Source organism: Dromiciops gliroides, chromosome 4 (genome assembly GCF_019393635.1).
Source record: "Dromiciops gliroides isolate mDroGli1 chromosome 4, mDroGli1.pri, whole genome shotgun sequence".
NCBI lineage: Eukaryota > Metazoa > Chordata > Mammalia > Microbiotheria > Microbiotheriidae > Dromiciops > Dromiciops gliroides.
The window spans coordinates 259,685,007-259,814,907 of record NC_057864.1 but is presented as its reverse complement, the minus strand read 5'-3'; the positions used below and the strand labels follow the sequence as shown (position 1 = coordinate 259,814,907).

At 46.8% G+C, this 129,901-nt stretch overlaps 6 protein-coding genes across 9 annotated transcripts; 4 read left to right on the top strand and 2 right to left on the bottom strand.

Moving 5' to 3' along the window:
- The first annotated feature begins 44,270 nt into the window (after positions 1–44,270).
- AARS2 (alanyl-tRNA synthetase 2, mitochondrial) lies at positions 44,271–64,225 on the top strand. 2 transcript variants are annotated; one of them, XM_043963003.1, is made up of 22 exons: positions 44,271–44,543; positions 47,421–47,612; positions 48,191–48,336; positions 48,914–49,081; positions 51,392–51,536; positions 52,513–52,658; positions 52,826–52,934; positions 54,494–54,532; positions 54,657–54,768; positions 55,309–55,433; positions 55,861–56,011; positions 56,896–57,068; positions 57,547–57,660; positions 57,883–58,023; positions 60,125–60,262; positions 60,362–60,471; positions 60,616–60,724; positions 60,934–61,056; positions 61,266–61,376; positions 61,866–61,949; positions 62,259–62,369; positions 62,812–64,225. In XM_043963003.1, the coding sequence occupies exons 1-22, from the start codon at positions 44,286–44,288 to the stop codon at positions 62,974–62,976; spliced, it is 2,970 nt and encodes a 989-aa protein (XP_043818938.1). In that variant the 5' UTR covers positions 44,271–44,285; the 3' UTR covers positions 62,977–64,225. The 2 variants fall into 2 exon arrangements, with proteins under 2 accessions (XP_043818938.1, XP_043818939.1); XM_043963004.1 differs by having other exon boundaries at positions 44,286–44,543; positions 47,446–47,612.
- Positions 64,226–72,727: 8,502 nt separating this feature from the next.
- Positions 72,728–81,201, top strand: TCTE1 (t-complex-associated-testis-expressed 1). The gene is made up of 4 exons (XM_044003410.1): positions 72,728–72,884; positions 76,325–76,893; positions 79,938–80,387; positions 80,995–81,201. The coding sequence occupies exons 1-4, from the start codon at positions 72,728–72,730 to the stop codon at positions 81,199–81,201; spliced, it is 1,383 nt and encodes a 460-aa protein (XP_043859345.1).
- A 1,182-nt stretch (positions 81,202–82,383) lies between these two features.
- Positions 82,384–92,045, bottom strand: TMEM151B (transmembrane protein 151B). The gene is made up of 3 exons (XM_044004995.1): positions 91,896–92,045; positions 88,192–88,632; positions 82,384–86,690 (listed from the first exon to the last, which is right to left on the bottom strand). Exons 1-3 carry the CDS (start codon positions 92,010–92,012, stop codon positions 85,557–85,559), a joined length of 1,692 nt encoding a protein of 563 aa, XP_043860930.1. The 5' UTR covers positions 92,013–92,045; the 3' UTR covers positions 82,384–85,556.
- A 9,252-nt stretch (positions 92,046–101,297) lies between these two features.
- NFKBIE (NFKB inhibitor epsilon) lies at positions 101,298–111,357 on the top strand. Its single transcript, XM_043999338.1, has 6 exons — positions 101,298–102,085; positions 104,852–104,954; positions 108,055–108,277; positions 109,660–109,748; positions 110,133–110,372; positions 110,711–111,357. Exons 1-6 carry the CDS (start codon positions 101,724–101,726, stop codon positions 110,774–110,776), a joined length of 1,083 nt encoding a protein of 360 aa, XP_043855273.1. The 5' UTR covers positions 101,298–101,723; the 3' UTR covers positions 110,777–111,357.
- An 869-nt stretch (positions 111,358–112,226) lies between these two features.
- SLC35B2 (solute carrier family 35 member B2) lies at positions 112,227–119,166 on the top strand. 2 transcript variants are annotated; one of them, XM_044004395.1, is made up of 4 exons: positions 112,227–113,546; positions 114,151–114,344; positions 114,454–114,608; positions 117,495–119,166. In XM_044004395.1, exons 1-4 carry the CDS (start codon positions 113,536–113,538, stop codon positions 118,431–118,433), a joined length of 1,299 nt encoding a protein of 432 aa, XP_043860330.1. In that variant the 5' UTR covers positions 112,227–113,535; the 3' UTR covers positions 118,434–119,166. The 2 variants fall into 2 exon arrangements, with proteins under 2 accessions (XP_043860330.1, XP_043860331.1); XM_044004396.1 differs by lacking the exon at positions 112,227–113,546 and adding an exon at positions 113,748–113,808.
- An 88-nt stretch (positions 119,167–119,254) lies between these two features.
- HSP90AB1 (heat shock protein 90 alpha family class B member 1) lies at positions 119,255–125,465 on the bottom strand. Of its 2 annotated transcripts, none has more exons than XM_044004393.1 (12): positions 125,308–125,465; positions 123,575–123,721; positions 123,053–123,259; positions 122,800–122,959; positions 122,549–122,682; positions 122,096–122,401; positions 121,683–121,848; positions 121,351–121,541; positions 121,076–121,223; positions 120,699–120,967; positions 120,055–120,388; positions 119,255–119,643 (listed from the first exon to the last, which is right to left on the bottom strand). In XM_044004393.1, the coding sequence occupies exons 2-12, from the start codon at positions 123,719–123,721 to the stop codon at positions 119,534–119,536; spliced, it is 2,172 nt and encodes a 723-aa protein (XP_043860328.1). In that variant the 5' UTR covers positions 125,308–125,465; the 3' UTR covers positions 119,255–119,533. The 2 variants fall into 2 exon arrangements, with proteins under 2 accessions (XP_043860328.1, XP_043860329.1); XM_044004394.1 differs by lacking the exon at positions 125,308–125,465 and adding an exon at positions 124,848–124,866.
- Positions 125,466–129,901: the final 4,436 nt, after the last annotated feature.

Here is a 129,901-nt window from a genome sequence, read left to right as displayed (position 1 = left end):
GTCAGTAGCAGGATTTGAACCTAAGACTCCAGAATTTTCTTTTTCCTTCTCTTACTACCTTGCAACTGTCCTGTTGCTTTTGTTGTGGAAATATATTATTATATAATCAAACACATCTATTTTATCTCCAATTTTAATTTCATCCACTTCTTTGTTAAACACAAAATGTTTCTATCCCCACAACTGAGATGAACATATAAATAAATGAGGTGCAGAAATTCTCTCTACAGAAGAACCTGTAGGCTACAAGTAGAAAGGTTAAGTGCAGTCTCTAGGTAAGCCACTAGGTGGTGCTCCATGCTCAAACTGCTTCAATTACTAGATTAAACCAATTCCCCATCCCACCTCTACTTCAGTGATTCTCATACAGGTGCAGCAGGACCCGCTATCTGTGACTTCTGGTCCATGCCCCCTATCTAGCCCTCTATCTATGCAGGCACAGACTGATTTTAGTTCCCTATAATTCCTAGCCTCCTTGAAGTGCTTTAGAAATTAATTCTGGGGGTAGCTAAGTGGCGCAGTAGATAAAGTACTGTCCCTGGATTCAGGAGGACCTGAGTTCAAATCCGACCTCAGACACTTGATACTTACTTAGCTGTGTGACCCTGGACAAGTCACTTAACCCTCATTGTCCTGCAAAAAAAAAAAAAAGAAAAGAAAAAGAAATCAATTCTACTTATACCTCATCTCATTTAATCTAGGGTTCAAAACGTAAAAACTATAATAATTTATTTCATAACCTGATCAAGATGGTAGAGCCCTGATACCATTAAGATTCATGTCTCCTTCCCAGCTTTGCTTGATCCAAAGGGTTTGTGATTCTGGGACTGAGATTTTAGTCATGGAGTCTTTTTCCCCATGGCAATCATATGTGTAATAGGACACCTATGGAAATACAGATGCCCGTGGAGGCTCTGTAGTAAATGATCTCATGAAAGTGGTCCAAAAAAATCAAAACTTCCTCTCTAAATGATTAGACATTCTTGTTAGGGGCATATGGATAAAAATAAGTGGCTCCTCACACCCTCCACGCTGAAATAATAGAGGTATCTACTTAAGCCTTTCTCAGTTCTCCTTCATGCAAGTGCCTTCCCTCTCTGATGATCTCCAATTGATCATGTCTATACTGTCTTTGTACATAGCTGTTTACATGTTTCCCTCATTACATTATGAGCTTCTTAAAAGAATCAACTGGGGGCAGCTGGATGGCACAGTGGATAAAGCGCCAGCCCTGGATTCAGGAGGACCTTAGTTCAAATCCGGCCTCAGACCCTTGACACTTACTAGCTGTGTGATCCTGGGCAAGTCACTTAACCCTCATTGCCCCACAAAAAAATAAAGAAATTTAAAAGCATCAACTGTTAGGTTGGTTTGGTTTGGTTTGGTTTGGCTTAGCATTAGCATAGTGCCTGGCACATAGTAAGCATTTAATAAATTCCTGTTGACTTGACTTGACTTGGTCTCTTCTTCTTTCAGCCCTTTGGCGGCACAACTGAGGCCCCAAATGATGCATCTCACTTTCTACTCTTTAGATAAGGGTTTACTGATGGGAAGAGCTGAGCTCAGCCCTCCCTAGAGTCCAGAGCCTGGAGAGAGGAGTGGATGAGATGGATGCAGAAAGAGCAAAGAGAAGAAGCAAAGACCAAGGAGAGGTTTATAATGGATCCAGACTAAAACAAAACCCATTTCCAACCACCCTGGGTCCTAGAGACTGGGAAGAGAGGGAGGGGAAGGAAATTAAAGTATGAGTTTTTATTAAATAGAAACTCGAGTCTGTTTATGAATTTCCTTACGTATTAAATCAGAAGGTTGAGGGTCCTGGTGCAGTGAAAAAAACAACAACAACAACATAGAGGAACTGGATTTGAATCCTGGCTCTGGAGTTTGCTGGCTATAGTGTATGATGTTGGGTGGGTCATTTCCTCCTCAGAACCTCAGTTTCCTGATCTGTAATATAACCTGGTTGGACTAGATGGTATCAAGGGTCTCATCCTATAATCTTATGAACAGAAGACTTTAAGGTTCCTTCCAATTCCAAATTCTATGATCCTGTGATTTCTGAGGGGGCTCCTTAAAAAGGCTTCCCAGCTTCACTCATCCACAGTTTCAAACACCTTCCATAGCTTTCCAATGCTTACAGAACAGTTCAAGCTCCTCAGCCTGGAATTCAAGGTCTTCTATATTCTCATTTCACCCAACATTTCTTTCTTTCTTTCTTTCTTTCTTTCTTTCTTTCTTTCTTTCTTTCTTTCTTTCTTTCTTTCTTTCTTTCTTTCTTTCTTTCTTCCTTCCTTCCTTCCTTCCTTCCTTCCTTCCTTCCTTCCTTCCTTCCTTCCTTCCTTCCTTCCTTCCTTCCTTCCTTCCTTCCTTCCTTTCTTTCTTTCTTTCTTTCTTTCTTTCTTTCTTTCTTTCTTTCTTTCTTTCTTTCTTTTTTGCAGGGCAATGGGGGTTAAGTGACTTGCCCAGGGTCACACAGCTAGTAAGTGTCAAGTGTCTAAGGCCGTATTTGAACTCAAGTCCTCCTGAATCCTTTATCCACTGCACCACCTAGCTGTCCCCCCACCCCCAACATTTCTAGACTTACATCATACTACCTTTGTGACCTTGGCTAAGTCACTTAAACTCTCTAGGCCTTAGTTTCCCTATCTGCTATGATCCTATGAACACTACATCTTATGACTGGTCTGATAAGGCAGGATCCATATCTCCCCTTCAGATCAGGAATTCCATAGGGGTTGGAATTATATCCATCCTTCACACTTGGATTTCTGAACATTCCCATAAACCAACCAACATTTAAAATATTAACTATTTTGATAGGGAATCTAGTCATAATGTAAAGGAAAACCTCCTAATAATTAGAGCTAAGCCAAAGAGGAATGGGCTATCTTAGGGAATAATGGGCTCCCTCCAGGGTTGTGTCAGAGCCATTTGATATCAGCTCTAGAGAGTAGATTGTTAAATTTTCTGTGTGACCATTTAAACCTCAGAAATTGACAACGGTTGCACACTAGGGCTTGATTTATTGTTTTGTTGATTGTCTAGACTCAGGAAAGTGATGGGGGGAAATGTTAATTCAGTGAGTTCAGTCATTTTCTCAGTCATGTCCCACTCTTCATGACCCCATTTGGGGTTTTTTTTTTTTGGTGGGGCAATGAGGGTTAAGTGTCTTACCCAAGGTCACATAGCTAGTACATGTCAAGTGTTTGAGGCTGGATTTGAACTCAGGTCCTCCTGAATCCAGGACCGGTGCTTTATCCACTGTGCCACCTAGCTGCCCCCCCCCATTTGGGGTTTTCTTGGCAAAGATACTGGAGTGGTTTGCCATTTCCTTCTCTATTTCATTGATCATTTCACAGATTAGGAAACTGGGGCAGACAGGTGAGTGACTTGCCTAAGGTCACACAGTTAGTAAGTAACTGAGACCAGATTTGAACTCAGGGAGATGAGTCTTCCTGATTCCAGGCACTTTATCAACTGTGCCACCTAACTGCCCACAATGTTAATGATGCAGATTAAATTTAAAGGTGTGCTCTGCATTTTTTTCAGAAAGTCGATTGTTAACATAACATCATACCCCTGTTTCCCTCCCATTAAAGGCTTTCAAGCAGAAGCTAAATGATCCTTGAAGGGCACAATATAGAGCAGATTCTTGCTCAATTATGGGTTGGACTACTGGCCTCTGGGGTCCCTGCCAATTCCAAGCCTGAGGTACTGTGATTACACTCACATGTTATATTAGCGTACATTTACTGAATGGAATTGAAAATAAAAGATACAACATTAAAATTCCCAAGGGATTGAGCTTAGCCATGCTGGCTGTTAAAGGCCTTGAAAGCTATGCTTCTCAGCATCAGCAAATACTCCTAAGAAAGTTCCCATCCTCAACCCAACTTTGGCCAAGGGAACAGCCTTGGCCCCAAAGACTGTTTGTGGAGGAGGGCTGGTCCTATTGTCTAGCTGTTTCAGTCATGTCCGACTCTTCCTGACCCCATTTGGGATTTTCTTGGCAGAGATACTGGAGTGATTTGCCAGATTAGGAAACTGAGGCAAACAGGGTGAAGTGATTTGCACAGGGTCACACAGCTAGTAAGTAGCTGAGGCCAGATTTGAACTCAGGTCTTCCCGACTCCAGGCCCAGCTCTCTATCCACTGAGCTACCTAGCTCCTCCTAATAGCAAAGGCCCAAAGAAGGGAAAGAGAATAGACTCACCATAAGAGAGAAAGGACTCACTATCCTAATGCCAATAGGATTCCCTTTCACTTCCTGACAGATTAACAGGTGATTCCTGCAGTCTAGTGGTCACTCCAGTGACCCTCTAACATCACCCTGTGTTGTTCCAGGCCCCCACACCAATCATAGAATAACAGATAGAGAGCTGCAAGGGATTCTATTGGTCATTTAGTACAACCCAGTCATTTTGCAGATAAAGACAGTGAAGCCCAGAGAGGTTAACTAACTTGCCCAAAGTAAACAGTATAGATGGGAGTTGAACCCAGATCCTTTGACTCCAAATCCAGCTCACTACTTCCCAACGGTACTGTCCATGTTGGAAGTGCTAGGTGGCACAGTGGATACAATATCAGACCTGGAGTCAGGAAGACCTGAGTTCAAATTCAGCTTCAGGCATGAGCCGTGTGACCCTGGACAAGTCACTTCACCCTGTTGGCCTGTTTCCTCATCTGTAATATGAGCTGGAGAAGGAAATGGCAAACTATTCCAGTATCTTTGCCAAGAAAACTCCAAATGGGATCATGGAGACCTGGGCATGAGTGAAAATGACTAAACAGTAACAATAACATATAAAAGGTATTGTCTTGAGCAAGCATAATCATCACAGACTTAGCTAATACTAGAACACACACACACACACACACACACACACACACACACCCTCCTTCCAGCCAAAGAGGAGGTTTTGTGCATAACCACAGCACAGGAGATGACCTGATTAAGAGGAAATTACACACACATAGCTTCCCAGTCCCTTTTTACAAAGGTCAGGGCCAATATCTCCCAAGAATCCCACAATCAATGAGTCAACAAGTACAAAGTTCCTCCTTTGTACCAGATAATATGTATAAGGTGCTGGGGATATAGGGTGTGTTGGTATAGGGCTTTTAGTTTTTCCAGAGCCACAAAGTAATACCCAGGCTCTACTTTTTGTTCTTCTATTTGCAAAGTATTATCGACTCCTTCCTACTTACTTTTCCCTAATGCCCCTTGTTAGGGTAGGTTAGCAAAGATAAAACAGTAAAGATAAAAATAGCAAAAGATAAAAAAGATAAAACCTATTTTATGCAACAGGTCACCGACACCCAGAGAAAAATAACTCGTCCAGGGTCTCTTAGCAAGTCAGTGGTGAAAAACAGGATGAAAAGGATGAAATAAGAAGTCACACTTCCAGGTCCATGCTAGTTTAATTCACAGTCACCTCTAGCTATTTTTAACCACGCCCAAGGATCACAAAGAGAACACTGATTACCCAAGAAATGGAATTCTCTGGTTTTGGGGGTTTTTTCTATCCAATGACAGGCTTCCAAGACCCCCACAATGGCATAATTGATTCATGGAAGGGACAAGATAGATCAGTGGAAAGAGTATTAGAGCACTAGGGTTTAGGACCCCAGTCCTGATGCTTCCTCTTTGTGTGCTATGGGATGACTCAAGTTTCCTAGTTGGGCTTGAGTTAGCTCTAAATTCTATGATTATTTGACAATACCTTGGCCACTCAGGTAGGAGGTGAGCAGTAAAAAGAGGAATGGGATTATTTCCTTCCCTGAGTTGCTACTGGACACTGGCAAAAACACTGTACAGAAAGATGGTCCAAATTACATGCCTCAAGTGGCACCTGGGGAGTAATTGATGGGTATCAGTTGTGGATTCTGGGGTAGAGAGCCAAAGGAAAAGCTAAAGTCAGTTGACTGGACCACTCCTTTCCTATAATAAATAGACAGAAAAGGACCACTTCAGTCTTGGTTTTCTCTGTATTCTTCCATGGTCCTCTCCCCCCCTGCTCCAGAGCTACCAAGGAAAAGGCCAAGGAAATTACTGAACCACAAGCCAAAGCCAGGAGTTGGCTTTATGCAACATCGGTTCTTTGTTGGTGTTCGCTGGACTATGGCAAACTTGCAGGCTGATGACCTTTGGCATAAGATATGACCTTTTACCCCAGAATCAAAAAACAGAAATTATCAAGTCCAAACCTCAGCTGACCATGACTCCTTTCTACCATCCCCAGAAGTGGTCATCCAAGCTCTACATGAAGATCCCCCAACCCACTCCCTCGAGAGGCAGCAGCTCCTTCCACTTTGAGACAATTGTAACTGTTAGGAATTGACATCAAGTCAACATATTTCCTTTTGCAACTTCCACCCACTGCTCCTGGCTCTGCCCTCTGGGGCCACACAGAATAAGTCTAATTTCTTCTTCCTATGCTCTTCATTTACTTGAAGAGAGTTATCAGTTCCCCTTGTTTTCTCTTTTTCAAGCCCAGTTGATCCCCAGTTCCTTCAACTGATTTTCATACAACATGAACTCAAGGTAGCAGGTTCCCACTTTGTTATTGTTCAGTTGTTTCGGTCTTGTCCAAGTCTTTGTGACTCCATTATGTGGTTTTCTTGACAAAGATAAACCTTTTAGGGGGCAGCTAGGTGGCACAGTGGATAAAGCACTGGCCCTGGATTCAGGAGGACCTGAGTTCAAATCCGACCTCAGACACTTAACACTTACTAGCTGTGTGACCCTGGGCAAGTCACTTAACCCTCATTGCCCCGCAAAATAAAATAAAAAAAAAAAAGATAAACCTTTTGGTAAGTTGGGGGGGGGTGTCTACCCACAGTATCTGAAGACTCTCCTTGGCAGAATGGGCAGATGAAAACAGTTTTTTCCCCAATAGCCATGAAGATGAGTGAAGCAAACTCTGGAGGGCTTAGAGCTTGGTCAGGCATCAAAGACAACAAGATCATCCGCTGGGTCCTCAGCCATTGTGAGTCCTTGCTTTTTGTCCTGCCGCTGGACTTCCATGACTCAGGAAGAGAAGGTAAGGCTGATGGCTTTGTGCAATTCTGCCTCACTTTAAATCCAATTGTCGCGAAAGTCAAGACATTAGCCACGATATCGCTGGTTCTCTTGGGAAATGAGGGACAAACAACAACCACTGAAGTGGCTTGCCATTTCCTTCTCCAATGGATTAAGGCAAATAGAGGTTAAGTGGCTTGCCCAGGATCACACAGTTAGAAACTTTCTGAAGCCGAATTTGAGCTCATGTCTCCCTGAGTTCAGTCCCTGTGCTCTGTCCATGGAGCCGTGGAGCTGCCACCACTTTATCGGTATTCAGGTTTTGGGTCTTCAAAACCTAGATGAATATTTGTCAGATATAATATCCTGAAATTCTTTTCCTGCATGAGTTGGAATTCAAGGTTTGCAAAATACTTTATATCTTATTCTCAAAATAACCCCAGGAGGTAAGTGCTATAATTAGCCCCATTTTTCAGATGAGGAAATTGAGGCAAGCAGAGATTAAATGACGTGCCCAGGCTAATACAGCCAGTGAGTGTCAGAGGCCAGATTTGAACTGGGGCTTTTTTGAATCTCTGTGCAGCCTTCGGTCCACTGCACCACCCACATACCTACCAAGGTCCTTTCCCACTTTTCCAATTCTGTAATTCCATGATTCCTCCATTTTGGGTCACCAAGGGTCAGCTGTCTCTAAAGTCCCTTCAGAGTGGAGATTCTATAAAACTTTTCTCCCTCTTGCCTCAAGTCCAACACCCCTTTTCTCCAGCCCTAAACCAGCTTTCCCCTCCCCTCCTCCAGCTTCTAGACTTTACCAACATCATTCCAGGAGAGCTTAAATGATAAGTGAAGGTGGGATTCCTGCGGCAAATGTGCTCCTGTGTTCAAAGCAGACAAGGCTCCGAAAGTGCTCCCTGCCCCCAGCTCTGAATCCGGTGAACCTGATTCTTCTCACCCCCTTCTCCCCATTGTTCTCAACAAAGCAGGTGCAATTTCACATCAAAGCCACAAGGTGGCAACCGTGACCACACTCAGGGCTCCTTGCATCAGCATTCAATCCAAGGATTCAGGGAATACTCACTCATTAACAGTCTACTCTGGTGAGGGCACAAGGAATGCAGAGATGAGAAATAATGGTCTCTATCATCAACGAATTTACAGATTTCTGAGGGGATGGAACATATACACAGTTCGACCGTGCCGTGCTTCATGCTACTGGGCTGCTGAGGAGGGAGGCAGAACTGCCGGTCACTTTTAATCCCCTCCCACCTTTGAGTGGGACCAGCTATACCACCCTTGGGGAAAGACGTTCTCTTCACGCTCTCCCCTTAGAGGAGTGGTGCTTTTCTTTCTTTCTTTTTTCCTTTCTTTTTGCAGGGCAATGAGGGTTAAGTGACTTGCCCAAGGTCACACAGCTAGTAAGTGTCAAGTGTCTGAGGGCAGATTTGAACTCAGGTCCTCCTGACTCCAGGACCAGTGCTCTATCCACTGCGCCACCTAGCTGCCCCCCCCCCCCAGCGGTGTGTTTCAAACCCGTCTCTGGGCAATGCCAGATACCTGAATTAACCAGCCAGTTAGTTACCTATGCTGTTCTGTCTCATCGTGATGCCCAGAGAAGTCCTAGAGAATAGATATGCTCTCTGATCCGAGTTGGTTTTTTTTTTTTTTTACTTTAAGGCAACTGGGGTTGTGACTTGCCCAGGGTCACACAGCTAGTGTCACATGGCTGAGGCTGAATTTGAACTCAGGTCCTCCTGAATCCAGGGCTGGTGCTTTATTCACTGTGCCACCTAGCTGCCCCTGAGTTTTTCAAATAAATCAAAACTTTCTCCCTCCCTGTCTCTCTGTCCCCTTCTGTCTTCGTCCCTCTCTGTCTCTGTCCATCTCAATTTCTATGTCTTTTTGTCTGTGTCTGTCTCTCTGTATGTGTGTATATATATATGTATATATATATATATACACATATATACATATATTTGTCTCTCTCCCCCTTCTCTCTTCTAATACAGGAAGAAGGAAGCAAAAGAGGACAAACAGGGGTTTTCTAGGGGATCTCTTGCCAAGCAACCGGCAGGAAATGTTATTGAGGAGAAAGGCAATCTTTCTTCAAGGACAGGAAAGGGAAGGAGGATTTACAGTCACTTTTATAACTGTGACTGGAGCCACCTGTTCTATGGTATACATTTATTGTTTTTCTCTTCACATGATAAAAGTTCTAAGACCGGGTAACTGGAAGGATGGTAGTGCCCTTGATAGGCATAGGAAAGTTTAGAAGAAGGAAGTCTTTGAGAGGGAAGATCATGAGTTCCGTTCTGGACATGGTGAGTTTGAGATGCCAATGGGACCTCAGTTCAAGATGCCCAAAAGAAAATTGGTGATACAAAGCCATGGTTTGCAAGAAGTGCTAGGGCTAGATATATAGACATGAAAATCATCCACATAGGGGCAGCTAGGTGGTGCAGTGGATAAAGCACCGCCCCTGGATTCAGAAGGACCTGAGTTGAAATCCAGCCTCAGACACTTGATACTAGCTGTGTGACCTCAGGCAAGTCACTTAACCCCCATTGCCCTGCAAAAAAAAAAAGAAAAAGAAAAGAAAATCATCCACATAGATATGATCATTGTCTCCATGGACAGCTGATGAGATGATCAGGTAAATCATATAAAGGAAAAAATTATGAGGGCCCAGGACAGAACCTTGGAAGACACCCCCATTTAGTGGACATGCCATGGACAAAGAGCCAGCAAAGGACACTGATTAAACACATACACGTTTTAATAGTCATTGTTTTTAATAGCATAAAAATCATAGTGAACTCAGACAAAAGAAATTTCCAAAGACTTGATAGTCTTTGGACAGTAAGGTTAGTTTTTCTTACAAAGAGGTATGGGAGGAGGCAGCTAGGTGGTTAAAGCACTGGCCCTGGATTCAGGAGGACCTGAGTTCAAATCTGACCTCAGACACTTGGCACTTACTAGCTGTGTGACTCTGGGCAAGTCACTTAACCCTCACTGCCCCACAAAAAAAAAAAAGGAAAAAAAGAGCTTTGGGAAAGTAGAAGGGGGAAAGACTCTTCCTCTGTATGCACTAGACTGAGCCCCTCACCACCAGCAGACAGCTCAGCTTAAAATCGTGGCCTGCCTCATTAACCAGGGTGGTTCCCACCACGCCCAGATTACTTCTGCCCATTTCTGCTCCCCATTCTCCTCTTTTGAAAGTACAACCTGGGGGGCAGCTAGGTGGCGCCGTGGATAAAGCACGGGGCCTTGGATTCAGGAAGACCTGAGTTCAAATCCAGAGTCAGACACACTTACTAGCTGTGTGACCCTTAGCAAGTCATTTAACCCTCATTGCCCTGCAAAAAAAAAAAAAAAAAAAAAAAAGAAAGAAAGAAAGTACAACCTGGGTCCCAAAGACCATTGGTATGGGATTCTCTTCTCACTGATGGTCAATGCCCTTCACCTGCTTGAGGGGCAAGGTAGAGTTAGCAAGAACTAGAAAGGGGAGAGGTTCATCCCTCTTTGATCTCTTCAAGCTTCAAATGCATCTGGCTTGAAGCTGTGAGAGAGAAGATGGATGAGGCCGACCCCACTTCAGATTGCTGATGGAAAAGACTCTGGGAAGAAGCTGAGCTGAGAGAAGCTGGCACTTTCCATTATGTCCCTATCCCTAGCCTGCTACACTAAAGACTTTGGGGATTTCCCCGTGGGTGAGATCTGGGATTCTCTCTCTTGGTTGAGCTGAGTTACCTGGCTCCCAATGGGAGAGCTCCTTCACTCTGTATTGTCGGGTATTTTTACTTTGTCTGGTTTCTGTTTTGCTATCAACTTGGACAAATGAGTTTCTTTGCCATTTCCTAAGCGTGTTCACTGTGGAACTGGTATGTGGTGGGAAGGGAGTTAAACCTTGGATATAAAGCTTGGGGTCCTATTTCCCTCAAATAATGAAACGGCAAACAGAAGTTAGTCTGAACATGAAAATCACATCCCCTAGACAAATGATATTTAAGGGGACAGCTAGAAATAATTCCAGTTCAGTACCTCATCTCTCTGAGGAGAGCTGAGCGGCCCACCTTCTAGCCCCAACTGGCTTCCTGCTTCTCCTCTTAGCAGGAAATACTGTTATGTGGTGGGAGAAAGAGTGTGGGAATGTGATTTCGGGTATCACAATTATTACAAACAGAAAAACATCTATGTTCCATGGAAAAACTTGCATGTCGCCATGGACCATATTTTGGCACTAAAGCCTTCTTTGTTCTGCTCCTATGTGGCATCTGGCTAGACCTGGGTGCAGTGCACAGATCTACCACTGTCCTGGCTCTGCCCAGGACCAGCCAGCTTCATAAATAAGCTCTCCCAATAAAACCGAATTAGTATCATACCAGCATGGAGCCCCTCTTTCTTTGGTATCTTAGTTACCTCTTCTTATGGTGGGACCATCCCTCTGTATGGTCTGCCATACTACAAGTATCCCTTGGATACTTGTAAGTATACTTGTAAGGTAAGGGAGGAAGAGATTAGAGATGTCTCTCTCTCTCTCTCCCTTGGATATTACTTACTAGTCTAAGGGCTATGATTTTTTTAGGATCAAGTTAAATTTCTGATCATTGTTTATTTTTTTTCTGATAAAAGTATTTTATTTTTTTCCAGTTACATGTAAAGATAGTTTTCAACATTTGTTTATATAAGACTTCAAATTTCAAATTTTTCTCCCTCCCTCCCCTTCCTAGCCCCATCCCCTAGACAGCAGGCAATCTGATATAGGTTATATTTATACAATAACATTAAACATATTTCTGCATTAGTCATGTTACAAGAGAAGAATCAGAGCAATAAGGAAAAACCTCAAAATAGAAAAACAACAGCACCAAAAACAAAAGAAATAGTATGGTTCAATCAGCATCCATATTCCACAGTTCTCTTTTTTTTCCCCTGGATTTGGAGAGCCTTTTCCATCATGAGTCCTTTGGAATTTTCTTGCACCATTGTATTGGTGAGAAGAATCTAGTCTATCACAGTTGATCAACACATAAGGTTGATGATACTGTGTACAAGGTTCTCCTGGTTCTGCTCATCTCACTCATCATCAGTTCATGCAAGTCCTTTCAGGTTTCTCTGAACTCCTCCTGCTCATCGTTTCTTACAGCACAATAGAATTCCATTACATTCATATACCACATCTTGTTTGCCAACTGATGGGCAACCCCTCAATTTTCAATTCCTTGCCACCACAAAAAGAGCAGCTATAAATATTTTGTACATGTGGATCCTTTTCCCTTTTTAATGTTGATCATTGTTTATTAATGGGGAAATGAGGACCAGTATTACAGAGTCCAAAAAGCCTAAAGGGACTTGAGAAGCCGAGTTCTCTCTCCTCTACTCTCAGCCAACTCCACCCGATCCCTCATACAGGAGCAGGAGACTGATTTCCACCACCCAGGGAAGAGTCCCATACCAATGGTCTTTGGAACTCGGGTTACAAAAGATTGGAAGACAATTAGCACTCTGTTCCTTTTCTCCTGGCCACTCAACTCTGACAGACACCCTTCCTGGTCAAAACCTTCCCTCAAAAATTGATTTATTCCTCCCCACCTCACCCCATACCTAGAGGAGAAGGTACCATCTTGCAGTTGGAAAAACTCCAACTTGGAAGCGGCTGCAGATCAAAAGTTCCTGTTCTTCCACTATACCATTTCCAAGCTTTTATATAAGGTATTGTCCCTTTAAAGGCCTTTTCATGTGGAACAATTTCGATGAATAGGGGGGAAAAGTACTTTTGTTGCAAAGAAAAATATTTAAATGATCATTAAAGGATAAGACATTGCTACTGTTATAAATTAATATTCTGGTGCCTGAAGAGAATAGCTTTTTTTTAACTTCAGTTTAATAAAAACTGCTAAAATATATGTATGAAGAAACAGTTTTCAGAAAGGATTTGAGTTTTGAACAGAAAAGGAATTATGACACAATACAAAGGATGAATTTACCTTGTGAAAGATGTAGGATGATTCCTCATTTGTGTGAGAATAGTTTGATGGTTTAAAGGAACAGGAAAAGAACTTAACCTGGAATTTTAACCTGGAAAAATATGAGTACAAAGAAACAGTTTCAAAGACATAAAATGAGATGTTGGACTGCTGAGGACTTAATCTGCAAGGCATTATATTCTCTTATTTCATTTGCATTTAACTTTTATTATTTAAGAGGGCAAAACTTTTTTTAAAAAAAATGAGAAATTATATTTAAGGGTAAAAATTAACCTAGACCAGAGGTTCTTAACTTTTTTGTGTCATCTGAATCTTTTGGCAATCTGGTGAAGCCTATGGACCTTTTCTCAGAACATTTTAAATTCACAAAATAAAACATATTAGGATTACAAAGGAAATCAATCATATTGAAATAAAGATTTAATCTTCCCATCTATATTCATAGACCCCCGGTAAATCTATTCAAGTTAAGACAATTACCCCACACCACCACTTAAAGCAAGTACCAAAATGCTATGCCTTGATAGATACCTTAGGAAGATGAGAACATGTCTCAATTAAAGACTTTAGATTAAGTGCAAAAAGCCTTTGAAAGCTGGAGTGACCTTCATTGGAAGTCTATTCCAATTGGTTAAGGGACTTGGTCATACCCTGGTAGGGGGAGTGGGGGAAGTGGTGTATAAAACTAGGAGGTAGTACAGAATCCAGTATATTCAAGCAATCATTGAGCAAGGAAAGAAGACTCCAGTCAGACTTTTGAGAAGGAACTATTTGATAGATGGGGAAATGGGAGTTGAGCACCTCTATCTTTCCTCCTACCTTGGTTGGAGAAGTACCTTTTGAATTTCAAAGGACCCAGAGCTTTCAGACTTCCCCATATACCCACTGGTGTCTTAGCGACATCCTTGGACAAGTAATAAAATTGTCTCTAGCAGGAGCCAAGGACATATTGGATGAGGTGGGGAAGGCTCTACAAGAGCTCAGCAGAAAAGCTACACCATAGTTAAAGGTAGCATCTTGAAGAATCCATAAAAAGTATTTCCATCAACTGTGAGTTACTCCCTTAGCATCTGTACACTCTAATCTTAAGGCTACTTTCCCTTGGAATCTGTATATACTAGTGGAGAGATGTTTTGTACAAACTATGCCGTCACAGTAAATACTTTTTACTAGACTTTTAGCTCCTTAAAGTGGGGCACTGTTTCCAGGCTGCAGTATCCCAAGCTTAATAAGTCCCAGGTGGTGTGATTTAAGGAGAATCAGGTTCTTCCCTCTCCCGGCCTGTTTCCTGGTCCTAGATGACCCCAGACCAACTTGCCAATCAACCAGCTTTGTGTGTTGTGGTTGTTAGCTCCGACGAGCCGGTGCCCCTCCCCCACCTGGGCCACTTCTACTCGAGCCTACCACCTGGTTCTCAGTAGGGGTGTAAAATCCAAGTTCTGCCTTAGCACCAGCATAGACCCCTGTATTCTCTCCCCTGCCCAGGGCTCAGCCCACTCACCAGACTGTGAGCTTAGTTCGAGACGACACTGGTGCTTCAGCTGATTCAGAGGCTCTGGGGGTCTCCTTCTCTGGTGAGGACTTCCTGAGGCTGGATCTGTGCCAGGGTGGCTGTGGGGTTGGGCCCGACTCCTGTATCAGCACAGCAGCTCCCTCCTTCTGACCTTCCAAGCCATTCTTGGTTAGAAGATGATTTCAGCACATTCTTCTGTGAGTTTTGCTGCTCCGGGCATTTTCCTATGACCTTATTTGGATGTTTTTTGGAGCGATCCTGTCATGAGTTCGGGAGCTCACTCCACAGTAAATACTTTTTGATACAAACTGATAATCATGGGAAGTGATCTAACCCTTGTCAATGCATGAGGAAGTTGGGATAAGTCAATATGCATGACATATATGAATATCTGGAGAATAAAATATGAGTTTAAGAGGACTATCAATTTAATTGGGAAAATTTGATACCTTTTAAATAAAATTTGAGTCACTGACAACCAGGAGGCTCTAACTGGGGAGTGTGTGTGTGTGTGTGTGTGTGTGTGTGTGAATGATAGGAGACAGTTGCCAAAGCTGGTGTGGTGAAGACACAAAAGAACCTTGCAGAAGAAGAGAAAAATGGCAAAAGACTAAAAGCTGCTTTTCATAGCAGAAGAGACCAAAAAGAGAAGCAGAGGAGGAGGGCACTATTATTCTGGAATTTGCCCTTCCAAGTACTAATCCAGCCCAGCCTTGCTAAGCTTCTGAGATCAGACAGGATTGGGCACATTCAGGGTGGCATGGCAATAGCAGGGGCAGTGGAAAGATCTAGAAAAAGTCTAGCTCGGTTGATGCCACTATAGCTGTAAGAAAAGATGAATCTTCTTGCCAAACAATTGCATTCCACTTGGGTGAGGTGAGAAAGCAGAAGATTTGGGGCAGCTAGGTGGCACAGTGGATAGAGCACTGGCCCTGGATTCAGGAGGACCTGAGTTCAAATCTGGCCTCAGACACTTAACACTTACTAGCTGTGTGACCCTGGGCAAGTCACTTAACCCCAATTGCCTCACCAAAAGAAAGAGAGAAAGAGAAAGCAAGCAAGCAGAGGATTTGGCAACTGTATTGTATATGCTATCCAAAGTAGATAAAAACTCAAAGAAAAAGGCAAGGTGGAATGGGGGGTGGGGGGGAGTGTTAAGAAACACCATTATTCTGGAAACCTCATACCCAGACAGAGAAGGCAAAAGCACCTTAGCACCTTTACTGGAGACCAAAGAGACCAAATAATACTCTTCACAGTGAGCTATGTCCAAAGCAGCCCATCAGAATAGCTCAAAGCCCCCACCTCCAGCCCCACTCCTATATAAATTCTTTTTTTTTCTTTTTCTTTTCCTTTTTTTTTTTGTTTTTTTGAAGGGCAATGAGGGTTAAGTGATTTGTCCAGGGTCACACAGCTAGTAAGTGTCAAGTGTCTGAGGCCGGATTTAAACTCAGGTCCTCCTGAATCCAGGGCTGGTGCTTTATCCACTGTGCCATCTAGCTTCCCCCTCCCATATAAATTCTCAAACAAAAATGTGACTGCTATGCCTTTAGGGAGGAACTTCTAGAGTAAGGGTTCTTAGTATTTTTTGTGTCATGGACCCTTTTATTCAACCTATGAACTCCCCAGAATAATTTTTTTAATTTAAACTTTTTTCAATTAACAAAAATATTTTTTCACCCTGCAAAAAAAAAAAAATTTCTTACCTTTCCCTACTGGGGCAGGGGGAGGGGATGTAGGGGGTGATGTAGTGGGAGGTGGGGTGTAGTGAGTGGCAGGGGGGTGGGGGGGGTGGGGAATCAAAACCTTTATCAAATATTCATAGCCAAGCAAAATACATTCCAGCATTAACCATGTCCAAAGAATAATCTTATTCCACATCAAAATAATGTTTTTAAATGCACAAAATAAAATATATGGGATTACAAAGGAAACTGGTAATATTGAAATAATTATCAAAGATATATATATTTAAAGCCAAGTTCATGAAGGCCATTTAAGAACTCCTGTTCTAGACACTAATAAATCTGAGGAAATAGCTCCTATTGTCTAACCCTATCAAAGGAAGGGTGACTGTGTCCTTGGTCCATCTGTCCAACAGAAAATGGAGCCCTGGCCTACACAAGTCCTGCTGTGATTCTAGTAGGAGAATTAAAAAAAAGACAAAGTCCTTTCCTAAAGGCATAACATGGTATCGTTTGGGAATAGGGTTACAGCAAAGGACCATGGGACATCCATGTATGGAAACTGTCCGGACATAGAATAGAACAATTGCTTCCCAGACTCGAGCAAACTAAAATACTAAAAACTGAGCTAAGCTCTAACACCCCCCTCCAGGGGATTATAGGACAGTATTATAAAGTCAATTCAACTCAACAAATACTTATTAAGCACTTACTAAATGTAGGCCATTTTCCTGGGAATACAAAGACCAAAATGAAAACAACCCTTGCTCTCAAGAAAACAGTCCTTGCTCTGATATCCTATGGGAATGAGGAAGAGGAGATGTTGTGTGTCTTTACAGAGAAGAAAACATGAAATACAAAATATATGAACTCATCTTCATGAGTCCAAATCTAGCCTCAGACACTGAAAAGCTGTGTGACCCTAGGCAAGTCATTAACCCAGTTGGCCTCAGTTTCCTCATCTGTAAAATGGGCTGGGGAAGGGAATGGCAAACCACTCCAGTGTTTTTGCCAAGAAAAACCCTAAATGGGGTCAATGAAGAGTTGGACACAACTGAAAATAACCAACTTTGTATATACAAAATAATTTCAGGATGGGTGTCAGTGCTAGTAGCTGTGTGGAGGTGAGATGGGAGGTGGGAGAATCAGGAAAGGCATCATATAGAGCAGAGATGTCCAACCCAGTGGCCACATCTTTGAGCTCAGCCCAAACCAGATTAAAATATAATTGGGGGGCAGCTAGGTGGCACAGTGGATAGAGCACCAGCCCTGGATTCAGGACTACCTGAGTTCAAATCCGGCCTCAGACACTTAACACTGACTAGCTGTGTGACCCTGGGCAAGTCACTTAACCCCAATTGCCTCACTAAAAAAAAAAAATTATATATATATACATATATATATATATATGGGCAGAAATAGGATTAATGTTATTATGTATATATGTATATATATATAAAACCTATATCAGATTACCTGCCGTCTAGGGGAGGGGGGAGGGAGGGAGAAAAATTTGAAATTGGAAAGCCTGTATAAACAAAAGTTGAGAACTATCTTTACACATAACGGAAAAAAATAAAATACTTTATTAATTTTATATATATATATATATATATATATATATATATATATATATATAAAATTGGGAGGGCAGCTAGGTGGTACAGTGGATAGAGCACCAGCCCTGGAGTCAGGAGTTCAAATCCGGCCTCAGACACTTAACACTTACTAGCTGTGTGACCCTGGGCAAGTCACTTAACCCCAATTGCCTCACTAAAAACAAACAAACAAACAAAAAGAAATGTCAATGTACAGCAATATTGTCTGATGAAGAATTGTGAATGACTTAACTTTTCTCAGCAATACAATGATCCAAGGCAATCCCAAAGGACTAATGATGAAGCCTTACTATCTACCTCCAAAGAAAGAAAGTCTGTGATTGAACAGACTGAAGCATGCTATTTTTCACTTTTTTCATTTTTTTCTTTTATTCAAGTTTTCTTATACAAAATGACTAATATGGTAATGGTTTACATAATTAGACATGTATAACCTACATCTGATTGCTTACCGCCTCAGGGAGGGGGAGGAAAGGGAGGGAAGGAAGGTAAAATTTGAAACTAAAAACTATAAATAAAAATGTTTATTATTAAAAAGAAATGTCAACTTAGCAACTACACGCAAGATGGATTGATATGGAGAGACGCAGAAGGCAGGGAGACCAATTAAGAGGTTCTAACTGTCCGAGAGAGCGGTGATGAGGACTTAAATGCTAATGATTCATACCCAAATGAGATTCCACACTTTCACTCTGAGATGGGAAAAGTATCTTAGAATCTTTTTCCACTAAAGAGGTCAAATGACTGCATCTCATCTGGAACCAAATCAGGGATACCAGCAGGTCATCCCCTGAAGCCAAAACATGATGAATCTACCATGGTGGAGTAGAGGAGGGAAGCTTCTACACTGACAAGGAAATAACTGACAGGTGTTTGATCATTTCATCCATGTTCCACTCTTTGTGACCCCATTTGGGGTTTTCTTAGCAAAGATATGAGTAGTTTGCCATTTCCTTCTCCAGATCATTTTACAGAAGAGGAAACTGAGGCAAGCAGGGTTAAGGGACTTGCCCAGGGTTACACAGCTAGGAAGTGTCTGAGGCTGCATTTTAACTCAGGAAGATGAGTCTTCCTGACTCCAGGTCTGACACTATCCATTACACTATCTTCAATCAATACAACAAACATTTATAAAGCATTTGCTCTGTACAGAGCCCTATGGAAGAAATGAAGACACAAAAATGGAAAAGAGTCCCTGACTTCCAGGGGCTTAGAGCCTATAGGGTAGACTGTGATCAGGAGAACTGATTGTTAAATTTACAGTGTGGACACTTGCACATCTGAAATCAGAGACAATACAAATCAAGGCTTGATTTGTTGTTCTGTTGATTGTCCAGATGTGAAAATCTGATGGAAAAAAATTATAATAATGCAAATTAAACTTGAAAGTATGTTGGGCAGAGGGCAACTAGGTGGTACAGTGGATAGAGTACCGGTCCTGGATTCAGGAGGACCTGAGTTCAAATCTGGCCTCAGACACTTGACACTTACTAGCTGTGTGACCCTGGGCAAGTCACTTAACACCAATTACCTAAAAAAATTAAAATAAAAAAATAAAAGTATGTTGGGCAGTTGTTGTTAAACATTTACCAGCACATTACCACATAGACATTTTTATGGGAATGTTTCATTTCCTTTTATTCATTTTTATTATTCTGGTCTCAGGTTCATTTCTCCTTCCATTTTTGGTTAACTAAAAGTCTTATCTTCTGCTAATATTAAGATCACCTGACCAATACTTGACTCTTGGATACTAATTTTAAGGGAAGAATGTTTGACATTCCTCTGATAAAAGCCAAAGGGGAGTTTGCATTCCCCAAAGTGATTTAGTTATTTGTTACTCCTTTATGCCAGTTTTCTTGGTGACATGCAAACCTTCCCCTTTAATAAGCCTATTGTGAATCCTCTAAATGTAGTTTAATCTGTAACCTGACCTAGTTTACCTATAGAGTCTGTTTAACCAGGTTTATTTCCTTAAGGGATGTATGAGATTATGACTCCTTAACTAAATTTGTTCAACTTTGATGACCATTAAGAGAGCATGGTACTATGAAGCTATCTTTTCTTGAGCCTAAGAGGAATGTAGAAGATTGCAATATGTAAGAGAATTATTTCCATGTCACTCTGATGTAATGGTTTTAAAGTTTTTTTCCCAATTACATTTATAAATATTTTTCTGAGTTCCAAATTTTTCTCCCACCCTCCCTTCCCTCTCCCCTCCCAAAGCCAGCAAGCAACCTGATATAGGTTATACATTACAATCATGTTAAACATATTTCTACATTAGTCATGTTGTAAGAGAAGGATCAGAACAAAAAGAAAAAAAAATCCACAAGAATAAACAATAACAGTTTAAAAAGCAACAATAAGGGCAGCTAGATGGCGCAGTGGATAAAGCACCAGCCCTGGATTCAGGAGTACCTGAGTTCAAATCTTGCCTCAGACACTTGACACTTACTAGCTGTGTGACCCTGGGCAAGTCACTTAACCCCCACTGCCCAGCAAAAAAAAAAAAAAAAAAGCAACAACAAAAATGAAAACAGTATGCTTCAATCTGCATTCAGATTCCACAGTTCTTTTTTTGTATATGAAGGGCATTTTCCACCATCAGTTTTGTGGCATTGTCTTGTATTGCTGAGAAGAGTTTTAAGTCTATCACAGTTGATCATCCCATAATGTTGTTGATACTGTGTACAATGTTCTCTTGGTTCTGCTCATTTTACTCAGCATCAATTCATGTAAGTCTTTCCAGGTTTTTCTGAATTCCATCTGCTTATCATTTCTTAAAGCACTATAGTATTCCATTATAGTCATATACCACAACTTGTTTACCCATTCCCCAATTGATGGGCATCCCCTGAATTTCCAATACTCTGATATAATGTTGTCTTTAAGAGACTTTGTTAGAATCCTAATCTTTGTTCATGTTCTGGGTGTTATTGTTTTTTATTTATTTGAATTTTTTTGGACTGAGATCTGAACCTGTGCTTAAGCATAATAAAACCTAGGTTTTTACCTCTATAATTTCTGCATTGTGATAGATCAGTTTGGGCAGCATTCTCTACCACATGAACTCCAAAAAGAGATAGCTCTCCCATAGCTGCACACAACTCCCCTCAAATGTTGATCATGAGACCAGTTACTCCAGGACTGAAAAAGTCTACCTCCAGTAGAGATGTGTTTACTCTTACCAGTCCTCCAAAGGATTCTTTCATTCAAAACAAAAGACATTTGCTCAAATAGCAGAACAAATAAAGTGAAAAGAAAAGATTCCCCTCCCCCCACTGCACCCCATGCATACATGGAGTGCACTCTCTTATAGGTTACCACATCACAGGTTAGGGAAGATCATTGGAGCCGTCCTCTCATAAGGTTTCCTACCTTCTACTCCATGTATCTCTTGTATGTACATGTCTTTTCCCCTGGCAAGATGTAAATTCTTGGGGCAGCTAGGTAGCACAATAGATAAAGCACCGGCCCTGGATTCAGGAGGACCTGAGTTCAAATCTGACTTCAGACACTTGACACTAGCTGTGTGACCCTGGGTAAGTCACTTAACCTTCACTATCCTGCAAAAAAAAAAAAAAGTAAATTCTCTGTGAGCGGGGACTATTTTTTTAAACTTTCTTTGTATCACCAGGATTTAGCACAATGCCTGGCATATGTTAAATGCTTAATAAATAAATATCTGTTGATTGATTAAGATCTTGCAAATTTATGTGGCCAGGGAACAGGCATGAAGGAGCACATGCCAGGAACTCATTTAGCCAACACACATATATGAAGCGTACACACCCTGCCAAGGCATCTTTTGTGTACAACACTGCAGGGATGCCAAGATGCTCTGACAATTCCATCATGCTGTCCTCTGCTAAGTATAATATCTCTGCTTTGCCAATCACTTTGCCTCTACTGGACATCATTCTACTGGTCCCATAGATATCGCTTCTCCCTACCACTAGTTCTGGACTTTATCTTTTCAAGACCATCTATTAGCCATCTCAACTTTCTGCTGAACTGCAGAAACTTGAATATGGGCAGGATGATGTCTCTTTTACACAAAGCTGCTGGAGCTATGAGCCACCGTACCTAAATAAGGACAGTCAGACAAAAACAAGCTAAAATGCTCCAAGCTAAGTTTCTCTATTCTTTTGACTGCTTGTGTCTGGTATTATTTCAAAGACTATTATTCCAGACAACTATCTGACTTAGGGTTAGAAAATTTCCTGGAAACCCTATTTAGCCTCTAATCCTGTTACCTCCCTCCCAACTCATTTCACAGAATCAGACAGTTTAGAATTGGAAGAGACTTCAGATAACATCTGGTCTTACCCATATTTGAAAAGAAATGCCAGGGACAGCAAAGGGTGCAGTGGGTAGAGGACTTGAGTTCAAATCTGACCTCAGATAATTGATACGTACTAACTGTGTGACCCTGGGCAAGTCACTTAACCCTGATTTCAGCAGAAAGGAAACAAAGGAAGGAAGGAAGGAAGGAAGGAAGGAAGGAAGGAAGGAAGGAAGGAAGGAAGGAAGGAAGGAAGGAAGGAAGGAAGGAGAGAAGAGAGAGAGAGAGAGAGAGAGCGCTACTATAAGACTTGAAAACTTCTAATGAGGGAAACATACTATATCCCTAGGCTTACTCACTTTTGAAGAGCTCTAATTATTAGGAAAGTTTTCTTGACATGAATCCTAACTTTGCCTCCTTGTAACTTCCACCCACTGAGCAAACTATGTCCTGGAGTTCTCCATCCCTGCATTGGTTGTTCTCTCCTTCCTTCCCTATCTCAACTCTGTGGTGAACCAATTCAACTCTATACTATCCTTTATTCTCAAATCCATTACCCCCTTATCCTTTTACAAATAACTCTCTGCCAAATCCCAACCCTGAATTACTCCTACCATCTGCTTCCTTCATTCCTACTCATATTCTGCAGTGTGGAGCTGAAGGAAATCATAAAACTGTGATGCTTGGGTACCCTACAAATTTAAGTTATTTAATCTCAACTGAATTCTTGTTGCAGTAAGACAATCATTCTATTCTTCCTAAATTAATTCTCTACCCACTCTCTACAGCTGCTTTTCATCTCTTCTCAAGCCTGTGAAGGTACACCCTTCCTCAACCCTGCTGGAGACCTGACCTCATGCTGCACTGAAAAAATTGAGTCATTCACTAAGAACTCCCTTTTCTCCCCCTCCTCTTCATCTCAAATCACTCAAGCATTTCCCCCTGTTATCTCCCATTTCATTTTCTGCCTTGGATGAAGAGATGACCCTTTACATGCACCCTTGATTTCATCCCCTCCCATCTTTTCCAAAGGATTGCCCCCCACTATCATCCTGATTCTCCCTGTTTTTCTTCAGTCTCTCTCTACCTACTGGCTCCTTCCTTGCTGTCTACAAACACAACCATATATTCTCATGGTTAAAAAACTCTTGTGCCATCCTGACTAGCTATGGTCCCCTACCTTTACTGTCCTTCATAGCTAAACTCCTTAAAAATCCATATATATTTAGTGTCTATGTTTCCTGTTCTCCCTTTCTCTCTCCCTTTGCAATTTGGCTTCCAAACTCATCATTTAACTAAAACTGCTCTCCTTTTTTACATGTGCAATTATATAAAACATGACCATATTGGTCATTTTGTATAAGAAAACTTGAATAAAAGAAAAAAATGAAAGAGTGAAAAATAGCATGCTTCATTCTGAGTTCAATCAATATCAGTTCTTTCTTATAGCACAATAATATTCTATCACCATCATATACCACAGTTTGTTTAGCCATTCCCCAATTGATGAGCATTCCTTTGATTTCCAGTTCTTAGCCACTACAAAAAGAGCTGCTATAGTTCCATACAAATAGGTCTTTTTCCTCTTTTTTGAGATGCCTTTGGGATATAAACCTCTGCTCTCCTTTTAAACTGATTTTTTTTTTTTGGTAAGGCAATTGGGGTTAAGTGATTTGCCCAGGGTCACACAGCTAAGTGTCTGAGGCCGGATTTGAACTGAGGTCCTCTTGACTCCAGGGCCGGTGCTCTATCCACTGTGCCACCTAGCTGCCCCTGCTCTCCTTTTAATTGCCAGATCTAATGGTCTTTTCTCAATCCTCATCCTTTACTTACCTCTTTGCAGCATTTGACACTGTTGATCACTTTCTCCTGGATACTCTCTCCTCTTTAAGTTTTCAAGAAATTAGTCTCTCCTAGTTCACTTTCTAACTGCTACTTCTCAGTCTCCTTTTATAGTTTTTCATCCATGTGATGCTAGCTAATTGTGGGTGTCCACCAAAATTCTTTTCTGAGCACTTTCCTCTTTTTCTTCTATACTATTTCTTGGTGATTTCATCGGCCCCTATAACTTCAATTATCACCTCTGTGCCTTTAGTTCCCATAACTCCATATTCAGGCCTAGTCTCTTTCCTTAGCCAAAATCATCATCTGTCTTTTGGCAGTTAGAACCAGATATCCCATAAGCGTTTCACACTCAATATGTCCAAAATAGATTTCATCATCTTTCCCCTAAATTCTCTCTTCTTCCTCACTTTCCTAATTGCAGTTAAGGGCACTATGATCTTCCCAATCACCCAGGCTCAAAACTTCTGTGTCATACTTGACTCCTCACACTCACTCAGCCCACCTTTCCATCTAATCTGTTGCCAAATCTCATCTTTTCTACCTTCAGAGTATCTCCCATTCAAATACCTTTCCTTTCACTTAGCCTAAACCACCACCCTAGTTCAGACCTTCATCCTCACCTCTCACCTGGACTATTGCAGTAGGCTTCTGGTTGTTCTCCCAACTTCAAATCTTTCCCCACTACAATCTAGCTTCACTTCAGCTGAAAAAGTCATCTTCCTAAAGCCATTGTCTGCTTAAGTCACTTCCATACTCAATAAATCCCATTGACTCCCTCTATTACCTCTAGAAATATAGCATCCTCTATGTGGTAAAGCTCTCCATATCCTTGGCCTTTCCTACCTTCTTACGCTTTACTTCCCTTCACCCATTCTAAAATACACTGGGTTATTTTCTGTTCCTTAAGCACAACACATCTCCATCTCCCATCTCTATTCTTTTTACTGGCTAGCCACCATGCCTGGAATGCTCTTCCCCCTTAATTTCTCCTCTTAGTTTTCCTGGATTCTTCAAGTCTTAGCTCAAATACTCACTAGTGTCTTTCTCTCTGATATTACCTCTCATCCACTCTGTATATAGATATATATGTACAGAATTATGTACTTACTATCTCCCCCCATCAAATGTGAGTTCCATGAGGAAAAGGCTGTTTTTAAACTTTCTTTGCTTAGTACAGTATCTGGCACATAGAAATTCTTAATAAATGCTTTTTGACAATGAATGTGCCAAGTGCCATTGTTTCCGACTATAATCTACTGGTATCCATGTGGTATCCTACTATGATCCTCCTTCCAGGCTGATAATTAATGATTACTCTCTTTGGGTAGTCATTCAACTGGCTCCCAATCTACCTAATTATACTTTCATCTGGCCCACATCTTTCCATCTCTTAATGATCATGGTATGAGAAAATGTATCACTTTGTTAAAATCTAGGAAAATGAGATCTTTAGCATTCTTCCTAACATAGCAAGTTAGTCATCTTGTCAAAAAAAAAAAAAGGAAATAACATTTGTTAGGCAGATCCTGCTCTTAATGAAGCCATGCTGACTCATTGTGATGACTGCTTCCTTTTCAAGATGTTCAATAACTATCCCTTTAAAAGTACCTCATTTTCCCCCACATTTCAGTCATGTTCAACTCTTCATCCCATCTGGGATTTTCTTAGTAGAGAAAATGATGTGATTTGCCCTTTCCTTCTTCAGGTCATTTTACAGGTGAGGAACTGAGGCAAACAGGGTGAAGTGACTGTCCCAGGGTCACAAAAGTATTAAGTGTCTAAGGCTAGATTTGAACTCAGGAAGATGAGTCTTCCTGACTCCCAGCCCAGAGATCTATCCACTGAGTCATCTAGGTACCCCTTTCCCGCTTTACCCAGAATCAAAATCAAGTTTCCTGACCTATAATTTACAGATTCCATTGTCTTCCCTTTTTAAACAAAAACAGGACAATGATTGCCTTTCTCCAAGTTGGGCATGCTTCTCCTGTTGTCTATAACTTTCCAAATACCACTGACAGGAGCTCAGCATTGACATCATCAATCCATTCTTTCAGTGCCCTAGGATGGTTTATCTGGGCCAGGTGCCTTGAATTTATCCAGGGCAGCTCAATGCTCTTCTCCTGTCACCTTACTTATCTACAGTATCAAATCAACTCCCTAGTAGCTATTTTTGTTCTGTCCTTTTCAGTCCAAAAACCACTCTTCCCCCATGGCAGAGAAAACAGACGCAGACCAGGTCAGCAACTTTGCCTTCTTTGTGGCATCAGATTTTACTGTCTCATCCACCCTGAGCAGCAGTCCCTTCCTTTCTTTGAGCCTTTTATTTTTAATCCAATGTATATATAGGGATAGGGACTGTACTTGTGATTTCATTAGTATAGTGAACTGCCAGCTGAGCAAACTCCCTTTACCAATACAGGACAGCATCATCTTTGGGTCTTAGGGAGTTGTCTAGAATACGGAGAGGTTAGGGTACTTGCCCACGGTCACACAGTCTGGATGCATCAAAAGTAGGACTTAAGTCTAACACAATCTACTATGCCATACTGCCTCTATTACCATATATGGACTAACAAACAAACAAACCCCACTGTTTTGTTATCCTTACCAGCCTCAGTTCATTATGAGTTTTAACATTCCTGACATCACTTTTAAAAAAAAAATGTTTATTTATTTATTTTTGTTACATCTTAAGTTACAAACTGTCTCCCTCCTTCCCCACCCACACTAGAGAAGGCCACCATTTGACACATTTATACACACACGCTAATGTGCACGTGCGTGTGCACATGTACTTGCACATGCACACATACATATATTACATACATATGTAAAAGCATACTATGCCTGTACTTCTATTTATCAGTTCTTTCTCTGGATGTGGATAGCATTTTCCTTTATAGCTGATTTGAATATTTATAATACTCAGAATAACTTAGTTGTTCAGTTATTCTTCAAACAATATTGCCATTACTGTATACCACATTCTCTCATTTCTGTTCATTTCACTTTTCATTATTTCATGCAAGTCTTTTCATGTTTTTCTAAAATTGACCTGCTCATCATTTCTTACAGCACAATACTATTTCATTACAACCATAAACCACAACTTGTTCAGTCATTCCCCAAGTGATTCGGATCCCCTCAATTTCCAGTACTTTGCCACCACAAAGAGAGCTCCTATAAATATTTTAGAACATATTGGCTCATTTTCTTTTTTTCCCTAATCACCTCAAGAAATAGACCTGAGAGTGGTATTGCTAGGTCAAAGGGTATGCAGTTTTATGACTCTTTGCCATAATTCCAGATTATTCTTCAAAATGGTTGGATTGATTCACAGTTCCACCAACAATGTATTAGTGTCTCAATTTTTCCATATCCCCTCCAATGTTTGTCATTTCTCCCTGCTATCATTTTAACCAATTTGATATGTGAAATGATATCTCAAAGTTGCTTTAATTTTCATTTCTTAATAATGATTTAGAGAATTTTTATATGACTATATATAGCTTTGATTTCTTCATTGAAAAACTGCCAGGGCAGCTAGGTGGCACAGTGGATAAAGCACCAGACCTGGATTCAGGAGTACCTGAGTTCAAATCCAGCCTCAGACACTTGACACTTACTAGCTGTGTGACCCTGAGCAAGTCACTTAACCCCAATTGCCTCACCAAAAAAAACAAAACAAAAAGAAAAACTGCTTATTCATATCCTTTGGCCATTTATCAGCTGGGGAATAGTTCATATTCATATAACAAAGTTCTCTATGTAATTGAGATGTGAGACCTTTATCCAAGAAACTGTGTATAAAGATTCCCCCCAATTTTCTGCTTTCCTTCTAATCTTTTTTTTTGTGTGTGGGGGGCAATGGCGGTTAAGTGACTTGCCCAGGGTCACACAGCTAGTAAGTGTCAAGTGTCTGAGGCCGGATTTGAACTCAGGTACTCCTGAATCCAGGGCCAATGCTTTATCCACTGCACCACCTAGCCACCCCCCTTCTAATCTTGATGACATTGGTTTTATTTGTACAAAACCCTTTTAATTTAATGTAATCAAAATTATCCATTCTACATCTCACAATGCTCTCTATCTCTTGTTTACTCATAAATTCTTCCCATACTTACTTCCCATGCTTACTTCCTTCTGCATCAGTTCAAATAGATCTTGCCATGCTTCTCCATATTCATCATATATATCTTTCCTTACAGAACAGTAATATTCTATTACATTCATGTGCCAAAATTTGTTTAGCCATTCCCCAATCAATGGGCATCTACTTTGTTTCCAATTTTTTGCTATTGCAAAAAGTGCTGCTATTGTGTATATGGGGACTTTCTTCTTATCCATGGCCTCCTTGGAGTATAAGCCAAATAGTGGAACATCTGGGCAAGAGGTATAGATATTTTAGTCACTACTTGCATAGTTCCAAATTGCTTTCCATAATGGTTGCACTATTTCCCCCATCTTTTGTCATCTTTGCCAATTTGCAGTGTGCGGTGGAACTTCAAAGTTGTTTTGATTTGCATTTATTATTAGTGATCTGGAATATTTTTATATATAATTATTATAGTTTGCAATTCTTCTACTTCTTTTTTTTTGGGGGGGAGGGCAATGGGGGTTAAGTGACTTACCCAGGGTCACACAGATAGTAAGTGTTAAGTGTCTGAGGCCGGATTTGAACTCAGGTACTCCTGAATCCAGGGCCAGCGTTTTAACCACTGCGCCATCTAGCTGTCCTGCAATTCTTCTTTTGAGAACTGTTTGTTCACATCCTTTGTCCATTTATCTATCTGGGTTTCTTTTTAATCCCCAGTGGTGGCAGAGAGAAGTGGGATGGATAGAAGGTGGATTTTTGTTCATTAAAAATTCTAATTTTGAGGGGCACCTAGGTGGCTTAGTGGATAGAGCACCAGCCCTGGATTCAGGAGTACCTGAGTTCAAATCCGGCCTCAGACACTTAACACTGACCCTGGGCAAGTCACTTAACCCCAATTGCCTCACTAAAAAAAAAAAAATTCTAATTTTGGATAAAAGCACCGGCCCTGGATTCAGGAGGACCTGAGTTCAAATCCAGCCTCAGACACTTGACACTAGCTGTGTGACCTTGGGCAAGTCACTTAACCCTCATTACCTTGCAATAAATAAATTAATTAATTAATAAACAAACGAATGAATGAATGGATAGATAGATAAATAAGTACTAAATTCTATAATATAAATAATAATAATAATATAAATAAATAAATTCTAATTTAACTTAAAGTTAAAAAATAAATCTCACCCCAAAATCAAGGTAAAATAAAATTTAAGACTCTCCCTTGTTTGTCTTCCATCTTCAGGTGGGCAAGCGATGCTTCAGGACCCAGCTCCAACATTGATTTACCACCTACTGGGCAAGAGGATGGGGATAGGGGAGCATTGGTTGGGGGAGTGCAGGGGAGGGATGGGGGCAGGACCAGGTACTGAGGCTTAAGTCCTACACAAGCTTGGGAGGCTAGAGGACCAATGGCCCCCTACCTCTGTCCCAAAACTGAAGTGATTATCCTGGGTTCACTGCTAAGGAAGAATGAAAAAGTGAAGATAATTCACATCTATTCAAAAGGAGTACTCATCTCCTACTCACTCTTCCTCCACACTCATGTGGACTCTCATTAACTCCCACAAAGCAAGGCCAAATGCAGGGCCAGCCTCTTCCCTAGCTCCCAGTTTCTGTGGGTTTTTTAGATGTTTTTCATAACTTCCTTCATAATGCTTGAAAAAAATATGACCCATTTTCTTTCTTTCTCAGATTAGGAACATTTAAGCAGCATATTTACATGGGTTTTTTTCCCTTCAAATAATTTACAAAGATCCCTTTCTTTATTTCAACTTTTTAATTATTGCTTACATTTTACAAAGTACTATACATACCTAATTTCACTTGAACCTTACAATAGTGTTTCAAGATAAGAAGAACAGATATTATTGTTCCCATTTTGCAGATGAGCAGACTAAGACCCAGAGAGATGAAGTAATTTGCCTATGGTACAAGTAAATGACAAAACTGTTCTAAGCGGAGTTCTTCGACCTCTGAATATGTTGCTTTCTCAACTATAGCAGCTTTCCACATTAATGAATCCTTAATCTTGTTAATGTAGGTGGTACAGTGGGTAGAGTGCTGAGCCTAGAGTCAGGAAGCCTCATCTTCCTGAGTTCAAATCTGGCCTCAGACACTTACTAGCTGTGTGACCCTGGGTAAGTCACTTAACTTCTATTTGCCTCAGTTTTCTTAACTGCAAAATAGGATAATAACCTACCTTGCAAGACTTTTGTGAGGATCAAATGGGATGTTGGTAAGGTGCTTGACATATAGTAGGTGCTTGATGCTGTTGTGGTTCCTCTCACTATGGGTTCCTAGGCAGATGACAACCTATCTACATCTTCTCTTCCTACAGGATGCTTACGATGATAGCTTTAGAGCTGGAGAGAATTTTAGAGGCCTCCTAGTCCAATCTTTCATTTTACATATGAGGAGCCAAGACCCAGAAAAGGTTAATTGACTTGCTTAAGGTTACACAGGTGCCCTACTGAAAAGTAGCAGAACTAGTCTGGCTTTTATCTTCTGGAAGAGATTCAGAAATGATCTTTAAAAAAAAAAAAAAAAGGCAAATTTCAGGGCAGCTAGGTGGCACAGTGGATAGAGAACCTACCCTGGATTCAGGAGGACCTGAGTTCAAATCTGGCCTCAGACACTTAACACTTACTGGCTGTGTGACCCTGGGCAAGTCACTTAACCCCAATTGCCTCACCCCCCCCCAAAAAAAATTCAAATTTCTCTCTCCCCACCCACTCTCTCCCTTTCCTCCTCCTCCTCCTTCTCCTCCCTTTCTCTGTGTCTCTTTCTCCTTGTCCCTGTCTCTTTCTATTTCTGTGTCTGTCTTTTTCTCCCTCTCTTTGTCTGTCTCTTTGTTTCTATGTCTGTCTCTTTCTCCCTCTCTCTTTGTCTCTATTTTTGTTTCTGTCTCTTTCTTCCTCTGTCTCTGTCTCTTCTCTCCCTCTCTCTTTGCTGTCTGTTTCTGTCTCCCTCTGTCTGTCTGTCTGTCTCTTCCCTATTGATCTGCCCAAGCGTCAGGACCCCCTACTTGAAATTCCTCAAGCCCAAAGGAAATGGAAACCTGGCACCTGGCCTGCAAACACTTTAATCACACCTAGCATCTAAGTTTCCCATGATCCTTGGAAGGTCCTTCTGAATCTTCCCAGATCTAGGCAAACACAGGCTACACTCATTTCCACTTACTGTGGGTGTAGATAGTTCAGAAATTTCTTCCCAACACCCTTACAAGATGACCAGAGGCAGATGCCATCTACATTGGAGCTCACAAACCATTTACTGTCCTTTCTCATTGGGTTCAATAAATAATATTCAACCACTATGGTAAGCTGGGATGTGCTGGGAACAATTCACAATTGTGGGCAGGTTGTTAAATTTTCACTTGTAAGCATTTACGCCTTGGACAGTGAGGGTGAGAATTCTAGCAAGTCCTTTTTTTGTCCTCTTTCTGTCTCAAACTCATAGAAAAGGTGTTTTTGTTCCAGTTCTTACACCATTCTGAGAATCAGAAGAGACAAATGCTATTCCTAGTCTTATCCCTCAACGTAAATGACCAAAAACCAAAAGTGCCCCACCATCACTTTGGAAATCACCTGTCCAAAGAACACAAAAGGGTCTTTCCCCACAAAAGGTCAAATGATACATATCACAATGAATCCTATCAAAGTCTCCATCCATTCAAATCTCATCAAGGTCTCCTTCCTCCAAATACTGAGGACAGGGGACCTGACACACATATAATGAAATAATTGATCAGTGAGCAGAAATTACTTGTCTCTTCTGACAACTTCCATAGGTGTCTGTCATATGCTGTCACATATAAAATGAAGCCTTGGTCTATGGTTCTTAACCTGATACCAAAAGGAAAGCCAGAAAAAATCACTTTTTCCATATACTGTTAAAGATGGCCTAAATGTACCTTGGACCTTGAGACATTAACTAATGTAGTATGGGGGCAGCTAGGTGGCGCAGTGGATAGAGCACCAGCCCTGGAGTCAGGAATACCTAGGTTCAAATCTGGCCTCGGACACTTAACACTTACTAGCTGTGTGACCCTGGGCAAGTCACTTTACCCCAACTGCCTCACCAAAAACAAAAACAAAAACTAATGTAGTATGAAACCATTCCAATTTTTAGAAAAAAAAAATTAAATCATCTTTTGTTGCCAAAAAATAATGTATCACTTCTAAATTCCATCATATTTAAACATCCCAAAATTTTGGAAACAGCATTTTCCAACTTCTTAAAAAATCTTCCAAAGAGTTTCAGTGAGTTTTGAACCCATTTGTTAATAATAAAAATATGCAGCACCTGACTAGTTTTTTAAAACAACTGATTGACAAGAAGGAAGAAATTTACTGGTGAAGTTTCAATAATACCTTTGCATGGTTGGTGGACATATCTGGGGGGGGGGGCGGGGGAAGAGTATTGTGAAAAAGTAAGCATAGCCAACAATTCACTTCTTCCATTTGGATCTGCATATCTTTGTAAGGTGAATCACCTTTTTCATCTGTGATAGACATAAAAACTAAGAATTGAAATAAACTGGGGGTGTGGGGGCAGCTAGGTGGCACAATGGGTAAAGCACCGGCCCTGGATTCAGGAGTATGGAGTTCAAATCTGGCCTCAGACTCTTGACACTTACTAGCTGTGTGACCCTGGGCAAGTCACTTAACCCTCATTGCCCCACAAAAAAAAAAGCAATAAACTGAACTTAGAAAGCCTATTCAATCATATTTATCTAACTAAAAAGTATATAGTTGTACTATGTTACTGACATATTATAAAACAAAATAGATTAAAATGATAAGATGAAATATTTTAAATATTGTTTATTTCTAACATTTAAAAAGTAATTTAAATTTTATTTATTAGTGATACAAAAATGTTATTACTACTAACATATTGTTATTAATACTTGTAATTGGTGAAGGTTTAGCCCTTAGAATATATACAATATGACTTGCCTGCTTCCAGTCATATGGATGGAGGCTTGGTGCACCTGCTTCAAGATGCATAATGGGGACATCTTTTTCCTCACTTTGGAGCATACAAAAGGATCCTCTGACAGTTTTGTGCTGGCAAGGTGTGAGGTGTCAAAGTCTTTTAATGACTATTGAGTCAGGGCTGAGAGTACTTTAAAAAGGTTCATTCAGATGATCCCTCATATTTTTCACTTGTGGTTTTCCAGTGAGAACTCCCGTACACCACCAGGTGGGAGAAGGGAAGACTGCCCTATCTCCCATCCAGTCCCCATGTGTCCATGAATGCATGGTACCTTCATCCCTGTTGTGTTTCCTATTTCCTGATATCAGGTGGATCAGTATCCTAAGCAACCTGTGAGACCAGAAGATCCTCAAAGCCATCTGAGGTCTCACCAATAACCAATTTAGCCAAATCCAGTGAGGGACCAATGCAGCCAATGGGCAACCTGTGTGACCCACCTCAGCAGTGGAGTCACCTACAATACAAGATACTGCATCCTATAAGGAGCTCACTTAAATGAATAAGGAAAAATATCCTTTTTGTAAAAGTTAATTAGGGGCAGCTAGGTGGCACAGTGGATAAAGCACTGACCCTAGATTCAGGAGGTCCTGAGTTCAAAGCCAGCCTCAGACACTTGACACTTACTAGCTGTGTGACCCTGGGCAAGTCACTTTACCCCAATTGCCCCCACACACACACACACACAAAAGTTAATTGACATCAACTGGTTAATTGATATGGGGGGGGAGCTTACCACATGAAGGCTTATTACCACAGTACATGTATATAATTTACAACTACATGATTAAATATACCATCATCTGGGCTGAGTACTCAAAGGTTTGTGCTGAGAAGGGTATGCAATCAAAACAGTTTAGAGACCACTGCCCTAGCACACAGTTCATCTGGGCCAAGTCACTTGAATTCATCAGAAGCAGCTAACCCTAACCCAACTTCAGTTATATCCTGAGGATTACTTTGTTAACCATTTTTCTTCTGAACTCATCTATCCAAAGATCAATCTTGGCAGACAAAAGAGAAATAACTGTTCTTCATTCTTAGTTGTTATAATTTATTATCACTTTGAGCAGCAGGATTTCTTTGGTCTATTTTTCCAACATGGGCTGGTTTGCATCTCCTTAGGCAGACAATCCATTCATCATATTGGTGCTTGACTTAATGTGGACGACTAATCAGCGTTAGCCCTGCTGCAACTCAGTATTTTCATTGACTGTGCCGAATGCCTGGAATTTTTTCCCTCCTCATCTCCACCTCCTGGCCCCTTTGGCTTCTTTCAAGTCCCAGATAAAATCTCACCTCCTACAGCATAAGCCTTTCCCAATCCCCCTTAATGCTAGTGCCTTCCCTCTATTCATTATCTCCAATCTATCCTGTATATACCTCGTTTTCCCTGTTAGTGTTTTCTTCTTCATTATAGAGTGTGAGCTCCTTAGGAGCAGGGACTTCTTTTTTGCTTTTCTGTCTCTCCCTAGTACTTAAAACAGTGTCTGGCATATATAGTAGGCCCTTCATACATGATTGTTACCTGACTGGCTGCCTCTTATTTCAAGCAATCCACCGTTCTCAGCCTCCCTAACTTGATGGTTTTTGTTCCTTGACCTTAGCTTTCACTTTGGATTCTTTACATTACCGTTATGTACCTGATTGGTACTAGCTTATGCAAATGACCCCACGGAGGAGTCAGTGAGCAACAATGGAAGATCAGAAGCTGGATAGCTACCTTTTATTCTACATTCCAGCAACAAACACACTACTCTCCCAATGGGAAGATACAAAGGTAATCGATACAGGGATCCTCCCTACTAGCAGGAAATAAGATAGAGCATTACCCATCGAGGAGGGGAGATGATCATTGTAACACAAAATAAAGCATATGCTTAGTGGAACTAGTGAAACAGAAATATCATGCTATGAAAGTTCTTCCCACCCACTCATCCAGTCCCTTACATCAGTGTCCTTTGGCAGTTCAGGTAATCAACAGAAGGAGTCACTCAGCTAGTGACTAATACAGGGGTCAGGGAGGGAGTATATATGGAGGAGAGAGGGTAATAACATTGGTTGGCCCTAAAACAGAGAATAGTAGCAAAACCCCCCCCTGCCTATAAGGGAAAGGAGGATAAGTAGAAAAAGGACAAGGAAAAACCTTCCCAACCCTTTTGACTATGGCATCAATCCCTGAGAAAAGTATCCTGTCTCCTCTATTTGCTCCCTCCCTGAGCCCTCTCCCTTACCCCCATTAGAGAACAGCCCTTCATGCACTAGCTGAGTGACTTCCTGAAATTGGGAGGACCTGAGTTCAAATGTGACTTCAGGCACTTACTGGCTGTGTGACCCTGGGCAAGTCACTTAACCCCAATTACCTTAAAACATCCACCTCCAGTCATCCTGACATCCATCTTGCCACTGGACCTAGATGGTTCTGGAGGAAAGAGTGAGGCTGGCGACAGTGTGCTAAGCACTCCTTCACTTAAACCCAATTCGCTGCAAGTCACCTGGATGTCATGATCCTCTTCCAGAACAAAGGACAAACAACAACAACAAGGAGTGACTTCCCAAGTTGATTGTTGTTCAGTCCTTTCTGACTCTTCCTGATCCTGTGGACTACAGCTTGCCAGTATTGTCCATGGGGTTTTCTTGGAATGGATATTGGAGGGGTTTGCCATTTCCCTCTCCAGCGAATTAAGGCAAACAGAGGCTAAGTGACTTGCCCAGGGTTCCACAGCTAGCAAGTGTCTGAGCCTGGATTTGAACTTGGGCCTTCCTGAGTCCAACCCAGTGCTGTGTGTACTGAGCCACCTAGCTGCCCCTTCAGTTGATTACCTTCAGCTAATGTCTTTTCTGAGAATTTTGTCAGTGGAACCCCATTTCTTCATTTGACTTTCCCCAAATAGATGCAGGGTAGCGATTCTTTACCACCAATTGAGAACCTTCACTTAACAAGGTCTGATAGTGCTGGGTGGAGCAATGTCCCCTGTCTGGACCTGTCTGGATGGACTTATACAGGGTGCCCATACAGGGGGACTCTGTACACACAGTTCACCATCCATCTTCTCCTACCATTTTTTTAAAATATGTACAATCTACAAGTGCTTTTTTTTTTAAGTCTGTGTTCAGTCATTATCAGTTCTTTCTATGGAGGTGGATAGTATGCTTCATCATTAGTCCCTTGGGATTGTCTTGGATCATTGCATTGCTGAGAGTAGTCAAGTCATTCACAATTGCTCATAGAACACTACTACTGTCATTGTGCAGTGTCCTCCCAGTTCTGCTCACTTCACTATACATCAGTTCATATGAGTCTCTCCAGGTTTCTCTGAAATCATCCTGCCTGTCACTTCTCACAGCACAATAACACTCCATTACAATCATATACCACAGCTTCTTCAGTCATTCCCCAATTGATGGACATTCCTTTGAATTCCAATTCTTAGCCACCACAAAGAATTGCTATAAATATTATTTGTACAATTTTCCCCCCTTTTCTCCTTTTCACAATTACTATTGTTAACTGTTTCTCTCCATCCTATTCCCTTCCCCATGATATTTACTCTTTATCTATCTTCTTTCACCCAATCCCTCCTCAAAAGGGGTTTGCTTCTGACTGTCCCCTCCCTTCTTTTGCCCCTCCCTCTTTATCCCCTTCCCCTCCTATCTTCCAGCAGGGTTAGATAGATTACTCCACCCAACTGGGTGTGTGTGTTAATCCCTCCATGAGCCAACTCTGATGAGATTAAGGTTTTTTGAGCCTATTCTGATGAGTATAAAGTTCATTTACTGCCCTGCTCCTCCCCCATTTCTTCCCGCACTCCATAAAAGATTTCCTGTTTCTTTCACGTGGGATTTTACCCCATGCTACCTCCCCCCCCCCCCCCCCCCCCCCCCCCCCCCGTGCATCTCTCACTCCTCCATTTTACCCTAAAGATGTCATCATGGGGTAGCTAGGTGACCCAGTGGACAAAAAATCCACCCTGGACCCAGGAGGACCCCAGCCCCAATCCAGCCTCAGTCACAAGATACCCACCCACTTCATAATCCCAGGCATGTCACCTAACTCCAATTTTTTATGGTTCTCTAGGGTCTTGTAATTCAAAGTCAAATTTTCCATTCAGTTCAGGTCCCCTACCATTTTTTTTTTCAGGGCAATGAGGGTTAAGTGACTTGCCCAGGGTCACACAGCTAGTAAATGTCAAGTGTCTGAGGCCAAATTTGAACTCAGGTCCTCCTGAATCCAGGGCTGGTGCTTTATCCACTGTGCCACCTAGCTGCACCCCCCCTACCATTTTTAAGAGGAGGCTCTTTTACTTCTCCACTCCCAATTCCAGCGGAAGATATTAGTGCATCTCATTGCTCTTTGGGCACCCCCAAAGATAACAAGAATGGTGAAACCTCCATAGTGAGTCCTCCTTTCATTTGTCCCAAACCAAAGGAAGCCCTGGCCTGGACCCAATGCCAATAGGAAATTCAGAAAAGATAAATCCTTTTCTGAAAAAAAAAAAATTTCCCACTGGGGTAAAGAGTAACTTTGAAAGATCACAGGGCAGCATTGTATAGAAATCATATGGACACAGAAGAGAGCAAAGAGCACGTAGGGAATGAAGCCGTGCCAAAATGGGAAATGGGGTCCAAATGGTGAAGAAGGCTATCAAGATGGAGAAAAGTCTGGAGTCCATGCCTAAGGGAGACTGGCTAAAGAAACAAGCAGTGTTAGCCTGGAAGAGAGAAGACCTAATGGGAACATGACAGACGTCTACAGCTATCGTAAGGGTGAGCACATGGAACAGGGGTTGGATTTGTTCTGCTTGGCATCAGAGGAAAGTATCAGGAACTATTTCAAAGGCAAAAATTACCATTAAGGCAAGTCCAGAAATTAACTCCTCTGCTTTTGGCTGAGAGTGAGAACTCTAGCTGAGGTCTAGGTAACTGAAATTCCTTGCTACCTTGCTTGTGGTGTTTCCTAGGCTCCTCATCTATCCTGGGAGGAAGGTGCTATTATTATCCCCATTTTATAGTTGAAGGAATTGAGGCAGGAAAAAAATTAAGTGACTTGCCCAGGGTCACATGGCTAATAAGTGTCTGAGGTTGGATTTGAACTCAGGTCTTCCTGATTCCAGGCCCAGCACTCTAACCAGGGTGGTATTAAATGTCTTAGGGAGGGGCAGCTAGGTGGTGAAGTGTATAAAGCACTGGCCCTCGATTCAGGAGGACCTGAGTTCAAATCTGTCCTCAGACACTTGATACTTACTAGCTGTGTGACCCTGGGCTAATCACTTAATCCTCATTGCCCGGCAAATAAATAAATAAATTCTTAGGGAAACTGTGTAAGAGCCTGTGGAAAAGAGGGACAAGGTGGAGCCACTTTCATATTCAATTCAGAGCTGACTGCTTTTTGTGTTTTCTCTATCCATTGATAGGATACAGTGAGTCTTTTGTATCCTCTGAACTCTGTATAGGGTGAAATAAAGACTCTTTCATTCTCTATGGGCATTTTAGCAAATTAAGAGCCAATACAATAGCTGGGGAGGGGGGCAGCTAGGTAACACAGTGAATAGAGTGCCAGGCCTGGAGTCTGGAAGCCTGAACTTCCTGAGTTTAAATCTGGCCTCAGATACTTCCTAGCTGTGTGGCCCTGAACAAGTCACTTCACCCTGTTTGCCTCAGTTTCCTCATTTGTAAAATGAGCTAGAGAAGGAAATGCCAAACCACTCCAGTATCTTTTTCAGGAAAACCCCATATGGGGTCACACAGAGTTGGACACAACCGAAAAATGGTTTAATAACAACAATAGCTGGGAGCCCTGACACACATTTGGGGAAACCTCGACATGAACTATGAGTATATTGAAAGATTTTCCTTGAATAACTCCAGGTGAAGGCAATGAGCCAAAGAGAGAAACTGACCCTCCTGGGGTTAGCCCCCAGGAATGGACCCAGGTTAGCATGATCCCAGAGTCATAGCTTGGAGCAGCCAAAACCAAATGTTAAACTGAGAATCAGCAAAAGAGAAGTTTCATGCTCTTACAGTTCTGACTCCCTTGGAAAAGAGGAAGAAGCAGAGGATTATGCAGTACTATAATAGAAATGATCCAAACCCATCACTTTAGAAACCATGTCCCAACAAGACAAATGTACCTTAGAACCTCCCTCCATCAAAAAGACAAAATAAAGTACCTCACGAAGACTCACATGAAAGTTTCTATTGCTCCATCCTTCAAACCAAAACACATTTAACCTACCATGGAGAGGGACTTTCTATACAGAAAATTAAACAACTGATCAGCCAGCAGAGATGAGTTATCCCTGCTGCCTATTTCTCTCATTGGAAAAAAAGAGGACTCCAGTGTAGCCAGCTCTGTACAGACTCCCTGCCAGCCTAAGCACATGAACCCCAAGTATGACCTAGAAAACACGGCTCACAAGCTGCATCACTGCCACCAAATGGAGAGAGAAGGCTGGAGGGGGGGGGGGACAGGGACGGTGTCGGATAAGGGGCATGATGCTTCAATGCTAGGGTGACCTTTATAATCTCACACAGTGCAAGATCATAGAAGTGAAGCCAGAAGGGCCCTCAGAGAGGTCATTGAGTCCGACCCCTCATTTTACAGTGGAAGAAACTGAGGCCTGAGGAAATTCAGTGATTTGCCTAAGATCTCCCAGCCAGGGTTTGAGACAGGTCCCCTGACTTCAGACCTCCTCTTCTTTTTACTGTACCAATGGGGGGTGGGGAGTGAGTCAAGGGGTACCTTTAGGACCCCTGACGAGTGATTGTTGGTCCCACAGAGAAAGAAAACTTGTCAGGAAACCTCCAAATTAAAGAAGTGGCTCCCGTTAAAATGATCTAATCCTTACCCTCAGGAGGAATCTTTGCCAGAGACTTCTTGGTAGCTGTGACAGGGTAAGGAGAAAATGAGGGGACTGCTCCAGGCCATAATAGCCAGACCCTCCACTCTGGAAAGACCTCAGGATCAATAATGACAAACATTTATTAAGCCCTGGCACTAACAGTGGAAAAAGAAAAACCCCAAAGAGCCTGCCTCCAGGGAGTTTGGTGGGAATAGGGAGGGGATGCATTACACTCACAATAAGTAAATACAAGGTATTTTGAGGAGGGAGAGAGCAGCAACAAGCAAAAGGGAGGGAAGATGGATCACAGAGAAGCTGGCACCTTAAGGATTCTTCCTGGGACTATCGGGAAGCTTTGTGAAAGGAGAAACCTGGCCTGGTCCAGAGCATGATGCAGTAGGGACCAATGGCTAACTCCTTTGTTGCTGCCCCTCCCCTATGTCTTCCCAAAACAGTGCACTGGACAAAGAAAGGAGGCTTCAAGGGAGGCTACAGAGAGGATGAGAGAGCTGAAGTAAGGGAGGGGGCAGCTAGAGCAGCAGCAGAAGCATGATTATGGAACAGGGAGCTAAGCAGAAGACTCAGCCTCATTGGCTGAGGTGGAGTAAGAGGATGGGGTAGGACCATGGGGAACCTACCACGTTATCGAGCAACTTCATGGCCCAAGTGGAGAAAAGCAGTAGCAACATACACAGTCCTCCAGAAGGGTGGTATGGTGAATAGAGTGCTAGACCTGAAGTCAGGAAGACCCGAGTTCAAACCTAGCCCAAGATACCTCCTAGCTGTGTCAACCTGAGTAAGTCTCTTACCCAGGTGTTGGTCTCAGTTTCCTTTATCTAGAAAATGGGAATAATAACAGCACCTACCTCCCAGGGTTGTTGTGAGGATCAAGTGAGATAATCGTTGTAAAGCACTTAGCATGGTCCCTGGCACATAGTAGGTGCTATATAAATGTTAGCTATGATTAGTATTGAGGCCTTAAGGCCTCGGTTTCAAGCACAATGGAAAGAGTGCTGGCCTTAAAGTCAGATCTAGATTTGAACCCCAGCTAGGACACTCACTAAGTAGAGGATCATGGGCAAGACATTTCATTTCTTTGATCCTGCTTCCTCTTCTGTAACATAGCAACCCTCTGAATTCAGGTCTTCCTGAGTCCGGGCCCTACACTTGTACCCATTTTGCTACTTACTTCAGTACCATGACGATGTACAGCAACAACTGCTTCCCCTCTCACGCCACCCCCTAGTCCATTTTCTGAAAGGCTAGAAAAAGAAACAGGTCATAGGCTTAGAGCAGGAAAAGGCTTCAAAGGTGTAGCCCAGGGCTTCTTCAACTTTTTCCACTCACGACCCCTTTTCACCGGAGAAATTTTTACAAGACCCCAGTATATAGGTATATAAAAAGGGATATATAACCTTTTACTGTTGCCAGATTTTTCACAACCCCCACATTTGGTCGTGTGACCCCAGATGGGGTCGAGACCCACAGTTTAAAAAGTGTAGCTCTGGGGCGGCTAGGTGGCGCAGTGGATAGAGCACCGGCCCTGGAGTCAGGAGGACCTGAGTTCAAATCCGGCCTCAGACACTTAACACTTACTAGCTGTGTGACCCTGGGCAAGTCACTTAACCCCAATTGCCTCACTAAAAAAAAAAAAATTGTAGCTCTAATCCAACCGCCTCATTTTACAAATGAGGAAAAAAATGTAACCCAGAGAGATTGAGTCATTTGCCCAAGGTGGCCCAGGTAGGAAGCACCAGCCAAGGTTTGAAGCCAGGTCTTCTGACTCCAAATCCAGAGCCCCCTCTTCTGCACTCCATTCCATTCAGTGGACAGGGAATTATGTCAAATAAAGCAGCTTCTGGAGATAAACTCTCCAGAAAATTTCAGAAGAGGAGGCTTGAACCAAAAAAGCATGAGCAAAAATCTCATGCAAGTTCCCTGAGGTCCACCATGACAGAAACAGGTCACACTGAGGTCATGCCCTCCATGTACCCATCCCATAGGGAATGAAGTCTTCACCTTCTATAATTCCGGCATGGGAAAATCAAAAAAAAGGAATCCCATTACCAAAGGGAGAGTTTTCTCCCATTTCAGAAGAGGCCAAGGATTATGGGGTCAGTAATCTGAAAAGGGTCAAAGGCTTGAAGGAAACTCACCCAAATTACTCTGAAAGCACATGGGCAGACGAGAGCTCCCACTTCCAAAAGAAGCCACCTCAAAAAAAAATGGTGCCCAAAGGGGTCCGTCTCTAAAAGCCATGGGGGGAGTTACAATTTTCCTTTACTTACTAGACACAAGACAACAGCAATACATGGCTGCCTGACTAAATGCTCAAAGAGCCTTCACTGGGGGAAAAAACAAAAAAAACAAAAAAGCAAGAACATGGGTCCAGCACTAGGAGAAAACTGCTCAGGTCAAAAGTGACCTGTGCCTACCTACTAGTATTCTAGGGTTAGGGAAGAGGGAAGATGCCAAGACCCCAAACAGTTTCAGGGAGAATAGGGAATAGAGCCCTGCATTGAAAGTAAGAGGACCAATTCTGGGTTCAGCTACCCCACTACCTTTGTGAGTCTGAACATGTCCTTGAAGTTGAGCCTTGGTTTCCTCAGCTGTAACATGAGGGGAGTTGGGTTAAGCAATCTCTAAGGTCCCTTTCAGCTTGAAATCATATTAAATATATGCTATTACCCTAATTTTCAGATGGGGAAACTGAGGCTGTGGGAGGTTTAGCAACCTGCCCATCTGGAAAGTAAAGGGAGAAATGGGCAGCTAGTATCACAAACTTCTATTAGTTCCCTTCCCCCTTCCAAGTTCAAAAGGGGGGGAAAAATCTACCAGATTAATGGGAGGCCTGTGGAGAGAGACATCTCTCTACCTATTAGTGGACTGCCAGGCTATGCTGACCTGGATCCTCTTTAATTGGTGGGTAAATTAAAAGGCCCTGAGAGGATAGAGGCCAAATGTGATTAGGCAATTAATAAAGGCAGGAAATGATGCTGAGCAAAAAAAAAAAAAGTCTGTACTGCCTCTGTTCCTCCTGCCAGCTGGGCTGCCACTTAGAGGGGACTGAAATAGACTCTTCAGGTCGGGAACTTTCTCCCCAAAGTATCGAGCACCAGGGAGGGGATAAAGGCGTGATGCCAGAGCTCCTCCTCCCCCTTCCCTCATTCCGTGCCTTGTCTCCCCAGGCCCCAATAATAAGTTATCATTAAATAACAGAGATCAGCAAACTACAGCCTCTGGCCCCAATCCAATCTGCCACAGGCTTTTATTTGGCTCTCAAGCTAAGAATGATGTTTACATTTTTAATATAAGCCTTATTTAAAAATGTAAGAACCATTCTTGGTTCATAGGCTGTAGAAAACAGGCAGTGAGCCAGATCCCACCAGGCTGTAGTTGGTCAACCCCTGAACTATATAAACCCTTGCAATTGACAAAGCACTTTCCCCTGGGATGAGGAGATGCTTTCTCTCTGGGGCTCTGGGTGCCACATACCTCAGGATTTAGCACAGGGATCTGCAAGATGCTATTCACTTAACAAATGGCCTTTAAATGAACATCTTGATTTAAAGATTTGCACTCTAAGGGATCTGGATTTGCCTCCTGGCTCTGCTAATTACACCATGTGAACACAAGCAAATCACTTACTCTCCTTTGGCCTGTTTACTCCCCTGCAAAAAAAAAAAAGTTGGATTAGATCTCTAAATCTCAAAATGACAACTATATCCACATTGCCATAGTGCTTTAAGGTTACAAAGTGCTTGCCTCAAAACATTAGTGCTGATAGACAATGCAAATATTATTATGCCCATTTTACACAGAGGGAAACTGATCCTTGGCAAAATAAAGGGATGTGCCTGCAACCATGATTCAACATTGTTTGTTTCCACTGCAGTCCAGTTTGTAACAAAGGAAAAGTCCTGGATTTGGAGTTAGGGAGTCCTGAGTTCAAATTCTACCTTTGTTTTGAATTTAGGTCTTCCTGACTGGGGGTCCAGTTCTCTACCAACTATGCCACCTAGCAAATAAAATTAAAATGTTTCTATTACTGGGGTTTCATTATACTTTTATTGATTAAAATCTTGGTTTTTGTCCTGTGTGACTTTGGACAATTCATTTAATTCTAACCTCTCTCGGCATATTTCCTGATCTGTAAGATGAGGGGATTGGACTAGATGACCTCTAAAGTCCATGTATCTCACATATGACAAAATATAAATCCCGGTGTGGAAGGACACGTCTGTTCTTGCGTTCTCTCCCAATTCTAAAAGGTTACAAGCACTAAAGACCCAGCAGGGGCCGCTGCAGAAAAATGTCCCTGCTCACTTGCCATAGTCTCCTTTCTCGCGGTAAACGTGACCTCTGACCCCTAGAAGCCACTGCCAGAAAGCAAGATGGCGGCAACGTTGGCGGCCACCGGGCGTCTGCATCAGGCCCTCCGTGGGGCGCCTAGATGGAAAAGCCCTTGTTCCAGGACCCGGACCCTCCGCCGTCAGCTCTCCTCAAGCCCTCCGCAGCCTTCAGCCTCGGCCGTAAGAACTGCCTTCCTTCACTTCTTCCGGGACCGTCACGGCCACCAACTAGTGCCCTCTGCTTCCGTACGGCCTCGAAGCGACCCCGGCCTGCTCTTCGTCAATGCGGGAATGAACCAGGTGGGGGCGGGGCCTCGGGGATAGGGAGCGAGACCTGAGCCTCTGAGAAGGAGGCGGGGCTTGGAAGAGAAGATGGAAGCTGACTGGATGGGAGCCGAGGGGGTGGGGCCTGCCTTGGACGAAAGTGCCGGCTGGGGGCAGGACTTGGTAACTCGGGGGCGGGGCCTGACCTCGATTGGGGCCGGGTTTTGAGAAGGTCTGCGGTCCACGCTCTAGGAGTTTTCCCCTAAAAAATGTGTGGGCAGTTTCCTGGAGCTTAAATGACCCACCTAGGGAAGGACACCGAAATGGGGAGCCACCTGGGGAAGTCCAGCCCCCAGCTTTCAGCTTCTTCCAGTAGGAAAGAAGTGGTGTTGAATTGGGGTCACAAAGACAGAAGGTCAGATCCAGCCAGCAGGCAAATCACTTAACCTCTTCCAATATCGGTCCTTATCTGCAAAATGGGATAATAGCACCTCATTCACAGGATTGTGGAGAATTTAAAATGAGTTAACATGTAAAAGTACTTTTTAGACCTTAAAGTGCTATATAGAGTAGCCACAATAATGATAATAATAATAATAATACAGCTAGATGTCACAATGGATAGAATGCTGGGCATGAAGTCAGAAAGACTTACCTTCCTGAGTTCAAATCTGGCCTCAGATACTTACTAGCTGTGTGACCCTGGGCAAGTCACTTAATCCTCCTGGTCTCGATTTCCTCATCTGTAAAATGAGTTGGAGAAGGAAATGGCAAAACACTCCAGGATCTTTGCCAAAAGGGGGCACGAAGAGCCAGACACAACTGATAAATGAAGAACAAATAGTACCTCTACTACTATTATTGGAAGTAGCTAGTGACATGGTGGATTTATTGTTTGTTTTTTTGGTTTTTGTTTTTTTGTTTTGGTGGGGCAGTGAGGGTTGAGTGACTTGCCCAGGGTCACACAGCTAGTGTCAAGTGTCTGAGTCAGATTTGAATTCAGGTCCTCCTGAATCCAGGGCTGGTGCTTTATCTACTGCTCCACCCAGCTGCCCCTATTGTTTTTTAAAGTTAAATAAACACTCTCAGCCCTACCAAAGGACTCACCTTAGAACCAAATCTACACTGTCTTTACAGTTTTCTCCACAGTCTTGTTCCTGGGTCTTCTAGTCACAAAATCTGTCTTCCAGCATTTATTAAGCACTTACTGTGTGCTGGGCGTTGTGCTGGACCCTGGGGATTCAAATACAAAGGAGAGAATTCCTTCTCTCAAGCAGTTTATATTCCATACAGATTTCTATTTCCAGTCTTTTCTGAGTTTCAGTCCTGCATTTCAAATTACCTATAGAACATATAAAACTGGATGTCCCAGAGACCTCTCAAACTCAACATGTCTCCAACAGAACTTCCTTTCTTTCCTTTTTTTTTTTTTTAGTGAGGCATTGAGGGTTAAGTGACTTGCCCAGGGTCACACAGCTAGTAAGTGTCAAGTGTCTTAGGCCAGACTTTAACTCAGGTCCTTCTGAATCTAAGGCCGGTGCTTTATCCACTGTACCCCCTAGCTTCCCCCTCTTTCCTCTTTTGCTCTCCCCACTTCCAAACATCTATCAAAGATGCCACCATCCTTCCAGTTTCCAAGGCCTTGACTCCTCATTCTTCCTCACCCCATATATCCAGTAAATGGCCAAATCTTCTCCTCTCTCCTGACCTAGCTGCCCCCTTCTCTTTTGCTTTTAAAGCCCTTCAAGGAGGGGGGGGGGGGAAGCTAGGGAGCACAGTAAATAGAGCACTGGCCTTGGATTCAGGAGGACCTGAGTTCAAATCCGGCCTCAGGCACTTGACACTTACTAGCTGTGTGACCCTGGGCATGTCACGTAACCCTCATTGCCCTGAAAAAAAAATAAAATAAAAGATATCCTAAAGCCCTTCACAAGCTGATCCTCACCCACGTTTCCAGCTTCATCCCATATGACTCCCCCTTCTGCACTCTTTAAGCCAAACTGGCTTTCTCTCTGTCCCTCGCACATGGCACTCCATCATTGCCCAGCTCATCTCCTGAGCCTCCTCAAAGAAGGCCTCTCTTCCTTTGAGATACTGCTCAAGCACGACCTTCTACATTGTGTAGAAAGGATACAGAATTTGTTTCTTGTGAGTAAGGATTCTTTTGTTCTTCAAAAGGATTCTTTCATTCATTTGCATCCCAGTCCATGGCATGGTGCAGGTCAAACAGTAGGTGTTCAACAAGTGCATGTTGATTGACTAATCGATTCTATAATTATTAGAATGTTAGAACTGGGAGGAGTCTTAGAGATCAGATGGTTAACCATCCCCATTTTAGAATCAACAAGAGACCACACCCAGCTGTCAGATTGCCCAATATCTTTCCCCCACCCAATAAGAATATGTGTCCTAGTCATTCTGAGCCCACTTTTTACCTTTCCTATACTTGGCTAGTGATGTGGGAGCATGACATAATGGAATGTGTGCTGGGCTAGGATCAGAGTCTAAGTTTGAGAGCTGACTCAGCCAATTAGCTGATTAAATGTCCATCTTTGGGTAAGTCATTTAATCTGTCTGGGCCTTAGTGGCCTGAGTGGAAACATGGGGATGATACTTGCTTTGTCTGTTTCCCCAGTTTGTTGGGATGATCTGAAAAGAATATGTGTATAGTGGGCAGCTAGGTGGCACAGTGGATAAAGCACCGGCCCTGGATTCAGGAGGACCTGAATTCAAATCCAGCCTCAGACACTTGACACTTAGTAGCTTTGTGACCCTGGGCAAGTCACTTAACCCTCATTGCCCCACAAAAACAAAAACAAACCAAAAAAAAAATGAAAACAAAAAGAATATGTGTATAATCATTAAGTATGAGTTATTAATTGTGGAATCTACTTCCATATACTCTGATCCCAGTTCAAACCAATCTTCTTGGGCACAGTGGACCCTCGAAGTGAGTTGGCCCGGTTCCGGCGAGTAGCCAACAGCCAGAAGTGTGTCCGGACCGGAGGGCGGCATAATGACCTAGAGGATGTGGGCCGAGACCTTTCCCACCACACTTTCTTTGAGATGCTCGGCAACTGGGCATTTGGAGGTGAATACTTTAAGGTGAGTCAATCAAGGACATTGCAGTCAGGAAAGAATCAAGACTTAGTGAAGAAAGGTGTCAGTAGTCAGTGGATCCCTATTCCATCCTCTATCCTTCATGCTACCCTTGTATAGACTCCTGAACCAGGCATAGGGGAGAACACAGGATGCATTCATGTTGTATGTATTTGTATAAACATCTTACTCCCTCATTGGATTATGAGTTTCATGAAGGTTGGTACAGTACTCTGCACGTAGGAGATGCTTGACAAATACCTACCACAGAAAGGGTACAGACTCAGAGTACAGTATGAGTTCAGAGAGGTGGGTGCGCTCTGAGGGCTAGGATGTTTGAGAAAAGCCTCACAGAGGAAGTGGCACTTCAGCTGGGTTCTGAAGAAAGCCTAGGCAGGAGTGGGGACATCTCAGGAAGAGAGGATGCCTTCAGGCAAAGTTTAGAAACAAGAATATATATGGTGGGTTCAGGGAGATGAGAAATAGAATCCAAATGAATGCAGTACAAAGAAAGAGCTGGGCTATGTAGTGGAATGACAGAAGGACAATGGTGTCTCCCCTTGATACCATCATTCCTTACCCAGGAGGAGGCCTGCAGCATGGCCTGGGAGCTGCTGACCCAAGTGTACGGGATTCCCCAGGACAGGCTGTGGGTTACCTACTTCGATGGCAACCCTCCTGAGGGGCTGGCACCAGACTACGAGAGCAGGGATATCTGGCTCGGCTTGGGGTAAGCATGGTATTGAAGTTCTAAAAAGATGAGGCCAAGCCTTTGGAAAGCTGCCAATTTGCATCCTATATTTTTGGTTCTCTGGGGAAAAAAGGGAAAGAGGAGGAGTAAAGATCTCCAGTACTCAACCACAGCCACAATTAAGGATAAGCGAGGCAAGCATTTTTGTAGGGCACAGCACACATCGGGAAAGTCTTAGGAATGAAGGACACTTTAAAATAATTCTCTGTATAAACAGCCATGTTTATTACACCAGAAAATTTTGTCCTCTGTGACATACAGATATTTCTATTGTAGTGAGTCAAGTTGCGTGTGTTACAGTGAAGCTTCCAAAGGTTAATAACACAGAAGGAACAATTTTCAAACTTGACCTGGGGTCCACAAATGCCTTGCCCGGATCTTGTCTTAGACCATCCCAGAAGACCCCAAAGCTGAAGCTGGCAGACCACAAGTCGAGCTATTTGTAGACCAAGAAAGCAGGATGGAGAAGGGGGCTCTGGCTTTTCCTGGAGATTGCTTAGCACTACCAACACTCACCTGTTTTGTTTCGTTTTGTTTTTTTCCCCACTTAACCTAGGGTACCGTCTACCCAAGTGCTTCCCTTTGGGCCGCTAGAGAACTTCTGGGAGATGGGGGAGACAGGACCTTGTGGACCCTGTACTGAAATCCACTATGACCTGTCTGGTGGAGAGGGGCCCCCACAACTGGTAGAGCTCTGGAATCTGGTCTTCATGCAGTATAACAGGTAACAGGGCAACACGGTATCATGGAAATGGTGCCGACCTAGGCATCAGGAAGCCTGGCTTCTCATCCCATTGATTAGCTCTCTGCACATGGAAAAGACACTAGACTGGATCAGGGTTTCCCAAGCTTTGGGCCTGAAAGAGCTCAATGGGCACTATGATTGTTATTCTGGGAGCCCAGGGATCTAAAAGCTCCCACCAACAACAAGAGGAAGAGAGAGTTAGATAAACTTTAGTGGAAATGAAGCCCAATTTCATACTCAAACCTTGCCATATGGAATAAGTATCTTTTTTTCTTTTTAAAAAAAGTTTGATGTGTATTTCATCAAGACATTTACAGATCACTTCCATTTCAGGAGAGATCTTTTGTAGCAAAGTATAACAATTAGATAAAAATAATAATACAGCAACTTCACCTGAAAGTGCATGCAACAATTTATGATGGTAACACACCTCCCCATCTCTCCTTAAATTGTTTTTTTTGTTGTTGTTGGTTTGGTTTGGTTTTTTTGTAAGGCAATTGGGGTTAAGTGATTTGCCCAGGGTCACACAGCTAGTAAGTGTTAAGTGTCTGAGGCCGGATTTGAACTCAGGTCCTCCTGACTCCAGGGCCGGTGCTCTATCCACTGTGCCATCTAGCTGCTCCCATTAATTGTTTTTTAAAAACAAATTTTTTCTGACTCTCCACACTCTTCCCCCTCCCCTCCCCTCCCCACCCCACCACTGGGGGGTGGGGGGATTGTTTCTTGAAACAAATATACATAATGAAATAAAACAAATGCCCTCAATAGCTATATGCCAAAGTGTAGATGTCTCATTCCACAGCCTAAATCCTAAATCTCTGTAAAGAGAGCTATCACATCAGCAATCCTCTGGAATCCTGCATGGTCATTGTCTTGATTAGAGTTCTTGCAGCTCTCAGAGTTGTTTGTTTTTGCAATGTTCTTGTCATTGTAGGAATTGTTTTCCTGCTTCTGCTTAGCTCATTTTTCATCAGTTTATAAAAATCCTGGAAGGTATTTGTCTTTATAATATTAATACTATAGTACAAATTGTTCTTCTAGGTCTGGTGTAATGTTAGGAAAACTATAAACTTAATTAACCATATTAACAATAAAATCAACAAAAAGTATATAATTATATCAGTAGATGCAGAAAATTTTTTTTACAAAATACAATAGTCATTTCTATTAAAAACACTAGCAAATATAGGAACAAGTGGATCTTTCCTTAACATAATAAATAGTGCATGTCTAAAACCAAATGCTACTACTATTTGTCATAGAGATAAATTAGAATTCTTTCCGATAAATTTGGGGCCCAAACAAAGATATCTATTGTCACCCCTTCTATTTGACATAGTACTTGAAATAGTGGCTATAGCAATAAGACAAGAAGAAGAAACTGGGGAAATAACCATAAGTAAAGAAGAAATATAATTATCCCTTTTTGCAGATGAAATGATGATGCACTTAAAGAACCCTAAAGAATCAACTAAAAGATTAACTGAAAGAATAACGTCAGCAAACTTGCAGAATATAAAGTAAATCCATGAAAATCATCAGTTTGTCTCTATAATAGCAATAAAATCCAGTAGAAAGAGAAATTCCATTTAACATTACCAGAGAATGTGTAAAATACTTGGCAGTCTACCATTCTGGTATTTTCAATACATGTAGGTTTAATATTCTCAAAAGAAGACTTCCATCAGCATTGACGTTTTCTCACTAAGCCCTTGTTCACAGCTCATGGTAAGCAGTTTTGAAATCATTACATTAGATGATCGCCAAGATCCTATCTGGCTGTAAAGTTGCATGAGTCTAAGGGTGAAGGGGCCATGGAAACAGGCCCACCCTGAGGTGCACCTACCTAGGAGAGGAATTCAGAATTCTTTTTTGTTGTTGTTTTGCTTTTTGTTTTTTGTTTGTTTGGCGAGGCAGTTGGGGTTAAGTGACTTGCCCAGGGTCACACAGCTAGTAAGTGTTAAGTGTCTGAGGCCGGATTTGAACTCAGGTCCTCCTGACTCCAGGGCCGGTGCTCTATCCACTGCGCCACCTAGCAGCCCTCAAAATTCAGAATTCTAATGGGAGGAGCAAGACTGGAATAAGGAGGTGACCCCCTCCATTGGTGTTGGCTGTGATTGGTGGCCATGAGTATTTGGCCATAGCCCTGGAGGCAGAGTTGATCAGGTCCCTTCCACTCTATCCCTTTCCCTAGTAATTCCGCCTTGTGCTTAGAACTCCAAGGTGGAATCATCCCTAAGGTAATCAGCAATGCTCATAAGCCCCTGGTAACTCCCCTGCTCTCCTCAGGGAGGCTGATGGCAGCCTGCAGCCCCTGCCCCAGCGGCATGTGGACACTGGCATGGGCCTGGAGAGGCTGGTGGCCGTTTTGCAGAACAAACATTCTACCTATGACACGGATCTCTTCTCCCCGCTGCTTACAGCTATACACCAGGTACCTTTTCCCATCGCCCCCTCAGACATCCCTCTCACTTGTCCTCCTTGAGCCCAGGACCAAACATAGCCTTTCTCTCCCAAACCCTCTGCATCCCTCTTCCTCTCCCTCATCATGCCTCTTTGGGACACTTCTCAGGATGAGAAAGAGCAGTGACCATCCCAAAGTCACAGAGCACATCCATGATGGAACGGGCAAGGAGAGAGCATTCATGATTCATTTCCCACCCAGTGCTGTTATTCAGCCTTTTGTGGGCATGTCTTATCCCCAAGTACAGGTCACACCCCAGTTCTGCTACTTACGAGCTGTGTGACCTCAGACAAGTGTCTTTTTCTCTCTGGGCTTCTGTCTCCTCACCTCTAAAATAAGGTGTTTGAACTAGATGATCCCCTAAGGAAGGTCTCTTCTAGTCTCCGTCTTATGTAAGTACTTTCCAATTCCAAAAGCCTATAAGATTCTGTGACCACTGTTTAAACTGTAAACTCCTTGAAGGCAGGAAATCTGTCTCATACTTAGAAGCTAGAGTAGGAAGGAGCCTCAGAGGCCATCAAGGTCAACCCCCTCCCATTTTACAGATGAGGAAACTGAGGCCCAGTGAAGTTAAATGACTTACCCAAGGTCACACAAGTAATAAAAATCAGAGGGAAGATATGAACTCAAGCCCTGTGATTTCTCTGTGGTGCAGTAGGCACTTGGTAAATATTGGGTTGATTGACTAAGACTGATTTTCCACCTCCTAGCCCAGACCTTGTGATGTGGTCAACTATATGTATGACAGCATGGATGGAGCTCATGCCTCTCTCCGTCCTTCCCCTTATTCCACTTACCTACCCACTCACACCCCTCACACACACATTCACAAGGGCAGAGTTTCAGTGTGCCCAAAGTTTGAGGTTTGCTCTTGCCTGGGCAGACAAGGTCAAGGGTGTGGCCCATGACAAGCTGATCCTGGGTGTCTCTTCTCACTCCTCCTTAGGGCTGCAGGGCGCCCCCATACCGGGGCCGCATAGGGATGGCAGATGAGGGACGCACAGATATGGCCTATCGGGTGGTGGCCGACCACATCCGCACCCTGAGTATCTGCTTGGCCGATGGTGTTTACCCTGGCATGTCTGGAGCCTCGTAAGTCTGAAGACCCACACGGGGCTGCAGGGTCGAGGGGAGGGGAAGATCAGAGACCCGGAGAGCTGTCGCAGTGAAGGAATGGTTTCCCTTGTCACATCCAGTATATGAGGTGACCGATGGGGAGGGGATGTTTGCGTCCCTGCATCCGTGTCCTCTGCTTGCAGACTGGTTCTCCGCCAGATCCTTCGCCGAGCGGTTCGTTTCTCCTCAGAGGTGCTGCAGGCACCCCCGGGCTTCCTGAGCAGCCTGGTGCCTATTGTCGTGGAGATGCTGGTGAGAGCAGAGCTTCTACCTAGCCCATCTCAGCCCCAGAGGAGAGGGCCTGGGGGCGTGTTTAGCCAAACACTGCCTGAATTCTGGGCATTCAGGGCCCCTCCTCCCTCAACCACCTTCTTGTCTTTAGGCCTGAGAGTAGTGTGGACTGCTTACATGGGCACCAAGGATTCAGTATCCAGGGATCAAGGAACTCGGGGGAAATCCTCACCCTTGTTAGGAAAGTCTCACCTCATCACTCATACTAATAGTAACAATAAGGGCAGCTAGGTGGCACAGTGGATAAAGCACCGGCCCTGGATTCAGGAGGGCCTGAATTAAAATCTGGCCTCAGACACTTGACACTAGCTGGGCAAATCACTTAACCCTCATTGCCCTGCAATAATAGCTAGTATTTTAGGGTTTGCAAAGCACTTTACAAATTTTATCTCATTTTATTCTCACAAGAGCCCTGGGAGATAGAAGCTATCATTATCACTATTTCACAGTTGAGGAAATCAAAGTCGATGGATTAAATGGCTTGCCCAGAGTCATATAAGCTAGTATGTGTCTGAAGCAGAATTTGAATTCAGGTCTTCCTGACTCCAGGCCCAATGCTCTATCTATCCACTGAGCCACCTGGCCATCTGGAAGGTAGTGAATTATGACTTCTTAAGAATGTTGTAGAGGGTCTTCTTGTTTGGGTGTGGGTTAGTCTAGGTTAGCTCTAGGGTCATTTAAACTCTCTAATTCTGTGATTTGGGGATGGAGCAGGGAAGAATAGGAGGGGTTAGTGACATAGCAAAACCAGAGGGAGGCAGCCTCATGTATGAAAGGAAGAACATAAGCTGGTGATCAGTCTGCATTCTGGTCCCATCTCTGCTTCAAACTAGCTGTTTGACCTTAAGCTAGTCACCTCTAGGGCCCTTAGTTTCTTTGGTTTTGAAATGAGATTGGTACACTAAGTGGTTTCTACAATCCCTCTAGCTCTAATATTCCATATTACATAAATCCTGAAGCTAGATCAGGTCCCAGGGGCATGGAAGGACTTCTTTCTCCAAACCTATGCCCCTCACCTTGCCCCTATCACAGTGATCTTGGAGAGTAGAACATGTATTTTATCTTTAGTCATGATCATAACACACCAGTCTTACCCACTGGCCCCCAAAGAATCCTAATGTCCTTGCTTGTCTCCTCACCCCTCTCTGTCCCTACTCATGTCCTATCCACTGCCTCTGTTCCCTCAAGCCTGTCTCGTGACCCAGAGAGAACTGAAAAATCAGTCAGAGGGAGAAGGGGTCACCCAGATCTTGTTCTTAGTAATGCCTCTGACCCCCGTCTAAAGGCAGGCAGTGTGTCTGACACTACCATCATAAGATAATAGAGTTATAACCTAGAGGCCATTGGAGGCCTCCCATTTTACAGATGATGAAACCAATCCCAAGGTTTAAGTCACTGCTCAAGGTCACATAGGTCATGAGAATGAGCTGATGGAAGAAGGCGGCACAGAGTGGCCCTGACCCGAGGGAGCTCCACTTGCCCTGCCTTCTTGCCTGTGCCTTTCCTCTTCTCCTCTCCAGGGGGACGTCTACCCAGAGCTGCAGAAGAACACAGCCCAGGTATGGGATTCTGGCGGAGTGGAAGGAGGAGCTTGGTCTCAGTAGCTATATAGCATGAGGGCCCCTTCATGTAAATGGACCTTTCTCACTTCCTTTGCCCTGATCCCTCTCTTCACCTCCCAAGATTACCGGTTTGGTGAAAGAGGAAGAAAGTGCCTTCCTGTCTTCCCTAGAGCGAGGTCGCCGTGTCATTGACCGCACCCTGCAGCAGCTGGGCCCTGCGAACCTGTTCCCAGGTAAGCAAGGGGAATAGGGACAGGTGAGAGGTAGAGAAGAGTTTCAGAAAGCACAACCCTACTGCCATCCCTGCCCACTACCTCATTTTGCTCTCTCCCCTCACTACCTACCGAGCACTCCAAACCCTTGTGTAAGAATACCTCTGCATCATGAGTCTGCCTTCCTCTGCTACTCTGACCCGACTCACAGTGTGGTGCAATCCTACTTCTGGCTCCATGTTCTTAACCTAAAATTTGCCCTAGCATCTGGGGGGGGCAGAGCCCTTAGAGTGCCTAAACAGGGTTTCTAATTAGCAGTGACCTTATGTACTAAGAGTCTTCCATCCTAGACTCTTTGCTTTATTTATTTATTTGGGGGGGGGGGACGACTCTTTGCTTTATATGAAGTTGAGGGACCACCGTGCTAGGGCCTGGCAGCCAAACAGAGCCACCTGTGGGATTAGAAAAGACCTTTCTTCCCTTTCTTTATCCATTCCCTTCTCTTCCTCCTCCTTTCTCTCCTCTCCCATCTTCAGTGTTCTCTGCCCCTTTTTCCTTTAGCTGAAGTAGCCTGGTCCTTGGGGAACCTGGGGCTGCCCTTGGATCTGGTGGGCCTGATGTTGGAAGAGAAGGGTGTGCAGCTAGACTCAGCTGGTCTGCAGCGGCTGGCCCAGGAGGAGGCCCAGGTAACTGGACAGGTCAGGGAAGCCCAGAGCAACTAGCTAACTGCTCCAGGGTCCAGGCCACTTCTTCACATGTTCTCTTGGGCCACTGGGAGAGGAGGGCCCCTTTCACCTGTCCTGAGCACCCTTGTATGAAGGGCCCTGGCCAGGGGGAGGACTAAAGAAGGAGGGCTGGTCCCCACCCTCAGGGAGCTCCTGCTTGGGGAGAGGTAGCCCTCATCGAGGTGCACAGCACTCATAAGCCATTGACAGGGAGAAAGGAGTGCCTCAGTGCAGAAGAGACCTGGGGCAAGGGGCTGAGCAGAGGTGGGGGGGAGCACACTGCGGCAGTGTCTGCTCCAGGGCCTGGTATCTCTTGGGTCAAGACACCCATTGGTGACCTGCACCCTCCCATCTATCCCTTCCTGTGCTTGCCATCCTACCGTGCTAGCGCCGGAGTCAAGCCCAACAGGCAAAGCCAGCAGAGAAAGTGGAATTGCGCCTGGACATCCACGCCCTGGGCCACCTGCAGAAGCGAGGGGTCCCCCTGACGGACGACTCCGCCAAGTATAATTACTCCTTGCTTCCTAATGGGTGTTATGGTAAGAGTCCGTGTGGGCAGAGGGGTGAGGCGGCTGAATCTCGGGGGCACAATTTCTTCCTTCCCCTTCTGCCCACTCACAGTGGACTTCAATGTGGGAGCTGTCCTCCCAAGAAGGACCACCACCACCCTAGCCAGTGTCCCAAGTGGGCCACCAGGTGTCGCTGTAGACTCATTGCCCATCTCTCATTGCCCTGCAGAATGGAAGGGATGGCCATGTCTTAGGGCCTAAAATGGAAAGGAACCTCAGAGAACATCCAGTCCAGGGGTTCTTGCATTTTTTGTATCATGGGCCCCTCCAACAGTCTGCTGAAACCCATGGCCCCCTTCTCAAAATTACGTTTCTAAAGGCATAAAATACATGAGAATACAAAAGTTACCAGTTATACTAAAATACAGTTATCAAAATATTTTTTTAAAACATTCACACGGACAGGGCAGCTAGGTGGCGCAATGGATAGAGCACTGGCCCTGGAGTCAGGAGGACCTGAGTTCAGGTCTGACCTCGGACACTTGACACTTACTAGCTGTGTGACCCTGGGCAAGTCACTTAACCCGAATTGCCTCACCAAAAACCAAAAACCAAAAACTTCACACAGGGGCAGCTAGGTGGCGCATTGGATAAAGCACCAGCCCTGGATTCAGGAGGACCTGAGTTCCAATCTGGCCTCAGACACTTGACACTTACTAGCTATGTGACTTTGGGCAAGTCACTTAACCCTCATTGCTCCACAAAAAAACAAAATGTTCATAGACCCCACATCCTGAAGTTCTGATCTAGCCCAACCCTGTCATGAATCAGCAGACTCCCCACAAGCCCAATGTCCATCTTGGCTTACCTCCCTTCTCCCAGTACTGACCCCATTCTCCCCTTCCACCCTGCAGAATTTGGAGCCTGTGAAGCTGAGATAATTCAGTTGTATGCCCTGGATGGGGAGGCCATAGACTCAGCTGAGGGGGGTCAACGTTGCGGCCTTCTCCTGGACAAGACCAGCTTCTATGCTGAGCAAGGGGGCCAGGCTTCTGACCGCGGCTACCTGATACGCAAAGGGCAACAAGTGAGTCAGCTTCTGTCACCCCACTGCTTTCCCCTCCTCACACTCCCTCAACACACAACACACATGCTTCATCATACTCACCTCTCCCCTCTGAGCTCCTCTATCTTGGGTCTCCACCTCTCTTAAGATACTTACTATATCCTGCTTGGTTCTTTGATGATGTCTGTTTTCTGATTCCCACCAACTGAAGGCTCTGCAAGAGCAGAACCTGCCTTATTCATCTTTGTGACCCCCACAGTACCTTGCCCTCACTAAGTATTTATTGAATGGATGGCGGTCAATCTCTCTCCGAAGACCCCCCTCATCACTAGATAGATCCCTGTCTCTCTTATCTCCCCCGAATGGGGGGAGGAGGGGTCAGCCCCATAGTTTGGTGACAGCTGCTTGGTCACTAGTCAGCCTGGAAGGGGAGGAGGTTGGGGCTGGAGAACACCAAAAGCAAAGGACTGATGCTCTTGGCTTTCTGCCTTTCCTTGAGGATGTGCTGTTCCCAGTCATTGGGGCCCAGACTTATGGAGGCTTCATCCTGCATGAGGTGATAGCCCCTGAAACCTTGAAGGTGGGGGACCAGGTCCAGCTGTACGTGGATGAGGTAAGGCCCTCCCACTCCCCTGACCCCATGACTGCACCCCACTTTTGAGGGCTTCTTGGAATGGACTAAGAATGGGGTGGGGAGGATATCCTAGACCCCTCTTAACTTGAGTGTCCCCCGCCCTCCCTGTTCCTGCTTGACCCCTCCTTTCCCCTTCCCCTTCCCCTTCCACAGGACTGATACCCGGTGCCTTGGGTAAGCTTGAGGATTCTTGTATTGTAGGAATGGCGTCTGGGCTGCATGAAGAAGCACACAGCCACCCATCTGCTGAGCTGGGCACTGCGGCAGGAGCTGGGCCCAGACACGAAGCAGTGTGGCTCCCACCTCAGCCCCGAGAGACTTCGCTTTGATGTGGCCACCCTAGTGAGCAGGAATGGGGGTGGGGGGGAGGGGAGGCGATGAAGGGCACAAATACTAAGTACAAGGTGGGCGGCTGAGAGAAAGGCAGGAGCAGATTGGAATGTGTCTGAAGGGGTATGGCCTGGGGGCCGGAAGACTGCCCTACAAGGGTCAGTTAAAAGGACTGGGCTTGGTTTGTTTGGAGGAGGGAACATGATAACCATCTTCCCAAGAAATGGTGGGGGAAGAGAGATCAGACATATTTTCCTGGGTCCCAGAGGACAAAAGGAAGCTTCAGAGAAGCAGACTGGGGCTCAATACAAGAATAAACTTTCTGACAGTGAGAGCCATTCAAAAGAAACCTGCCGTGGTGGCTGAGCGGCTCAGTGGATAGAGCACCAGCCCTGAAGTCAGGACGACCCAAGTTCAAACCTGGCCTTAGACACTTACTAGCTGTGTGACCCTGGGCAAGTCACTTCACCTCAATTGCCTCAAAAGAAAAGAAAACTTGCTGCCTCCAGAGATCGTGGGCTCCCTTGGGCTCCAAGCAGGGCCCAGAAGGCCACTTGTTGGAGATGTTCTAGAGGGCATTGCTTTTCAGGGCTGGGTTGAACTAGAAGGCCTCTGGGGTCTTTTCTCTAATTATGTGATGTGGGAAGAGGAGGGAGGGTTGGTGACCTTGCATGACAGTGGAGGCCGTGTGGCATTTGATAGGAAGAACACGGATTTGATGCTCAGAAAGACCAGAGGTCTGTCCACACCTCTCAGCTGATTGGTAGTATGACCTTGGACAGGTCATTTACTCTGACAGATCTTAGACTGCATGGTTTCTAAACTCCCTTCTAGCTCTGATATTCTTTATCCCATGAGTTCTTCATGGGAGACACACTAGTCCTAATTGGGTGAGGGTAAAACAGCATCTGCCCTTTCCATCTAAGTAATTTCCTTATTTCTGCCATTTCAAAGACCATTTCCCTTTACACTGGGATGTGCATCTCTCTGGCCAAACCCACCCCTGCAGGAACCTCCTCAGAGTAGCCGCCAGATAGCTTGGTCTTTCCCTTTACTCAGCATCCCTTTAGCACTCATGTTCAGTTTGTACTGTGTATCACAGCCATCGATGACACATGTGTCATAGCGTTGTCTGAAATGAGGACCATGAGCAGAACTCCCTCACTGTAGACTGTAAGCTTCCTGAGGGCTTCCTTGATTTCTTTAGATCCTTATATAACAAAGAGCTCAGCTTTTGATGAACAAATCTCTTACGTGATTCGCTGGCCCACCAGCCATAGAGCCACCCACCAGAAATCTTCATTTATGAAGAAATAAGTGCAGGGATTTGGAACTATACCCAAAGCACTACAGAATTGTGCATACCCCGGGCAGCTAGGTGGTACAGTGGATAAAGCACCAGCCCTGGATTCAGGAGGACCTGAGTTCAAATCCGGCCTCAGACACTTGACACTTAACTAGCTGTGTGACCCTGGGCAAGTCACTTAACCCTCATTGTCCCACAAAAAGAAAAAAAAAAAAGAACTGTGCGTACCTTTTGATCCAGCAATACCACTGCTAGGTTTATATCCCAAAAAGAGAAAAAGACCTATTTGTACAAAAATACTTATAGCAGCTCTTTTTGTGGTGGCTAAGAATTGGAAATCAAAGGAATAAAACAAAAAAGGAAGGAAGGAAGAAAATCAAAGGAATGCCCATCAATTGGGAAGTGGTTAAATAAGCTGTGGTATAGGATGGTGATGGAATGTTATTGTGCTATAAGAAATGACAAGCAGGATGATTTCAGAAAGGCCTGGAAAGACTTATATGAACTGAGGTATAGTAAAGTGAGCAGAACCAGGAGAACATTGTGCACAGAGACAGCAATATTTTTCACTTCCATTTTTTTCTTTCATTCAAGTTTTCTTACACAAAATGACTAACATGGTAATGTTTTACATAATCATACACACATAACCTATATCTGATTGCTTACCACCTCAGGGAGGGGAGAGGGGAGGGAAGGAACGAGGGATAAAAATTGGAACCCAAAACTATAAATAAAAATGTTTATTACTTTAAAAGAAAGAAAGACGTACAGGGTAGTCACTGTCTCCTCGCCTTGTTTCTCCAGGCCCCACTGACACCCAAGCAGCTTCAGGCAGTGGAGGAAGCTGTCCAAGAGGCTGTGGGAAGGGATGAGGCTGTGTACATGGCCGAGGTGGCTCTGGAGCTGACCATGCGAGTTCCAGGCTTGCGCGCACTGGATGAGGTAAGGAGGAGGAAACAAAAGGTAGGGACTTGGTGGAAGGCTCCGAAATTCAGCCTCCTTTGAGGGCGGGGTCTTTACCTACTCTTCCTTCTGCCACAGGTATACCCTGACCCTGTCCGGGTGGTGTCTGTGGGGGTCCCTGTAGCCAGTGCCCTGGCCCCCAGCTCCCAGGCTGCACTGCACACCTCCATAGAGCTGTGCTGTGGCACGTAAGTCACCCCTTGTAGTCCCATCGTCCTTTGTGCCCATGAACCCCTCCACCTCTGCTCCTCTACATCCCAGTGTGGGCTCCAGACTCTGGATTCTTTTCCTCAAATGCCATCCCCCTATTCTCCCCCTTTCCTTTACCCCAGGCACCTGCTACGCACGGGGGCCATAGGGGACCTGACTATTGTGGGGGAACGACCACTATCCAAGGGCATCATCCGCTTGGTGGCTGTCACTGGGGAGCAGGCCCAACAGGTCAGTGATCGCACAGAAAGAAAGAGAGGGAAAGGGGAGAGGCAGATTGAACTGAGGGAAAGGTGAAGAGAGGGGATCTTTGGGGGTGGCAGTTGTGGGGGGCGGAGGGAGGCTGGAGAAGGCCTTTTATCCGGGGAAGGCCATGGGAAGGTGGGAGGGAACCTTGGAGGAATAATGGTTAATAGATGGTCCCTTTTCCTACTTGCCAGGCCCGTGACATTGGCCAGAGTCTGGCACAAGAGGTTGAAGCGGCTGCTGCTCGCCTAAGTCAGGGGAACCAGGATGTGAAGGAAGCTCTGAGGCTGTCAAAGGATGTGGGACGGCTCAGTGACGTGAGGACACATCCTTCCCTCTTCTCCCCGTGTCACCCCCCTTTTCTTAGACCAGCCCGAGCCCTTCACGAGGCCCCCTGGCCAGTGGAGGGACCAGGCTGGGAACTCTGTCAGGAACTTCTGAGTGGGAAGGTGATGGAGTGGGTGCCTGGGCCCTGGAGCTTGTGAGACTGAGAACGGAGGGGTGACATTGTCTTCTCTCGCCACAGACTGTGGACACAGCTGTGATGCCCCAGTGGCAGCGTCGAGAGCTACAGGCGGTCTTGAAGAAACTGCAGCGTCGTGCCAACACTGCCGTCCGAAAACTGGAGCTGGGGCTGGTGAGGGAGCGCGCGTGCATGGCGCCCATCCCGAGGCTCGGGAATGCGCAGTGTGACTCGACTGGACCAGAGCAGTTAGGCAGGGCGGGAGATGGGCAGCTTAGAAGTTTCTCAAAAGGAAGAATGAGTCATCTGGGAAGACTCCCTGAAGAAGAAAGTGTGGAAGGATGAGTCGGGGCAACAGGAAGGAGGAGGCCGGGGCTCAAGGTCGCCAAAAGGCAGCTTGCCTCAGACGGAGGAAGACGCAAAGGGAACAAGGGCCAGGGCTGGCCCCCCCAGAGTCCTCGCCACGGAACCTGTGGGAGGTGTGGGGAGGGGATAGGCCAGGCTGGGACACCTGGCTGGGAACCACTCCCTCACAGCTCAGGGAAGAGGGCAAAAGAGGGATGTGTGGAGAACACTGAAGCTTCAGAATTGTCCGCACCACCTCTTCCCCACCCGCGGACCCCAGTTCCTCTCCCTTCCCACACTCCCTTCTCTGTTCTCCAGGCCACAGCAAAGACCCAGGAGCTACTGGAGAGACACCCTGTGGGGCCCTTCATTGTGGACACAGTCCGGGCTGAGTCCCTCTCGGTGTGTTCTAGGGAGGAATTGGAGGACGGGGTCTCCTAAGGAGGGAGGGAAACAGGAAGTAGGTGGGCTTCAGGAGAAGGGAGGAAAGAAGCTGGGACTGGCAGAAAAGTGTCATGGAAATAAGGAGGGCCACAGTGAGGATCTTACTGGGGGACTATCCGTGCTTTAGGGGGAAAGGGACTAGTGGCCAGGAGGACACTAGAAGGGAAGGATCTGTAATTAGTGAAGGAAGGGGGGGCCATGGGGAACCAGGGCAGGGGGGTGTCACTGAGTCTCAGTGACTCTGGATGATTCTCCCTACCTCCCCAGCTGCTAGTGAAGGTGGTGAAGCAGCTGTGCGAGCAAGTCCCTGGCACCTCCGTGTTGCTGCTCAGTCCCCAGGCCCCAGGGAAGGTCCTGTGTGCCTGTCAGGTGGCCCAGGTGAGTGGGCAGGGGAAAGGTATGCCACCATCCTCCCTCCCGCCACCCAGATGAGAGCCTCCCCGGGTCTCTGACCACACTGACATCTCATTGCCTTTAATTCATCTCTCTGACAACAGTTGAGATGGGTAGAAGCTACCCTGGGATGCACAGATATCCCAGGGTAGGGAATTTATCCTGATATTAAAAGCAGGGCTCGCCCAAGGTCAGTCCCGTGGCCCAGTATGCAGCAAGCCCCGAGCCTTGCAAAGCAGTGTAACCACCCACCCACGGGGCTCAGTGCCCTCCCCATCTCCTCCCCAGGAGCTCCCTCCCTGGCTTCTAACTCGATTTCCCCACCAACTACAAACAATTGGGGCTCGGGTATCAGAGACTCCCAGAGTGCTGTGTGCTGGTGGTGAGGGCCAGTAGGAAGGTCACTTCCTCTCTGTTCTTTCCCTAGGATGCGGTCCCCACCTTCACTGCTGAGAACTGGGCATCGGTCGTGTGTAGCCATATGGGAGGCAAGGCCTGGGGCTCCCGAGTTATGGCGCAGGGAGCAGGGAACACTGATGACCTGGAGGCCACGCTGAACTTTGCCCGATCCTTTGCCCTCAGCCAGCTCTGACCCAGGCCTCTTGGGGTGAAAAGGAGCAAGGTAGCACAGTAGGGCAGGAGGCAGAGGCCCCAGCGCCTAAGGACTAAGAAACTAGGGCTGGAGACAATCAGAAGCACAAGGAGAGCCAGGCCTTCATCTGCCCAACTCCCCCATCATGGGGCAGGAGAACTTTAATGGTGACCCCAGGAGGAGCCCCCCACCCCCAGCAAGGATGTGTCTGCCAGCATGATCCTCAGCCCTGCTTCTCAGGGCCAGAGCTCTCTATGGCTCCCTGGTAAAAAGGAACAGCAGCTTTCTGCTGTTAGCAGGAAGGAGAGACCTTGAGGATGGGAGGCTGATCGATGTCCTTGTGCCCTGCACCCTCTCTATCCCGTGTCCCTGTCGTTCACCCCACGTTCCAGATCCTCCGTGTCTCCTCCCCCCCCCTGCCATTTAGTCCCTGTCCCCCCATTCTCTCCTCTGTCTCCCCTGGACAAAAGACTCCTACTCTACCAACGTCTCCACCTTTAACTCTCTGGTATCTTCCCTAGGATGGCCCTTCATGACTTAGTCTCTTTGTGGTACAGCTTCTCACTCCCTGCTTGCACTGCTCAGGGTGCTCAGTACTGTCTGTGCCCAGCACTCTTGCGGGTTCTCTCAGGCCTGGCTGGGGGAGGTGCGGGGCTTGGGACGGCCTGGGACCCGAGACCTCAGTCACCACTGACTCGGCCGCTCTGCAGACACCATCAGATCTGAGCAAGCAACAGGGATGAGCCCGGCCCTCTTGGGCATGGGAACTGAAAATGTGAGGGGCTCAGACCACATGGAAGATTAAACTACACTTCAGCCCCAGGGCAGAAAGGAGCTGGGAGCCCACAGGCCTCACCAGGACAGCCGAGGTCACAACAGGACACCCTGTTGAAATGACGCCCTCCCCTCCTCCCTCAGCCTGGGCGTCTTGTGCTTCTGTCTTCTGGCAGCCTTTCCCAGACTCTACCAGCTTGGGAAGTTGGGCATCCTCTGGAGTCTTAATGAGGGAAGGGGAGCCAGTGAGGATGGCTGCCCCTGCCAGGCTGGGGTCCTGATAGCTGAGTACCACAGTTCAAAGGGGGCCACCTGCCTGGCAGTGCCCAGAGATGGAATTTAAAGGTCTCTCTTCCTCAAGTGGAGCTCAGCCCCTCCATGGTGCATTCTCCTTGACAGCTGATTTCTCGTTTTAATTAAGATGTTACTGATTTATTGATTAATCACTGCTGTGAGCACAATAGTCTCCAAAGTTTCTGGTGCCTGGCCTCCGTTGTTTACTCCTGCTCTGCCCCTGCCTCTGGGGTTTCCAAGGCTTCAGTCAGGGCCAGGCTCCTCCTCCCTCCCTACTCCCTACCTCATTAAGGACATGAGCTCACTGCGGGAGCGGGCACTGAAAAAGAAGGGAAAGAGACTAGGATTTAACCCTCCCTCCACTGTCCAGCCAGATCAGCCACCTCATGGGCTACAGCCTTCCCCCCTAGAAAATGGCATGGGACTGAGAAACAGAGACCCCCCCCCTTTTCATCTCTGCATCCAAGAGGATGAGGAATCTAGGGGGACTGGGTGGGGCTGAGCTGAGAGGACTGCACAGAGTGCCAGGGTGTATTGTGACTGCTGAGGAGGGAGAGGGGAGGTATGCACACCTTGCAGAGGATCCCTGGTTATGGGAATTATTCCACAACTCCTGAGGTTGGCCAGTGTGGGGGACGAGCAGGGCTTTGGCTTAGTAAGTGCGCCCTTCCATCTCATCTGCTAGCAAAAGAGACCCTGGCAGCACCTTTTTTCCTAAAGCCTAATCTCATCCTGAAAGGGGTGGAGAAGTAAGATGGAGTTCTCCAGTCAGCCTCTCACACACAAAAGCATCAAGTGCACATAGTCCCATGGGCAGCATGTGAGTGTGCTCAGAGAGGGACACACCGCCCGCACATAGATGTGTATATATCATACAGTACACTGAGACCGTACAGACTGCGCAAGCATTCACTCACACACACACACACACACACACACACACACACACACACACACACACACACACACACTCCTTCCCTTAACAACAACCCGCGTGCATAGCAACCAATGCAGAGAGCCTTCCGGTTGGGGGGAGGGGAGGCGTCTCCATGGAGACAGAGCCAGGCAGAGGGTCCCAACTAGACTGAAGGCGGTCAAGGCAGCTGGTGAGGAGACATTGGGGATGGGAGGCCGATCAATGTCCTTTTGCCCTGCATCCTCTCTATGCCCCGTCCCTGTCGTTCACCCCACGTTCCAGATCCTCTGTGTCTCCTCCCCCCCCCATTTAGTCTCCGTCCCCCATTCTCTCTGTCTCCCCTGGACAAAAGACTCCTACTCTACCAACGTCTCCACCTTTAACTCTCTGGTATCTTCCCTAGGACAGCCCTTCATGACTTAGTCTCTTTGTGGTACAGCTTCCCCAAACTGGTCCCTCTTGGAGATGGGGGAGGAGGGAGGAAGGCCTGGTAGCCCTGGCAGCAGCCTCTTGGGATCACCCCACGGCTGAAGAAAGATACCCAAGTTCCCTTGTCCCCAGGGAGTGGTTATTTACTTAACGGTATCTCAGGGAGGGCTGGGCTGCCTATGGAAGGAGGAAGGAGAAGATGGAAAAAAGGGCCTGGGGACATTATTAATGCTCCTGCCTCTGTCCTGGTCCTGCTCTGTTTCTACATCCCTTGGGACAGAAGCCCCTTTGGGAAACCCAGACTCTCTTCCCTGCTTCCCTCCCTGCAGTCTCTTTCACTTGACTACAGAGGAGGCTGCTGCATCCTTTCCTCCTCTCAGGACGAGTGGACAGGCACTGCAATGACCTTTAGAAAGCAGAAAGCTGAGAAAAGAAAAGCCCAGTATCAGTGTTTGAGGCAGAGTGAAGAAGGTTAAAAAACAAACCAACAACCCTCATTCATTTTGGGTCAGTCCTGGATCCAGGCCTGCTAGAGCCGCAGCCAGGTTTAAGCAAGAGCCATAAGCCTAGAGGACAGGGTAACCTGCATTCACAGTGTAATGTGGTGGAAAGGGCCTGAGATATGAGAGGCAGCAAACTTGAGTGCATCTCAGCTGTGTCCATTACCAGCCCGTGACCTTGGCAGATCATTCAACTTCCCAGCCTGTCTCACCTTGATGATGGGAATTACATTTGTCCTACAAACACTATTGTAGGGAAAGCATCTTGTAAATTCTAACGTGTTGTATAAACGTGTATTGCTATCTCTTTAATGAGCAATTCTGCTGGATTGAGAGAGACCAAGCCCAAGTATTCTGAGAGTGGGAAGGAGAAAGAACAAAGATCCACAGAAAGTTACATGGCATAGTAGAAAAAAAGGTGCTGGTTTTGGAGTTGGGAGATGTGAGCTGAGATTCTTACAGGACCAGCTGTGTAACCTTGGGAAATTCACTTCCCTTCTCTGTGCCTCAGTTTCCTTATCTGTCAAATGGGAGCAGTGGATTAGATGAAGATACCTTCCATGATTCCATGTGTTCCTCATTCCTGTCAGCCAGGGATCCCTTTCTGCCCCTTGTCCTGCTACTCTAAGAAACAAGAGCTAATTTGGTGATATCCCTGAGGCTGTATCCCATGTGCCTTGACTGTCTTTTCATTCACTCCCATCCCCACACAGCCCTCCCTACAAGTTATGTTGATTATTTCATCAGATCCCAACTCTACCTGGTTATAGTGCCTGATGAGATTAGAGGCAGCTAGTTGGTGCAGCGGATAGAGTGGTGCATCTGGACTCAGGTAGTCCCAAGTTCAAATCTGGCTTCTGACTTTTGGTAGGGACATGACCCTGGACCAGCCTCTGTTTGCCTGTTTCCTCAATTATAAAAGAACAGCACCCCCCTTGCAGGGTTGTTGATCAAATGAGGTAATGCTTGTAAAACAGCATGGTAGGGGCAGCTAGGTGGTACAATGGATAGAGCACTAGCCCTGGAGTCAGGAGGACCTGAGTTCAAATCCAGCCTCTGACACTTAACATTTACTACCTGTGTGACCCTGGGCAGGTCACTTAACCCCAATTGCCTCACAAAAAAACCAAACCAAAACACACACACACACACACACACACAAACAAAACAACAACAGCATGGTAGATACTATCGAAAAGCTTATTCTGTTTCCCTTAATATTAACCCAATTCCTTTTTTTTTTTTTTTGGTGAGGCATTTGGGTTTAAGTGACTTGCCCAGGGTCACACAGCTAGTAAGTATCAAGGGTCTGAGGGCAGATTTGAACTCAGGTCCTCCTGAATCCAGGGCCAGTGCTCTATCCACTGCGCCACCTAGCTGCCCCATTATTAACCCAATTTTAGTCAACCCTAGATGTCAAGAATCACCTAAACTTGCCCCTTCTCTTCCATTCCTATGATGATATTTTAGGGGAATTAGGCAAGGAAACAAATTTAGAGAGTTTGTTCATTTTTAGTCATATCAAGGTTGAGATACGGGTGAGACATCCAAGTAGAGATGTCAAACAGACAGTTTAAAATGTGGGATTGGGACTTGGGGAAAAAGGTCAGGGCTGGAGATAGAGGATTGGGGGTCATCTGCTCAGAGGTGAAGTGATGAGGGTAGATAAGATCTCTGAGTATAGAGAAAAGAGGGTCAGTGGCAGTCTTGGAGGACAGGAGGAGGGAGAAGAGGAGCCAGAGAAGAAGCAATTTAAAAAGTAGGAGGAAAGTCAGGAAAGATCATAGATTTAGAGCTGGAAGGGACCTTAGGGGCCACCAAATCCTACTTTTCATTTTACAGTTGATGAAACTAAGGATAGGTTAAGTGATTTAACTATGGTGACACAGCTTGTGTCAAATACAATATTTGAATCCGGGTCTTCCTGGCTTCAAGAACAGTGTGCTAGGCATTATATGGAAGTGTCAGAGAAGCCAAAGAAGAAATATTAAAGGGAAAGGCTGTTGGATCTCACAATCAGGAAGTTACCAATGACCTTGAAGGAAGCATTTTTTAGTAGAGTGTGACAGGGCTTAGATTTGTAGGAGATAAAGTATGAGTAGATGTTAAGGGCAGCAGAAACATCAATGTTAAAGGGTAGAAAAATTTTAGGGAGATCTATGAGTGTTTGTAGGCAGAAAGGAATGAATTAGAGAGAAAAATAGTTGAGATACTAGATAATTAAAGCTACAGAAAAGGCAGGTAAATATAGAGGTCAAAGGCACTGAGTTAACCTTAGAAATGAAGAAGTACTGGAATACTGGAAAATCAACATAAGATTACTGGTGCCTTTCTTGACATGATAGGATCACGAAAGTGGGGTGGGGGGGAAGCCCCAGCACATGGAGAGAGCACTTTTCCCCAAAAAGGATTTATGGGAAGACTAGAGTAAGGACCATACAAGATAAGGCATTTTTGGATGGTTCTATCTGCTAGCAAATTCTTCCTTCTGTGGAAATTAGTCAGGGGAAAATCCCTCCTTGTAGGGAAATGTCACAACATTTATTGCAACATCTGAGGCAAATGGTGGTGAAGGCCTGACCTCATGGGGTGGTGGCTGTGTGATTAGACAGAAGATGGCCCCATCCCATCTTTCCAATGTTCTTATACATTACTCCCCTCTACAAATACTACTGTCCTATTAGCCTACTTCCTATTCCTCACATAAGATATATCTCCTATCTCCATACCTTTGACCTGGTTGTTCCCTATACCTAAAAGATCCTCCTTCCTCACCTCTGCCTCTTAGAACCCCAGTTTGTCAGCTGTTATATAAAGAACCGAGAGAACATTTCCTGGACATCTGTCCATCCAATGCAAGTCACTGAAAATCAGGATCATCAGCCAAACTAGGATATCTGGTCACCCACATGAATGAAGAACTGTCTATTGTAGACAATAGATAGATACACAGAACCTTGGAGTTGCTGGGCTTTTGTAGATGCCTCCCTAAGTGGAGGCCTCCCTTGGTTCCCCCAAATAGCAAGGTGTACTCCCTAAAGGAGATTCCAGGCAAAGTTGTGTTAGGAAGAGAGGTTAGGTTTGGATGACCTCCACTTAGCTATCCCGAGAAGGCATTCATACTGGGAACAGGTTTGGACCTCAGAGGAAGATTCCATGCTGGAAGAGAACTGCTTTCTTCTGCTTGCTGAGTCAATGGAAAGGTGACTCAGAGCCGGGCATTGAGGAGCTCCCTAACCTGCCCTCTGACTCTCCCATCTCCTCTGGGAACACACCCTCCTTCATGAACCTTTGATCCAAGCCAGGATAGGGGTCACAGATGCCCGGAGGTTGAGAGAGCACCCATTCCAGGGATTCTAGGCTTGACCTGAAATCCCCCATCTACCTCAAAGACTTCTTTACTCCTTAAAGGATCTGTCCTCTCTCAGAGACACCATGTTCCCTCAGAGGCCCCATCTTCACAAACACCCGTCCCTCAGTAGACCTCCTTCATACACCCCATACCTTCATACACTCCATCTTTCTTTTTATTTATTTATTTATTTGTTTGTTTGTTTGTTTATAGGGGCAGTGAGGGTTAAGCGACTTGCCCAGGGTCACACAGCTAGCAAGTGTCTGAAGCCGGATTTGAACTAGGGTCCTCCTGACACCAGGGCCAGGGCCAGTGCTCTATACACTGCACCACCTAGCTGCCCCCACTCTCTTTCTTTATAAAATACAGCCCCAGGGGCAGCTAGGTGGCACAGTGGATAAAGCACTGGCCTTGGATTCAGGAGGAACTGAGTTCAAATCCAGCCTCTGACACTTGACACTTAACTAGCTGTGTGACCCTGGGCAAGTCACATAACCCTCATTGCCCTGAAAAAAAAATAAATAAATACAGCCCCTCTTCATAGACCCCAGCTTTTCTCACTAACCCCATCCTCCCTCCTTGGACCCTCTTGCTTCATAAACCTCATTTCTTCATACATCCCAACTCTCTTCACAGAATCCCTCCCTCCCTCCAACTCCATCCCTTCTCATTGACAACCTCCTCCTTCTAACAACCCAATCCTCATTTACAGATCCCATTCACTCATAGACCTAACTCTTCACATAGAGCCAATCCTCCCCCACCCCCACCCCACTAGTCCCCACAGTTCTGTCATTCAAATTGTCTAGGCTGGTTAGTTAAATGTGTTGTATTCTAATTTGCATGAATCTGAATTTCATTTCCATTCTGAGCATCAAATACAAAAACCCCAACGCCGGCTCCTCCCCTTTCCTCCCTTTTTTACCATATAGACTCTCTGCCTCACAGATAAGCAATCCCTCCTTTGGGTCCTTCACATTCCCCCTTCCTCCAGACTCCCCAGGGCAAATTCCCTTCCTCAGATGGGTGAGGGGATGGAGGAAGGGACCAGTGCTGCAGCCAGCACCAAGCAGCTGAGTGGGGCTAGACGGGGGGCAGCACCATCTGCTGTGCTCTCTATGCCAGGGAACATAGTGGCTTGGTTCAAAGGAGCCCTCCCCACTGTGTAGGAAGCCAAGGAGTGTATTCAAAAGGAGTCCAGGCAAGGTGGCGGAGCAGCCAGAGACTTGGAGAGGAGGCCACGGGGGCCCTAACTCCTCCAGCCTCTTGCCCCAGTTCCAGCCCTAGCCTCTGGGACGGGGATCCCCATCAGGGAGGCTAGAAGGATGTCAGTGTGTGGGCAGAGGAGGATATCCTTATGTCACAATCACATCCCCCGAAACTCAGACCCAAATTTACTTCTGTTTTCACTGCCAACGCAGGCCTGCTGTTGTCTGGAATGCTGAGAGTCTATAGAGGGAGAAAAAAAAGAAACCAGGGGCCTCCTTTCCTGCCATCTCCCCTCCCCCACCTCCTTCCCACCCCTTCTCTTTGACAACCCGTTCTCAAAGAGAGCTCTGGCTCAGGACCCAAGCAAAGCACAGGCAGGCAAAGGGTCAGTGAGACAAAGGTGACCCTTCCTTACTCTTACTACTCCCCTCTCTCCCGCCCCCACCCTTAAGCCAGAAAGCTAAGTTTAGAATTGTCATCGAATTGTGACTAGGAATCATTTCATTCTTTGTACCCAAATCCTCAGCATCTAGCTCAGTGTCTGGCACATAGTAGGTGTTATATAAATACTCGATTGATTGATTGGGAGTCTTGAGTCAGAGTTTAAGTCTAGAAAGTGGAAACTGGAGAAAGGAAAAGTCTGGGACCATACATAGCCCATCAAGGAAATGAAGAAAAGGGTTCAGTAGGCCTGACCTAGGCTGCTTCTCTGGCCTGAGACCAGCCTCTGGACCCTGGGCCAGGGACTCTGAACCAACCAACCAGAGCATGAGCCAGGCTCTATTCCAATGCATAAAGCCAAGCCCATGTGAAGAGGGAGGAACCAGGCCTAGTTTGAGGGAAACAGTGTATAGGAGGGAAAACCCTCTCTTCTATACTAAGGGACTCAGGGACACAGGACTGGAGACTTGTGTATCTTTGCATATGGAAAGACTAGATTGGCTCCACATGTACACCCACATTTGTAAAGACAATCAGATTCCCTCCTCAAAGCTATTCTTCAGTAGATCTTAGCCCAATCGCTTGAGACTTTCCCACGTAGCAGTTATCAATCCTGTCCCCTCTCCCCATCCCCACCAGCCACACACATACCCCTTCCTGACATTTCCTTCAATCAAGCAAGCAAACCTCTATCAACTAAACCAAACTCCTAACTGAAGGAATTCTCCCACAATGCTAAGGTGCAGTGAATAGAAAGCTGGCTTCAGAGTCAGGAAGACTTAGGTTCGGGGCAGCTAGGTGGCACATTGGATAGAGAACTGGCCCTGGATTCAGGAGGACCTGAGTTCAAATCTGGCCTCAGACACTTAACACTTACTAGCTGTGTGACCCTGGGCAAGTCACTTAACCCCAATTGCCTCACCAAAAAACAAACAAACAAAAAAGACTTAGGTCTAAGTGGGGAAGCCACTTAATCCCTTAGTAGCACCAGGCAACTCTCTCCAAGTTTTTTCATTTGTCCTTCTTTCCAAAGAAGACCATGACATCAGAATGATTTTATGACTTGCACTGAATTGGATTTAAGTGAAGGAGGGCTGTGCAAGGTCACCAACCTCTCCTCCAGAACCATCTGGGTTGAGTGGCAAGATTTAGATCAGGACAACTGGAGATGGCCCCAGATATTTAAGGCAATTGCGGTGTTGGTGACTTGCCCAGGGTCACACAGCTAGTAAGTGCCTGAGGTGAGATTTGAACTCAGGTTCTCTTGATTCCAGAGCTAACACTGCACCACCTAGCTGCCCCCTCTCCAACTGCAAAGCACAGAGAAAGAATCAATCTGTATTGGTAAGGGAAGTTCCTCAATGCAGCTTCCTGTCCTGGGGAAGTCATAGACTCAGCCCAAAATGTTAAGATCCACAAACTCCCATCCCTACCTCTTTCCCTCAGTGTACCCTGGCCCCATTCATATTCCTTCCTCTGATGTTCCCCTAGCCTCCCCCTGTTTCCCTCTGCCCCTTTTCCTCTCACCTTGGTGCTCACTCTCCTCCCTCCAGTGCTTCCTGTCTCCTGGGCCAACCTAAAAAAGACTCCAGAATGGCTGCTCAGCTCTTTGCTTCAGTGCCCCATTGGCAACAAACCAGCTTGATCTTCATCTCCATCATTATCATCAAGCACTGTACGGGTACCTGCAATGTGCCAAGCTACTGACACTAACCATGTCTCTTCCCCTAGGACCTCAGCAGACACTCGTTTCTGCCTCTTTTTGCTTCAGGAGTCCCCTGATACAAAACCACTGAACTCCTTTGTGTCACAACCCCAGCTTCTTCTTAGGCAACCATGGCGATCCCCCCACCATCAAAGATGGCAGGATCAAACCCAGCCGCCAACACCCGGAGGATGCGGCGCATCATTTCAGAGGATCCAGAATGGTCCCTGACCATCGTACCCAGACTCACTGAGCTCTGCTTGCAGCACATTGTCAGCAACTTTGAAAGTAAGTCCCATCTACCGCTACTACCCCAGGAAGGCTGCCCGCGAGGTAGCTGAGGTCAAGGGGATCAGTGGCAGTGGTCAGAACCCCTGGATAGTGTGTCATAGCCTCCTGGAGTTGTGCCCTGTCAGTTTAGGGAAGGGAAGGTTCTTGCCTGGGGCATTCAAAGACTTTCCCTAGGTTTCCACTCCTGGCCCTGGAACTGTTCCCCAACCCACAGCTAACTACCACATCTTCATTCTCAGCAATCCTCATTTCACAGTGGCCCCCATTCCCAGACCTAACCATCAGGACTGGAGTTAGATGAAACTTCTTTTGGTGGATCCATGGATGGCTCAGAAGGAATTTTTTGGCCACTGTGGAAAGTTTTTCAGTCCTAGGAAAAGACTAAACCAGCTTCAGAAAACACTCAGTCTAATCGGAAAGACATAGTCCTTACCTTTAGAGAATATCCAGTTGGATAAGAGAAATAGTCCCTGTGCACAAGGCCCTCTAGGTCCGATGGGGCAAATACTGTCCCTGCCTTTAAGGACCTCTCAGGCTCACAGAAAAGGCTTACTTCCATCTGGGTCTCCTGATGTCATGGGTAAAGACAGGAAAACCACAGGAACTGTGGCTATCAGTTTGGCCTCAGTTTTATTTGTAATATGAGCGAGGCTGGACTAGATGGCTTCTAAAGTCCTTCCCACCACTTCCAGCTCTCTATATCTGGGATCCCATGATCATATGACCCGCTATTTGTCATACAATGGAAAGGGCACTGGATTAGGAGTTGAAGAACATGGTTTCTTTTCTTTCTTTCTTTTTTGTAAGGCAATTGGGGTTAAGTGACTTGCCCAGGGTCACACAGCTAGTAAGTGTCAAGTGTCTGAGGCTGGATTTGAACTCAGGTCTTCCTGAATCCAGGGCCAGTGCTCTATCCACTGTGCCACCTAGCTGCCCCCCCTAGTTTCAGATCAAGGACTTAAGGGTTTTTTTTTGTTTGTTTGTTTGTTCTGGTTTGTTTTGGTTTTTTTGCAGGGCAATGGGAGTTAAGGGACTTGCCCAGGGTCACACAGCTAGTAAGTGTCAAGTGTCTGAGGCTGGATTTGAACTCAGGTACTAATGAATCCAGGGCCACTGCTTTATCCACTGTGCTACCTAGCTGCTCCCCGGGCCCCCCCCCCCCCGCCTCCCTGGTTTCAAATCATATCCATCACTCGCTTTCCTCAGGGTTGGATTAGATGACTTTTGAAGCTTCTTCTTGATCCAGTTAGATGACCCTTTGAAGGTAGGGACTATTTTGACAGGTCCAGATCAGAAAAAAGAGAGTAGAGTAAACCTTCCATGAAGATCAGCACAAAGTTTGGGCCCCTGTGTAACTGTCCTGCTTCCAGTCTGGTCCATTTAGGGAGAGCTCCCATCAAAACAAAACAGTTCAAAGCAAGTTTGCTTCTTCCAGGAAGGCTTCTCTGATTAACTACATACCACTCTGGTGGTATCTCCACTAATCCTCCTTGAGAGAAGATTTTTAGATGAACTGGAATAAGTTAATAAGAAATAGAACTATGCCTTCTACACTGGGTATATTTCTTCTGCACACACTTCTGATTTCCAGTGGCTTGTCACAGTATTTCTGAATGTATGCTGCTCTTTCCCCTGTGAATTAATAAATCCTAGAAGAAAAGGGGTGGGGAGTATGCTTAGATTTGGTTAGTGTGTCTGGCATAAGAAGAAGGCAAGAGGGAGAGAAAGAGTAATAGGAGATTAAAAATTGAGGTGTGTGGGCAGAATTTCTAGTTTGAGGTTGTTCAAGTGTTAATTAAGACCAAAGATGTCAGTGTCCTGAGAGAGAGAGAGAGAGAGAGAGAGAGAAAGAGAGAGAGAAACACAGAGAGACAGAGAGAGAGAGACTGAAAGAGACAAAGAAAGGGAGAGAGACAGAGACAGAGAGACAGGGAGAGAGAGACAGGGAGAGACGGACTTTAACCTTTTTAGATTAGGGAGGAATGGAGGAGTTTGCCCACTTGGAGACATCCAGATACAGGGATCAGGTAGGCACCTGATCAGGGGTAGCTATTGGCAGTGGATAGACTACTAGGTAACAGAGTCAGGAAGACGAGTTCAGATCTGGCCTTGGACATTTACTACTTGTGAGTCTGGACAATTTGATTGATCTCAGTTTGCCTTAGGTCCCTCAACTATAAACCGGGGATAATAATAGCACCTAACTCAGAGTCGTTGTAAGGATCAAGTGAGATTTTTGTAAAAAGCGTTTAACATGGGGGCAGCTAGGTGGCACAGTGGATAAAGCACTGGCCCTGGATTCAGGAGGACCTGAGTTCAAAGCCGGTCTCAGACATTTGACACTTACTAGCTGTGTGACCCTAGGCAAGTCACTTAACCCTCATTGCCCTGCAAAACCCAAAAAACAAAAAACAAAAAACAAAAGTGTTTAACACAGTGCTGGCCCATATCAGGTGCTTTCCACAAGCCTCTTCCTTCCCTTTTCTTCCCAGCCTTTCATCTACAATCCAGTCAAATTAGCCTATTTGCTGCTCCCCCTACATGACGTTCCATTTCGTATAGACTTTCCCTCCATGCCCAGAATGTTTTCCCCTCAGCTTCCTTCAAGGCTCAGCCCAAGAGGCCTTTCCAGATTCCCCCAGTGACATCAGACTACAGACTGAAGTATATATTTTTGGGACATGACCAATTTGGAAATGTGTTTTGCTTGACTATGTCTATATGTTACAGGGGTTGTTTTTCTTTCTTTTTCAATGGGATGGGGAAGGATGTGGGAGTGAGGGAAGTTGAATTTTTGTTCATTAAAAAAATAAAATTTAATTAAAAAAATAATTGTTCTCCTTGGCAGAAAAAAAATAGAAGTAAATTTTTAATTTTTTAAAACAAATCAGATTCCCCCCAGTTGCTAGTGCCTCATGCCAACCACTCTGTTTTTGTTTTACATATACATTTACTTATCTGGGAACATCTAAGAATGTAAGTTCTTTGAAGGCGGGAACTCTTCCTTTTATAGTATCCTCACAGACTATAAAAATAGGTAACATTTATATTTGTAAGGCTGGCAAATCTCTTTAGGGTTTATTACGTCATGCGATTCTCACAGCCACAATGCTATTATTATTATTATTATAGCATTATCATTGTTATATTATTATACCATGTACTAGGCACTATTATTATCCTTATTTTATAGATGAGGAAACTGAGACAGACAGAAGTGAAGTGACTTGCCCAGCGTTAGGTTTGAACTTAGCTCTTCCTGAGTCCAACACTGTCCAACACTCATTTACTATAACCTCCCTCGCCCCGTCCCGTTTCTCTCTCAGGGGGCCCCCGGCCCCACCCCTATCCCTGACATACCTCTAGTAGGATGCCTGTTGACCCATTGACTACGCATAGGATGGCCTTTGGTTCTATTCTGCCTTTCCTCCCCACAGACAACCCTATTCTCACCCAGCTCCTACCAGACCAGCAGCGGAGGGTGCTGGACCGCCTTTCCACCAACCTGCCCCTGAAGGTGGTCGCCAATCTGATTACAGATGAGAGCTACTGGCGGCGCCGCTGCAACCAGCGCTGGGCGGTGGGCCACGTGGAGAAGTATGGAAACAACTGGAAACGAATGTTTTTCGAGAGGCACCTCGAGGAGCTCTTGAAACTTTTCATCCCGGGGACCACGGACCCCAACGTGATCCTGGACCTGGTGCCTCTCTGCCAGGACTACGTGATCAGGCTCCGAGTGGACCAGTTCCTGCCCCCTGTGAAGCTGGAACAGCCGATCCAGGAAATGGACCAATCAGATTCGGCCAGCGAGAATGAGCTGGATGAGCTCAACATGGACCACTATCAGCTGGGGGACCTGGTGGCCGGACTCCGAAGGCTGGAAGAGCTGGACCTGGTGTTTGGAATGAAGGACTGTGGCATGAACTTTGAGTGGAACCTCTTTCTCTTCACCAACCGAGATTGCCAGTCGCTGGCCGCCACGATTAAGGCCTGTCACACCCTCAAGGTGGGGAAGCCCCATTGCCTTCCCCCCCCCCTTTTCACAGAACCACAGAATGGTGGAGCTCAATAGGCCAGGGGCACAAAGGAGTGAAGAGAACGGTGGATTTAGGATCAGAAGACCTGGGTTTGAATCCCTGGTTCTGCCATTACCTCTCATGGCCTCAGCTTTCTCATCTATAAAATGGGAGCGTTAGTTTGGATGATCCCTTGGGTCTCTTCCAGCTCTAAATCCATGGGCTTCTGCCTGTAACTTTAGAGCAGTTCTATCACAACCCTTGACATGTGATGGGAAGTGAATTGACCCCTAGTTGTATTACAGTTTTCTCTTCCTTTCTCTTCTTTTTCTTATTCAACCACAAACCTTCCTATTCTTCCTTTCCCCCATCTTTCTTTCTTTCTTTCTTTCTTTCTTCCTTCCTTCCTTCCTTCCTTTCTTTCTTTCTTTCTTTCTTTCTTTCTTTCTTTCTTTCTTTCTTTCTTTCTTTCTTTCTTTCTTTCTTTCTTTCTTTCTTTGACAGGGCAAAGAGGGTTAAATGACTTGCCTAGCGTCACACAGCTAGTAAGTGTCAAGTGTCTGAGGCTGGATTTGAACTCAGGTCCTCCTGAATGCAGGGCGGGTGCTTTATCCACTGCGCCATCTAGCTGTCTCCCACCCCCAATCTCTCTATGTTCTGATTGAGAGGCAGCAGGTTGTAGAGGACAGAATATGGGACTTGGAGTCAGGAAGGCCTGAATTCAGATTTTACCTCAGATACTCTCTAGCTGCACAACTAACTACAGGCAAGTCACTTAATCTCTCTGAGCCTCAGTTAACTTATCTGTAAAATAAGAGTTCGGGCTAGATGATCTATAAGTTCCCTTCCAGCTCAAATTCTTCCTTAGCATCTGTGCTCAAGTCACTTACTAGCTGGGGCATGGTACCCAGGGAGACAACCTCTCTCAACCTCAGTTTCCTCATCTGTAAAATGGGGATAATTAGGGGCAGCTAGGTGGTGCAGTGCATAAAGCACTGGCCCTGGATTCAGGTGGACCTGAGTTCAAATCCAGCCTCAGACACTTGACACTTACTAGCTGTGTGACCCTGGGCAAGTCACTTAACCCTCATTGCCCTGCCAAAAAAAAAAAAAAAGAAAGAAAAGAAAATGGGGATAATTATAACCAGGATATTTATAATCAGGATTGTTGTAAGGGTCAAATGAGACAGTCTATGTAAGGCCCTTTGCAAAACTCAGTGTTTATATGTGTGTATATGTCTATGTATGTGTATATATGTATGTGTGTACGTGTATGTATATAGATAGATGGATGGATTGATAGATATTAGCTAGTGCTATTGTAAATCTGTGACCCTGTGATCCCCTTTTCCTTCTTGCTATCTCCTTTTTCCTTTTTTTCTCTCCCTTATTGGCCTTTTTCCTCCTATTTCTTCCTCATTTCCTATTCTTTTCTCTTTCCTTTCTCTCATCACTTTCTCCTGACTTTCCCCCCCTACTCTATTACATACACATATGTACTACACATATATGTATGCATGCACACACACACATGATGCATGCACACACGGATCAAGAGAGACAGAAAACTTCTCCCTTCCAAGGTTAGCCTTAGTATAAGGACACTTCAAGAACCTTGATCTTGTCTCAGTCTTGCTATTATTTCCACCAGCTTGGACTTCATCCCCATTACTACTTAAGAGATGGTCTTCCACAGTAAGTGTGCAAAAAAAAAAAAAAGTCATGAGTTTCTTCCAACATAGAGGCCACTCCTCAGACAGAAGACATACAACCCAGCACTACACCCATCACTCAAAGCCTTTTCCGCATGGTAACACCTCCCAGCATTTCCCCAATATCCCACATCTAGAACTGGAAGGGAACCCAGATGTCTGTCAAGGCATCTAACTACCTCATTTTACAAATAAGGAAACTGGGCTGAAGAAGGAAAGGTAACTCAGCCAAGTTTATATGGGCATTAAGCGTCAGAGGCAGAATTTGAATCCAGGTCCTTTGGTCTCAGAACCAGGGCCCTTTGCACAGTACCATCTTTCCTCCTGTTATAGAGCTTTCTAGACCTTAAGGTCCTCTCCATACCATGGTCAAATCTCAGTGGAGAATCATTTTTTTTTTTTAGTGAGGCAATTGGGGTTAAGTGACTTGCCCAGGGTCACACAGCTAGTACGCCTTAAATGTCTGAGGCCGGATTTGAACTCAGGTCCTCCTGACTCCAGGGCCGGTGCTTTATCCACAGTGCCACTTAGCTGCCCTGGAGAATCATTTTAATGATAATAATAACTGATTTTTATCTATAAAGTACTCTACATCCATCTTACTGGAGTCTCATGACAACCTTATGAGTAGGCACAATAGGCTATTAATCTTTTTTTTTTTTTTTTAGTGAGGCAATTGGGGTTAAGTGACTTGCCCAGGGTCAAGCAGCTAGTAAGTGTTAAGTGTCTGAGGCCGGATTTGAACTCAGGTCCTCCTGACTCCAAGGCCAGTGCTCTATCCACTGCACCACCTAGCTGCCCCTATCCTTTTTTATAGATGAGAAAACAGGCTAAAAGAGGTTGAGACTTGCTCATGGTCACAGAACTAGTAAGTGTCTGAGGTGGGATTTAAGCCCAAATCTTCCCCAAACCAAGCCCAACACTCTTTCCACTGAGAATACTTCCCTTTAGCAAGCTAAAGGAATCTTTTTTCTTTCTTTCCTAAAGCAATCAGGGTTAAGTGACTTGCCCAGGGTCACACTGCTGTCTGAGGCTGGATTTGAACTCATGTCCTCCTGACTCCAGGGCCAGTGCCCTATCCACTGCACCACCTAGCTGTCCATAAGCTAGGGAAATCTTAACTAGTTCTGTCCATCACCTATCCCCCATCCTGTACCACCTACCCATTCAGGATGGAGATGCCCTCCACCTTCAGAGCCCAACTCCAGGAAGTCAGACTATGAGACAGAATTGCTAGACTTAGATCACTGCTTCCCTCCCTACCCTACAGATAGAACAAGTTCCCACCCAGTTACCTCCAGGAAACTCTTCTGCCCCCTCAGATCTTCAGACTGACTCGGAGCAAGGTGGATGACGAGAAGGCTCGTATCCTGATTCGAAGCCTCCTGGACCACCCAGCCCTGCTGGAGCTAGATCTGTCCCACAACAATATTGGGGACCGAGGTGTTCGGGCTGCAGCCAAGCTGATCAACCACAGTCAACTGAAGATCCTCAACCTGGCCAACAACAAAATCAGAGCGTTGGGAGCCCAGGCCTTGGCCCATGCTCTGTCTTACAATACTACTCTCCTCTCCCTCAACCTTCGACTCAACTGCATTGAGGATGAGGGTGGACAGGCCCTGGCCCATGCCCTCCAGAACAACTCAACTCTCACCAACCTGCACCTGGGGGGCAATGAGTTGTCTGAGCCCACAGCCACTCTGTTCTCCCAGGTGCTGTCTGTCAATACCACCCTGACCTGCATCAATCTCTCCTGCAACCACATTGGTCTGGTGAGTCAGCAACGAGGGCTCTAAGAAGGGATGGCAAGGGGGTAGCTGGGCAAAGGCTCAATGGTGAGAGGGTACAGCACCACTCAGTGCTCTAGATGCCAACCTAAGGAGACCAAACCATCATGATACAGCAAGAGTGGCAGAGGAGGAAAATGATTGGAGATGTGGGGCAAGAGAGGGCCGTAGGACATTATTTGTATATCCATGGTATCATGACCCACAGTATCAGAGTAACGAAATTTTATTTTGGAAAGGATTTTGGGGCAGCTAGGTGGCGCAGTGGATAGAGCACCAGCCCTGGATTCAGGAGTACCTGAGTTCAAATCTGACCTCAGACACTTGACACTTACTAGCTGTGTGACCCTGGGCGAGTCACTTAACCCCCATTGCCCTGCCAAAAGAAAAAAAAAAGGGGAAAGGATTTCAGATATCAAGGACTCCAAATTCATCATTCTACAGAGAAGAAAGTGGGTCCAAAGGGGAAGTATCTTGCCCAAAGTCCCTTCTTAGAAAAAGGGCACCCCCAAGAACAATACCTCTCTAATACATCCTATCCAAAAAGTCCCCCATCCTTACCATCTTCTCTTCTTCACACCCCATGGAACAGGATGGTGGGAAGCAGCTCTTGGAGGGCATGTCCGACAACAAGACCCTGATGGAGTTTGACCTGAGAATGTCTGAGATTGGCCAAGAGAGTGAATACCTCATAGGTGTGGCCCTCAATGCCAACCAAGAGGCTGCTCGTCTTCGGACCTTGCAGCCTACGTGCTGTCATGTAACAGTCAGTCATATAATCAATAACGCTGCGGGTTGAAGGAAGGGTGACTGGCATCTGAGATGTTCACCTGCTGTTCAGTTTGGCCTCCTCTGATCACTGACCCCCCATCCCCTTGCCCACTGACCCACCTCATCCCTAAGATAGTCTTCTAATAAAGCCCCTGTCCTGCTCCCATCTTCAGTTCCCACTCCCACCACCAGGTCAGAGTGGTTTGTGAGGGTGTAGAAACAAGAAAAGAGCATAGGAGAGGATGGTCAGAAGAGGAAGAGGCTTGGCAGTGGAAAGAGAATTAGAGAAGGGGATTGGGGGTTAAGGACTTGGCTCGGAGCGAAGTACCAAAGTACAGAAAAGCCATGGATACTGGGAAGAAGCATAGTCTCTCCAAACCTGGGATGAGTAGAGAATTCTGGAGGGCAGTGGGAGAATTCAGGATACATCTATAGGCTAGAAATATCTTCCTCGTCTGGGCCCCCATTGCTGGCAGCTGCTCTTGTCACCTTTCCTTCCTTGTCCCTCTGCCTCCCTTACCTGTGTGCTCAGCCCTGATTCCTTACCCTGAACCCCACAGAAGGCATTGATAAACATGTCTTCCAACCTACATACGTACACACACAGAGCTAGCTCCTCTGGGACCTGATGCCTGGCTGCCATCTGCCATCCCTACCCCAGCCAAGGCCACCTTCCTCTCTTCAGCTCTGTCTTTGTCCTGAGTCATTCCTCTGCTTAATCCACCTCTCTCAGAGTGGGGGAGCAAGGCTATGAGGGTAGGATGAACTATCCCTGGGTGATAGATTTATGGAGGATGAACCTGCAATCCCTATCCTCTTCCCCATACACATACACACACCCCACCCTGTCAAAGGGGTACCACTGAGAGTAGAGCAGGGTTTAAAAGAGGGAAAAGAGGGGGCATCTAGGTGGCAAAGTGGATAAAGCACTGGCCCTGGATTCAGGAGGACCTGAGTTCAAATCCAGCCTCAGACACTTGACACTTACTAGCTGTGTGACCCTGGGCAAGTCACTTACCCCTTACTGCCCTGAAAAAAAAAAAAGAAGAGGGGAAATATCTGGGTGGAGAGGCTTAAGTGGCATCCCCTAAATCTATACCATGGCCCCCCTTTGCTACCAGCTGTGCATTGGTATGGGCTGTACATGGAGTATATGGCACAGGGCAGAGATTTGAGCAAGAAGGAAGGAGGTACCAAGCTGTTGAGGGAAGTCAGTGAGTCATCTGAAAACTTTATTTTTCCACGTTTGGTTTGTACAATCTTTTCACTTGGAGATCCTTAACAGAAAGGCCACAGCGTGATGCACCCAATGGACAGAGCACTGTCCTACCCCCCCTCACAGCCCCTAGCCCTCATCCTACCACACCAAGCTTTCCAGATGTTCCCCAAAGCATATGGTTAAATGCCTGCATCCCACTACCTCTGTCTTTCCAGGGTTGCCACCACCCTGCCTACCCACTCTAGCATGTGGCAAGGGCTAGGAAAACAGCCAAGCTCTCCCCTCCCTGCCCCTCTTGGTGTTTGTCAAAGAAACTAACGGAGAAATGACAATCCTCCTCATCCCCGTTACCCTATCCCCCAGTCCTGGAAGCCCAGAGAAGGGGTGAGGTCCCTCCCTGGAAGGAAAACCACAGAGACGTGTCAGTCAGGCAAATCCCTCAGGGCAGGGAGTTTGAGGAGAGGGCCGGCTGGAGCTGCCTGTCATCCAGCCGACGCCTAGCAGAGCACCAGTGGGGAGTAAGCATGTGTGAGTCCCGAAGCTTGTCGGTGCCCAGCCCATCTGTGTGCCCGTGCCACTGTGAGTTTGACTCCATCTCTGTGCAAGAGTGTGAATGTGTGGGTGTGCGTGTGTGCGCGCTGCTAGCAGACTTCCTCATCAGAGGAATGAGAACATTCAGTGTAAGGTTTAATTTTAGAGATTAATTAATTTCACTGGTTTGAATTTCTCCTGCCAATCAGTAGAATCATCAAGCAAGAACCAAAGGATTCATATCTCTAAGTCTGCCTCTGTGTGTGTGTGTGTGTCTATATGTGACACCCAAGGCAGGGATGGTGAGTACAGGCAAGGAATGAGGAGTTCGAGTCCTGATCCCATTTACTTGGCTCACGTCCAGACAAATGGCATTCTGCATTTCCATCACAACCACTCAGGCCCTTTCTGAGGGAAATGGGCTCTAATGGTTTTTCCTTCCTTCTGAAGAAACAAGATGTTTTACAAGTTGACAGCAGGAGCAGCAACATGGAAGGGAATGGGTCTGGCCATGAAGTGGGAGGGGGATCCCCTGCCTTACTACCTAGATCTCACAGATGCACTTTAGGTGGGGTGACAAGATGGCTCAGACCAGGTTCCGGACAGAAGGGGAGAGAGGGTACAGCCTAGGGAAAGCAGCCAGTTGAGTGTGGGTTGTACAATAGGGGGAGAGATGGGGAGAAGAATTCCCATAAGAACCTAGTGGACATTCTGCTATCACCTTCCCACAGCCTCCCTCAAGCTAGCTAGCACCACCAGCCTCTCAGCCCTCCACGAGCACACACACAGGCACACATACACACACCAGTCTAATCAGAGCCAGGCCCTAACCCCTTGAAAAATAGCTCAGAAGCAGTGCCTCCAGAATCTGTCCTTCCCAAACCCCCAGTGAGGAGGAATGTTGGGACAGAGATGATGTTGCATAGGTGGAGGCCACAATGAGGGGGCACTGACATTGCTGGGTCCAAGGTGGGGGGAGGGGTGTTACCTCTAGGTGATCTCTGAGGGAGACAGGAGAAAGCAAGGGAAAGAAAATTCTAGTCTTCCACAAGACCTACAGTAACTCACTCTGGACTGCTCAGCAGAGATGAGCTTGAGCTGGGGACAGACAGTTAGTTGGGAAGAGAGGGTAGCACACCGACATGCAGGCTGAAACAACCAGGGGCAGAGAGGAAGTGCTGCGGCCCTTTTGCATCAAAGGACCAGGTTAGGAGCAGCAGAAATGGAAGGCTGCTGAGCCATAGACAGCAGGAGAATAAAATGGGGGCAGGGTTTATTTCTGCCTCCCTTAAGGGAACCTAGGATACACAGCAGTGACCAGAGCTCATGGGGCTAGGGCTGCTGGGGGTTGGGGTAGAAACACATCCTTAAAGGCCCCAAAATATTGGAATCCAGAATTTCTCCAGTTTAGGCTTAGGACAAAGTTGCCAGCTCAGGATATGTGAGGCAGGGGGCACAAAGAGAAGCCCCCTCTCCCCCCAATTCTGGTCAGGTTCTCCCCTCCACATTACACTCCTCTCTCCTGGTTACTCTCCCCATCCAGGCCTCTCAGGCCAGATCACTTTGTTTTGTCATTCTTCCTGGCCAGCATCCTGTGTGTCATCTCACCCACTCAGCCTCCCTTCTAGACAAAGCACAGGACCCCTGGCCTAGGTGGAGAAACTGAGACCCAAGTGAGTTGAGGAAAGGAATCCAGTTGTCCTTCTTCCTGCTATGCAATCTCATCCCTCCACCAAGAGAAAGAGATCCAAAGGCAGGTGATATCTTTGTAAAAAGAATCATCTCTCTGGAAGTCTGGACTCCTGGGACCAGAAAGATAAACAGGAGGTTTAAAGGAGGGATAGAGAAGCAGAAAAGACTGGCCTTGGGGGGAGGGAGCAAGGAGAGGAGAGAGGCCAGAGAGGGAAGGATCTCTGCATTTTCCATGGAATTGAAGTTGGGATGTCTCAATCAGAGACCCACTTAAGATGCCTTCCCTCCCACCATGCCCCACCAGATTCCAAATGGGGTGAAGTGGGGGAAGAGGGGAATCTCCTTCAGGCCTCCCCCAGTATCTTTCCTCCGCCCAAGATCTTTCTCTCCCCAGCTCAATTAGGAGGGCCTGCTTCTTCCATGGAGTAGGCTGACAAAGAGGGAGGGGGCAGTGCAGAAGAGGGAGATAACAGGATCCCATATAACAGTCGGAAGATCTTGTAAAAGGCTGGGTCCCAAGCCGGGTTAGGTGAGGCTGCGTCCCTTTATGCCTTTAGGAACACAGGATTTGGCATGGGGCAGAGGAGTCACTTTGGCCTTGATGGTTCTGAATCCCCCAAATCTCTTTTCTCTGAAAATTCTGGGCCAGTCTCCCCCTCCCCCACGCAAACACATACATCCGTACATACACACGCGCACCATCCCTACTCTTTTCGTGGAAAAGGGGAGCCAAGGTCCTTGCTGATCTAGCCAATGCCCCTCAAAGCGTGCCCCTTCTGCTTTTGGTCACCCGGACATCCGTGGCTCTCCAGGTTGGGGACGGGATAAAGTTTGGCGTGGAGCGGGTTGGTGGTGGGAGGCCCCTTCCCCAGTCCCCTCAATCCTTGCGACACCTCCCCCTCTGCCGCCCACCCCCTCTCGACAGATGGGGGAGGGAGGGGTCACAGTGAGGTCTCCACGCAGGAGCCGTGGCGGTGCAAGGGCCGGTGACTATGGCCTAAGCACCCCTCCTGCCGGTGGACTATGAGCACGGGAAAGTAGAGAGCGTCGTGGTAGGGTGGAGGGGGTCCTCCCTCTTCATCTTCATCGTCCTCATCGTCGTCGTCGCCTCCCATGCTGGCCTGGCTGGACAAGCGCGTCTGCTCCGTGGGACAGCTGGCGTCGTTAACGCTTCCGCTCCGACTCCTCCACAGGCAGCTCCGGCGGGAGCCGTAGAGGCGGCCCAGGGAGAAACGACTCCCGCCGCAGCCGCCGCTGACCCCTGGCCCCCCAGCCCCGCCCGCGCCCCGGGGACTGGCGCAGATGCTGAGCGCGCTCCGCGAGAAGATGGACGAGCTGCTGACTGCGCGCTGACAGTGCTCGCAGCTGCGGCGGTACGGGGCGGCCCCGGCGGCCCCCGAGCCGCCCACGCCGCCGTAGCGGCAGGAGGGCGCGTAGCCCCCACCGGGGCCGCCGCCGCAGCTGCGAGCTCCCAGCCCAGCCAGGTCCATCAGCACGGCCTCGGAATAACTGGGCACCAGCTGCTGGTTGGAGCGGATGTGCCACTCCAGCTCCGTGCTGTCCACCGTGTTGACCCGGGGCAGGCGATGGGTGAGCGGAGGCAGCGACTCGTCGCCGCTCGGGGAGGAGCCGCCGCCGCCGCCCTCCAGCCCAAAGAGCTTCTCTACGTGGTAATGGGCGTACGCCGTGCGGTACTCGCTCAGCACGCGCAGCGGCCAGGACAGCGTGAGCAGGGCGGCGGCCCAGAAAGCCGACTGGCAGGCGTACCAGGGCGGGCGCGTCGGGTCCGGGAAGGCCACCATGTACTCGCGGAAGTCCACGTTCTTCAGGTGCATGCCCTCGCGCGCCTCCATGTAGTCGTCCAGCCCCTCGTTCTCCGCAAAGAAGCGTGCGCGCTGGCACAGGTACGCGTTCTCCGCCTCCACGCTGGCGAAGCTGAAACACTTGGTGAAACGCAGCCGCGTGGCCGGCGCGCCCTCCAGCCCCACCAGCGCCTTGGACACGTCGCGGACACCGCAGCGAGCGTAGTCAAACTCCGCTTCGGCCACATGCGTGTTCACACGCTCGTGGTAGACCTGCGGCCATAGGGTGGGGGGAGGGGTGGGAAAGAGGGAGAAAGGGAAAAGACTGAAGTGGGGTTCTGAAGTGGGAGGCTCCGCGTAAGGCTACAGAAGTTCCCTGCATGAGGCACTTTCCCTGGCTGGCCTTAAGATACTTATAGGTAAAAGGAGGTCAGATCACAGGGTCCCGGAGACCCCTTCCAGCTCGGAGATTCCGTAATCCTGATCGCCTTCGTTGGATCCTCCATCCAAACTGGAGCATATAGCTCCTCGTCATCCCCCTATCCGAGTCCAAGGACCTGCTGTGGATGGGACCCTACCAGTGCCGTTCTTACGAAACTCTAGAACTCGCCAACTCCGCAGTCAAGGGCTCTGCACCAGCCGCCCCCCACCCCCTGCCTTAGCCTTCCCATCATACCCACAATGTACAAGCGCTCCCCAGTGCGACCAAACTAATTTGCTTCCAGTCCCTGCACTCATGACCTAACTGTTCCCCATCCTTAACGCTGCCCTTCAATGACCTCACCACTACTTGCCTCCAGCCTACGCCAGACTCTTCATCCCAGAAAGACTTCCCCGCCTAAGCCCGATACATTCTGGTCTCTACACGGGGTATCCCTTCGGAGTTTAACGTACCAAAGTTTGTGTGTATTTCCTCGTTTCCTGGCTTTTTAAGAGTGAATAAGTTTTTTGTGGGCGTGTTCTTCCTACAGCTAGATGGTGAGCTCTGGGGAAGTTGGGGCGGGTGGCTGTGCCTCGTCTTTCAAATCAGAAGATCCCAAAATGCTCCCATGAGAACAGGATCTTCTGAATTGTAGGGACTGTCTCCCTACAATAGACTACTTTCTAATGTCTCCCCATCAGATTAGGACTTCTCAAAAGACAATGACTTTTAACTATCAGAAAAGGAACTCTGGGGCAGCTAGGTGGCGCAGTGGATAAAGCACCAGCCCTGGACTCAGGAGTACCTGAGTTCAAATGCAGCCTTAGACACTGGACACTAGCTGGGTGATCCTGGGCAAGTCACTTAACCTTCATTGCGCCCCGCCCCCAAAGGCACTCTCAGAAAGCAAATGAATCTTTCCACCATCAGATTGGGAATGTTAGTCCACTGCAGGAAGGCACTGTGTTATTTGTATCTGCATTGCCTAGCAGGACATCTAGCATGCTGTAGTTCCCTAACAAATGATGCTTGAACTTGAACTTGTGAGTTTCCACAGGCTAGAATCTGTCTTCCCGCTACTATTGGCAGTCTGTTAACCCCCAAGATGTCCTAGTAAAGGAAGTCCTCACGGGGGAAGGCTCTCAGTCTGTCTGACAGGACATAGGGTGAACACAAGCACCACCAACATTTTAGAAGTGCTCACTCCTCCCAGATCTCTCTCCTCCATCACCTTCCTGTTTCCCACTCCTCCCCACCCCACCAAAGTAATGGCCTTTCACTCACTTATGTTGTATCAGCCTCCTCCCTCCCTCTGTGTCCCTTTGGGCCCATGGCCCTGACCCGCTCCCCTACCTGCGTGGTAGTATAGGCATCCCCGTTTCGGTAACGGGTGACTTGCCGGGTGCGCCGGACGTAGTGGTAGCTGATGGCCTTCCACCAGATGCATGGCGTGGCCTGCTGCATGCGACCCACGCGCTCCCGCACGCTGCCCACGTCCACTCGGTACTGCAGCTCGTGGCGGGCCTGGCAGTGCCAGCATTCCACGAGGTAGACAGCGTAGAGCATGAGCAGGAAGGCCAGGGGGATGTAGACATAGCCATTGGAGCAGGGACTGTCGTGGTACATAAGGCTGTTGCCCTGGTAGGCGCTGCTGAAGGTGAGGCGAGTTACCGTAGTGACATGGCACCAGGCCACGGCCCCCAAGCAGCCGTACATGAGCAGCGATAGCAACAGGCACTTCCAGTGCGACTCCCGGCAGAGGGACTTGGTGAAGGAGGGCTGCACTGGGCGCTGCTGCTCAGAGGGGGAAGAAGAGAAAAAGGAGGGGTGGAAGAACACAGAAACAAGCAACCCAAAAGCAAACAAAAAGGCAGCAAACAGATACATAGAGAAGAGGAAGAAATGGATACCCCCAAAAATAGAGACATAGAGGCAGAAAAAGAAAAATATAGAGAAGGGAAAGAAACAAAGCAACAGTAAAGAAAACAAGCAGTTCAGAAAGGGAGAAGAGTCCAGGGTAAGAGAGAGATACAGACACAAGGAAAGATGCAGAAATGGGAAGGGAGAAGGAAATAGATGCAGAGAGAAACACAGACCAAGAAGCCAGAAAGTCACACACAGAAAGAAATCAGAGAAACATCAGCAAAAAGAAACACACACACACACACACACACACATACACACACGTACATACACACACACAACCACAGTCAGGAGATAGAATAGCACAGAGAGAGACAAAGGCAAAAAAAAAAGGGGGGGCAGACAAAGAAGATGAAATGGGAGAGGCAGGAGAAAGGGGGGAAAACAGGAGAGAAATAATTAGTAATTTCTTCCTTGGTGTTCTCCCCATTCTGGAATGGGCATGATGCTCATGCCCTTCCAGGTGTCCCAGACTGGAGGAGAAGGAAGAACTGAAAAGGGAAAATCCTATTGATCCATCACAGAAAGGAGGGGGAGAAGAGACAGACAGAGAAAGAAAAAGAGACACAGAGACAGAGGGACAGAGAAAGAGACAAAGACAGAGACAGACAGGGACAGAGAGGGAGAAACAGAGACAAAGACAGAGAAATAGAGAGAGACAGAGAGAGAGAGCAAATGGTCCAGCCCTGTTGTAGGTATATACTTTTCTAAGTATGTCTCTCCAACCCACCCCCAAATCGTCAGCTTGTGTAGTCAAGTCCTGAGCACAGGGGAGCAGGGAAGGGGACAGTGAGTGAAGCAATACTCTATACTAGTAAATGAAAATAGTAGGTGATAGTAAACATTTCCCTTCCAAACTCTATTTTCTCTCCTAGGTCCCTATATTTCAATCTTTTCCTACCCCCCCTCCCCCCGCCACTATATACTTTTTTTTTTTAGTTTTTCCCCCCACTGTATATTTTTACCAATACTGTCTCCTAATGTAGGGCAAGAGGGAGAAAGCCTGGGGTCCCAAGGCAAATGAGAGCCCGAGAGAATAAGAACACAGATGAAAGAGTGGAATTGGAGCCCCAGAAAACTAGGGAACCCAGAGAGCAGTGGCAAGGAGCCAGAGGTGTAGGTGGGACATTCCTTTTACAGGTGATTCTCCTGTCCTCCATTTGTCCTCCTTGTACTCATGCTATACCCTATGCCCAGAATGGACCACTCTACCCTTCTTCTCCTAATGCAATTCCTCCCTTACAGGCCCAACTTCAGGACCACCCCCTCTACTAACAGTTCTGTTTACATCTTCCCCAATGCTCCTTTTCTCTAAGGTTGGAAGCACTCTCTCCTCAGACTTTCTCATCAAAACTCATCTGGACCTGTCCTTTTCGCCAACCATATTTTTGCCATGAATTCTACTTAGTTGTACACACATCCTTCTCCATCTATTAGAATGCAAACACCTTGAGGGCAGGAACTGGGATTTCATCTTTGAGTGTGTTCAGTACCTAGCACAGTGAGGATATAAAGATGTAGATGTTTGGAAACATTTGTTGAATTGAATAAATAAATGAAGGATTTTTACCTCTTTTGCACTACCGTGTAGAGAGTGATTGCTTAAACTAAGGTTCATCTTGTGCTTAGGGTGTCCTATCCCTCATTATTAGGTAGTTCTTCCTGATATCTAACCTTAATTCTTATTTCTGCTCAGATTCTCCCTCCCTCATTTGGCTTCCTAGCCTCATCCTGAAGTTCTAGCTAAGGGAGGAGAGGAGAAGAGGAGGGAGTTCAGGGAAGGTCAGAACAAGAAGGGACGTTGTAGGGGAAAATAGAAAGGAGCCAAGGAGAGCATGAAAAAGGGATGGTATAGAAGGATTCAGAAAGGGCGGGATAAATTTAGACCAGATCTGGAACGAGGAGAGGCTCATGCCTGAAATTAGAGAAAAGATCTGGACATGGGAAAACTATGAGTGAGCACGTGTGCATAACTATGTATGTCTGTATGCATGTGCATGTCTGTTTCTGGGGCCATATATTCCCAGAAGGTTGGATGTCTGATTTGTACCTCTGTGCACAATTATACTGGCAAGTGTGTCTGCACGGTTGTGTACAAATCTATGCATGGGTGTACATCAGTGTATGTATGTGTGTATGTAAGAATTAACATGCTTGTGTCTGGGAGGGTGGGGGCCGTTGTGGGTGTGTCTATTTATGCATAGGTTTTGTCTCATCAAGCAAGTGGTAGTGGGTTAGACATCGGAAAGGGGCATTTCTTGACCTCTCATCTCCCTTGACCCCATCCATAATTGTGGGGTTGATCCCTTCCCCCACTCTCAGTGGCCTGGCTTAAGACTCTCATAGACACACAATATTGAGATTTGGGGAGTAGCTCTGTCTGTCCCCAGGGCAATGGGAACATTGGGAAGGAGGGCTGCTCCTCGTATACAATCCTAATGACCCCTTCGTGAGATCAGGAGGGAATCTCAATCTTCATTTTTTATAACCCCTTCCCCCAAAGCACTGTCCAGGGTAACCTGTTACCTAACCGAATTCCCCTGTACACGACTCTCTCTTTAATCTTTCTTCCACTACCATGGACCCTCGGCCCCTTCCCTTCCTGGATAGAACCACTAACTCCAGATCACTCACCTGTCCCCAGCCCAAAACACACAGACACTTTCCACTCCACGTTCTCCAGCCCCACCAGAGAAGCCCCGCCTAGTTGCCCCTCCCCCTCCCCAGGACCCCCAGAGTCCCGCCCCCATGCCTCTCCCCCCCCCTCTCACTACCACGGACAGCTCCGGAGGGGGGGAGGGGAAGGGGGGGCGCGGATGTGCAGGTCTGCGACTGCAGCCGGCCGTGCAGAGGGGAAGGGGGTGGGGGGCGGAGAGGGCCGCGCTGCGGCGGAACGGGCGGGGGGGGGGGGAGTGGGGAGGTATTCAGGGTCAGGTCAGATCCTAGCCCACCGCATCAAGGTCCTGGGAAAGAAGGGGGACGGGGGGAGAAGTGGTATTCTGGACCGCGACTGAACCCTATAGGGAGCGGGAAGGCTCGGGGTGAGAGAGATGGAGAGGGACTTGGACGTGGTCCCTCGGAGGATGCGAAAGGAGGTGTGCTGGGGGAGCGGGGGGCACGGGGATGGTGCTCACCTCCTCTCGGGCGGTGCCCTCCGCCGCCGCCGCCGCCTCCTCCAGGGGCCCGGGGCCGCCACCGCCGCAGCCGCCGCCGCTGCCGCTCTCTCCTGCAGCCGAGCCGGGGGGAGACATGGCGCAGGGTGGGGGGCGCGGAGCTCGGAGCCTCCCTGGGGGCCACCGGGGGCCGGGGGCATCCTGTGCTGGCCTGGAGGTGGGGGGAAGGGGGGCGGGAGGGGGCGGGGCCCTGGCTGCTCCCCACCCCCCCGCGGGGGGTGGAGAGGGAGCCGGTGGAGGGTTCTGGGGTTGGAGAGGCCGGGTTGGGGAGGGAAGGGCACGGGGAGATGTGGGGTGGGACGGAGGGTAAAGGCTGGGGGGCCGGGCCGGGGCGGAGGGGCCGGGACCGGGGGCAAGTGTCACCTTGAGGCCCTCCCGGCGCCGCTCCGCCTCCCTCCCGCTCCCGCCGCCGCCTTTTGTCTGAGCCGGGAGCCCGAGCCAGTGCGCCCCCCCTCTTCCTCCCAGCGCAGCTGAGCCCCGCCTCCGCCCCCCCCAACTCCGCCTCCCCCAAAGTCCCACCTAACAATTACTCCTAGTAAAGAGGAGATGCGATAGAGGGGGGTCCCAAACCCCCATCGTCCTCTGCACCAGGCAACTAGGCCCCCAGTCCCTTCTTTCTCTGGTTCCCTTCTCCCAGCCTGAGCTTTCTCCTTTGCAGCATCCCTTCCCCTCACTGGCCTAGGTCTCCATGAGGATAGGCAGAGGTCTCCCCCCTCCCCAGTATTCCTAAAGATTCTTGAAGATTTGAATGGATCAAGACCAGGAGCAAAAAATAAGGGGTGGGTGGGTGGGTGGTGGAAATCAGATAGAAAGGACACCAGGAGGCTAGAAAGTCAAGCACGCTATAGGCAAAGGATAGAACGGCAAAGTCACACTGTTGGTAGACAGCCTAGAGCAAGCTTTCTTAAATTTTTTCCACTCGAAGACCCCTTTTCATCCCAGAAAATTTTGCTCAACCTGGGGTAAATAAAATAGGTATGCATAACCTTTTATCCTTGTCAAATTTTTCACAACCCCCACATTCAGTTGCTTGACCCCATATGGGGTCTCGACGTACAGTTTAAGAAGCTTTGCCCTAGAGAACATATCCCTGGCACTGGATCCTAAGATGAGGTGACTAACTAAGCATATGTACACACACCTCATTTCTCCTTCACTTCTACAGGTCCATAGGTCAAGGTGTGAGTGAGTGGAGGTAGGTGATTTCAAACAACTTAGTCACTTGAGGCCTTAGACATTGTAAAGTATTCTGGATCCCTAGGAATACTCCTGGCCCTGTGGGGATAGTAGGAACTACCAAAGAGGGTGGTATCCAAAAAGTTCAAGCTGATCTTCACCTTCCGAAAGCACAGTTTTTGGAATCAGAAAACTTGGATGATGAGCAAATTCAGACTGTTAGTAGCTGAGTGCTCTTGGACAAATCACTCCCCCTGTATGGGATTCAGTTTCTTCTTTATCTGTAAAATGAGAGGGTTGTACTAAATGATGTCTTAGATCTTTTTCAGCTCTAACATTCTATGGCCCTTTCCAGGTTCCTGGGAGAGATAAGGGTTTCACTAAGAAGCCAACTACTGTCCTTGGCCTTCCCAAGGTCAACTCACCATGCCTCATTCCCTTAGCCTAACCCAACCCAGTATAAATAGAGGGAAGATTGTGGGCTAAGGAGAGAGAAGAGAGGGAGTGCTGGCATAGGAGCTGGAAGAGATGAACATTGTTTCCTTGTTCCAATGCCCCTCACCCCAGCATCTCTGAAGAGATCCTTCCTCACATCCAACTTCCCTCTCTTTCAGTCCACTCTAGCTTGTTCAACCTTAACTGGAGATGGCAATTCTGACCCTAAACCTACACTAGACTATTTCATATATGTCTCCGTGTTCATCATCAGTAATAGCCCCACTTGCCTTTTTCCCTACTGTCTTCTCTCCAGTTCACTGGGGTCCAGGGTTGGAGTATGACTTGAGGACAGACATCTTAAGCTCCTGCTCTCTAACTTCTGACTGCCTAAAAGACAAGAGTGCTCTCTCCTCTGCCTTTCCCAAGCCCTAGCCCCACAGCCTCAGGAAAGAGGAGGATGGAGTAGGGGGTTCTGGTTGGAGCTGCCTCTAGGGCCTGCTGACCAACTGGTTGTCATGACAACAGGCGTGCTTCTCATAGAGAAGCTAGATGGGGTAGGCGGAGGTATGTATGGGGGGGAGATTAAGGGGCTGGAAAACAAATGAAGGAAAGTGTAAAAAGGGTTGGGAAAATCGGATATCTGCTGATGAGACTCTGGTGGGAGGCATCAGACCTCCCCCCAAAAAAACCCTTTATCTTGCCAATATTGTCACTTGAGAAGAGGGTCCCCTCTCTTACTCCTTCTCAGGTGACAGCCCCTCAGCTTAATAAGTCTGAACACTTAGCCTGGTTTTCTACAGGGACTCAAGGCTCGAAAGCTGAGAAGACAGTGGGTGGCTCTATGCTGACCTCATGTGGTCAGAGATGGGGCTACCAGAGGGCTCCAACATCTGGATTTTAAGGAAACACTGCTCAGTCCTGGGTTGTTGTGCCTCACTCAGTAGAGACCAAGGATCTTTGGAGACCTGTGGAGGGCTTAAACTCTCCCAGGTACAGTGTATATATGTTTGGGGGTGGGGAGGTTGGAGGGAGGCAGACAGCAGTAGAAATAGAAATAGAAAGGGTAGATGAAAACACCTGAGCTGAAGTCTCAGCTCTTTCGCTCAATGCATGTGTTAGGGGAATCTCTTAATGTATCTGATTCTCACTTTCCTTGTCTGTAAAATGGATACAATGATACTTACAATAATCTTGATATAGTGAATAGAAAATAGATACTGGAATCATAAAAACCTGGATTCAAATCCTACCTCTGAAACATGGAGGCTATTTGACCTTGTGCAAGTCACCTAATCTCTCAACACCCTAAACTGAAGATGAATTATCTATCAGCCTTTGAAGGATAGAATTTCTGAATCCTGAGTTTCCCACACTAGTGAAATCACTAGTCCAGAACCTCCCCTCCCCCATAAATATTTGAACTATCTACCTCAAAGTTGTAAGCATCAAATGAGATTATTGGTTTAAAATTCAGAGGTCATGTGGTAAAATCATCCCATAATGAAATAATAATGTATACAAAAATACTTAGCAAACAGTAAGATGCTATAGAAATGAAAAGTATTGATAACAACAAGGATGAAACTGGAGTAACACATTTGTACACCCCCAGGCAAGATTTTAAAATTGTATTCCCTATGTGTTACCAGCCACCAGAAGTTTTGTGCCATTACTCTGACACATAACTTGATTTATAACAAAAGAGATACTTCCTCATCATGGAGAACAGAATTTTCTGGCATTAAAAATGTACATTTATCCAAAGTCATCTTAAACTTTCATTACCTAGCCTTCTTCAGGCCATGGGAATGGAGCAGTTCTCCCAATCTTAATGGAATGTGGCATCAGGCAGGAGTTGAGGAGAGACAGACTTTCCCCATTGGGCTTCCTTTGATCTCAAGAGAAAACATCTCATGATGGGATCTGATTTCAGTGCTTCACACTGCAGCCTTAGTCCACCAACACTGAAGCTTATTCATCCATGAGGATCCCTTCTATATGTTGGATAATTCGTCCTTTCCTCCTACCCCCAATTAGAAAGAGGGGGAAGAAATCACACCAGGGGAATAAAGGTAAATTCGATTTATAGATCTTCTATATACAGGCTCTCCCGATTCCTGAACTACTAGGGTCCTTCCCCCACAAAATGCCTTTCATTTATTTTGTGGATATATGATTGTATACCTGTTTTTATTTGTTTTGTTGTTGTTTTTGTGAGGCAATTGGGGTTAAGTGACTTGCCTAGGGTCACACAGCTAGTAAATTGGCAAGTGTCTGAGGCCGAACTTGAACTCAGGTCCTCCTGACTCCAGGGATGGTACTCTATCCACTGCACCACCTAGCTGCCCCTGTAAACCTGCTTTTATAAGTGCTATCTCCCCAGTAGAATTGTAAGTGCCTTGAGGTCAATGACTGCTGTCTTTGTATCACCATTACATATGACAGTGCCTGCCCAATGGTAGGTGCCTAATAAACATTTGTCAATTGCTTTTCCTCTCACTGTGGATGGAAGAAAGACTGGGTCAGGGGTTGCCAGGAAGGGACCATCCCCCTAGGGGATTATTTCCTGGGATGAGAAGCATTGGAAGAGGAAAGAGAAGAGGCCGATTTCTAGTACTAGAGCTATGACAGTGAATGAGTATTTCTTTTTTTATATAATAAACATTTTTATTTAAAGTTGTTTTAAAAACACATTTCCACATTAGTCATGTTGTAAGAGAAGAACAAAGGGGTAAAAATGCAAGAAGGAATAAACAACAACAAAAAAAGCAACAACAAAAATGAAAATAGTATACTTCAATCTGCATTCAAACTCCATAGTTCTTTTTCTGGATGTGGAGAACATTTTCCAGTATGAGTCTTTTGGCATTGTCTTGGATCATTGTATTGCTGGGAAGAGTTAAGTCTATCACAGTTGATTATCACACAATGTTGTTGATACTGTGTATAATGTTCTCTTGGTTCTGCTCATTTCACTTAGCATCAATTCGTGTAAGTCTTTCTAGGTTTTTCTGAAATCCTTCTGCTTATCATTTCAACAACAGCTTAATGAGTATTTCTTATCCAGAAAAACCATAACTCCAGGAAGACGAATCTAAAATTTCCCTAGCTTCAGGGATATGGAAAGGAGGCTGAGTGCTAAGGGTAGTGTACTGAATGCTGGGATGGAGCCAAGTACTGAGGACATAAGATAAATACTAGGGTAGGGAAGTAGAGTGGTGACAATAGGGGCTAAGTGCTGAGATGAGGCTAAAAGCTAGAAATGGTATCCAAGTTTGGGGGATGATACTAGGTGTAAGGGATTGGAGCTAAGTGATGAGAATGGAAAAGAAGTACTGGGAATAGAGCTCAGTTCTGGAGAAAGGGCTAAGCACCTGGAGCAGGGTGCTAAATGGGGGACGGTAAGGCATTGATTCTCCTTGTCCCTCACTCAGAATTCTGTGCAGAAGCATTAGAAGAATTCTGGCTGGGGCAGCTAAGTGGCGCAGTGGATAAAGCACCAGCCCTAGATTCAGGAGTACCTGAGTTCAAATCTGGCCTCAGACACTTGACACTAACTAGCTGTGTGACCCTGGGCAAGTCACTTAACCTCCATTGCCCCCCCCCAAAAAAAAAAACAAACAGAAGAATTCTAGCTCCTGGGGCAAATTCAGTCTGGTGAAGGTTCTGAGGAGACCCACTCCTGCGAGTAGTTGAAGTAGTCTGGAAAAAGAGGTTGTGGAAGCAGAGGAGGTTAAGGAAGTAGGAGGCCAGAGTGTTTGGAGAAGATAGGGGTAAAGGTGGGGGCAAAGTCCGTGAGTCAGGTGCTGAACTTCTTGAAGAGAGAGAGAGAATAACCTGTGGTCTGTAGATGACTGCACCAAGAATCTGGATGGGTGAAATGAATTTCAAAGGTAATTGCCTTTTGATAGAAGGAGAGGCAAGGTCTAAACATGGAGAAAAAGAAGTATGCCAACTTCCCTTTTGTTACTGTGTCAGAGTATGGGAAAGGAGAAGAAGCCAGCAATAGAGAAGGTACCAAGAATTGAATTTTTTTGGGGGGGAGGCAATGAGGATTAAGTGACTTGCCCAGGGTCACACAGCTAGTTAAGTGTCAGAGGCCAGATTTGAACTCAGGGCCTCCTGAATCCAGGGCTGGTGCTCTATCCACTGTGCCACCTAGCTGCCCTGAATCAAAATATCTTTAGGAAAAAGATAAGACCTTCTTCCTCTCTATATAGAAGTGGGGGGATATTGTGTGAAATATTGCATATACTGTCAGACAAGACCAATGTGTTAATTTGATGAACTTTTAGGATTTAAAAAATCTTTGTTGTGAGGAATAACCCCATATGGGAGGAAAGGAGGTATATGTTCAGAAATGAAGATGATATTTTAAAGTATCAATAAAAATGGAATTGGCTAAATGAGGAAGCTGGGTTTCAGTGTCAAAAGATGGGAGAAATGGTGGAGGGAGAAGAGAAAAGATCTAGGATGAAATGGAAAGTTTAAAAATAATAGTGATAGGGCAGCTAGGTGGCGCAGTAGATAGAGCACCGGCCCTGGATTCAGGAGGATCTGAGTTCAAATCTAGTTGCAGACACTTGGCACTTACTAGCTGTGTGACCTTGGACAAGTCATTGAACCCTCATTGCCCCGCAAAAAAAAAAAATAATAATAGTGACTTTTGGAGGGCAGAGAAGGTCAGGGACTAGGGAGAGCTTAGGGAGAGATGGATTAGGATAACGGTATGGGGAATGAAGTTCTTCAGAGGTAGCAGAAATAAGACAAATAGCCCCCAGGAGGGAAAATCCTACCACAGTGTGAGTATCAGCCTTGGAGGGGAAAGTGTGGCCTATCAAACTTTTTTACCTGCCCTCTTCTGGGACAGCCTTCTCACAAGAGCCAGAAGTGGGGCAGGAGCTGGTGATCTCTAAATCCATGAGGAATCAGTACCCCCTAGACATTGCCACCGGTGCAAAGTCCTGGCTATTTGACCTAGTAGGGCCCTATGTCAGATCTTCAGCCTCTTCCCCCAACTTCTCAGATAAATAAGATAAATAGGGCAGCTAGGTGGTGCAATGCATAAAGCACCAGCCCTGAATTCAGGAGGACCTGAGTTCAAATCTGCCCATAGACACTTGACATTATTAGCTGTGTGACCTTGGGCAAGTCACTTAACTCTCATTGCCCCACAAAAAAAAAATTGGGGCAGCTAGATGGCGCAGTGGATAGAGCACCGGCCCTGGAGTCAGGAGTACCTGAGTTCAAATCCGGCCTCAGACACTTAACACTTACTAGCTGTGTGACCCTGGGCAAGTCACTTAACCCCAATTGCCTCACTAAAAAAAAAAAAAAGAAAATTAAATAAGATAAATAGCCTCTTTAAAGCAGGTCTCTTCAGACTTCATAGTACACAAAAGGGAGAGAGAGAGAGAGAGAATATGCATAGAGGCATCTTTTGGAGAATAAAAAACAACTAACCATTCTAAGAAGTTTTCTTTCTTTTGGGATATAGGTATTACAGTTTTAAAAAATAATTTTTATCGATATTTTCTGTTCCTTACATCACTCCCCAAGATCTATCCCATATGACAAATAGGGTTAGTTTTTGGTTTGTTTTCAAGAGGAAAAAAAGTCTGCATAACTGATTGATACATTGAGAAAGTCCAAAAATATGTGCAATGAAAAAATATGCTTAACACCTGTGGACCTCCCACCTCCATGGAGGAAACTCCATGCGAGTTTCTTCTCATATATCTTCATTCGAGTGTATCACATTTTGTAAATTGTTCGTTTTTATGCTTATTTAAGTAGAGACATATTAACCAGGGAAAAAATGCATGTTAGGAAAATACGAGCAGATACATACTCGTGATATTGGGGGAAGAAGTCCCAAGGGAGTAAAATGGGGGCATCCCCTTATGGACGCTATTTTGAGAACTGTTGCCTAAAGCACAAGTTTTCCCCACCTCCAACTAGACTCATGTCCCCAAACCTCAAAACTAACAGACTAGAGAAGAAGGGAAGAGGGGGTGGAAAGAAACAGGAAGAAGGGGAGGCAAAGGAAAAACTATGGAGAACCCTTCAAACTTCCCACTCTGGATTGGTGAGAGGAAGGAGGTTTGTTTGCTCCTTGAGGGCAGGACCTTACTTATAGACTCTCCATAAACACTGAAGCAAATCCATATAGTCTCTGAAAGATCAGAGACTATGTATTATCTCATCTTTGTGTCTCCCCCATTTCTAAGCACAGAGCTCCATACACAGATATTTAATAAAATTTGCCCAAAGAGCGAATAAAAAAAGACTGAGGGAGTCCTGGGTTCTGGAGTGGATTAAGAACACAATTACAAATGATCCTCTTCGGGCAGCTAGGTGGCACAGTGGATGAAGCACCGGCCCTGTATTCAGGAAGACCTGAGTTCAAATCCAGCCTCAGACACTTGACACTTACTAGCTGTGTGACCCTGGGTAAGTCACTTAACCCTCATTGCCTTGCCAAAAAAAAAAAAAAGACAAAAAAACAAAACAAACAAACAAAAACCAAATGATCCTCTCCAGAGATGAGTAATTACTTAAAATACTATCTTCGCTATGAAGTGATTGTTGCCTACCCAGAGCAAGTGTCCTTACATGTTAAATTGCCTCTGTCCAGGGTGCTTTGGTAGGGTAGGTGCCTTGAGATGAGGGAAGCAGGAGTTTGAAAGACTGGGTGCCTTTTTTCCTGGGGGTAAGAACGTATTTGTTTTGGTTTTTGGTTTTTGGTTGGCAATGAGGGTTAAGTGACTTTCCCAAGGTCTGGTAAATGTCAAGGGTCTGAGGTCGAATTTGAACTCAGGTCCTCCTGACTCCAGGGGAAAGGGCTCTATCCACTGCGCCACCTAGATGCCCCGTGGTTAAAAACCTTTTTAAAAAAATTTTTTTTTTTTTTTTTGCGGGACAATGAGGGTTAAGTGACTAGCTCAGGGCCACACAGCTAGTACTAAAAAACGTATTTGGGGGGCAGCTAGGTGGCGCAGTGGATAAAGCACTGACCTTGGATTCAGGAGGACTAGAGTTCAAATCCAGCCTCAAACACTTGACACTCAACTAGCTGTGTGACCCTGGGCAATTCACTTAACCCTCATTGCCCTGCAAAAAACCCAAAAAACCCCAAAAAACGTATTTGGGAAAGTGAGGGGGGAGGGGAACCCTTCCTGGGGAAGGGAGTAACATTCCCCAGCTTCAGAGAAGTCGAGAATATTTCCACCTGGTCTGACTGGTTGACTGAGGTATGTTTTCATCTTGTAAAGGAATGGGGATAGATTTATTGAATCACCTCCACCCTTAACATTAGCGTTGATGTCTTCCTCTCCTATCATCCATCAATCGAGCATTTCTATGAAGCCCTTGCTACGTGCCAGGCACTGTGCTAAGCGTTGGGAATGCAGGTACAAGGAAACACAATCCCTGCCCCGCAATGAGGTTGCCCAGGCTCCACGAAAAGCTGCACCCTAACACCCTAACTCCCACGGCACCCAGAGCAGTTGCTCGATAAATATTTATTGTCTTACTCTGTGTTGCTTGGGACAGGGTGTTCCTAGGAGCCTAGGTGTTCCCAGGGTGTTCCTGGGAGCCGAGCCATTCATCCGCAGGGTGTTTCTGGGCGCCGAGGGTCCCGCGGGTGGAGCCTGGGTGGGATGGGGCGTGCCAGGGGGTGGGGTGTACCTGGGGCGGGGCTATCCTAGCACGGGGCGTGGCCGTCAGCTGAGTTCGTAGGGGCGGGGAATACCAGGCCCCACTCTCAGGTCTCGGGCCCTGCCAATGAGTCGGTTCGGGGCGGAGCCGGGGCCAGAGCCGGCCGTGTGAGAAGCAGGAAAGGGAAAACGAAGGTATCCCCAACCAGCCGCGGAGCGTTCGCCGCCGCCATCCCTCTGTCCTTGTTCCAGCTCCGCGCATCCAGCCTCGAGCCCAGCCTCCGCCAAGCTCCCCCAGGCCTCCCCGGCCAAGGAAAAGGCTCCCTCCCGCGGCCTTGCAGGCTTCCCTTGCTCCGCGTTGAGCCGCAGCCTGGGAAGAAGGCCTCGGGAAGCCCCCGGGCCCTGCGTCCCAGCGAAGCGAGCCCAAGCCGAGCGCGCCTTAGCGCGCCCGAGCGAGCCGGGGGATCGCCTCCCTGCCTTCGGAAAGGGAGCGCAGCAGAGAGAAGGGGCACAGGCGATGTCGGAGCCCGGGAAAGGGCCAGACGAGCCCGACGAGGGCCAGTACGACTCCGGCATTGAGTCCTGGCGCTCGCTGCGCTCCCTGCCCGAGCCACCCCTGACCTCGGGGCCCGCAGACAGCTGCCCCCCGCCCCGGACCGCGACCCGGCCCCCGCCAGGGAGCAAGGAGAGCCTGAAGGAGGAAGATGGGGAACGGATGGACTCCGCCTACGGCTCATCTTCGCTCACCGAGCCTCTGCCCCCGCTGGGGGGCCCCGAGGCCGTCAAGGGAGGGGAACCCCGCGCGCCGGAGGCCCGGGGGGGAACGCTCAGCCCAAAGCAACTTGAGGCACTCACCTACATCTCCGAGGATGGAGACACGTGAGTCTGGGGTCCGGGCGGCCTGGGTCCCCTTCCACCCCAGGAAGGTTCGTGATCGGGGTCGTCCCCTAACGGGACCGCCCGATGTTCCTCCAAAGAGCAAAGAGCCACTCGGAAGTGGGGGGGGGCACTGGTGACGCCGCCAAACCCTAGACTTAAGCCTTGTTCCCTTCTGGGCTCCCTATCTCCAACCCAGATCTTAGAACCTGCACGACCCCTCCATGAGTGTCCCTGGGTTTGGAGGGGGCAGATCGGGCTGAGCTTCTCCTAGTCACACTGACTGAGCCTCATGAATAACTCCACCAACCAAGCTTACAGATAATATTGCACTGCCACTGGAGAGTAAGAATGAACCAGTTTACCTGGTTCTTTCTGTGTTGGGATGGGGGTGAGAGGGAGGAGTGTCTGTTGGTTCAAAATCTAGAATTATCCCCCTCCCCCAGCCTGTAGACACCCCAGTCCCAGGAAGTAAAGCTTCCCAGGATTTGAATGAGGGGACAGAGAGGAAGGATGATAGAAGTGGGAGTTTCCATGTACTAGGGGGAAGGGAGCTGGGCCTAGGGAGATTCAGAGGGAACAGAGGCCCCTGGAAGGCAAAGATCAGGGTTGAGGGGTGTGCATCAGGGGCAAAGGGGGACACAACTCCTCCCCATCAGATAGACCAGGGCAAGGTCTAGCCATATTGCTGCCACTTCTTCCTAGGCTGAGAAAGGGGAAGTCAGGGATGAGGTCAGTGTTCAGTGTTCCCCCTCCAACCCCTAAACCTCCTTTCAACAAGTCCAGGTGCTGAATGGGAGTATAAGCTATGTATGTATAATGGTCTGGTGGGAGTGGGGAGGAAGGAGAACTGGTTGGCTGTGAGGAAGATATGGGGGGGGAGGGGGAGTGCTTGCCCCATCTTCTTTCTTTGGGACTGGGGAATTTTTAGGCCTAACATTCCTTCTTCAGCCTGGGGCACAGGAGAAATAGGATAGGTTGGGGTATAAGGACAGGTGTGGTTGATTAGGGGTAAGGGTTGGAGATGTTGCCCCACCCCCTCCAACTTCCAGATTCAGCAAACCTTTATTAAGTGTCTACTAGATGCAGAACACCCTGCTAGACTCTGAGGGCCACAACACAGATAAAATCTAACCCAGCCCCAGACTCAGGCTTAGGGTAGGGTGGAAGTGAGCAGCACAACAGCCAAATGACTACAAGAATAAGGGAGAGGGTAAAAAGAATGTCATCGTGCAAAGGAGAGTTCTAGATCATATGCTAAAGAGAAATTTGAGGACTGAGAGATCCCATTTGCCCCTGGCCTGAGGCCACCCACATGCCTGAAAACTGGTGGTCTTGCCTGGGCCTGAACCCACCTGTCTAGGCTGAGTCGTACTGCACCAGGTATCACCAGATCCCCTATACCTTTGAGATTAGCTTTCAGGCACTCCACTGTTTCAAAGAGTGTGGGTAATATGCATGAAGCTGGAGAGAGGGGTTTAAACCTAAAATAATATATAGTATTGAAAGCCAGATTACTGGAATGAGGGCCTGGCACCAACTTCTAGGGTTCTTCAAAGCTTGGAGAGGGAAGAAGACAGGATAGATTTGTGTGCAGGGCTCGGTATTGAGAATTCTGGGTTTGTTCCCCAGAGGGGTTCCCCTAATGGAATTGTCAGAATGGGGGGAGGGTACTTCCCCTCAGAGGTGTCTAGGGCAGGGGAGGTGTGGGAAGTGGGAAAAGAGGAAGTCAGAGGAAGGGAGATGAGGGAAGGAGGGAGGTGGCTTCTGGAATGTGACCAGAGAGCACAGCCCAGAACAGAAAGGGGATTTCCAGAGCCTGCTCCTCCTCCCAGGGCTGTCCCAGCGCCAGCCATCCCTCCCTTGCTATCAGTCTGAGCCCTGACCCCAGCCTTGGCTCTGTGTACCCATCTACCTTGATCACCCGCCCCAGCTGTTCTGGTCCAAACCATGCCCGCCCCCTTCCTTCCACTTCTCCTTTCCCAGCTGTTAGGGGGGAAACCCCAAGCCCTGGGACTTTCCCTCCCATCTGTCTCCCCCCCCCTTCTTATTCTCTCCCATAGTAGGAGGGTGGGCTAAGTCAAGATTTAGACCATCTGGCCTCTGCTTCTATGGGTCTGGTAATGTCAGGTGTTTAACCTCAAGGGTGGGAAGAGCAGTCATGGGCAAACAGGGCCAGGTTGCCACCTAGGCAACCTAGACACCTAGTGCCTGTACCAGGCCCTGGCAGATTTGGCACTCTAGCTGTGGGAGCAGATGCTCTCTAATTAGAGAACACAGAGTTCTTTAAGTGGGTACCACTTATCCCCTTCTTGTCTCTGGGGGTGATGTATGGGGGCCCCCTGGAGGAAGGCGGGGTGAAGTTGATGCTTCTTTCTCATCATTTCCTTCTGGGGTGGAGTAGGAACATCCAGGAAGCATTGGGTCCTGGAAGCCCCCTTCCCCTTTTCACTTTGGTTATGAGCTAACTCATAGGGACAACTTTGGCAGTAGGGACAAAGGGGTCAGGGGAGGGCAAGAGGGGGGTTAAATCAGTCTTCACCCTGACCCCAACCCTCCAGAATCCCTTAAAGATGGGGAAATCCATTGTCTCCTGTCTGTTTCCTCTCTTAGACTTTCACTTCCTATCCCTACCTGTTGTATAGTTGTCCCACAGATTACCCACTTCCCACTGTCCCAGACTAGCCTCCTCCTCTCATCCCACCCCCAGCCCATCCTGCCCATCCTGGGTACTCTGACACTCCTGCCCCATGCCTTCTCTCCCCTCAGGTTGTTACACCTGGCTGTGATCCATGAGGCTCCCACCGTGCTGCTCTGCTGCCTAGCTCTGCTGCCCCAGGAAGTCCTGGACATACAAAATGACCTTTTCCAGGTGGGTAGATGAAGCATGAAGACCATGCCAGGGCATACCACCGACCCACCCCCAGCCTACAGACACCCTTGAGCAGAGCAGCTTCACTGGTTCTTCCCCCATGAGAGCCTGGGGCCACAGCCTGATTGTTCATTCTGTGAGCATTTACTAAGCCCTGACTATCCCTTGGCACTGGAGGCCATTCTGTGCCTGGCACGGTAGACCAGTCTGTGCCCTCACAGATATTATATTCTATTGGGAAGAAACAACATGAACTCAGGAAGGAAAAGGACCTTGGGAAGGATAGGGAGTGGTCCCACCAGGATGAAGAGACTCCCTCTCCTCTGCACCCAGGAGAGGTGCCTTTCCTTGGTCACATAGTCAGTATGGGGGGAGAAAGGCACTTTCCATATGTTAACTCATTTGATTCTTACAAGCACCCTCAGAGCAGGTGCTGTCATTATCCCCATTTTACAGATGAGGAAACTGGCATAGATAGACACAGGTTATGTGACTTGCCCAGGGTCATTTAATCAGTAAGTCAGGATTTGAATGTAAGACTTGCTGGCTTTGAGGACAATTTTGTGTTCATGAGGCTACAACTACATTTTGTACATCCGTAGAAAAGTAGATTTATAAAATACATAACGAAGTGACTTCTTTGAGGAGGTCACTAGTATCTGGGGGTGAGGAGGGGATAGGAGGAGTGCTGGAAATCAGGGAAGGCTTCTTCTAGGAAGTAGCATTTAAACTGAGCTTTGAAGGAAGCTAGGGATTTTATTATTTATTTTATGAGTAAGCCAGATGACTCAGTGGATAGAGCCCTGGGCCTGGAGTCATGAAGATCCAATTTCAAATCCAGCCTCAGACACTTACTAGCTGTGTGACCCTGGGTAAGTCACTTAACCTTGTTTTGCCTTCATCTACCGGAGAAGGAAATGGCAAAGCACTACAGTATCTTTGCCAAGAAAACCCCAAGGACAGTATGGTACACAGGGTTAGGAAGAGTTGGACATGACTGAACAACAAGAGATTTTATAGGAAGCAGAAGCATATAATGAAGGTGTACATCTCAGGGCTTGGGTAACAACCTGGGTAAAAGGACAGAGACGGGTGGAGGGACAGCAAATAGAGAGTTTGGCTCTTGAAGGACAGTATTATGCAATAAACCTGGAAAGGTGGGCCAATTTTTAAAAAGCAATTAGGAGCAGCTAGGTGGCACAGTGGATAGAGCACTGGCCCTGGAATCAGGAGGACCTGAGTTCAAATCCGGCCTCAGACACTTGACACTTGCTAGCTGTGTGACCCTGAGCAAGTCACTTAACCCCAATTGCCTCACCAAAAAAAAAAAAAAAGCGATTAAAAAAAAAGAAAAGTAGCCCAATTGTGAAGAGAATTAAAGTTTGTATTCTCTCCTATAGCAGAGGGAAGAAGGGAGTCCCTGTTGCTTCTTGAGCAGGGGTGTCACAGGGTGTCAGACTTTATAATTCAGGTGTATCAAGTAGGCTGCCTTGAGAAATGATTGCTATTGCCTCCACTTCCTCATTTACAAAATGGGAATAATAATATCACCTACCCCCACCCCCCAGGGTTGATGTGAGGGTCAAAGGAGATATTTGTATGGGGAATGGATTGCTATTGTTGCTTCTGCCTTACCAATTCTAGGGTGGCCCATCCTCCCTCCAAGCCCATAATCCTAATCATCCAAGGGTGAGGGGGAATCCAGTGGTGCCTTCCTTTTACCCCCCCCCACCTCCCCATCCCCAGGAAAGAAGTAGTGTGCTCTATAGCATCTGCTCACTCTCTTCCAACCAAGGCTTGTTTTCCTGGAGGCTGGAGGTAGAAATGGGGCCTTTGAGCACAGCTGTCTTTATAATCCACACTCATGCCCTCTTTTCTGAGCTTTTGCTTCGTTAACCTGTGTATCAAGTCAAGATCATTATACCTAGGTTCCCTAAGGAGGCTTTGGACACAATTGGAGTGAAGACTTGATCTTTAACCCCCTTTAACCCTCACCCCCACCCCTTCCTACCTAGGCCTGGTCTGCCTGTACCTGTCATTGTGTGTCCATGTTACAATCCCCTGTCCTCAGCAATAACAATAGCTAACATTTAGATAGCACCTACAATAGCTTTACAAATATCTCTTTTTTTGTTTTTTTGGGTTTTTTTAGTGAGGCAATTGGGGTTAAGTGACTTGCCTAGGGTCACACAGCTAGTAAGTGTTAAGTGTCTGAGGCCGGATTTGAACTCAGGTACTCCTGACTCCAGGGCCGGTGCTCTATCCACTGAGCCATCTAGCTGCCCCACAAATATCTCTTTTGATCCTCAAACCAACCCTGTTATTATCCTTATTTTGTCGATGAGGAAGCTGAAGCAAACAGAGGTCAAGTGACTTGCCCCCAAGATCACACAGCTAGGAAGTGGGATTTGAACTCAGGTCTTCCTAACTCCAGGCCCAGGGATCTATCCACTGCACCACCTATCTTCCCTCTCAGTACTCTAGACAACTCTCAGAAAATAAGCTGTAGGGGCAGTTAGGTGGCTCAGTGGATAGAGCACTGGTCCTGGAGTCAGGAGGACCTGACTTCAAACCTGACCTCAGACCCTTAGTAGCTGTGTTACCCCGGGCAAGTCACTTAACCCTGATTGCCTCCAAACAAACAAAATAAATTGTAGAAAAAGTATGAACCTAGGTTGATAATTTCCTCACCCACTAGTTCACTCTCCCATTGAAATCCCAGGTTTAGTCCCTCTGCCCCATGTACGTACATCCCTGGGTTGTTGGGAAAAGTTCTTTGTAAATACAAAAAACATGAGTATATGGTAGCACTGAGGTTAGGGCCCTGAGGGTATGTGTTTGACCCCACCCACCCCTGCCCCATCTCCAGGAGAAACCCATAAATAGGATTTTTTTTTTTTGCTGGGCAGTGAGGGTTAAGTGATTTGTCCAAGGTCATACAGCTAGTGTCAAGTTAGACTCTTCCTAATAACTTGGACTCTGAGAATGAAACAGGGAAATTGTAGGGGATCTAAGAACTGCCCAGAAGCAGGGGAATGACCAGGAGAAGTCCATAACTCCCCCTTCCCCCACCCCTCTTTCTCTAATCTGGCGCCTACAGACAGCCCTACACTTGGCCGTGTACCTGGACCAGCCCCACATGGTCCGGGCCTTGGTGCAGAAAGGGGCGAGCCGGACACTGCAGGACAGGCATGGGGACACAGCTTTGCACCTGGCCTGTCAGCACCAGCACCTGGACTGTGCCCGCTACCTCTTGGAGGCCACAGCTGATCGAGCCCGGAGCCAACACCAACATCCGGAGCTTTGTCTGCAAAACTGGCAAGGTAGGTCAGTGCATCTGCTGGAGGGGGTACCTCTGGGGTGGGGATGGGGCAATTACTCGTTTGTGAGAGAATGAGATCTGAGAGGACCCGAACTAAAGACAGGAATACTTGGGTTCCACATTTACTTACTAACCATGTCACCCTGGGCAAAGCATTTTAACCTCCCTCAGCTTCAGTTCCCTCATCTACAAAATGGATACAATACACCTACTTCAAACTGTTGCAGTGAGGCTCAATTAACATAAGCAAAGTGCTTTGCAAAATTTTTTCTTTTTTGTCACTTTTTATAAGCAAATTAAATCATAAAAAGGTTAAAAAAATGTAAGAATGTGAAAAATAGCATGCTTCAGTCTGTCCATCAATATCACTTCTGTCTTTGGAGGTTGATAGTATATTTCATCAATAGTCCTTTGGGGTTGTCTTGGATCATTGTATTGCTGTTATTCACAAGTTCTTCATCCAACAGTATTTCTGTCTCTGTGCACAATGCTCTTTTAGTTCTTCTCACTTCCCGATACATCATTTCATACATGTCTTTCCAAGTTTTTCTAAAGTCATTCTGCTTGTCATTTCTTGTTTATTTGTTTTTCTTTTTTGTTTTTTGCGGAGCAATGAGGGTTAAGTGACTAGCCCAGGGTCACACAGCTAGCAAGTGTCAAGTGTCTGAGCCTGGATTTGAACTCAGGTCCTCCTGAATCCAAGGCCGGTGCTTTATCCACTGTGCCACCTAGCTGCCTCTACTTGTTTTTGTTTTTGTGCTTGTCATTTCTTATTGCACAATAATATTCCATCCCCATCATACACCACAGCTTGTTTAGCCATTCCCCAATTGATGGGCATTCCTTTGATTTCCAATTCTTAGCTACCACAAAACGAGCTGCTATAAATATTTTTGTACAAATAGGTATTTTTCTCTTTATTGGGGATGTCTTTGGGATATAAACCTAGCAGTGGTATTGCTGGATCAAAGGGTCTGCACAGTTCTATAGCCCTTTGGGCATAGTTCTAAATTGCTCTCCAGAATGGTTGGATCTTTTCACAACTCCAACAGTGGATTAGCGTCTCAGCTTTCCAACATCCCCTCCAACGTCCAATATTTTCCATTTTTGTTATATTTGTCACTGACAGGTGTGAGGTGATACCTCAAAGTTGTTTTAATTTGTATTTCTCTGATTAATAATGATCTAGAGCATTTTTTCATATGATTATTGATAGCTTTGGTTTCAAAGAAACTTTCAAGAATTATTATCATTAGGATCAACTAACATGAAGTGCTTTGCAAATCTTAGGGTTGTTGTTATTATTGTTGTTGTTATCTTCCCTATGCGAGTTCTTAACATGATTGGGGTGAGAACCTGACTTCCTCTTCCCTCCCTACTCAGGCTTGGCCTGCCTACATGTTGCTACATTGCAGAGAAATCGGCAGCTAATGGAATTGCTTCTCCAGAACGGGGCTGACATTGACATCCAGGTGAGGCGCTTCTCCAGTCAATATTAGAATTTCATTTGAGCATCCACAGTATCCAGAGATCTTGTTCCCTCTTTCTTCAATGGTCCCATGGAGGAAGGAGGAGCTGGGAGCTGGGGGTAGGGTTGAAGAGGGGAGCCCTCTACTCCAGAAGGCTTAGGGGGATGAGGCTTGTGCTCCTCGGGAGGGATGAATGTAACTATTTCCTCTCCTGGCTGCCCTCTGGACTTCCTTCCCTCCCTACCCTCTTCTTTTGTGTGTCCTTTGTCATTGCCATGTAAGGTCATTGAGGGCAGGGCTGTCATTCTTCCTTTATTTGTATTCTCAGTGCTTTGCACATAGTTGACTGACTGACTGACTGATCAGTGATGTCTGTTATCCCCATAGGAGGGCACCAGTGGGAAGACGTCCCTTCACCTTGCTGTGGAGACACAAGATAGGTCACTGGTTCGGTTCCTGCTTCGGAAAGGGGCCCGGGTGGACGCCAGAATGCACAATGGCTGTACCCCCCTCCACCTGGCTGCTGGGCGCCATCTGTCAGGCATCGCTGCTACTCTGTGCCAGGCGGGTGCTGACTCCTTGCTTCGGAATGTTGAGGATGAGACACCGCAGGACCTAGCTGAAGATGTAAGTACAGTCCCTCTCCAGCTCCCTACCCCCAGAACACCTGGGTAAGAAGCCCTAGGTTCTGGTCTTTGTTCCCTAAAGTCCTCACCAGCTCTGGCCTCCTGTGCCTGCTGTATGATGCACACAGCCCATAGGGGCTGCCCATGGGGCTGTTTGATCAATTTCTTGATTTCTCTCCCAAAATCCCAAGAAGTGGAATTGTTGGATTCCTGCTCTTTCCATCACACTCTGGGAATTCCATCTCCTTCCCTCCAGCCCATACCTTTGATCCATTTGTGCTTTCCTGTCTGTTTCCCTCAGCCCTCTAACCTCCCTGTCTCCTTCTTTTCTCCCTCCAGCCTCTCACTCTCCTGCCCTTTGATGATCTGAAGATTTCTGGGAAGCCACTGCTATGTACTAACTGAGGCCAGACCTGGGCCCTTATGGCTCCTTCCTCAACCCAACCTCGTCAACTGGCCTGCACTCCAGTTCATGCGAGTGATCAGCAGCTGCTGTGGGCCTCTCTCTGACTTCTTTGTTCTACCACAGAAAGGGTTGGCGTGGGTGCAAGGGCCTCTGAGAGGTGGAATTTGTGGCTACAGGCTGAGCAGTCTCTATGAGCTGAGAGGACTCAGGATCCCAAGGAGCAGACAAAGAAACAACACCACAGAGGCGGTTTGTTTGGGAGGAAATCACCTTTCTTAGACTCAGTCATCACAGGAAGGAGTAGCAAGATGCTTACAACAGCAAGGGTCCTCTCACCCCTTTACAAATATGGAAACAGAGACTGGTTTACCCAAGAGCTGTAGTCCTGTTACTGGGAACACTTCCAGAGCAAGCCTGAAGCAAGTGGCTGAGGGAAGAGGATGAAGCATCGACAGGAGTTTGTCCTGTAGGAAAACCTCGCCTCGTCATCCTGAGAGTAGGAAATGGTTGCTTAAGGGACTTCTGTAAGAAAAGCCCTGGACTGTGTTTTGAGGAAGAGGAATGACATGACACTAAATTAGCAGAGCGTTCTGACTGTTTTTCCCCCATTTCCTTCTCTCTCAATTTTAAAAAATACCTTCTTGGGGGTAGCTAGGTGGCGCAGTGGATAGAGTACCGGCCCTGGATTCAGAAGGACCTGAGTTCAAATCCGGCCTCAGACACTTAACACTTACTAGCTGTGTGACCCTCGGCAAGTCACTTAACCCCAATTGCCTCACCCCCCCCCCAAAAAAAAACAAAAACAAAATACCTTCTCAGTAAATCAAATGATTGGTCAGAAGGCTCAGGGAGTAATCCTAGATAGAAAAAGGAAGGGAAGATAAAAGGGGATGGAGAGAGCCTTGTGGTGGAATAGAAAGAGCAATGAATGTGGGGTCAGGGGACCTGGGTTCCAATCCAAGTTCTGCCACTGTAAGTATGTCATCTCTTTGGGCCTCAGTTTCCTCATCTGTCAAACTGAAGGGTTTGGACTAGACATCTAAGGTCCTTCCCAGCTCTAGAATCTCTGACCCTTTGACTGACTGAGAATCAGCTGACAAGCCCTCCTCACTCTTCCTCCAGTCCTTTTCCTCCCATTCTGTCTTTGCCACCCTAAATACCTTGTCCAGCACATTGGTACTGTGGGAAAACAGCAGAGGAAGAGGGAGAGTACCCTTGCCCCAGGAGAGCTCCACATCTGAGCGGGACAAGAGTAGTGTTAGAGAGAGCAGCTAGGTAGCAGAGAGTGTACAGTGCTGAACTTGGAGGCAGGAGGACCTGTTCAAATCCTCTTTCTGACTAGCTGTGTGACCCTGGTCAAGTCTGCCTCAGTGTCCTCAATTGTAAAATGAGTAGATGCTATTATTAATATTATTAATAGCACCTACTTTGCGGGTCAGAACTAACCACAGTGCCTGACACATGGTAGGTGGTTATATAAATGTTCATTCCCTTCTCTCAATTTACAGATGAAGAAACACGGTCAGAAGAAATGACTTGGTCAAGGTTCCAAGGGTCTTCTGACAACAAAACTAGTTTATTCCATTGGGGCATGAAGAAATGTGTCTACTGGGGGGGGGTAGCTTTGTGAAGTCAGTCAGTCAGCATATATTAAGTGCCTACTAGTTGCTTAGCTCTCGAAAGGCAAAAGACAGTGCCTGCCCTCAAGGAGTTTACAGTCTAATGGAGGAGACAGCAAACAAACATCTCTGTACAAACAAGATATATACAGAACATATTGGACATCAACAACAGAAGGATGATGCTAGAACTGGTGGGGAATGGGAAAGGCTTTTTGTAGGTGAGATTTTAGCTAGGACTCAGAAGCATTCCACAGAAGGGGGTATGGGTGTGGTGGAGAAGAAGGATCTGTTTAAAGTCTGAAATAAGGGCCGGCAGGCTTCAGCCAGTAGAGCAAATGGGGCCTAGAATATCAAAGCCTGGAAGTAACTAAAAAATTGTTTAGATCAACTTCCTCATTTTATAGAAGGAAATTGAGGTCCAAAATGGTGAATGTGTGGAAGGAGAGAAACATTTCATTGCCACTGAGGAAGAATGGGTGGAAAGTGATGAGTTAAAAGTTGGAAGAAAACGATCTTGGGGCTCCCAGGAGACCGCAATCGTGGTAGTGGGAGAAGGGGGTTGCCAATTCCCAGTGACAGTGGGAGACTCAGACTCTTGAATGTGCCTGGGAGCTGAGGTTCCTGTTTACACCACGAGGTGGCGCTGTGGGACAGGTTGACCCGAGCTCAGGCACCTTTCTCGGCGACGCGGAGCTGAAGCTCCCTCGTAGACCAGGAGGTGGCGCAGCGCGGACAGGGTTCCGGTGGGGGCCGCGAGGCCGACTCTCGGGCGCTGATCGTTGCTTGCTCTGCGCGGCGCAGCTGAAGCTCCCCCATAAACCACGAGGGGGTGGTGCGAGGCAAGGTCCCGGTGGAGGCCCCGAGGCTGCATTTCCCCTCCCATCCGTCGGGCGGCGCTGCAGTGGGGGCGGCGCCTGCTCGAGGCTGTGTTGCGTGGCAGGAGCCGGAGGAGCCCCGGGAGGCGGGGAGGCTGGTGGATGACACTTCCGGCGGCCGCTCAAGTCTAGGGGAGGAGGAGGAGGAAGCGGCGGCGGCGGCGGCTCCCCGGGAACCTCAGAATCCTCCCCCTCTCCCTTCCCCCCCTCCCCCGTGTGCCCCGGATTCCCCTCCCCCCTTCCCCCTTGGCGGCCGAGACCATGGAACGCAGGTGAGCACTAGCGGTCGGGCCCCCCACGTGACTCATCCCCTCATCCTCCACGTGACCACCTTCGGCGTTTGGCCGGCCCGGAACGTAGCGGGCGAGGAGGAAGCCTCCGGAGGCGGTGGTGGGGCGGGGAGGAGGAGGAGGAGGATGGGGATGAAGATGAAGATGAAGGAGAGAGGGAGGGCGGGAGGAGCAGGCATGGGGATGGGGAAGGGCAAGGGCGGCGGAGAGGTCGCTGCCCGGCCGAGGCGCGGACGGATGCTCGGTGAGCCCGAGCAAGGAACAGAGGGAGCTTGTGTGGCCCGGGGGGCGGGCCCATCCCTGGGGAGGAGGAAGGGAGGGAGGGGCGCCCTCCTGGCAGGGCCATCCCCCCCCCTTCCCGTGCCCCAAAGAGAGCATCATTGTTCGGGCTGCAGGGAAAGAAGGGTCCCCATTCTCCCCTCTCCCCCTGCGGAAGAGAGGCCACCTGGGAGCCCGATACAAGCGCGGGGCCCCCATGTAGGGGCCGCTCCCTGGGAGTTTGGGAGTTCGGTGCGGGTGGGAGGGCTCAGAGGTCAGAGGGAACGTCCCGATGATTCACAGACACGTCTTCATCTTTCACCTTCAGGTGGTGGGCCGTGCTGGTGCTGGCCACTTTGCCCATGCCGGGAATGGGAGGGGAAGCTCCGCAGGCTGCCCCGGAACACTGGACCGAGTTCTGGTTCGTCAGGTTCCTGTTGAACGCCGCAGGCTACGCTAGCATCATGGTACCTGGCTACTTTCTGGTTCAGCACTTAAAGCGAAGGAACTACCTGGAGACAGGTGTGTGTGATGAGGGTCTGGGGCCGAGGCTCGGAGCAGGGCTGGTGGGACGGGCTGCTGGGAGACCGAGGCGGGATCCCGGCCCGACTAAACTCAACCCCTTCTCCAGGCCGGGGCCTCTGCTTCCCTGTCATACGGGACTGTGTTTTTGGCAATGAGCTCAAGCCTTCAGATGAGCCCCCAGCAGGCCCCCGAGCTGAGCTGCCAGAAACCACCAGAACTCGCCAGGTCCTCAAGCTGCTTTTCTGCGCGGGGGGACTTCAGGTAGGTCGATGGAACTGTTGGGGCCCAGCATTCAGCATGCAGGGGCTGCTGGGTGAAGGTGCCGGCTTGGCTTGTTAATAACCAAGAGGAGGCTGGCTTTGCCCTTAACGTGGGCTCTAAAGCCCATTGTGCTCTACTCTCCATCATATATTTTGCAGCATCAAACTGGAATGTAGACACTTAATAAGGTTGGGTTAGGAAGGAAGGAAGGATTCTAATAGTGGGCCCTACACTAAAAGGGGTGTGTGTGTGTGTGTGTGTGAAACAGAGAGAGAGAGAGAGCGAGCTCGAGTGTGCTCGCACTCAACTACAACCCTACAAAGTAGGTAGTACTATTCCATTTTAGTTGAAGACACTGAGGCGGACAGTCACACAGTCAGTGTCTGAGTCAGAATTTGAATGGAGGTCTCTTCCTGCCTCCAAGTTCTGCATTGTACCCCCCCCCCCCTGCTACCCTGCTTGAGCTTTCCTGGGGCAAGGGCACCCATTCCCTCTTCCTCTGTTGTTTCCCCATAGTACCCCTGTACTAGACAAGGTGTTAGGCTGGCAAAGTGAGAGTGTGAGGAAAGGGACTGAAGGGCTGGTCAGCAGAGTCTCAATCAGAAGGTCAGAGATTTTAGAGTTGGGAAGGACCTCAGATGTCAGATGAATGGGTTTGACAGATGAAAAAAGTGAGGCCCAGAGAGAGGAAGGGACTTGTCCAACATGACACACTTAGTGTGGCAGAACTTGGATTGGAACTGGGTCCCTTCACCCCAAATCATTCTTTCTCTTCCGCCATGGTGCTTCAGGTAGAGGGTTTAATGCGCCACATCTCCCTGGTGAGGGGATGTGCTTCATATCCTCCCATCTCCCTAGTAATCTTTGCTTTAGACTGTAACGTTGGCCTAAGGAGTGCATGTTTCTGTAGTTTGTCAGTCAGCATGCATTTGTTAAATGCCTACAATGTGCCAGACAGTGGGGTAAGTCCTGGGATCAGAAGGCAAAAAACAGTTCCTGCCCTCAAGGAGTTCACGGTCTCAGGAGAAACAAAAGGCAACCACTGTGTACAAACTATATCCAAAAGAAATTGGGAGATAATCAATTTGAGAATTAAGTGGGGTGAGGAAAGGCTTCTTGGAGAAGATGGCAGAAATTTTGGCTGGGAGTTGAAAGAAGGCAGGAGGTAGGGAGGAGGAGGGAGAGCACTCCAGGTATGGGTGAACAGCCTGTGAAAATGCCCTATGTTGGGAGGGGTAGTATCTTATTGGACAACAGCAAGGAAGCATGTGTCACTGGATCACAGGGTAAATGGAGGGGTGTGAGGTGAAAGATGACTGGACAGGTTAGGAAGGTTTTCATATGCTAAGCTGTGTCTTTAATATTTGATCCTAGAGGACATGGGCACCCACTAAAGTTTATTGAATCTACTAAGTTTATTGAATAAGGGGGTGGCATTGTCAATCAGACCTGTACTTTAAGATCAATTTGGGAGCTGAATGGAAGATGAACTGGAGTGGTCAGACAAGGCAGGGTTTGAGGTGATGGGCCTGCAACAGGCTAGTGGCAGTGTTAAAGGAAAGAGCCAATGGGATCACAAAGTGAAATAAAGAAGAGGACAGTACAGAGCCCTGGAGGACACCTACCATTAGTGGTGACTTGGACGAAGATCCAGCAGAGGAGGCTGGGAAGGAGCAGTCTGACAGGCAGGAGGGATAACCAGGAGGACCTAGAGAGAAGAGACTCAAGAAGAGGCTGGTGGATATTATCAACTTGTGCTGACAACCACCCCATTCTTCCCCTCTCCTTTAAGATCTATTTTCCCAAATATGATGCTGGCCATGGAGGATCTAGTAGGGAGACTCCTTGGATGGTAGGCAGAAGACCTTGTTGATTCTATCCATGCTCTTATTTTGTGACCTTAGGGCAGTGAGTGTTTAGAAAACATCCAGCAGGAATGTTTTCTATTTGTCTCCCAGAAGTGGATTAAGGTAACATAAATAAACATAACAAATGTTTATTTCTCTTTTCTTTTTTTTTTTTTGTGGGGCCATGAGGGTTAAGTGACTTGCCCAGGGTCACACAGCTAGTAAGTGTAAAGTGTCTAAGGCTGAATTTGAACTCAGGTACTCCTGAATCCAGGGCCGGTGCTTTATCCACTGCGCCACCTAGCTGCCCCCACAAATGTTTATTTCAAAAGTAGTTAGCTCACCTGTACTGATACACATCTATTTGACTTGGAGATACAATTGTGTGTGTGTGTGTTTGTACACACCCCCTCACTGTACAGATCCCTACCATTGACAGATTAACTTAGAGAATTGTGATTTCACCTTTATCAAAGCAAAACTAGGCAGACTTAAACATTTTTATAACTCTTTGAACAATCAAAAAACCAAATGCAAGTATTAGATGGGATATACAAAATTGGGAGTTAATGAGGGCAAAGTAATAAGGTCACAGTTAGCAAGCAGTGATTGGAACATTCTCAAGTCCTGCAGATGGAGCATGTGCTTTTCCAGTTTCCCATAGTCCCTCAGGGTAGCAGTGGCTAAACTACCTATAGTCCTTTGCAGTCATCTCAGGCTCTCTGGAAGCACAAACAAAGAAAACAGTCCCAGAGCTGATTCCACATGTCAGTTAATTTCTGATTCAAATGTGTAGATGGAGTGTGAATGACTCACATTTGTAAGGATAAACTGAGAGTGGACTGACTCTTAAGGCAAGAGAGAATTGTTTGAAGTGGTATTGACCTTTCTCTGGAAAGGGAGGATTTTGCCTCCTAGACTCACCTCACCTCACCTCTTTTCTCTCCCTTCTGTATGTTTCTCCCTACTTTTGGCCTCTTCTACTCTACCCTGTTAATGGGTTCCTAACTTCTCTCTCTCTCTCTCTCGTTTCTCCCAGGCATCATACCTGACTTGGGGTGTACTACAGGAGCGAGTAATGACGAGAAACTATGGGGCTACAGATAAAATTCCTGGAGAGCGTTTCACTGACTCCCAGTTCCTGGTGCTGATGAACAGAGTGCTAGCTCTGACAGTGGCTGGCCTGTGTTGTGTGCTCTGCAAACAGCCCCGGCATGGGGCACCCATGTACCGATATTCCTTTGCCAGCCTCTCCAACATCCTTAGCAGCTGGTGCCAGTATGAGGCCCTCAAATTTGTCAGCTTCCCCACACAGGTGCTGGCAAAGGCCTCCAAAGTGATCCCTGTAATGCTAATGGGCAAACTGGTATCCCATCGCAGCTATGAGCACTGGGAATACCTCACTGCTGGCCTCATTTCTATTGGGGTAAGCATGTTCCTGCTGTCCAATGGGCCCGAGCACTATTTTTCCCCAGCCACCACACTCTCAGGCTTTATCCTGCTTGCTGGCTACATCCTTTTTGACAGCTTTACCTCCAACTGGCAAGATGCCCTATTTGCTTACAAGATGTCCTCAGTGCAGATGATGTTTGGGGTCAACCTCTTTTCTTGCCTCCTCACTGTGGGCTCACTGATACAGCAAGGGGCTCTGGTGGAAGCAATGAGGTTCATGGGGCGACATGGAGAGTTTGCTGCCCACGCCCTGTTGCTATCCATCTGTTCAGCCTTTGGCCAGCTCTTCATTTTCTATACCATTGGGCAGTTTGGTGCTGCCACTTTCACTATTATCATGACCCTTCGCCAGGCCTTTGCTATTTTTCTGTCTTGTCTCATTTATGACCATACAGTCACTGTGGTAGGGGGTCTGGGCATGGCTGTTGTCTTTGCTGCCCTCTTCCTTCGAGTGTATGCCAAAGGGCGCCTGAAGCAGCGGGGAAAGAAGGTACCTCCAAATGAGGCTCCAATACAAAAGGTCTAAGACAGGAGAAAATGGTGTTTAAAAAGAAGTGACCCTTTATTTTTTGGATTTTCTTCCTTTTATGGCTGGAGAAAGTGTTTTTTTCTAGTCACACACCAGCTCCTGCAAATACTGGGGCCTGGGGGCAACCTCCACCTTTGCCTTAAGAATCATGAGTCCTGATTTCAAGGTACTGGTTTTCTTATGAACCCAGCCCTACCCCCTCCTAATTCAGTATTCAGTTGGTTAAACTGCTATACTCCCCTGCCGACCGGTTTCTACTGTTTCCTCCACTCCCCCCCCCCCCCCCAGCGAGCCAGCTCAACCTCATCTAGCTCTGGCTCAAATTAATCCCTCCTGACCTTTGAGAGCTACATATTCCTTCCCTGGTGAGAAAAGCACAAGGGTTCTAGATTGCTGCTGGTCCCCAGTTGGGGGTGGGGAGGAAGGCTGCTGAAGATGCCTCACCAAACCAGTTTATAGATCATACTGGGCCAAGCCCAAGTTTTGGTACTTCAAAATGTAACTTTTACTCAATTAAAAAATGCTGCGAGGGGATGGACCCTGTGTATGCATTGGGACAGGGTGGGAGCATATGGTTAAGGGTGGGGACCAGCCTGCCAGTCATGACAACACTGCCAAGCAGACCTGCAACTCAGTTTCCTGAAACTGTCAACAAACTTGAATTTTGGTGGTTGTGGGTAAATATCTTAAATCTTCCCAGAAGAAATAAACTCAGGTTTCAAGTAATAAATGGGGTCTTCCCTTTCTTAACTCAAAATCTCTTCCCACCCCACAAAAAACACTAGCCATGTTAAGTGCACCAACCAGGCTGAAAAGAGTTCCGTGTAAAAACTGCATTCTCTTTATTCTGCATACTTTTAATTCCAGAACAAAATAAACATTAACAGCCCACAATACACAACATCCTACTCCCCAGATTAGGAGAGGGGAAACAGGGACCCTGCAAGCCCTGCCCTAATACACTGGAAAACAGGAGGGGGGGGGGAGAACAACCACTAGACATTGGCAGATGGAACCAGGCAGGACAGGGCCTCTACTGCTGCTGTGGGAAAACACAGGGAACTATACAGAGGGCGGAGTCTGATGCAGAGGTCTTTCTAATCCACCTCCTCCATGCGGGATGCATCTTCATCTCCTTCAAGTGGGGGGATCTCATCAGGAACAGCAGCACTGGGCTCTTCTGCTGTCACCTCATCCTCATCAATGCCTGAGGAGGAAAAGAGTAGAAAACAAATCTATGTTCAGTAAACTTCCCAATCCTCAAAAATACCAGGAAGTCTTCCTCAATCATCTACCAAGAAGGATCCAAAGGGCCATCACAAATCAGCAAGCCAGCCTGTTTGAATTAATTACCCCTGAGATTCACAGATTAAGAAACTAAGGCTGGGGGTAGCTAGGTGGTGCAGTAGATAAAGCCCGGGCCCTGGATTCAGGAGGAGCTCAAAACACAAACAAAAAAACAAGGGCTGACAAGTGACCTGCCCCCTGGGTTCAGAGTCTTAGGCAGACTTTGAATTCAGATCTTCCTCAATGTATTGCCAGTATTGCCCTCTCACCCATCTTTTCCATCTTTTCAGAAGTACAGGATTACCATGACCACAAGATCATCATAACTCACCAAGACCTAGCTTAATCATGCGGTAAATTCGATTTGAGTGAGTCTGGGGATCTTCAAGGGAGAAGCCTGAGGACAGCAGGGCTGTCTCAAAAAGCAGCACCACCAGGTCTTTCACAGCCTTGTCGTTCTTGTCAGCCTCGGCCTTCTGCCTGAGTGTTTCCACAATGGGATGATCTGGGTTTATTTCCAGGTGCTTCTTGGCCATCATGTAACCCATGGTAGAGTTGTCTCTCAATGCCTGTGCCTTCATGATGCGTTCCATGTTGGCTGTCCAGCCGTATGTGCTAGTCACAATGCAACAGGGTGACGACACCAGCCGATTGGAGATTGTCACCTAAGAACATTGTCAAATTTTAATTTTAGTAGTAGCTACCACTGAGAATAGAATGGCCTGTGAAGTGGGCCACATGAAGCACACTCATGACACCATTAGAGTCTGCCAGAGGGTTATACTAAATTATGAAATGGCTCTTTCCAGTATACACAAATGACATTAAAAAAATGGTCAAGCACTGGCTGCAATAGCTCCCTAAAGGATATAAATCTAGGACAAAACAGTAAAAGAGGCCGTTTCCCCAAGGCTCAGAATAAAAATCAAACCATTTGTTTTAATCCATTATCAATCACTCCCAGGTTTCACTTACTTTCTCAACCTTCTTATCCAGAATTTCCTTCATTAGCTTGCACAAGTTCTCAAATTTTGCCTTGCTCTCCTCCATTTTCTTCTTTTCTTCTTCATCCTCTGGAAGTTCTAATCCTTCCTTAGTAACAGACACAAGGGTCTTCCCATCGAATTCCTTCAGCTGCTGCACACAGTATTCATCAATGGGTTCTGTCATGTATACTACTTCAAAACCGCGTTTCCGTACCCGTTCCACAAAAGCAGAGTTGGCCACTTGTTCTTTGCTCTCACCTGTAAGTTATTAAGTGATCAGACACCCTAGCATGCCTTAACTTCACCAGTACCCCTATAACACCCCCCAGCCAAAGCCCAAGCTGGAAAGAACCAGTCTCAGTTTACCAGTGATATAGTAGATGCATTTTTGAGTTTCTTTCATTCTAGATACATATTCAGACAAGGAAGTCATCTCATCTCCTGACTGAGATGTGTGGTAACGTAACAGTTCAGATAAACGGCGCCTGTTGGTTGAGTCCTCATGGATTCCAAGCTTCATGGGGGAAAAAAACATAAGATACAAATTAGTAAAGTCCTGTCTGGTCAACTCCTTTGCTCAATTAAGACAAATATTCCAAAACCCTTAAGAGAAAGGTATTTGTCAATATAGAAACATTCACCTTCAGATTTTTCGAAAAGGCCTCATAGAACTTTTTGTAATTCTCTTTGTCTTCTGCCAGTTCAGAGAAGAGCTCTAGACACTTCTTGACAATGTTCTTACGGATGACCTTCAAGATCTTACTCTGCTGAAGCATCTCTCTGGAAATGTTGAGAGGTAGATCCTCAGAGTCCACCACACCTCGGATAAAATCTAGGAAAAAGCAAGACAAAAATAACCAATCAATCACCATTTGTTGTTAGGAAAAAAAATCTTTTTCTTAAGCATCTACAAAGTTAAAATCTTAAAGGAAACAACATTAAGCCCATTAAAGATTAGAAACAGAACACTTACTAAGATACTCAGGAATAAGCTCATCACAACTGTCCATGATGAACACACGACGCACATACAGCTTAATGTTGTTCTTCTTTTTCTTGTTTTCAAAGAGGTCAAAGGGAGCCCGTCGAGGGATGAAGAGCAGAGCTCTGAATTCCAGCTGACCTTCCACAGAGAAGTGCTGCAAAGGCAAAAACCATGTTTTTTTAAATCTTGGTTCAAAAAACCGATGTTTACAAGTTCAAGGTTTCTCCAAGGAGAAAAACCCTGCAGCATGACACTTGGGAGAGACCCAAGACAGTCTCAAGTGTGATTGGTAAAGCTTCGTTGACACACCGATTCAAAGTGCATTTTGTATTTTATCTGGTTTAAACCAAATGTACTATGTACCCTTTCCCACAATACTGTGGCATTCAGGACTTTCTTACCTTTACTGCCAAGTGATCTTCCCAATCATTGGTGAGGCTCTTATAGAACTCGCCATACTCCTCTTGGCTGATATCATCAGGGTTACGGGTCCAGATGGGCTTGGTCTTGTTCAGCTCTTCCTGATCAATATATTTCTCCTTGATCTTCTTGGTTTTCTTCTTCTTGTCTTTGCCTTCATCTTCTTCATCGGATCCTACATCTTCAATCTTCGGTTTCTCCTCATCTTTAGCTGGCTCATCTTCTTCTTTCTCTTTATCTTCCTCTGTCTCATCATCGCTGATTTCCTTCTCTCGTTCTTTCTCCAACTAAAGCAGACGGAAACAGTTCAGTTTGAATTAAGACTGCAAAGGTTTAAAAGCAAAATCTGAATGGTTTATTTTAAATTTTAAAGCCATCGTCCCTTATGCTTAACAATGTTGAAGAACAATATGTAAACGCTAGTTAGTACTCACATAAAGTGTGATGGGATAGCCAATGAACTGCGAGTGCTTCTTTACAACCTCCTTGACCCGCCTCTCTTCCAGATACTCTGTCTGATCTTCTTTCAGATGTAAGATCACCTTAGTGCCCCTGCCAATAGGCTCACCTGAAATAAGAAATTTATTAGTGTCTTTATTAATTGGAATAGAAACACCACCAACATAAAGCAAGACATTAAAAAAAACTTTATCCAACCCAATTCAAGACCAACCAAGCTACATACCATGGTCAGCACGCACTGTGAAGGAGCCACCAGCAGAAGACTCCCAGGCATACTGTTCATCATCATTGTGCTTGGTGATGACAACTACTTTCTCTGCCACCAAGTAAGCAGAATAGAAACCCACACCAAACTGACCAATCATGGAGATGTCTGCTCCAGCCTGTGTGAAAGAACAGAAAGAAATTGGGGATGAAGATAAGAAAAGATTTACATAAAGGAACCCTAGTGAAAAATACAAGGGCAGATGTGATACCTGCAAAGCCTCCATGAAAGCCTTGGTGCCAGACTTGGCAATAGTTCCCAAATTATTGATCAAATCAGCTTTTGTCATGCCAATGCCAGTGTCCACCAAAGTTAGAGTACGCTCCTGTGGGTTGGGGATGATGTCAATCTTCAGCTCTTTACCGCTGTCCAATTTGGAAGGATCTGTCAGACTCTCATAACGGATCTTGTCCAGGGCCTAGGAGAGAGAATACAGGTAGGACTATCAGCTATCCCTGCAAGACAAGCCAGTCCCTTTACCTTCTCTACAATTCAAATACCCTGGACTTTCCACCTCTTCCTAAACGCTATCAAAATGCTGATTCCCTATAATTGTTCTGATCAGTTAGGTTCATGTTCAGACTTGCTTATCAGGATGCACAATCTCCTAGCTTCCCTTCATGGAGGACTACAACTAAGCATCTCACAAGTCACAGCAGAAAACTTGATTGTGACCACCACCTTTGTCTTAATCTCCCCGGTGGCCCTAACATTTATCAATAGTAACACTTACATCAGAGGCATTGGAAATGATCTCTCGAAGGAAGATTTCCTTATTGGAATAAAAGGTGTTGATGATCAAGGACATAAGCTGGGCAATCTCTGCCTGAAAGGCAAAGGTCTCCACCTCCTCCTCTCCATGCTGTACTTCCTCAGGCATCTTCAAATGCAAAAGGACACAATTAGCAATCTAGAGTCAAAGTGTTCTGGCCTCCCCACAGAATTTATTTTATCTGAGAAAAATCAGTGATTCCTACCCAAATGCCAGGTTCAGTTAAATAATAATTAAGCATTAAAAAACAACAACACTCGACTTGGTTGTTTTGAGACAGTTCAAGGATCCCAAGACAAAAGGCAAATTAAGTATTGGAGAATTATTTTTATGTTTCCCAGAAGCCACTACACACCCCAGTACCTTTGGCATGGGGAGGATTTCATTACTGTATTTCATTACTGTTTTATAACAGCCAAGAAAGTCTAGTGTATTAAAAAAAAAAGCCCAGTTTGAGATAAGAGAAATCCAATCGAAGCCTACCAAACCCACACCTTAAAAGGGCAAGCTAATTAATTAATAAGCCTAATCCTAAATACAAAACATCTTCAATTTACATTAACAAAATAGAAAGACTTTCAGCACAATTCCGTGGGATGAGAAAAGCAGAAGCCAAGCGCACTTATCTGCGCCAGCATCCCTGGGTCCCTGCTCACCCGAAAATTTTAGACTCTCGAAGCCCCTCCAGAAGGGTCTCAGGGTGGGGCCTGCACGCCTCCTTCATGCCCTTTAATACAAGGCAGCCAAACATAAGAGCAGCAGCCCCCGCCCCAGGATTGGGGGGGGGGGAGGGAGGAGGGGAGGACACAAGGATGACGACCAGGTCTAGTACAAGAAATGACAAAGGATGCGGACAAAGAGCCACAGCATCTAACCCCTCTGAATGAAACGAGGCACCCCGGAGAGGGAGGAGGAGCTTCCGCCCGGAGCTGATCCTCCAGGTCAACGCAGGGAAACACCCCCGCCGAGGGGGCACGATGTCCCCGCCATCTCCGCTTGGGGGCTCGGGCGCCATCCTAGCATCCGGGCACCTGGGCGGGGCGAGCAGTTCCAGAAGCTTCCAGAACAATCTGGGCCCGACGCAAGGGGAGGGGGGGAGGGAGCCCCGGGAATGTTCCAGAACCTGCTCCTCCCTTCTCGAACTTATCCCGCCCCCGCTCCCTACACCCCCCCCCCCGCGACTGAAAAATGTGGCCATCATGGCAGAGGAAAAGCCAGAAGGGGGGAAAAATACCTAAACAACCAAGCAGTGATGCAGCCGTGAAACAAGTACGAGACCCAGCGGGAGACCGCCCCCCCATGCTGAGTCACCCCCGCCTCCCCCCACTCACGCGTCGCAGGCCCCTCTCGCTCCCCGTAGCCGCCGGAAGTGGCGGCGCGAGCCCAACATGGCAGCGTCCCGCGGGGACCGGCGCGGCCACCACGTGCTAACACGTTCCCACCGGGAATGGGGCTCGCGACCAACGGGCCCCGGCGCGTCTGTCGCTCCCTCCTCGGGATGAGGGAAGGAAATGGGGGATGGGGGGGGGGGAAACGGCGGAAAGAAAAGCGATGGTCTGAACGGTCAACAGGGATGTGGGGTAGGGAGATGTTAAAGGACCTTTTCGATTGCGACATAAAAAAAGGGAAAGAAATCAAAAGGGAAGAAAAAGGATATTAAATGGATTGGTAGGGGGGGGGGAAGAATACGTCACCTTGAGTGACTGCGGCTAGGAAGGCCGGTTCAAGGAAGTGCTGAGTCCAGCGGCTCCAAGGACCGAGTACCGTGAGGAGCTTGGCACAAGAGAAGCTGCCGGCCGCCCCCACCCGCCCTATATATTGGCAGCGCACCGACCGAGTCGGAGCGTCCCAGGCGAATCCTTCCGCCTTAAAGGGGCCGCCTCACAGCTCGCGCACCTGCAGCCTTTGAGGTTCCCATCGGCCTCTCTCCTTCCCCCCTCCCTCTAACCACAGAGACACAGATTCTAGAAACGAAGCTGCTAGAATTGGAAGGAAAGAGATCATCTAGTTACTTTACACATGGGGAAACTGAGGCACGGGCCAGGGAAATGAGTTGCTCAAGGTCACCCATTGCGTATGTAGCTTGTCTAAGCATTGTCTGCTTGTGGTACCCCCCACCCCCCATTTGCCTTCCAGCTCCCAGAAGGCAGAGCCTGAGCTGCCTTCGCTTCTCCTGGGACCCCCAGCACTCAAGGGGGCCTGACCCTTAGCAGGGGCTTAAGGAACGTTCACTGATTGACTCACTGACGACCCGTGCAGGGTCGGGATGAGGGCTGGTCTTACGTTCCAAGTCTGCTCTCCCCGTCCCCTTTTCCCTTAGGTAGGCTTGGGACGAAGGGTAGGAGGGGCCCTGGTCTAGGGATCGCGAGCCCCTCAGCGTGATCTACCTTTGGGAAAGATTATAGGACCATGCCCACGACAAAGCCATCCGGAGCTTGTATCATCCCCCCCCACCCCCCAATCCCTCCGAGCTAAGCCACAAGATAGCCATGATCTCCCCCAGCCCACCCGGGACCTGCGTGGGAGGAGAGGAGAAACAAGGGGTCGCGCGGGAGAACAAGTCACGGGGCTTTTTCTGAAAGGCATTTGAGTCGCTGGGAGGGGCACACGTGGAGGGGAAGGGAGAGCGTGGCGGAGATACATCTTTGGAGGGTAGGGGCTGTATTCCACTTACAACCTCCCCGAAAAAAGCTCGCCCCCCCCCCCCAGAACGTGGTAAAGGAGTAAAGCTCAGGCTAGTACCACCAGCCCCCAGCCCCACAGAAAGAAGGGGCTGGGGGGAGGGTGGGCTCTCTGGGACTCTTTGCCGAGCCGAGCGGCGGCGGAAGCCGTGGCTCTTTGCGGTGCTGCGGCATTTCCAGCAGTTTCCACGCCAGTCTAGTCGCGTTCTCCCCGCCCCCTCCCCTCCCCTCCCGCGAGCCCGGCCCCTCCCCCCTCCCTCTTCTCCTCCCTGCTCCCCACGCGCCTCCACCGCGGTCCCCCCCCCCCCCAACCTGGACTGGGCCTGGGCCTGGGAAGCGCGAGCCCTGAGGCGCCAATGCGGATCTGGACTGGACCGTCTCCTTGCAAGCCGCGGACCCATCCCCCACCCCCGCGCCCTCTCCCCGGGGACCAGCCCTGCATCTTCTGCATCCTCTGCATCCCTCTATCAGCATGTCCATTCCGCCCCATTTTCAATCACTCTGCCCCCCCCCGCCCCCCCGTAAATTGCTTTGCACGGTGCTTGATCACACAGTAGATGCATAATACATGCTTGTTCCCTCCCCCAACATCACCCTCTCCTCCTTCGAGTCCCTTTTCAATAACCTCTATCCATAACCCCATCCAATGCCCCTCCCACAACTGGCCATACCTACCTGGTAAGGATTAGAGCTGGTTCTTTCATGCCCACGCGCTGACCTACCAACCTCCCCCGCCCTCCCACTAAACCCTTCTCTTTCTTCCTCCCACCTCTCTCATCACTGAGGCTCCCACCAAAGGAGGAGGCGAGGCCCCTGAATGCTTTTTGCCCCATTACTGACTCTCTTCCTTCTCTTCCCCCTTCAAGAGCACTGGACCTGGAAACTAAACCCTAGACAGCCACTACCCCTTAGTCCCACTAACACGCTCGGCCAAGGGCAGTGGGGAAAAGCTGTTAATATCTTTTCCTTTTTGGTTCTTCCCACACTCCTCTTATATTGGGAGGGATAAGGAAGAATATCCCCCCGGGGTGTGCAAGTTTTCCAGGAATTTTAGAGGATCCCTCTAACCTGTCTTAGGCCTTCCCCAGAGTGGGTGAAGAATGAACTATCTGCAGTCATCCACACACAAGCTGGCTTGAGCCCGCTCGCATACCCGTCATTGACCTCTCCTCTGCATTTTGAGGTTGTTAGAAGAGCCTGTGAAATTGCCCTAGGCCTTCATAACTTAGCTTTTTAGAAAGACCTGAGGTCAGGGGGCAGCTAGGTGGCCCAGTAGATAAAGCACCGACCCTGGATTCAGGAGGACCTGAGTTCAAATCTAGCCTCAGACACTTAACACTTTCTAGCTGTGTGACCCTGGGCAAGTCACAAAACCCCCATTGCCTCGCCAAAAAAAAGAAAAGAAAGAAAGAAAGACCTGAGCTCTGTGATCCAGCTAACACACCATACTCTAGAGTGAAACCCCACCTCCCCACACTGTCAGGCTTCACCCACCCACATATAGTGTGGCAACATTGGTTGGCAAGAGGGGATTGGTATGGCCCAAGATGTGACTAGTTTGGGGACTAAAATAGATTTTAGAGAGTGATTTGAGGAATTTCAAGGACACTCATGTCCATAATCTGCTTTTCTTCTACTTCACAGGGTCAGTTCTGGAGAAGAGATAGTACAAGGCATGGGAACAATAATGTGGACACTGTGTACAGTGTTTTCTGACTCCCACCAGACAGAGATAGGGGGATAGGACTGTGTGGGGCAAAATTTAAGATAGTGATGGAGCCCAGGTCCTTAACTTGTCAAATCCAGTCAAAGCAATGCACATTTATTAAATGTGCCAGGCATTGTGCTAAACTCTGGGAATACAACAAAAGGCAAAAAACCCAAAACAAAATACAATCGCAGCCTTCAAGGAGCCAGCTCCCAGTCTAATGGGGGAGACAACTTGTAAATAAATAGATACATAGGAGAGTAGGTAACCTCAGAGGGGAAGGCTTTAGAAAAGGGGATCAACAGCAAGGACATTCTGTTGGTAAGACTTTTTATTAAAGGAAACTGGGAAGGTTAAGAGGCAGAGGCAGAAAAATGAGAGGTTTCCAAGAATGTGAGACAGTCCAAGACAGGAGATAGAATTTAGTTCTGGCACAAGCACTGGGCTTGTAATCAAATGAGTCTTCCCAAGTTCAAATCTAGTGCCAGACATTTACTAGCTGTGTGACCCTGGGCAAGTCACTTCACCCTGTTTGCCTCAGTTTCCTTATATGTAAAATGAGCTGGAGAAGGAAGTGGCAAACCACTCCAGTATTTTTGCTAAGAAAACCCCAAATGGGGTCATGAAGAGTCAGACTTGACTGAAACGACTGAACAACAATCTCCTGTGTGAGGAGCAGCAAGGAAGTCAGTGCTACTGGATAATTGAGTTTGTGGTTGGAGTAAAGTAGAAGAAAACTGGGAAGGTAGGAAGTTTATAAGAAGTATAAAAGTACTTTATATTTGATCCTGGAGGTAATTGGGTAATAGTGATTCAGGATCCCTGTATCCTGAAGGCTTCCTGGAGGGAGCTACTGGAGTTTATTGAGTAGGGAGGTGACATGGTCAAACCTATCCTTTAGAAAAATTCCCTTTGGCAGGTGTGTGGGGAGTGGATTGGAGTGGGGAGAAATGAGCCAGAAAGACCAATGGCTATTGCTATAATAACCCCGTGAGAGATTGCAGGATTATACAGGTGAGTGTCTGAGCAAGATTTGTCGTCTCAGGTCTCCCAAACTCAGGCCTGATACAGGGCAGTGGCTGGGTGAGTGAAGAGAACAGAACATACACACAAGAGATGTGAAGGTAGAAAGAAGATTTGGTTATGGATCCATGGATTAGATACGTGAGATGAGGCAGGATGAGAGCCTGGCAGCATTCTCTACAGTAATAAAATTTGGAAGAGGGGAAGGCTTTGGAGCTGGGGGTGGGTGATGAGTTCACTTTTGAACATTTCGAGTTTGAGATGCTTTTGAGACCAAGATTTTCAAAGGGCAGTTCATATGAGAATGAAGCTCAGGAGAGAAACTAGGTTTGTATCTACAGTTCTAGGAATCACTTTTATAGAGATGACTGTTGAATCCATGGCAGCCGATGAGAGAGAAGGCAGAGTCCCACAATTAGTGGGCATTATATGGATGAAGAACCAGCAACGGATGCTGAGGAGCAATCTAGAAAGAAGAGAACCAGGAGAGAGCAGGCCCACAAAAGAGAAGACTGAATATTTAGGAAGTAAAAGTGAATAATAATGTCAAATGCGGTGAGGCTGTCAAGAGGAACAAGGATGGAGAAGAGACCATTGTATTTGTCAACCAAGAGAAGAATAGTTTCCCTTGAATGATGGAGTCAGGAGCCAGATTACTGAAGGTTTAGAGGAGAGAAAGGGAGAGGAAAACAGGAAGAGAAGAAAAGAGATGGAGAGAGATAGTAAAAGAAAGGGGAAGACAGGAAGAGAGAAAAAAGAAAAGAAAGATAAATTGATCATAAGAAAAAGTGGGGATGATGAGAGTGGGGGCAGCAATTAGCTGGAGAAGGCTAGAAGGGATAGACTCAAGGAGAAGGGCTACTTCGTTAGTGATCA

What these genes read in the sequence shown, in the direction of transcription:
- AARS2 (XM_043963003.1), top strand. Translation starts at nt 44,286, where the DNA reads ATGGCGGCAACGTTGGCGGCCACCGGGCGTCTGCATCAGGCCCTCCGT. An exon ending in ATGTGGGACGGCTCAGTGAC is followed by an intron (nt 61,057 to 61,265) that starts GTGAGGACACAT and finishes CTCTCGCCACAG; the next exon opens with ACTGTGGACACAGCTGTGAT. An exon ending in GAAAACTGGAGCTGGGGCTG is followed by an intron (nt 61,377 to 61,865) that starts GTGAGGGAGCGC and finishes TCTGTTCTCCAG; the next exon opens with GCCACAGCAAAGACCCAGGA.
- HSP90AB1 (XM_044004393.1), bottom strand. Translation starts at nt 123,721, where the DNA reads ATGCCTGAGGAAGTACAGCATGGAGAGGAGGAGGTGGAGACCTTTGCC. An exon ending in CTTTCATGGAGGCTTTGCAG is followed by an intron (nt 122,960 to 123,052) that starts GTATCACATCTG and finishes TCTTTCACACAG; the next exon opens with GCTGGAGCAGACATCTCCAT. An exon ending in GCTTATTCCTGAGTATCTTA is followed by an intron (nt 121,542 to 121,682) that starts GTAAGTGTTCTG and finishes GCTTTTTCCTAG; the next exon opens with ATTTTATCCGAGGTGTGGTG.
- TMEM151B (XM_044004995.1), bottom strand. Translation starts at nt 92,012, where the DNA reads ATGTCTCCCCCCGGCTCGGCTGCAGGAGAGAGCGGCAGCGGCGGCGGC. An exon ending in AGGGCACCGCCCGAGAGGAG is followed by an intron (nt 88,633 to 91,895) that starts GTGAGCACCATC and finishes CCCTCTGAGCAG; the next exon opens with CAGCGCCCAGTGCAGCCCTC. An exon ending in ATGCCTATACTACCACGCAG is followed by an intron (nt 86,691 to 88,191) that starts GTAGGGGAGCGG and finishes CTATGGCCGCAG; the next exon opens with GTCTACCACGAGCGTGTGAA.
- TCTE1 (XM_044003410.1), top strand. Translation starts at nt 72,728, where the DNA reads ATGGCGATCCCCCCACCATCAAAGATGGCAGGATCAAACCCAGCCGCC. An exon ending in CATTGTCAGCAACTTTGAAA is followed by an intron (nt 72,885 to 76,324) that starts GTAAGTCCCATC and finishes TCCTCCCCACAG; the next exon opens with ACAACCCTATTCTCACCCAG. An exon ending in CCTGCAACCACATTGGTCTG is followed by an intron (nt 80,388 to 80,994) that starts GTGAGTCAGCAA and finishes CCCATGGAACAG; the next exon opens with GATGGTGGGAAGCAGCTCTT.
- NFKBIE (XM_043999338.1), top strand. Translation starts at nt 101,724, where the DNA reads ATGTCGGAGCCCGGGAAAGGGCCAGACGAGCCCGACGAGGGCCAGTAC. An exon ending in GGGCTGACATTGACATCCAG is followed by an intron (nt 109,749 to 110,132) that starts GTGAGGCGCTTC and finishes TTATCCCCATAG; the next exon opens with GAGGGCACCAGTGGGAAGAC. An exon ending in CGCAGGACCTAGCTGAAGAT is followed by an intron (nt 110,373 to 110,710) that starts GTAAGTACAGTC and finishes TTCTCCCTCCAG; the next exon opens with CCTCTCACTCTCCTGCCCTT.
- SLC35B2 (XM_044004395.1), top strand. An exon ending in AAGGAACTACCTGGAGACAG is followed by an intron (nt 114,345 to 114,453) that starts GTGTGTGTGATG and finishes CCCCTTCTCCAG; the next exon opens with GCCGGGGCCTCTGCTTCCCT. An exon ending in TCTGCGCGGGGGGACTTCAG is followed by an intron (nt 114,609 to 117,494) that starts GTAGGTCGATGG and finishes CGTTTCTCCCAG; the next exon opens with GCATCATACCTGACTTGGGG.